Source organism: Castanea sativa, chromosome 3 (assembly GCF_040712315.1).
Source record: "Castanea sativa cultivar Marrone di Chiusa Pesio chromosome 3, ASM4071231v1".
Lineage (NCBI taxonomy): Eukaryota > Viridiplantae > Streptophyta > Magnoliopsida > Fagales > Fagaceae > Castanea > Castanea sativa.
In genome coordinates this window covers 28,418,293-28,562,471 of record NC_134015.1, presented here as the reverse complement: position 1 = coordinate 28,562,471, position 144,179 = coordinate 28,418,293, and the positions used below count along the sequence as shown (strand labels likewise).

The window sequence follows — 144,179 nt, the reverse complement described above, 5'->3', positions numbered from 1 at the left end:
AGGGTGAGGTCATAGGTTTAAAACCTACTAACTGTAGTGTAACTTACCAATTGAAAAAAAAAAAAAAAAAAGTTACAAGAAAGCAACTGGGCATACTGCTAGTAGATTCTACCTTCCATGGGCATCAAAACTTTACATATTTGGTTGTGCTTATCGATACAAAGGATGCATCATATTCTAATTGTAGTTGGACTTGTAACTTTGATGCCGGACAATATCAAATTGGGGATAAAGGGGAAAATCGAACAGCAGGGAAAGTGATAAACCCTAAGAATCAGCACTTAGGGGCTTGCCTGGAATTAGCACCAAGTAAAGAAACTTAGGCATCAGCACCTAAGCGTGTTTGGCATCAACAGGCATCAACAACAAACAATGGAGAAACACATTGTTAACTTGTAAAATTTTTATTCAAATTCTAGTGTCGTTCAAGCTTACTGAGCCTTAGTTTAATAGGGTTTCAAGGATTACATTATATGGAAATATTCAATTAAATCCCATGAAACCCTCAACATTAAAAACCCAAATTAACTCAATGGGGTTGGCCGTGTGGTTGAGCACTTGGTCTCAAAGCGGTTGTCTCGGGTTTGACTGGGTGCTCCATAGTTCAAGATTGGGCACCAGCACTTTGAAAAAACTCCCTAGGCCAACAATTTACCCCCCTATGGGCCCACTCGTCGTGAACAGTGATTAGTCTCTGGTTGAAAGTTTTGAGGAAACATTGTGGGAAACCAAAAAAAAAAAACCCAAATTCAAATTTCAAATTCAAAAACAAAAAATAAAATAAAATCTTAATTGATTTTGCAGATCCTTGCATCAAACTCATCATTTGCAACACCAATGGTATTGAATAGTGCTATGTGAACTAGTTTATATAAAAACTTAAATTATATTGGACAGCTAGAAATGTGAAGGAGTATATATTAAAGCCATAAAATAAGGTAAAACTAACATCTTATTTCACATAAGATGGTGTAAAAATTCTGTTTATGTTAAGGTGTGTGTCTCTGCAGTACTAGTACATAACAAAAATAAGTTTTTATTTTTTTTTTCCCCTCTCCAGTTTGAGCTAACCAAGCTGTGCCAACTGCTAATGCCTCCTATTTGGATTTGAAGTTCTCAATAAAGCAATAAAGATACAGATTAAAGTGCAGAGTTGCATTGAGATTTATTTTAATCTTTATCTTAAGAACACAAAACCAGAAAGAGGCCTATAATATGTCAAAATCAAGGAGAATGGCAAAGCCCACATATATCTTGTTACGCTAGGCAAATCAAACCCTGTGACATCCTCTTCTGTTTGTTGCAACTAAATGTCAAGGAAAATGAATTTATTATGAGTTATGATTTAGACTAAGCACTATCAATCGTGTTTAGTCTTGATGAATGCATTAATCATAGTGGTAAAGTACATGCGGAATTAACGACAAGTAGTATGGTAGTCAGAGTCAAATCTGGGATTCTTTTGGCACAGATATGTGGTAATAGCCACATGGCATGCAGGTGCCTAGCTACAGCACCCTACAAATCATAATGTTGGGTACTTGGGGAATTTTTAAAATAACCTTTGTTTGATTAAATCTGACTTGTCATATTTATAGGTGTAGATTATCAAAGTTTGTTAGATTTGAATTTGCTTAGATTTTTTTTTTTTTGGGGGGAGGAGGGAAAGAGAATTTGATAAATACATGTTGCAACTTGCAAATCACATTTTGAGGTGCATTTCTAATTCAGTTTTAGTACATTTTTACATATCTATTGAGTGTGCAAATTACATTAAAAATAGTGATTATTATAGTGTGGAGAATTGGGGATTCTACAATAAATCCCTCGGGTTGCAAATTGTCAGGAAGACTAGAGGGGGAGGGGGGGGGGGAGCAAAGTAAAAAGTATCACAAGTATTTTCTTTCAGGTTCGCTCTAATACCAAAAAGGTATTTGTTGGCTTTTCTAAAAGCCTGGAAAGCTGATTTTGGAATTTCACTGGCCTTCAGATGAATGTTTTATATTTTCTTAGACAAGTTTTTATGGGAGCATGTTAAACAAAGGAAAATAAAATCCGAGTAGAACCTTCTAATATAGACGAATGATTCTAAAAGAGTTTTTACACTATTCTGGGGAGATCCTTCTGTTTATTGACATACTTCTCATATTGGTCTTCCCACAAAGTAAATTCTGCCTGTGCAAAACTCTTTAAAGAGGCAGTATGATGTGTCCTGCTCTTTTTTTCATTTCCAGATCCATGTGTTAGGCATTCTACTCTCAAATTAGGTTTATTCATTTTTGTAGTAGGCAAACCAACCCACACATCCATAAAAGATGGAACTCATGACCCCTCACCCTTGCCCCTTTCTTTATTGGGGAGGAGATGGCAACATGCTATTCTATTCATTGTTGTACTGGTACATGCTCTAGGTCCTATACTATTATTTGAAGTTTGGGAATGTGTTGTAAACAAGGAATGCATTCTCTAGGGTGTCATCACTTGGAATCCTGGAGTGGCTGCTTGTCATGACATGACACAATATGGGCATTTACACTATGCAAGTGTGTCATGCACCTGATGCTGTATTTGTGCCCAACTGTGTCGAGGACTTGAGGTAGAGATTGAAAAGAAATTCTTGTACTTATATTTGAATTGTCATCAGTTTCAGCCCCCTGCTGCCTTGTCATGAAGAAGGTTTTTCTCGTCTTGAAATCTTTTGGACTTTTAGTATGGCTAGTTATTTTTGTTTGCCACCTTTCTGTCTTTGGTGCTTCAATGAGCTTGAAAATGAATACAAGATAGCCTCTATTAGGTCAACATGTTTGAGTTAATATCTGTGCTTATTACATGCTTCTTGTTACATGAGTATTCAGTATGTTCAAATATATCAAATAGATGGTAAATATTGAAGCACATCATTTATGATTTTCAAGAACTTTGTCAACTTAAAATACAAGCAAGTCCTGCCTTCACATCTAATGATATTACAGAAATCATTCAGTTAATGACAATGTGTAACTTTCAGGTAGAGGTTGAAAGGATGAGGGGACAAGCGCATGATAGGCTTATGAATAAATTAGCAGCTGCAAGGCTCAAGGCTGAAGAAAAGCGAGCAGTGGCAGAAGCAAAGAGAAATCAGGAAGCTGCAAAAACTGAGCAGCAATCGGAATATATTCGCAAAACTGGTCGCATCCCATCCTCGTTTACCTGTTGTGGTTGGTGCTTTTAAAATTTGAAATACCTTTTGTTGAGTAGGCTTTGCCTGTGTGTCTTGTCTTATTTTTTTTGGCATGTGCTTCGTGTATATCATGTTCTTTATCACATATCCTGTGCTTCTTATAGATCATGTTGATATCAAACAATCCTGGTGTAAAAACTAAGACCTAATTTTGCTAAAGCTTATGAAGAAAATTTAAAGTACTTCAGGCATAGCAAGCATTACATGGAATAAATAAATGTTAATATGCACGCTGCTAACCTAGACAATTGCATCATTTCACTTTAAAAACTGGAAAAAAAAAAAATCTGGGGGTGTTTCAAATATGAATACTTTGTGGGTTAGTATATGAGAAAAATAAACAAACAACTTGTGTAGCAAATGCGTAAGAAAATTAATCAAGACAATAGTAAGTGCGTGTGAAAGCAGAAGCAGTCTCCACTGTCTTAATTCAATAAAAAATGGTAGCGACTGTCTTTGAAGATTACAGTTTTTTTTTTTTGTAGCTGTAGAAGATTCAACAACAGACTCCAAGGCCACCGCACACTCTTGGTGCGATGGTCACTCTTAAGGTATAAGTGCTTGTAGGGTGTGAGAGAAAATGACCAGGATTCAAGTCTTTAAAAGGGAGCTTCACACACATACATTTAGATTAGGGTAAATTAGAATTTCTATCTTGCAAAAGAAAAGAAAAAAGAAAAAGAAAAAGAAGACTCTAAGGAATGATCTTACAATTCAGTCATGCTAACTAGTGTCCGGTGTCCTTAAAACATTTTTGGGCGGACAAATTTGCACATTTTACATCGGGTGCAAAGTATAACTATAAGAGTCATAGTTCAAAGCGTAAAATGTGTATTTGAAAATTTAGGCATAATTTGGGATATAGTTTATAGTAGTAAAGTGTGACTACCCATAATTTATGTGACATTTTTTATGGAAAAAGTATACTTCCAACCCAAAAACATTTGAAGAGATCATGTATAGTTAGTCATATGGCCACTGGTGGAGCCGGAGGGGGGCCAGGGGGGGCACCTGCCCCCCTGACTCCTAAATTTTTTTTTTTTAGTCACATGGAAGAAAAGAAGAAAAAAAAAAAAAAATTCTACTTGTTGAAACTTGAAAGTGACCAAACCACCTATTTCACTATTTTTTTTATTTTTATTTTATATCATTATTTACACAATTTTTACTATTTATAATACTTTTTATAGCATTTTATCTTTGAATGATGCTAGAGATATTATAAATTTTATTACTTATGTCTTACAAATTGGCATGTTATCAATCACAAAAAATAATTTCAAACATTTATTTATTATATTTTTTAAGTAACACTAATCATATTTTTACTCCATCAGTTTGTAAATTTTTTAGTAGCTATGAATTGGTTGTTTTTGTTTATTTATTTTAATAATATGAAATATATTCATATTTGTTTACAATCGTTTATTTATTTTGTTATTATTGTTGATTAATGTTTTTTAGATAAATTTCACTTTTAATATCGTCTTTTAATTTTGCCCCCTCTAGACTAAAATCCTAGCTCCGCTACTGCATATAGCTTCTTTTGTTTTAATGAGTTACAAATTATAATCATATAAAATCATCATGTATTGGATTGGAGAAGATTTCTCTAAATTGGTCATCACATATTAATGAAACTCAATTGATGCTAATTCCCAAACACCAGCAAGGTAAATCCATCTCACAGTTTCGTCCTTAGAACTTAAAGTTCTAGCAATATCTACATAGTCTTAACGAAAATAATTGTTGTCATAATCAAACCATCGACCAATTAACCCACCTTTGTTATTCAGGTTTCATCCCGGAACGTATGGCTTCGGATAACTTTTTAGTTCAAGGATGTAGACACCTAAAAGTAAAAGGAAAATGGGATATTAGCTAGCAATTAAGCAAGCTGGATCTTGATAAAAGGAGATACTTTATCCCCTTATCTCTTCATTTTATGCCTCAAACATCTCTCTCTTTCCTCGACCAAGTTGTCCAAGATCGTAAAATTCATCATTCACTTTGGATAAACACTCGGGTTTTATCTCACGTCCTTTTTGTGGATGACATTTTATTTTTGTTTTGTTTTGTAGAAGTAGTTATGAAAGACTAAAAGGCTTTGTTGTCTCTATTAACATAGTATTGTACGTATTCTGGGCAGATCCTTAACATTACAAAATCCAAATCACTGTTTAGGAAAATATTTGGGAATTCCTCTTTTGTCTACTCGAAAATCCAATCAACACTACGAACCACCTTACTTAATTAAGTAGCTCACCCCTTCTAAATTATTCCTTTTTGGTAGTGGGAAATTAAATCAGGGACCATTTGTTTTTCAAAGAAGCAAATCTCAGAGCAACAAATTAATCTTTTTATCAAAAAACGTTTGTTTAAACTTTAAAGTCACATCTTCTCTCCATTGATCTCCCTTCCAAAGTAATTTCTTATCCCCCATGAACGCACACTGAGTTATATACAGCTATATTCAAAACAAGATCTCAGTTGTGTGTCTAGTACAAAGTATATTATCATGGATTAAGATCAGGTGCAATATCTAAGTATTGCACTTGATATAATAGTAATATACGGTTGAGATTCAAGGTTTAAAAAAGAAAATTTCAATCTCAACCATTGAATAAAAAAAAAAGTTCAAAAAAAATTGAAAAAGTTAAAAAGTTAAAAGTAAAAAAATAAAAGTGGTAAAAATTAATGTAAGAGGAAGTGGTGTAATTGCACCAGATCCAATTCCATCTATCACCACTCTTCTAAATATGAGGATGTAATAATAACTAGAACAATAAATCTAATACTCTCCCTGGATAGCATTTGAATAATTTTACTTCGCATGTGACCCTCCTAGACGAAACCAAATTAGAAACTTTGTATAGGTCTTATGTACGCCTCCTTCCTTTTGCCTTTCCTCAAATTTAACAACATAGGCCCAGGGCCTTTGGGTCTGGGTTTTTGGCATATGGTATATATTGCCATTTGGGTTTCTCACTTAGACTGAGGGGGTATTTTATTTATACACAAGTTGTTGTGAAATGGGGTTTTGTATTTAAAATATGCTTTTGTAAAAAAGTTATGATAAGTTGCTATTGCAAAAGGCTCTCAAATTGGCAAACCAAACGTACTATAATTTGGATGAACATCGATCATTCAAGCAGAATTGTAGGAGGTAGGATTTGCTTTGCAGCTTGCATGGCTTTGAGGTGCAACTTGCATGTATAAGTATATCCTAAATTGGGATTGGCGTGTCAAGGTGCAACATGTATATATACTTACCTTTTGGCAAGTGGCAACAACGAAAAATAAGAACGTATTTTTGACTCTTGTCGCCCTTTTGTGTACACACGCTTTCTTTGAGACTTGTTACTTGTTAGACAGCACCTGCCCTTAGCCAGACTTTGATTGGGAGGTTGCTGTTTTCATGTGTTTTATTCTTTGCTTTATAGTTAGCAGCCTGTAAAATTTAACTTGTTCTTGTTAACATTAAACCAAAAAAATTCATGAAAATTCAAACTGACATACAATCAATATTAACAAAATATCAACATTTCAACGCAATTGTCTATCAAAACGAAGTTAACGTTAATTAAAATCCCAAAAAATTTCTATGTTTAATTATGTACTAAATTTTGTAACAATAAAAACTAAATTAAAAAATAAAACACTAATCGATTATAGGGATTTATTCTACCTAAGTATTATGTTGCTCAATTGATTTAACTATAATTTGAATAGTTTCGTGACTTGTAAAGCTGTGAAACTTTATCTTATATAAAACTGGGTCCAGTTTAGGATGATATACCCAATACATTTTATTAAAAAATGGATTAATTAAAAATATATACCACACAAACCTTTTGAAATACTCAACCATTACACAAACCCAAAACACTTTTTCACTCACAATATAAAGCATTAGCCTTTCAAATTCTTATTTAACTCGGTAGACCATGCCAAACCCCCCACCATCCCAAATTAGAGACATGGTCGACTCCACCACCATCCCAAATAAAAGACACACTTGACTCCATAATCACCCCAAATCAAAGACATACTCAATTCCACCACCGCACAGAGAGAGAGAGAGAGAGAGAGAGTTACTTGGGTCAAGGGGCATTTATGACAAATATTTTTGTAAACTTTAATTGCAAACTATTTATTAATTAGATGTTAATGATGCAATTAATGCTCTTTAACAAAAATTAATGGTTGCCTAAAGTTAATTAGATGTCAATGGTGCAATTAATAGAACTCTTATAGGACATGCATTAATAATTGCCTAAAAGTTTATGTTTCCAAATTTTTATTCCATTATTGATTTATGGGAAAATTTAAAAGATGTCAAAAGTGCATTCTATTATGAAATATTTTTAGAAATTTTTATGGGAAAAGAAAAAAAAATAATTTTTTTTATAACTTTTTATATTCAGTAATGCTACAGGTACAAACTATTTTACAACAATTTTACTAAATGTTAATATGACCAACCTTTTATTGGTTTTCATCTAGACCCATCATTAATATCACTTTTTTATTTACTAATAATCACTCACCACATCAGTAGTCTGTAAAAAAATTTATATCTCTAGTATTATTCTTTTATATTTTTCATAAAAATAATATCAAAAATTTCTAAAAATGGTCTATTACCTAATACCCTAAGGGCATTTGTTAATCAGACTCTTATTTATTTAATTTTAAAATGTTTTCATCTTTTTCAAAATTTATAATTCTATTATGGTAAAAAAAAAAAAAAGTAAACAAAAACAAGACAAGAAAATGGATATGTAGATTTATGAATAGTGGTATGTGATGTTCACGAAAGTATAAACAAGTAAACATCATATTGTGCACTATACACACCACTACTAGTAACTGGACTATGCATGGATATCATTGGGTGAGTTGAAGCCAATATTCTTAACCAAACTGCCATTGGTGGGTTGGAAAAATTCTAATCTACCACCAAACCCACCAACTTTCTAAAAACCAATGAGTTGGTTCAAAACCTAGGTATTTCGACTCGACGGGTTATGTAGGTTGGCAAGTTTATACAATATACATTTACTTAAATTAGGTCTTCTTTAATTGGACCATAAAATAGAGCTTTTTAGTTGACCTTTTAATGTGTATTATTTTGAAATTTTATTTGTTCTCTCAATTTTTAAAAAAACAAAGGAATGTGTGTGTGTATATATATATTTGGAGGTGAGTGGGTCGATTCTTGGCAGGTTAGAAAAATCTCAACACTTGAATCAACTAACACACTAATTTGATGGTCATAACCGCCCAACTTGTACTACACTTGCACAAGCAAATATTTTGCACAACACTACCAATAACACCACTGTGGTTAGGCACAAACAATAATTATTCAATTCTTTCACAAAGCTCAAAAAAAAAAATTAATGCTAATAATTTATTACCATAACAATTAAATTGGTCAATTTTTTAATAAACCGATTGAGTTAATCATGTAAAGTATATTAATATATCCATAAAAATGTTACAAGCCTTGTAGCTTAAATGACACTCTTTGTGTTTCCAATAGAGGCATGTTCGATCCCACTTCTTAACCTGGCAACATCTCATAATCTCATATTCTCACAAATATTTACTAGGAATATAGCATTAGCGGTATGAATATCAATATCATTATGAGAGAGAGAGAGAGAGAGAGAGAGAGAGAGAGAGATCTAGTTGCCTGTCTCTACCAATTTGGCATTCGTGTGGATGGTGGACTAAAGGTGGAGATGCAATCCAGTGCATGTTGCTCCTGGTGGGTGATTGGTGTGGTTGTGACTCGCATGGTGTGGAGGAGGAGGAATGAGATAGAAACACACATAATACAAAGCCAATGCCACTAACCCAAACACACGTACATAGAATGTTGGTGGTTGTCTTAGATTGATCTAAGAATTTTCCCCCTCAAGTCAAGGAAATGCTACACGACGTCAAAATGGATAAAGGTGTGTTTAAGATTTGTTCTTTGATTAGGGTTTGCTTTTGGGTTTCATGATTTTTTTTGCTAAAGGTGTTAGGGATTTGTGATTTGTTTTGCTAAAATAATTTTTCTTTGTTTGTTTGAGTAGCGATTGACTGAGGAATAGGCTAGTCAAGCATTTTTTTTTATGGGCCAATTTTAAATATATATATATTTTTAAATCCATATTTTAAAATCTTTTTTATATACATAATTCCCTTGTCTAATTCTATTTCGGTCCCTGATTGAATTGCATAGTATATTTCCAATTTTTTCATGGATGTTTAAAAAAACCAATTTTATTTATTAACATTTTTAATTTCAATATAAAAATATTCTATTCATATTGAAAATCATGTTATTACATAATTTATGATGAGGTAAACATTGAGATGAATCACATCATCAATTTAATTCATATGATGAACTTTTATCAAATTATAAGTTCTAGGGAAGAAATTAAAGCTTATTATAAATAAAAAGAAATACATTCAAGAGATTGAACATATAATTTATTTTTTCCCATTAAATATTTTTTCAACTTGACCACCTAGTTTATGTGGAGCTTTGTAATCATGACCTAAATCATAAATTATATAATAAAAATTGGATCTTAGAAGTCCGATGTGTCTATCTTCTTTATGAGTCAAGTAGATATATTCACCTTGCAATACTCTTTATAAAAAACTTTATAAAATTATATAATACCCCCTATAGTTTATGATGGCTTCAAATAAAAACCTAAATTTTAAATACTTTTTAGATTAGAACATGAACTTTTTAAAATAATTTCAATTCACATCTTCAAATGAGTTTATATTAACTTTAAGTAATAAACAGAAAACTTATGACTAAAACCTTCCTAAACATTAAAAAAAAAAAAATTGTTCCATGTGGAATGATAAGACCTTTAATATACTCTATGAGATTGTGAAAATATATCATAATCAAAATTTTTTTTTTTTTAAGAGAGAGTTTTTAATGTATGGTATTCACTCCTGATGACTACTTTTTATTATTAGATCAAGACACTAACTAATTTTTGATATAGACGGGGGATCGAACCCTAGGTTTCTTAGTTGAGAACAAAAGACTTTACTAATTGAGTAAACTAGACCTACCATAATCAAGTGTTTTTTTTTTTTTTGATAAACACCATAATCAAGTTATTTAGGTACTATTGCAAAGAACTTTTTATATTATATAAGTTCATGTACAAATAATATCATATCAAATCATATATTATTATATAATAAAAGTTGTGTCTTGCACATCACACACACACACACACACACAAAAGAGGATTCCTCTTTTTGAAATGGACTTTTATATGGTTAAAAAATACCCTTATTAATGAAAAGTAACTTTTCTTAGAAATAAGGTCATAAATGTCAAATAACAAATTTCATTTTGAATTATAAAAAAAAAAAAACTCCTAAAATTTATGATTTTTTCCCTTCACATTCATCTTTTTATTCCCTGGAATTTAGCATTTTTTATTTCTTTTTTCTAAAAGATGTAAATTATTAACTTTCATAAAAAAAATAGAAAAGTTTCTGAGCACGTGTTACACGTGTGCTTAGATGCTAGTGTGTGTACTATTTATAAGAGGATTCCTCTCTTTGGACTGGACTTTTATGTGGTTCAAAAATACCCCTAAACCTTTCGTTTAATAGGGAAAACACTTGAAGATAACCTGGTAAAAATATATTTTCAACTCCACTTAAAATGCCTACAAAATAGGACACTTTCTTATTAATCCATGTTTTCAAAACAAACTTATCCAAAATTTAGTTATAAAAATAATTATTCAATTTTTTTTAAAGGGAAATTATGACACCAAACAAAAAAAGCCTCATCACACGCGTAAAACGCGTGTGATGAGGCTAGTGTGTGTGTATATATATATGTATAGGGATGACCCATCTATATTTAATTTTGCCCAACCCGTGGGTGGTTTCTACCAAGACACCTCCTTTAGTTGTTTCTTAGGTCTTACCTTCCTCTCCATCGCTCGCTGTAGTGAAGAATTTTGTAGCTTTTTTTAGACATTGGATGTGGAAGTTTTCGTCAATTGTTCTTGTTCTAAAAGTAAAAGCAGTCTAATGTAACCATAGATGCCAAATACTCATTGGAAATATGACCTTCCAAGGTAAGCCATACCTATCTACAAAAGCTTTGGAGGTGGAGTTAAGCTTTATCCATATATGGTGATTTCGACAAAGGAGCCTTTACACTCAGTGGGGATTCCCAGTTTACTCCAGAAAGATTTAGCATAGGAACACTCTCTAAGAATATGAATGAGTGACTCAATTCCTTGATAACAGATTGAACAACTACTATCAAGGGTAAAACCTCTTGAACCCAACACTTCACAAGTAGGGACGCTATTATGCTAGCACAGCCATATGAAGAACATGATTCTAGGTGTTGTTGAAATCTTCCATATCCACTCATAAGAGTCAATAGATGGGTTTAAGGGGTTTAACCCTTTCGCAATCATATATATAGATTGGAGAGAAAAGGATCCAGCCTTGGAATAAGCCCAACATGAGGAATCCTCTGAGTTTGAGTCCAAGGAAAAATGGATAGCTTGGATTGTTCTACACGTCATTGGGTAGCTCAAACGAGAGAATATTCTAGTACCAATTACTCCCTTGATCCTTGACGTCAGCCACCATGAGATTAGCTTCTTCTTTAGTCAGGGGCTCGTGGATGATAGATCTCAATGGTCCAAAGGGCAACTAATCTACCCAGAGATTAGTAGAGACACCATTCCTAACCACCCATTTAAGGCCACTCTTGAATATTGGCCCACCATTTTTATATGTTGTCCAGGTCTTGGAACAAGTATATTTCCTTCCCCCTTCAGAGATTCTCACATTGGTGAAGTATTTACTCATTAGCATTTTCACCCAAGGTGCCTCTTGCTCATTGGCTGGCTGCTAACACAACTTCACCAAGATAGCCTCATTTCTAGTTCTCATTTCCATAATGCCAAGTCCCCCAAGATGTTTGAGTAATGTGACAGTGCTCCAATTGACCATGTGGAATTTTCTTTTCTCTTGAGTTGAGCCCTATAAGAAATCTCTATTTAGTTTATCCATAACTTCACAAACTTTAATTGGGAGAGCATAACACTGCATATAATACTCCACAATTGGAGTGGTGGTTGAGCTATTGAGGATAGTACCCTAGCCTTTCAACCAACTAGTTTATCTTGTACTATTTCAATCACAAAGTTAAAGGCATTTTAATTTCTCCTTTGGTGAAATAACGGGAACCCCAAGTATCTCCCAAACTCTATGGTTGCTTCTATGCCTAGGCGATGACAGATATCAAGCTTTGTTTGTACATTCACATTAGGAGAGAATAAAATTCTTGATTTGTGCTTACTGATTTTCGACCTGGCCAACTTACAGAAAGAACCTAGAGCCAAGGAAATGGCTTCACAATTTATGGTGTAAGCTTTTTCTAATAGCATCAAGCCTTTTGCGAAAAAAAATGTGAGAGAACCCTAGGCCACCCGATGAGGCTTTCACTTTAGTCCAAAAGCTAAGAATCACACAGGTCCTCAATTTGGGAGCTCAAATACTCCATACACAATAGAAAATAAAGGGGGATAGGGGGGGTCTCTCTGTTTTATTTCTCTTGTGGGGAATAAGGAGGGAAGTTTTTCTCTATTGAACAGTAATGAAGAGGATGACGATATGCAGCTTATGATGAGTTTAACCATGCTTGTGGGAAATCCAAAATGGAGAACTTTTCTAATGAAGCATCACTTAAGTTTTTCATAGGCTTTTTCCAGGTCTATTTTGATCACCATGAATCCTTCATTCCCTTTTCGGTTCCTTAGTGAGCGGATAATTTCTTAGGCAATTATGACATTATCACAACCACGCATACCAGCCACAAAAGCAATCATGACAGGGAGATATCAGAGTAGGCATGAGAGGCCTCATTTTGTGCACTGGAATTTTTGTAGCAATCTTGTACATAGTATCACATAGACTAATGGGTTTGTAGTGGCTCAAAAATTCTGGGATTTTCTGCTTAGGAATCAGGGAAATAAGGGTTTGGTTGAGGTATTTTGGCCAGTGGAGTCAATTCTGTACCGTATTAGCCAGTATGGCCGAAATTTATTGTACTAGTAGGTGAATTGGTACAAAAACACCCATGATTCGTACCGCTTAAAATACCGGTCCTTATCGGATTGAACAGGACGTACCGTTGAATATCGGACATCTCGGCCAAAAAATGGAAATTGGGCAATAATAAAAACGTGATGAAAATGGAAAAAGTTAGCAGCAGAAAGCTCAAAATAATGTCCTCACTAGTTGTTTTCCCATGTTATCGGCCATTCCCCTAGCCTTCCTCCTTCTGTTTTATCTAGCCGCTTCTTCTTCTTCTTTTTCTTCTCCTTCTTTAGTTTTGACCGAGACTGAACTCTCTTCTTGTGCCTTCTGTTTTAGTTGTGTGTGTGTGGCTCTTATTTAGTTGTTTTGTGTGAGTTCTGACACACCCACGTGAACTCTAATGAGTTCAAATTTCAAATATACTTTGAATTTTTGGCTGGCTGCCACTCACATTTGGTAAGCAATTTTATGTTTTTAAAAAAAAATAATTAATATCATCTTTTTATCCTTTTATTATTATTACAATATAGTATGTCAGCTTACATTATTGGGTTGATATTTGAGCAAAAATTAATCAAATTAAAAATAAGCAATTAATTTAGAGAAATATACTATTATAAATTTAAGGATTCTTATATAGATTTATAAATAATTCTAAATAAATAATCAAGTCTGTCTATCTATCTATCTATATATATATATATATATATATATAATAGCAATAAACCCAAAACGGTACACCGGTATTGACTGGTATTCGAAATATATTGTACCGCTAGCTAAACCAGTACAGCCTCCGGTACGGTATTGACTTCCTTAATTTTGGTATTTCGCAAGGCTTAAAAATATTTTTTACTTCTGCCTTCACAGAGTCCCCTACACAAAGCCAATGCTTCTATAAAAATTCAGCGTGGAGTCCATCAGATCCTGGAGCTTTATAAGGCTTCATGGCTTTTAAGGCATAAAAAATCTTAGCATTAGAAGGTGGCATTGCCATGTTCCCCACCTTCTTATTGGTGAGCACACAACAGTTCATATCAAGCTTATTATCCCATGAACTTTCTGTTTGACCTCTTCAACATTATATATCCTTTCACCATCCTCGTTTTTAACATAAGAAATCCAGTTGGCTAATCTGTGAATCATGGTAGACAAATGAAAGAATGTAGTGTTCCTTTCTCCAGCAATTAGCCAATTGATCCTAACTTTCATGGCCCAAAGTTCCTCTTCTCACCATAACAATTGATTGAGCTCCTCAGTTAGCTAATTCTGCCAATTTGAAAGAAAAACATTTAGACAATTGGCTAGGGCTTTTTGGATTCCAATGAGTCTAGCCACAAGTCTCTTTTTCTTGGCAAATATGTATTGGCTAGGGCTTTTTGGATTCCAATGAGTCTAGCCACGAGTCTCTTCTTCTTGGCAAATATGTTTCCGAAGACCTCTTTGTTCCACTTTTTTACTTTGACAGTAAACTCAATAATTGCATCATGCAAGATGTTCTCTCTCCAAGCTTCCCTAATTATGTCCTTAAATTCAACATGGCCGTTCCACATTAGTTGGAATTGGAATGGTCTCTCCCTTCTGAAAAGAGGAGGTTCTAGAAGTTTCAATAAAAGAGGACAATGATCTGAGTTTACGTAGGCAAGGTAGGACACACTTGCTTCTGGGAAAAGGCTTCCAAGAGGGATTAACCCAACATCTATCCAATTGCTCTTGGATAAGATCCCTAATACCCTTATGGTTAGACCAAGTGAATTTGGGGCCATAAAAACAAAGGTTCAGCATATTGCAACAATCCATGCATACCATGTATTCTCTAACTCTTCGAATGCTTATGAGATTTCCCCTAAAATTTTCATTTTCATCAACCACTTCATTGAAATCTCCCATTAGAATCCGTGGCAGGTCATGGTGTTTAGAGACTTTTTCTAGATTATCCCATAAAATACATATTTTCATATTTAGGACTAACATAAATAGCACTAAGAATCCAGGAGAAAGATAAAAACTATACCTGCATCAAGGCATGAATCTCCTGCTTCGTAGAAAATAGCCTCCATCTGAACCACATACATGTTCCAAAGAAGCCAAGTACCCCCAGCAAAACCGATTGTGTTAATGAAGACGTACCCATCAAAGGGTAAGCTCTTGATGACTTCCTCTACCTTATTTCCACTTATTCTGGTTTCCATGATCACCAAAATAATGGGCCTATGCCAACTGACAAGGTCATTAACTATATGCTTGAATTTAGGTTTCAAGGCACCTCTACAATTCCATATCAAAATATTAATGATTGGGTGTGGTTCAGTAAAACGATCAAATAGATTAGATGCCAATCGGTTCCCCGTCTCCCTAAATCTCCATTTCTCCATCAATGCCACTTCGTTTGAATCTCCTCTGGGAAGATCTTCACAGCGTGCCTCAACATCCCCATCTCCGCTTGATTGGTCTTTACTAACATAATCCCACTGATCAGCAGTGCTAAGAACTGCATGATCTTGATTCAGTGTACATGACCCATTAGCACACACTACACTAGAATCTTCTTGAGGATCTTCCTTTCCATTATCATTGGCTTTACATTTGGCTCTTGCAGCTCCGTTAGAAATTTTTTCGAGAGGTAAGGACTTGAGGTTGTCTCAAATTGAGCTAATGTGCTCAGGTTTCTAGGGACTACAGCTAGTTTATCGATCAAAAACCTCCACCAAGGATTTGGTGTCAACATCCATGCCTCGTTTGATAGAGGGAGGAAGCCCGCTTTGTAGCTCTGCTCTGTCAAAGGAAAAAGATTTTGCCATGATTTCAATAGTTCCCAGTCAAACCACCCCATGATGTCCATTGGATCTCTCCTAATCATGTTGATCATTGTGTCTCTGATTATTATGACCTTCCCCTTGTAGAAGATTGCCCACCTTCCCAGAGAGAGATCTATGGCTGAGATTGTGGCTAGAGATTTTTCCTATGTCTAAAACTTCAAACCTAAACACTGAGTCTGACTCCACTTTCCCTTTTTCCTTAAAATCTAATGTTAGGCTTTGTTGAGATGTGGTGGGCTTGGCCCAAGAACCTGGGCCTATCCCAAAGTTAAATTGAAAGGGGTTGTCTTTTTGTTTCAGAGTAACTAAGTTGGTTTTACCTTCTTGCTTCAACTTGCTAGTTTGCTTCTTATATGACCTCGATTGCCCCCTTTGGCGCCTTTCTTTTTTTGAAAAGACATTTGGGTCTTTTCAGCCGCCCCTAAACTTGGGCTGTCATCAGGCATGTGAGCCTTACACTTGCTGTACTTTCTCATCAGGGCCATCTCCCCTCCAATCGATACCAAGGTACTTTCACCTACTTTGGTTTTCCTTCCAATTTCCTTCTCCTGCTTAGGCTTTGAGGGTTTCTTCCTCCTGGCATCCACCATCCAATGACCATAAGTATCTTCTTCTATACTTGATATTTCTTTGTGGACTCCTTCTAGCTCTTCCCCTTTTTCCTTCCCTGATGCAGAAGCACCCTTTTGGGAGGTAGAACCACCTTGATAGTTGCTATTTGGAGCAAGGCAGATGATGTATGGGCATCCCTCTTTTATATGTCCTACCCTGCCACAAGTAAGCAAAGTGCATTTAGACCTTAATACAATATTACCTGGGCCATCTTTCCAACCATTATTGTTTTGATAAATGGTTTATCCAGATTAACTTGCACACAAAGCCTAGCAAATCTTCCCCTTGCCCCATTGGCGGTGTAAGTATCAACTCTGAGGACTAGGCCAACTGTTTCACCAATTATTCTCAGAACTTCAGGGTCATAAAAATCTATCAGTAAATCCAGCAGCCTAATCCAAACCGCAACGCTAGAGAAGGAGGCTGTAGCTGCTTTAAAATCAGGTTCCCATAGACGGATAGTAAGGAATTGTTGTCCAATGAACCATGGGCATCCTTTTAGGACCTTATCAACATCTTCTTGAACTTCAAACTTGATAAGAAAGAAATCATTCTCAAGATCGATACAGTCAATGTGGCCAACAGGCTTCCATGACTCTCTAATCTTGGATGATAAGAACATAAATATCAAGGACTTACCAAACCATTTCACAATTAGGGTTGAAGCCCATGGGGCTTTGATCCTTGCTTTGATTTTTTTGGAAAGAGAAACTGCCGCAAATCCTTCACAAAGCTCCTCCTCCTCAATGTTTGACTCCACTTCTCCTTCCACATGCTAATGGAGCCTAAACGCTTGCTCAAACACTCCTAGGATGGCTCCAACTAGTCTATCCCGGTATGATCTAGTCCTTGGAAGGAAGGATGAGATGTTACTTTGCGATCCATTCAAAGAATGGTGGTGATCTTTTAGTTTCTTGTTACTCTGAGCCAAAGAATCCTCTTCCTCCATAGAGTGCACTCTCTCATTTTCTCTCTTCATTTCATGATAAATTCAAGAGAAGTTACATATTTTATATGGTTTTAATAATCTATCATTATTTTTTAATAATAATAAATTTATGTCATACACATTATGTTTGCATTATGTGACTCAATATAAGTAATACAAATTGTACAACATAATTTCTCCCTGTCAATCATTATTTGTACATTAAAATTATTAACATAGTTTGATTTAAGTAAAATTTTATTACTAGAATGATAAAAAAAAAGTAAAATAAAATACTACTCTCATTAAAACTCAATTAGCAAAAGTTTCAAGATATTTAAATGAAAATTTATGATTATTTTGTAATTTATTATAATATTTGATTTTGATAAAAACTTGAAAAGATGAGAAATATTATATTCACAACACTTTCAAAATAAATATTAAGTAACGAGTTGTTATTATTGGTAAAAAAAAATTTCAATAGTGGATTCAAATTAAAACTAATAATAATTTACTACCTATAATTTGTTGTAAAAATATTATGGAGGGCAGCATCTTTTTTTAATTTTTTTTTTTAATTTAGATATTTCGTTTTTTATGATTCAATAGTTGGAGAAAAAAGAATTTAAATCCTTTTATTTTTTCTATTTAAAGCATAAGAATGTAGGAGGTGAATTACAAGATTTGAGAGTAGAACTTCACTTTATATAGTAGTTTTACCCACAAAAAGGGTAAATAGCAACGGGCAGTTAACATTCAAAAACATGTATGTACAGCCTATGGCTTTCCCTTTCCTTTCCAGATTAGGACATTGGGAGAACAGTGTACACACACACGTTCGAAAATCAAACCCAGGAAAATACCACGAATCAGAGCAATCCACGTACACAAGTTTCACACAGAGATTGTGAATGTGAATGACACACACACACACATAAATAAATAGACAACATCGTCAACAACAACTACTTCATATGTATTCTCAACTCTCCCCAAAAACTTAAAAAGAAAAAAGAAAAAAGAAAAACAAAAACTAGGCTTAGCTTAAAGCCTCAACAGTCATCACAAAACACATTCTCTCTCTCTCTCTCACTCTCTCTCTCTCTTTCTCTCTCTGTGGCGGCTCTTGTTATTGTTTGGTTCTGAGATTGGATCGGTGCTTGTGTTTCTTTCTTTGTGTTTGAATCTTTGTGGGGACTTTTTCGATCTGAAACTGAGAGATCCGTTTGGGACTTTTTTTCCTTCAAGAACCGCCATGTTTGCGGCTACACAGCAGCCACAACACCAACACCAACAACAACAACAACAACAACAACAACAACAACAACCACCACCTCAACAATCACATCAACAACAACAACAACAACAAGTTCCTAATACAGCAGCTTCAACAATATCATCGGCTCAAGAAGAGGCCTTGAAGAGCAACACCGATTGTGTCTACTTTCTTGCATCTCCTTTGACATGCAAAAAGGTCTTCCTTTTCATTCTTTCTTTTATGTGATTCTTGGGTTTTTAGGGTTTTTCTGGGATCTTGGGCTCCACCTTTTCTTGCTAGGGTTTCAGATTTATAATTATAGTTTCTGATTGATGGATTTGGGGAGTGAAGCTTTCAATTTGAATTTTGAAGATAATTGGGGTTTGGATTTTGGGTCTAAATCAGATCTTGTTAAGGTCTTTTTGTGTTGTTTTGGGTGGATCTTAGTTTCTTAGGGGGGAAAGAAACAAAACCCTAGAATTTTTATGATGCGAAAATTTGATGTTATATAGCTCAGAATTGTTGTTACTCAAAATGGGTTCCTCTCAGGATTGTTATTACTCAAATGGGTTCACGCTGATTGATATACAGATAGCAATCTGTTTATATTAGTATATTGAACCTTGTTCACCGTGTGCAGAGATTTGTATAGCAATGACCTTATTTTAAGGGGCTTAATCAGTTTATCTGCGCCAGATTTAGTAACTACTATGGCAAAGTTTTATATTTCTTGTGAAATGGTATATCTGATTATGCTGAAATCCAGAGAAAGGAGGGTCTTGGTGGACGTGCTGTGTGCACATTCTATTCTAGGCAACTTTTATACACTTTGCTTGTGTAATTAAACAATTTGAGACTAGTTTTAAGGAGAAAAAAAGGAGATTATGATATGATGCCTTTAGAGAATAAATTCTTTTCTCAATTATGGCTATGTTTGTGCAGGAGGAATATATCCTTCATTGGCTTGTTAAAAACATGGACAATGTGTTTGTCTTCTTCTTCTTTTTTCCCTCTTTTCTAAAAGCAAGCCTTGCAAAAAATGATCTATCACCACAATATGTGTTGGGGTTCTGGACCCATTTAATTTACCATCTATTGGTCATGTTTATGCTCATGTTTTGTTTAATTCTAGGAGCTTTAATTTCAATTTCTTACTCAAGAAGTGCTACATATGTGTGAGGAAAATCTATCTAATAATCTAGAATGGTTTAGTGGGAATCAAATAGGTTAGGCACTTATTTAGTAATGTCTTTTTACTTTCTTTAAGATGTACCCCTCTTATTGCATCAATACACATAGATGGATATGTCTTTGTAATGTTGTACGGTTGCAAAATTTGCGATCAGCAGTAATAATGTGTCATCAATAATGGTTTGATAGTGTTGCTGATACTCCTTTCTCTCTGTGATCAATAGGGAAGTGAATGCGAGTATCGCCATAGTGATTATGCCCGGCTTAACCCAAGGGATTGCTGGTACTGGTTGAATGGTAACTGCTTGAATCCCAAATGTTCGTTCCGGCATCCAGTAAGTCTCTGCTCTTACTTGAACTTTGAATGCTTTGACATTAATCGTATTTGTCAATGTTTGCTAACTGCCTATTATTTTCTCTTCAGCCACTTGATGCCGCATTAGGAACCCAAGCAGCAACTTCTGCTGGATCTTCTCTGCCTATAACACCGACTGCTGCAACACCTGCTGCACAGGCTCCTTATAGTTCCAGTAAACAAGCAGTCCCTTGCATTTTCTACCAAAAGGGGCTTTGCTTAAAAGGTGACAGATGTGCCTTCTTACATGGACCAAATCCGACCACCAGCAACAAAGTTCCACAGATGCCAGGAGCCATTCATGTTACTGACTCTTCGGCTCCTAAAAAGACTTTCGGAGGCCCTGAAAAGTTTACTCAAGAGCAGAAGATTCCACAAATAAATATTTCAAAGCCAGTTGGACTACCTCCTGAAGCTAAACCTTCTCCAAAAACTGAAGCTACTTTTCCAAGAAATGTAGTTGGTGTTGAGAGGAATGTACCACTACCTACAAGATTGGATGATGAGGCTTCTAGATACAAGGCAACACATGTTCCTCCTGTTATTAATGGAAACTCCATCAGCCGGTCCAGTCGTTCACAGCAGGCTCATGTACCTGAGGATTATAGCTTCCCAAATGGTAAGGATGGTGATGAGTTTCTAAGGGAGTCCTCTCCTGGCTTTGATGTTCTTGTCGATAATGAGCTTGGTGATTCAGATTACTACCATGGTGAAGATCAATTCGGTAGAACAAGGGGTCATGAAGGAAGGAGCTTAAACCCTGTGAATGAGTATGATATTAGTCATTCTGCTGATTACAATTCAATAGCTGATGTTGATCGAGAAAGGTTCCCTGATCCACGAGGCCATGGCTCATATGATCACATGCAAGGGCAGTATGCCTGGGAACAGCAGAGGGCTTCATCTGAGAGAATGTTTGTGGAACCAGCTCATCTGGAAAGGCGGAGGGGTTACCCTAAGTCTGATAGTCCTGATCATGTTGATGAGTCAGATCTACGACATCATTTATCCAAGCAGAGGAGACATAATGGTTTGAGATCTGTTGTCAGTCATGGCCACAACAACCATGTTGAGGAGCGGAGTTACCGGTCTTCTTCAAGAAGGGATGCACTTAATTTGCCCCCGAATGAGAGTTCCCTCAGTAATCGCCTCCGGGGTAGAATAAAACTTCCTGGGAGATCTCCAGTGAATGGTACTGATTTGCGTCCAGAAAGGGAATCGGACAGGGGAAGAAATTGGGACAGGTTGTCACCTGGAAGGCCACAGATCTCTCATCAGGGAAGGCTTCGAGACAGAATAAAAGGACGGGTGCAAGAGGATTACAATATTGAGGGAAGAAATATCAAGGGTCCACGGATTTGGAGAGAAATAACAGATGAAAGCGGTGATTTCGCTCGTCCGAAACGTCTTGCAGAGCTGAAAGTTGTGAAGAGTTCAGATGGCAAGGAGCAGCAATCCCTTGGAAAGCGAAAGAACTTGGAAGATCATCAGCAATCTGAAGGTGATCTTTCATTTGAAGGGCCAAAGCCTCTTAGTGAGATTCTCAAGAGAAAAAGAGGAGCTGGAGCTTCTGGTAGTGGCAAATCGTCTGTCTATAAAGAAGACAACAATCAGAGTGAAGTCAAGGAAAGCCTGATAAGTGGCTCTGAGAACGCATATACACAAAGTGCTAAGGAAGAAGCCTTCAGCCATTTGTTTGGCAGTGAGGAAGATTTCAAGTCTGCAGCAGATGTCTCAGTTGGAACGGTGGCAGAAAAAACTGATGAAGCTTCTGGCCAGCCTTCACAAGCACCTGATCTGAACGAGTTTGAGGCAGAAGATGGGATGATTTTTGATGAAAATATTGAGGATCAGGAACTTGAAGCTGATGATCAGAGGGATGTGGATGGTGAATATGAATATGAGCAAGTTGATGAGGAGGGAGAGTACAATTATGAGGAAGGTGATAATGCCGACCCTGAAGCAGAATACCTTGATGATGAAGATGGGGATGACTTTGCCAAGAAAATTGGTGTCATGTTCTCTTGATTGTGGGGAGGGAGAGAGACCAACAGAGAGATGGCTAGCTGCTGTTTGCCATAAACATTTTCTGTGGACCTTCAACACTTAATTTCGGTGGTTGATTCTGATTGAGCAGGATAACTGCTATGGATTTATTTGTAGAAGTAGGATATCAAGTTTTCTCTTGTATTAATCAAAACTTTTCATTGTATTTAAATCTGATTGAATGGGAATTTACATTTTTGCATGGGGCATTTTGCTGTACTCTCTTGATAAAGTTGCTTGCAGAGTGCATGCCTGTAACAGTAGAAAGTTAATAAGAAAATTGCTATTTCTCTCGGATTTTCCTTCTCAGTTCTGCTATATGATGTGTTCAAGTCTCTCAACGTTGTTGCAGATAATTTGTTTTGCTATTTATTTTTTGCATATTTATTTGTTTAAAATAAAAAGTTTCTAGGTTAGGGTGTGTTTGTTTGGGGTGAAAATAAGGAAGATAGAAAATAGAGAAGAAAATAAGGTAAAAAATACTTTTATTCACTGTTTGGTTGGAGAAGGAAAATACGAAAGCGAGAAAACTTGAGAGAAAGTTTTCTCTCTGTGTCCACATTTTTTTCTTCCAAATTGGGAGGAAAATTTGAAGAAAAAAGTGCTAGTGTAAAGAATGCCCTCAAATTTATTTTGCTTTTTTTCCTCTCAAGTTCTCTTCGTTTTTTTTTTTTCAACGTGACGTTATCTTCTCTTTTTTTTTTTTTGAATACTTTTTGAACGTGACGTTCTCTTTCTCTTTACTTTTTTCTTTTTTCAATGTGACGTTTTCCTTTTTTTTTTTTTTTTTTTTTTTTTTCAACGTGATGTACTCCTCATTCATCTATTTTCTTTTCTTGTTGATTTTTTGGTTTTTTTTTGGTATGACATTAATTTTTACATTATAATAATAAAAATAATAAAATAAATTTATATATATGATGTTGTAAATTATATATTATTTAATGAGTGCAAATAAATTTATTTCTTACATATTATATAATAAATGTATAATAGTTAATTTATATAAATTATATTTTTTATCATTTTATTTTTCTCTTCAACCAAATAAAAGAGTTTTTCATCCTCTCATTTTTTCACCTCTCCAACTAAATACATAAGAGGAAAAATCAAATATTTTTCATATTCTCCCTTTTTCACCCTTCTAACCGAAGGACCCTTAAAGTAACGAATCGGACAGGGAAATTAACATGCAACAAGTCCCAGTAATAATCTGGGAATAAGAGGAGAGAGGCATATACTATTCCGTTAACTTTAATGAGCTATGTACAAGTACATTGGGGGTACGCTCTGCTCTTTCTTGAGTGTTAAACATATGCATTGAGTTTGTCAGTAGCCAAAAGAAAAAATAATATATATATATATATATATATATATATATATATATATATATATATATATATATTAGTTTGCCGAATATGGTCAAATTAGGCAGAAATGGATGATGTGTGATGTTTGACCAAAAAAATTTGGATGAGTTATCTGGAGGGAATTTTGTAAATTAATATTTTTTTTCAATATGTATCAGTTAAAACTTAAAATGGTGAAAATATAGCCTTTAAAAAAAATGCTGACATGGCTTGAGTCTTTTGGCTGAATATTGCAAAAAATCGAGATTATTTATAATATGGGTACCGTTCAAACTTATTTGGGAAAATGAGGAGAGAAGTGAATTTCGACAATGGTGTTGCCAAAATTCTGAGAAAAAGTAGGAGAGAGAAGAGAAAAATAATGTGACGGAAGTGGGAGAGAGAAAAATAAGTTTCGGTAATGATATTGCCAAAAATAAAATAAAATAAAAATAAAAAAAGCTGAACTTTGGCAATTGAATTGCCGAAATTGAAGGATTAAAAAAAAGAAAAAAAAGAAAAGAAAATTGAACTATGGTAAGAGTAATGCTATGGCCACAAATTATTTTACTATATTTTTACAAACTGTTGTTATGGTCAATTTATTACAGTTCTCATCAAGGCCCACCAATAACATCACTTTTTTATTTACCAATAATCACTTATCACATCAGCAGTTTATGAAAGTTTTTGTAAAAAAATTGTATTTCTAGCATTTTGCTAAAAGTGGAGGATTAAAAAAAAAAAACTCAATTGTGGCAATTGAATTGCCGAAATTGGAGGAAAAAAAAAAAAAAAAAACTACAGCTACACTTTTGGATGTATAAAATAAAATATCTATGCTACCCAATAAACTTATTGTGTGGGCTTTTTTTGCAAATGGTGGGCTGGACCGCCTCCTGCTGCACTTGACCCCAAAGTTTTCTAGATCAGGGAGTTGGGACCGGTCCAATAGCAACCCTCCTTAGTCCGGCTTGTGCGCAAACGATGAGTCTAAGCCCAAGGGAAGACGTTGCAAAGTGGGCTTATTCTTTGTTTCTACCGTAGAAGGAACTTTTCTCCAGTTTCTGCCCCAGGTCTAACTTTTCTGCTGTGCAGTGAAGCTGTCTGCTGCGCGATAAAACTTTCTGCTATGCAATTAAGCTTTCTGATGTGCAATTAAGCTTTCTGATGTGCAATTAAGCTTTCTGTCGTGCAGTTAAGCTTTCTACTGTGCTAATAAGCTGTCTACCGTGCAGTTAAGCTTTCTGATGTGTTAATAAAACTTTCTGTCGTGCAGTTAAACTTTCTGCTATGTTAATAAATTTTTCTGCTGTGCTAATAAAGCTATCTACCGTGCAGTTAAGCTTTCTGCTATGATAATAAGGCTGTCTACCATGCATGACTACTCTTCATTTTCTGCAAAAATACTTTTCTACTTCCTGCACGTAAACAAATCTAAAACCCAAAGAAAATACCAATCAAGCAAGTGTTAGCTTACATGGGTTAGCATATTCTCAAATATATACATACATATATTCATAAATATACTTATACGTATTCACATGTACATCTATAAAATACATTCTGCAGAACATGAGAAACAAGTTATATGTATATATATACTTATGACAGGATAATGGGTCAAAAGTAAAACATGTAATAACAAATTTAAAAAAGAAAGCTTCGGCAGGAAAGGTTTAGATAGTATAATAGCTAACACGGTAAATATAATAAAAAGTTACTACAACAGAATAACTAGTACAACAAGTAAAGATATCACAGCAGGCCAACTGGTGCAGCAGACGTGATAAAAAAGAGCTACCACAGAATAACTAAATACAACAAATATAAGTTATAATAAGAGAAATCAAATATATTTGCAATTAAAACGAAGTATTGAATTTTTCCATAGAATAAGTAAATGATGCGAACCTCAATCGACACGCTTTGAGACCCAACAAAAATATTGGAATACTTGCCCAAGAAAGCTAAAATTCAGATTTTTGATAGAAACCCTGACCCAACGTTTATAATTGAAACGCAAACCAAATGTATAAGTTGACCTTGACCCAATGATTATAAAGAATCACGAACCAAAGGTATAAAGTTTGAACGCCACAAGGAAGAATCCTTGATAAGTTCACAGTTCTTGAAGAACCAAAAGAGAGCAAAGCCTCACCTTTTCTGATTTCTATTCAATAATATTATTGAAAAAAAATCAGAAAAGGTAAGGCTTTGCTCTTCTTTTTGGTTCTTCAAGAACTGTGAACTTATCAGGGATTCTTCCTTGTGGCGTTCAAACTTTATACCTTTGGTTCATGATTCTTTATAATCATTGGGTCAATGTCAACTTATACCTTTGGTTCGCGTTTCAATTATAAACGTTGAGTCAGAGTTTCTATCAAAAATCTGAATTTTAGCTTTCTTGGGCAAGTATTCCAATATTTTTGTTGGGTCTCAAAGCGTGTCGATTGAGGTTCGCATTAGTAAACTAAAAAGGAACCCAAACCCCAACTTGAACAACCATATTATAAGCTCCTGCCATCAAAGTTGTGCATTTTGGAGAATAGGCCTATATGACTACTAGCTATTACTTTTTTGGAGACTTCAAAAAATGGGTTTGCTAAGAGTGAGGGAAAAGATGGTCTATTGATACATGCCCCTATTCTTGTCGCATTTTCTCTCTTCTTTTTATCACTTTCTTTCTTTCTCTTCATTCTTTTTTACTCTTAGTTTCCTTACTACTCTCTTGCCGTAAGTTGTTTTTCTCACTTGGGTCTTTTCCTTTAGGTTCTTCCTCTCTTGCGTCCCCTTCCTATTGGGTCTCCCGTGCTTACTACCTCCTTCTCATGGGTTCCCCCCTTCTCCTTTTATAGTGAGCAAATTCAATGGGATTTCTCCCTTTTACCCCTAGGACTTCACCAATTATTTTTGGTTTGTTGTGGGCATCCATTTAAGACTACCCACTGACCCATTGGTTGCCCCGACCACTGCTATTACTCAATTTGTTTGCTGCACTATTAGTCATTTCATGACAAAATTCCCTTTTGTTTGTTCTTGCTGTGTACCTGTATTTCTAGGTTCAAATGGGTAAGGATTAGGCTGCCTCACTACCTAGCTCTATGGCATGCATCAAATGGTCCCAACTATTTACTACTTCTTTTGTGTAAGATACCATAACAGCAAGGTATACTCCCAAAAGAAGTTATGGCAGGAAACCAAATGTAGACACCCTTTTCCCCCCCACCACCAAACCACACCCTCTGAATCTCCTTGACCGTGGACTCACCTCCCTTGTATTGGCTGGGTACAGGTTGGTGGTGCCCCGGCCCTTCTGTGCTTGCTCTATTATCTTCTATTTTCGTTCCCACACCGTTTCTGCCATAGCAGATTAGCTCTGTTTCGTTTTGTTGAATGTTTTTTGTCTTATTTCTTCATGCGTTCCTGCTGCATATGTCATTTTCTTTGGTTTGACTTTTCTTTCCTTCACGTGATTCCTGCTGCTAACACTTCCTGTTGTTCCTTGTTTCTTTTCATCGTACTTCTTTATATTAGCTTTCACGCCTATCTTCTTTATCCAAAAGGATTTGGGCCTTTGTGGGCCAAATAATGTTAATTGGATCAAAAGGGTCTTGGGCCCAATTTATCTTAATCTGCCACAGTCATTCTGCCAGAAAACTGTATTCTGCGGCAAAGTTGTATTCTGCGGCAGATTTGTATTCTGCGGCAGATCGCTACTTCTTTCATTGGACCTTGCTTTTCATTGGGCTTTCCTACGTATGGGCTTCTGCGTCTTGCAACTTATTGGGCTTTCTTCCTTATAGGCTTTTGGGTATGGATTTGCAAAAATAGGCATCAACACTTATAAAAAAAAAATTATATCTAATAAAACAGTAAAGAACCACAATCTAGCTTTTTTTTTTCTTTCTTTTTTTACTCCTCTAATTTCGGTAATTCAATTGCCACAATTGAGTTTTTTTTTTAATCCTCCACATTTGGCAAAATGCTAGAGATACAAATTTTTTTACAAAAACTTTCATAAACTACTAATGTGATGAGTGATTATTGGTAAATAAAAAAAAATGATGTTATTGGTAGGCCTTGATGAGAATCAGTAAGAAATTGGTCATAACAATAGTTTGTAAAAATATGGTAAAATAGTTTATGGCCATAGCATTACTCTTACCAGAGTTCAGTTTTCTTTTTTTCTTTTTTTAATCCTTCAATTTTGGAAATTCAACTGCCGAAATTCAGCTTATCTATTTTTTTTTCTTTTTGGCAATCTTATTGCCGAAATTCATTTTTCTCTCTCCCACATCCGTCACATCATTTCTCTCTTCTCTCTCCTACTTTTTCTCAGAATTTCGGCAACACCATTGCCAAAATTCGCTTCTCTTCTCATTTTCCCAAATAACTTTGAACAGTACCCATATCACAAATAAACTCATTTTTTTGCAATATTCAATCAAAGGACTCGACATGGCTTTGTGGAGTTGGGCGTCCCCCTTCACTTTTCACAACTTCACATGAAAATTGTGTCTTTTTTTTTTTTTTTAAGAAGGCTAAAATACAAATTGTATCATTTAAGTTCAGTCCTCTAATTTTACTTATGTTCAATTGAATTTTCTAAATTTCAAATTTATTCAAGGACATAGAATTGATTAGGCTACAACTTCACTCAATATTTTTTTATTGGAAATGAATTTGACAAATTCACCATTAGATTACATTTTCTTTTTATATCCTCCATATTTACAAATTCAGAAGATCAAAGATGAATAGCTATATCATCAATCAAATTTTTTTTTTTGAGGTTCATCAATCAAAATTTTAAATTTTAAGTTTTGGTAGTATAAAATTATGCATAAAAAATTATTTTATTGATCGAATAATAAATTACATCCGATTGACATAAAATATGACATGTGTGTAGCCAAAGTTTGACCTTTATTCAATTCGGGTCTTTTGTCCAATTTCGTTAACAATTGCTATTAAGTGTGTAGTTAATTAATAATCAATGGGTATTTGAGTTGTATTTGAAAGAGTTTGAAAGAGTTTCTTTATCGCTAAGAAAGCTGGGTCTGACCAACTTCTCTTAGGCTATAGAATTGTCATCCCTTCTTATAAGGCTTTGGTCCTTAGAGTAACACTGTTACTAGTAGGGTTTGTGGGTTTATTTTTCTTTGGGGTTTTAGGGAAACATTGAGCAATCTCTCTTCCATTCTTTCCTATGGACAGCTTAACAAAACATTAGAGTAATCTCTCTCTGAATGAAAGGGAGACTAAGTTTAGAGAGAAAGGGGTTCAGAGGAGTTCATTGTTGCCGCAAAATTCCTTATGAAATAAGCTCTCAATATGAGGCAATTGTGAGGACTTTCAATCCACTTTGGTGATCTAAGAATGGCTTTAAGGTGAGAAATGCAAGAGACCATGTTATTCTCTTCGTCTTTGATAACAAGGAGGAGGTGGATAAAACCCTACCGAGTGAACCATGGAGTTTCGACAAATATGTTGTCATCCTCCAATGTTATGAAATTGATACCCTGATTCATGACCCAGTGTTTGATAAGGTATCTCTTTGGGTTCAAGTCCATGATATTCTAGTTCGTTACTTAAATCTGGGAGTAGCTGAAGATTTGTGCGATGTGGTGGGGGAAGTGGATTGATGAACTAATAATTCAGAGGTAGAGGGAGGAAGTTTTATCAGAGTATGAGTCAAGGAGGATGTAGCTTTACCTCTTCGCTAGGTCGTGTTTTTGCTATTGAACAAGGTGAGGATGGGTGAGTCTTGTTTAAATTTGAGCGGTTGCCAAATATTTTTTTATTGGTATGGGTGCCTAAACCACTTCGATAAAGATTATGATCTCTGGATAGAAAGTAATGCCACATTGGAGATTGAAGATCAAGAGTATGGAGCTTGGATTCATGCTCCTCCAACCCCTTTTTTTTTTTCAAAAAACTGTAATAGTAGTGTCAAGATTCTATGAGTCTAGGAAAAAGGGAGGCTTGTCCGCCATTACTCCAAGGAGTAAAAAACGAGGTGGGGTGGCAAAGGTAAATCCAGAAAATTCTTCTCCAGAGGTCTAAACCGAGGATAAGGAAATTGTGGATTTTGGGTCAAACATTAATGAAAATTTAATTTCGGATGATTCAAATTTTTTGAATTCAAATTCCTTTTCGGTTGGAAAAATCAAGGGATTTATGGAGATTTTCTAAATAGCAAGATTTCAAAGATTAACCAAGAGTTAAGGAAGTTTGACACTCCAAGAAGTGTTATAATTGACGGATGTGTTAATCAAAATTAGGTTTGTAATCTTGAACCTTTCCACGTTGTATGGACTCTATCCTGAGGTACATGCTGATCTCCTACCCTCATCCATACATTGTCAGCACCCAAATCCATGGAACATGAATTTAGATGCATGACTGACTTGCTAACCTTACCTAGCTCAATAAACATAATTTATTTAAACATAGTTCAATAAAACTCCAAATAAACAATGCTACTGATAAATCTCTTACAATGACTAAAATCCACAATTTATAATAATTTCCAAATATTGTGAAGTCTAAATAGAAAAAAAAAAAAAAACTAATAATCTTTTCAAAACTCCACAAATTGGAAATAATTTCCACTATATAAAACATGAATTACAAAACAAAGATAACTAAAATTCTATGAGTTTTCAAGTAATACTGAAGTCGCCTACAACTTCCACACTCTACCTTGCACCTTACAAAGTGATCTAAGGGTTCTATATTTCCAACTACACATTAATCTAAAAATAGAAATTGATGGGGTGAGCTACACATCTAGTAAGTAATTATATAGAATACACAATGGAATAGAGTCAAGCAAAACACGAGTTTGATTTCACAATTTCACTCAAAATATCCAATATAGTTTTCCAAACATGTAAAGAATCACTTAATACACATATAATCAAATCTTAAAGTCTTTAGAAAACACATACAAATAATTGATCAGAGCACAATGTCACATATACACATCACATATTCTCACATACAATCTTGTGAGCGGATACCAACATCTAACCCCTGCTGGTGAGGGATCAACACATATTCTCATATACAATCTGTGAGCAGATTTACACATATATCTTATCAATTCTAAAAACACTCATTTTGAGTCACATATCACAAAAAAAAAAAAGAGGTTTATACAACATAAAATAATTTTCTCAATGTTAAAAATTATTCTAACAATAAAAGCATATCGAATAATACAGTATCAAATTGAAACATAAATCAAAAGATGCTTGGCTCTCTTAGGGAATGAATAGGAACTAAAGAGTTTATATAAATATTTTAAAAATTCTTGAGTAAGTTTGAAAATCTAATTTGCTAAAAGAAACGTCTTAAATACTGTTTGAAAAACAAGAATATGACTTTGAAATCACTTGGTTTGAAACAAATTTAAAGAACAAGAATTTTTTTAGAAAACTTACTTTGAAACTCACTTATTTTCAAAAAATAGTTTAGTTTAAAAATCATCTTTTAAATGGGATTTGGACATTCAAAACATTATTTAAAATTCAAAATTTCTCTTTAAAACATTATTTTTAAAAAAAGTCAAATTTTCTCTTTCAATGATGTAAAAATGCTTTTTGATAAACTTTTAAAAATGTAAGCTTAAAAAGAATATAACTTTTGAAAATCTTTAACTTCTAAGAACCTAAGAACAAAACTTATGCATATTATGCATAATTGCTTACAACACTTGAATCACTCTGAAAGTCTAGCTAAAACACCCTCCCAATAGTCTCAAAATACTCTTAAATAGGACCTATAATCAATCATGAAAATTACTTAATATCTTCCACAAAATATAAAGCTTATAGAACTATACAAATGGACTCACTACGATTATACTTTGCTGAACTAATAACACTTTTAACACTAAATTAAAGTTTCTCTAACCAATGATGCTCTAACCCATAATATTCCCTTGCATTAATCAAAACTCATATTGCCATGAGGAAGGCAGGAGCCAAAAATGTCATTGACCTAGGATTTAATATAAAACCCCAATGAAAAAGTAAGAGCCATATACCTGAATAGAGATTTGTAATCCATGGCTTGTTCTAGAGACACACAATGGGCAACCTAAGATTTAATTATATAACATTGATGAACACTTGAAGGCCAGCTCCATGAAATAATGTCTTGATCCATGACTTAGTTCATGGATTACACACGGTGGCCCAACTAGAATTATATATATATATATATATATATATATATATATATATATATATATATATATATATATATATATATATATGTTCAAATTTGAAAGAAGGCTTAAGCCAACATCACTGATTTCTTGAAATTCAGTGGCTCAATCTATGATTATATATATATATATATATACATCCTAATGAAAACGAAATTGTCATGCTTTTGTTCATAGATACACAGCGGCAATATCTATCCGTAAAAAATATAAATAGAATTTTAGGACCAAAATCCAACTTCTGAACAATCTAACATCACAACTGATTTCCAAGATAACCTTATAAACTTTTAGTTCTTTGTTTCTAATGGTGAGAAATCATACCTTAAACAATCTGATTGCCTCTTCAATTGTATGTGCTCTAATTCCAAGGAAAACACATCTTAGCCTCTTTGATAAAACCCTGACTATCTCTTCTTCTACCCTGTAGTTTGTATTAGAGATATGGGCTTGGTGGGGTAGCGGACTGCAATTATCAATAAAATAATACCTATGGCCCAATAATTATATTTAAAATAAAACTTAATAATAACTTCAAATAAACATATGTGGGGTATTACATACATGCTCCCTCTAAAGTCCTTTCTGAGATAACAAATAATATCACGTATAGACCAGTGCTGGAGGTGTCAAAAACTTATGCATGGAAAAGAATTCCAAGGACAAAATCTACTATTGAATCATTAATGAGTGTTTTTCCCCTATCTAAATGTATTTATGCTAAATTGAATTGTTGTGAATTACCAAAGAAACATAGGGTGGTTTCTCACAAGAATAAGGAGAATTCTATTTCAATGGTGGCAGCTGCTTTGCAACCCCGCCAAGACCAATGAATCTCTTATGTTAGAACTGTCAGGTTTGAAAACCCATAGACAGCAAGAGCTTGTCAACTTAATCCAGGAACAAGATCCCTTAGAGATGTTTTAGTTGAAACATGGCTGGATAAAGTTAGTCTGGATGGAAATCGGGCAAAATTTAAATTTGGTGGTTTTATTGAAGTCTCAAGAGATGGAAGAGGTGTGGTGTGGCAATGTTTTTGGAAGCAAGATTGTGACTTTGATTTGGATACTTTTTCTCCTAACCATATTGATGTAATAATCAATAAAGGCAAGGAGGACGAGTGACATTTTATAGGTTTTTATGGTGAATTAGATGCCAGTAAACATCTAGTGTCTTGGTCATGTTTACAAAGGCTGAAAGCAAAACATTCTATTCCATGGTTTTGTGTCGGAGATTTGAATGAAATTGCTAGAAGCCATGAGAAATTAGGTGGTAGACTAAGATCGGCTAGACAGATGCAGGATTTTAGAGATGTACTAGATGGATGTGGCTTTCGTGATCTGGGGTATGAAGGAGGTAAGTTTACTTGATGTAATGGGCATTAAGATGGTTTTACAGTTTGGGAAAGGTTAGATAGGGCGATGGCTACAATGGACTGGTTGGCAATGTTCCTAGATACCAAGGTGGTTCTCTTAGAGAGTGGTTTCTTGGACCACAAACCTTTGCTTACCTACCTTACTAGTATTTCGAGAAGTAGACAAAAGCCTTGGCGTTTTGAGCATATGTGGTTAGAGGAGGAAGATTGTAGAGACACAATCAAGCAGCTTAGCTTTATGACCTCGCACGTCAGCCTATGATGCAGGTGGAAGGGAAAATCAATAATTGTTAGTCTAAATTAAAATGGTAGAATAGGGTTGCTATTAGCAATATTACCCACTTTTTTTAATAAAAAAAAAAAAGCAACTCTGTTGGGTTGATGAGGCAACAATGCATGGGGGGCGGGGGAGAGAATGGATTGAGTTTTGAGGCTGAAAAAAGAAATAAATAGGTTACTAATCAAAGAAGAAGATGTGGAAACAACGCTCTTGAGCATTGTGGCTACATGAAGGTGATAGTAACACTCGATATTTCCACAACAGAGCAACGCATAGTTATTGTATAAATAAAACTTTTTGTTTAGAGAATTTCGAAGGAAAGAAGTGCACGGATGAAGCTAGCATTTCGAATATTCTGGTGGGTTTCTATCAAGCACTGTTTACTTCAGCAAATTTGAGACAATTTGAATAGGTTTTGGAGGCTACACTAAAGTCTGTCACAGAAGAGATGAATTTGTATTTGACTGTAGAATTTTGGAGGGTTGAGGTAGAAGAAGCTCTTAGGCAAATGAAACTTTTGAAGGCACTAGGGCTGGATGGAATGCCACCATTATTCTTCCAATAGTTTTGGTCAATTATTGGGGATGATGTGGTACAGTTGTGCTTCACTGCCTCAATACAGGTTCTATCCCTCCTTCCATAGATCATATGTTTATCACTCTTATCCCAAAGGCTAAGAGTCCCACTCAAGTAATTGAATATTGTCGTATTGCACCTTGTAATATCTTGTATAGACTTATTTCCAAAGCTTTAGCAAATAGGCTTAAGAAAATTCTACCATCTATTATTTTTGAATCTCAATGTGTCTTCCAGTCAAATAAGTCCATATAAGATAATATCTTGGTGAGTTTTATGGCTATGAAATTGGATATGAGTAAAGCCTACAATAGAGTTGAATGTAAATTCTTAATGAAAACTATGGAGAAGATGGATTTTTGTGATAAATAGGTGGCCTTAAAACTTGAATGTGTTATCACGGTGTCCAACTCTATTTTGGTGAATGGTGAACCTAAGGGAAACATCAAACCTTCAAGGGGTATTAGATAAGGGGAGGGGATCTACTATCATATTATCTGTTTATACTTTGTTCCAAAGGGATATACAGGATGTTGCAAAGGCAGCTAGGGAAGATTCAATCATAGGCTTTTCTTTATGCAAATTTGGTCCCGAAGTTTCTCATTTAATTTTTGCCAATGACAGCTTGTTGTTTTGTAGGGCAAATATGTCTGATTTAAATGTCATTCAGAATGTATTAGCTTTGTATGAACAGGCATCAGGACAACAAATAAATAAAGACAAGACCAATATCTTCTTTAGTAAAGTAATAGAGGAAGAAAGAAAATCTAAGATCATTGATTTTTTAGGGATGAAGATGTTAAAGAATATATGAAATACCTCGGTTTACCTACTGTAGTAGGGAGAAACAAAAAGGCCAGCCTTAATTATATTAAGTAGCGAGTTTGGAGCAAACTCCAAGGGTGGAAGGAGAAGTTATTATCCAAAGCAGGGAAAGAGTTCTTACTCAAAGCGGTGGTTCAAACTATTCCAACTACTATGAGTTGTTTCAAATTACCCATTGGCCTATGCTACAAGATTGAATCCCAAATCAGAAAATTCTTTAGGGATCAATGAGAGCAACAAAAAATACATTGGAAAAAATGGGAGGTTCTTTTTAAGTCAAAGAATATGGGAGGATTGGGTTTTAAAGATCTTGTGAAATTTAACGAAGTGATGTTGGCTAGACAAAGCTAAGTATTTTCCTAGAGGGACTATTTTTGACGTTAAGGCTTCCTCGGGATCCTATGCTTGGCGAAGTATATTGAAAGCTAAGAAGGTCATTGATGTCGGATTGGTGTGGAGAGTGGGGAATGGGAACAATATACAGATTTACAATGATAAGTGGATACCTATTACTAACTCTGCAAAAATAATTTCACCTTGGGTGGTTGTTCTGGAGGATGCAGTGGTGGTGAATTTGTTAGATCAGGATTGGAGAGGTTGGAATAGCAATTTAATTGACCAGCATTTCTTGCCTTTCAAAACCCAACGTATAAAGGTAATACCAATCTGTGTTACTGAGCAGGTGGCTCAGATTAAGTGGACTAGAATGAAGAATGACGAATACTTTGTTAAGACAGGATATCAGCTCTTGTGTGAAGATGCTTAGAGGTCCAAAGCTTCAAACTTGGATAGCTTAAGTAAAAAAGTTTTTTGGTCTCGAATTTGGAAATTGAGAGTGCCCAATAAAATTAAAAACTTTTTTATGGCGAGCTTGTTCAAAGGCACTACCAACCATGGTAAATCTCAAAAAACGGGAAGTCCTTGAGAATGTGAGTTGTAGCTCGTGTTCATCAGCTCAAGTTTCATGCCATTTGGGATAGCTTAGTGCTCAATCAAGTTTGGGATCCAGCATTTAATTGGGTTCTCAAAGATTTTCCACATAGCTGTTTAGTTCTTGATCTGGTACAAGTGGTTGGGCAACACCCGGGGAAGTTGGAACTTTTTTCTTTAGTAGCTTGGTTTGTTTGGTCTTGCAGGAACAAGATCAGACTTAAGGAACCAAGTCTTCCCTTGGGAAGGATCCTTGAGTTAGCAAACATGTACATCTTTGATTTTCAACAAAACTCTCCAACACCGAATGTTAAAAAATCACTAGCGACTGTCAAGTGGAAACCTTCAGCCGTTGGCAATTTCAAAACAAACTATGACAGGGTGATATTTGAAGATACTAGGGAAGCTCAAGCTGGGATTGGGGTAATAGTTCGGAATGAAAATGGTGAAATTCTAGTAGCTTTATGAGAAAAAATTTCCCTACTCCCATCTATTGTAGCATTAGAAAGCCCTAGCAACACGAAGGGCTGTTCAGTTCATTGTTGAACTAGGAATGGCCCAATCGGTTTTTGAAGGAGATTCAGAGGTGGTTTACAACGCTATCATAGCAAGGGACTCTTCATTGTTGGCCATTGGTCATTTTGTTAAAGACATCATGTCTATTACAAATACTCTGAGAACTCATTCTTTCTCTCACACCAGGATTCAATTGGGTAACTCTGTAGCCCATACTTTACTAGGTTGTCTTTTCCATTGTTAGACTAGAGTCTGTTCCGCCAAATATTTCTCGTTTTGTTAGTTGTGATGTTCCTATTTCTTGAATAATATTGCTCGGTCTTTTTCCTAAAAAATAAATAAAAATAAAGTGTAGTTAATTAACGAAAAAGTTTTTTTGAAAAAAAAAAACTTATATAAAAAACCTATAAAATATTTTTATTAATTTTTTAGATTTTTTCTCATGTGAGAATTTTTTTTTAATGACAATTTTTTAAACAAAATTAGATGGAAGTTTTTTATTTTTCTTTTTGCGAAAAAATTAGATGGAAGACTTGAATTGAATAAATTGGATGGAGACATGATAAAGTTTTTTCTCCCCGAAACAGGAAAATTACTAAGGGTCCGTTTGGATAGAACTTATTGCTGAAAACTGAAAACTGAAAACACTGTAGCAAAATAATTTTAAAATGTGTGAATAGTACCGCGGGACCTATTTTTAATGAAAAAATTGCTGAAAAGTGAAATTTGTAGGTCCGTAAACAGTACACAAATGCACTGTTCACAGAAGATTGGGTCAACAACTGCGGCTGGGAAAAAAAAAAAAAAAAAACTGAAAACGCAGACACAACTTCAGAGGAATCCAAACGCCCTCTAAGAACAAAACATATTTTGACAGTTTTTCTTACTCCAAACTCCAAAGTCCCAACATAAACAAAACCAATTGGCTCAATTTTTTCTCAAAAAAAAAAAAAGGCTCAATCGGGTTCGGACTTATGGCCCATTTTCAAGTTTTCCTCATAACCGAAACAAATGTAAGTGAGTGAGAGTAATTAAAAACTTTTGAGGTTTGATGGACTGTAAAATGTAATGTAATGTAGAATGCGTTTGGATAGGAGGCTGCGTCCACGTCTGGGCAGTTTTTTTTTTTTTTTTTTTTTTTTCCACGAGCATGTGTCACTGTTCATTGGCCATGAACAACATGATTTTGCAACGAACAAGATTTTTTTGGGATTTAACAGTAATTTTTACACATTAAAAAATTATTTTTGTACAGTATTTTCAGTTTTCAGTTTTCAGTTTTCAGCAATAAGTTCTATCCAAACGGACTCGTAACTTGCCGTATTTTGAATCTGATAGCTCAAAAACCCAAGCCTAAAACCTCAACGCACTTTTTTGCTCATAAAAAAAACTCAACGCACTATACTTTAGTTGCTCATAAACCCTAACCTAAACCACCACCATTTCCAGTTTTCCTTCAAAACCCAAAACCCAAAAAGAGAAAAAACAAAAAGCTATGAACACCCATTGTTTTGGTACATCCAAAACCCAAAACAATGAATCTCATTGAAGGTGTTATTGGTTTTCTCCTATCAAAGATGCCACTCTTTCTGCGCACTCTCTTCCACGTTGGTCGCAGAGCCTCTCACCGAGTAAGCCCTTTCACTGTTTCATCATCTCATGGTTCTCTCACTGTTTGCCCTTGGATTTGGTTCACCACTTTTCTTTGCATAATCAGATACCCTTTTGCCTCAAAATCAAACCCCAGCTATTTTTTTGATGACATAAATAAAGAATTAGTTCGTACTATTATTCAACAAGAGCAGTGGGATGATAATAATAGGATTCTTAAATTGTTTGATTCAGCTTTGGCGCCCATTTGGGTGTCTAAGGTTTTGGTGGAATTGAAGGGGGATCCTAAGTTAGCTTATAGCTTCTTCAAATGGGCTGGAACCCGAATTGGGTTTCGCCACACCACGGAGTCGTATTGTGTCTTGATTCATATATTGTTTTATAAAAGAATGTACTTTGATGCACATGAGATTGTGAGAGAGTTGGTTTTGTTGAGGTGGGTTTTGCCCGGTTGTGATGTTTTTGATGTGTTGTGGTCGACGAGGAATGTTTGTGTTCCGGGGTTCGGAGTGTTTGATGCTTTGTTTAGTGTTTTAGTTGAGGTGGGAATGCTTGAGGAAGCGAGTGAGTGTTTTTTAAGGATGAGGAACTATAGGGTTTTGCCGAAAACACGGTCTTGTAATGCACTTTTGCATGGGCTTTCAAAGTCAGGCAAGGGGGAATTGTCAAGGAAGTTTTTTAAGGAAATGATTGGGGCTGGGATTAAGCCTTCAATTTTCACATATAATATAATGATAGATTATATGTGCAAAGAAGGAGATTTGGGGGCAGCTAGAAGCTTGTTTCAACAAATGAAACAGATGGGCCTTGAGCCGGATAGTGTCACATATAATTCTCTTATTGATGGGCATGGAAAAGTTGGGTTGTTAGATGAATCGGTTTGTATATTTGAAGAAATGAAGGATGTGGGTTGTGAACCTGATGTAATAACATACAATGCTCTAATTAATAGTTTTTGTAAATTTGATAGAATGCCTCAGGCTTTTGAGTTTCTTCGTGAGATGAAGATCAACGGATTGAAACCGAATGTCGTAACCTATAGCACGTTAATAGATGCTTTTTGTAAGGAAGGGATGATGCAAGAGGCAATTAAATTTTTTGTGGACATGAGACGAGTTGGTCTTTTGCCCAATGAATTTACTTACACTTCTCTGATTGATGCAAATTGTAAATTACATAATCTAAATGATGCATTGAAGCTGGCTAATGAGATGTTGCAGGCAGGAGTTATCTTGAACATTATCACCTACACAGCTTTACTGGATGGACTTTGTGAAGATGGGAGGATAAACGAAGCAGAAGAAGTTTTTAGGGCAATGCTGAAGGCTGGAGTAATTCCTAACCAGAAAACTTATACTGCCCTTTTTCATGGGTATATTAAGGCTCAGAAAATGGAGAGTGCCATGCAAATTTTAAAAGAAATGAAGGAGAAAAGCATCAAGCCCGATATCCTGCTGTATGGGACAATTATTTGGTGTCTGTGCAGCCAAAATAAGCTTGAAGAATGTGAGCTTGTGATAGGTGAAATGAAGGGCTTTGGTGTAAGTACAAATCATTTTATATGCACAACACTTATGGATGCCTATTTCAAGGCAGGAAAAACCACAGAGGCACTCAATCTGCTACAAGAAATGCAAGACTTAAATATTGAGATCAATGTTGTTACTTATTGTGCACTAATTGATGGTTTGTGCAAAAAGGGTATGGTTGAAGAGGCACTTAAGTATTTTGGCAACATGACTGACATTGGTATTCAGCCTAATGTTGCAGTTTATACAGCTCTAATTGATGGTCTTTGTAAAAATAATAGCATCCAAGCAGCCAAGAAGCTGTTTGATGACATGTTGGACAAGGGTATGATTCCTGATAAAAATGTTTACACCGCTTTAATTGATGGGAACTTAAAGCATGGCAATGTCCAGGACGCTTTGAGTTTGCGAGACAGAATGATTGATTTGGGTCTGGAGTTTGATCTGCCTGCCTATACTTCCTTGATTTGGGGATTTTCCCAATGTGGTCAGGTGCAACAAGCAAGAAAGTTTCTTGATGAGATGATAGGGAAGGGTATCATTCCTGATGAGATTCTGTGTATATGTCTATTGCGGAAGTATTATGAGCTAGGGAATATGGATGAAGCTATTGATTTGCAAAATGAAATGGTGAATAGGGGTCTACTTACTGGCAGTTGTGATCTTGAGGTTCCTAATTTACGAACTTGAGAGAGAACAATTTTGGTAATCCTTAGTTTGGGGCTCCATTGAATATTTGAATCAGAACCCCATGATGGTTTTACCTTTTCCTAAGTGGAAGTACAAGGACCCAAGAATACAAAGTTCCTCACCGGTTTCTGACTAGATGGCATGATGTTGCAAAATTGTGGGTTCTTGATGAAATAGGCTGTTCCTGATACTTGTTGTTTATCATATTCACAGTTCTTTCTGGTCTTGCCATGCAAATTCTGCTACAGAATGGGGTTTTGGTTTAAAGTTCTCAAGTGACCATCATCAGAGAAATCAACCTTTAATTTTCTGTCAAGGTGAGTGATTAGCTTGTTCCCATCATTACAGGGTAAAAAAAACAAGGAAAAAAGAAAAGAAAGAAAGGAGTAATTAGAAGCATATGATACAACTATAAATTATAGTCAGCATGAGTTTATAAATACAGATCAACCAAATTTAGTAGCCATAAATCCTTCCTGCATTTTTTTAAACCTTAGAAGAGAATATCTCCTGGACTTACTACTTATAAAAAAATAAAATTTCCTGGACTTACTTTCACAGAATATGTGGCAGCTGGGTGGTTCCTGTGCCAGAAGGATGTTATGTCTGGGCTCAACTAAGTAATTTGTGTGGAATCAATCAAGTGAAAGCATTTGTATGTATCCAAGAAACAAGTTCAGTTGAATTAGATGTTGCTTTGATTGCTAGGAGAAGCAAGGTACATCACTGCTCCACTGAAATCCTACCACATTTTATGCTATTCACGCTGTTGTTTATCTACAATGATCAATGAGCAATTTTATCATATATACTGTAGCATCTACCTCAAGAAGCTATTCTGTATAGAAAACAAATTTGATCAAATTTCTATCTCATTTGCCTTTATCCAGATCATGATTTTGTTCTGTTCATTTATTTGAAATCTGTTGTAACTTGAAGGATGGCTTTTTTGGCTGCTTAAGGTCATCTTGACAGCTCTTGTTAAAATTATTGACATTTATTACTTCTTTTTTTATATCATCTTAAAAAGTGCTATTCAGGGCATTGCCTTTTTTTTTTTTGTTGGGTGGAGTGGGTGGGGGGAAGGGATAATCTGGGTGTCACCCATCTTCCAGGATACTTCTTATTCTTAATGAACATGCAGATGTAAAAATTTTATGTACTGTTGGTTAGCGCAGTAAAAGTACTAGTTTTACTTTTAAAAGCAAAAGCAAAAATTTTAAGGGGAAGGTTTGGGATCCAACAAAAACCACAACAATGCAGTATGAAAATAAGGACAGGCAACCTAAGAGTTGGCATCTAGGCTTGTTTGGAGGTAGCATCAAGCAAGATATGAAAATCTTTAGGAGTTAGCATGTAGGGTTGGTTGGGATTAGAACCATACAATTGGAAAAGTTACAGGGGAAATTTATTCAATCGATTGAACTGTTAACTGACACCATAGAGTACAATATTATACTTAACTAGACCACTAAACCTAATTCTAGCTGATTTGGGAAACCCTAATTCCAATTGACTTGGAAAATCTCAATTATTGAATTACAAAAATAATCTTGACTCTAGGAAATTAATAAAATACTAATAACCTGCTAAACTTCCAAGACCTAAAATAAAATACAATTGACCAATGCAAAAACGAATTTATTTTAACTAAATCAAAATTAATATTTTTAGTGCCTCCAGCATCATACATCCTTAACTAGAGAAAGCTTGACCTCAAGTTTTGAAGTGTTGAAGGATAAGAATTTAAAATTCTTCTTGAATCACCTTTGGTAGCATTGAGAACAAAGAAGTATTGTATTCCACCTCATCATTAAATTCATCTGGAATTAGAAAATTAATTCACGGAATCAGTGTTGCAAATGTTACAAGTCTGTTAGCCAATACTTTTGCTAGTATTTTATACAAGCTGCCCAATAAACTAATGGTCCTGAAATCTTTCGAGGTTCGTGCCCCAACCTCTTGTGGTATCAAGGAAATAAATGAAGCATTAAGAGACTTCCCAAAATTACAATAAGAAAATGCCTCATTAAAAAATGCCAAAACATCTTCCTCTACAATATTCCAACACTGTTGGAAAAAAGCCATGGTAAACTCACCAGGCCTTGGTGCCTTATTACCTCCAAAAAAATCCTCTCTATCAAACTCCCTTTCCGACCACCCTCTATCAGTTTCATCAATAGAAGGAAAATGCAAACCATCCAAACATGGCATCCACTCAGCATTTTTATACAATGATTCATAAAACAGTACTATAGCAGCCCGGATATCTTCCTCCTTCGTCACATTCACTCCATCCACCTCTAACTCACCAATTATATTGTTCTCCTATGAGAGTTTGCTATCCTATTAAAAAATCTATTGTTATTGACCCTTGTACACTCCCTGTGTACTAGGGTGATCCTTTTTTGATATCAATAAAACTTATTACTTATCAAAAAATCTATTGTTATTGTCCCCTTCTTGCAACCACAATACATGGGATTTCTGATGCCAAGAGACCTCATCCATTTGTGCAGCATGACCCAACAGAGCTCTTAAGTTTTCGCTTTGTATCCTCTCTTTAGCTGATATCCATCTACTCCTTCCTATTTAGTCTTGTAATTTTGTCCAAGAGGTTCCTCTTTTTTATCCCCGCATCTCTAAATTCCATTTTGTTGCACTCCTTCATATCCTCCTTAAGACCTTTTAACTTACTTGCATTGATAAAGCTAGGTCTTCCTTCAAATATATATCCTTCCTGCCAAACTGTCACTCTCTCCTTGAACCCATCCTGCTTAAGTCACAGATTCTCAAATTTGAAGGGAACCAACCATCTTGATAACTCAACTATCTCTAACCATTTTTGGAAATATTCTTCCCATTCCATTTTTACTGAGAATCTATCTAATCTAGACATAGACTGTGGAGCATGGGCATTTGACCAAGTGAAATAACCTCCTTCCAATGGTAAATCCACTGATTCAAATCCCTAATGAAATCTGAAAACTTGATTATTGCATGAGATATCTAATCACAATGTAACCTCTCACTTGGGAATCGTACCACATTAAAATCTTATGCCACACACCACACCGTATTCCAGCTCTCAAACACCTGTTAGTTCTGTTTACAACCCATTCCTCAAATGATTTTCATTCAGGCCATAAACTCCCAAAAAAATCCACTGAAATCCATCCTTTACATTCTTGAACAAACAGGAAACTGAATAGTGAGTAAACCCCTACCTGAAAATATACCCTTCTCTACCAATCTTTTATCCCAAAGTATCACCACAACTTCTGCTGTTCTTGCCACATCTAACGTCACCCAATCTACAAACGGTATCCTTAAACTCCTAACCAACCATATCCATTACAATTGACTTCTAATAATAAATAGAACTAAATTGAAAATAAATATTTTTTTCACTTACCACATCAGTTTGGTTAAGCAAATAAAGAAACTTTTTAAGAATAAAAAGAAAATAAAACATCTTTTCTTGTTTTCTTAAAGGGAAAAATGTGCTTGATATTTTTGTTTGTAAAAGTATGCTTATAGCGCAAAGCACCAAGGGCTAATTGCTTTTTAGACCGAAAGCAAAGTGCATTTTTGGCACACTTTTTTAGTTGGTGTAAACATAAACGCGCTTTTTTGCACCTTTTTTTTTCCTTGGAAAAGATAATTGGCTTATTTCTCTTTATGCTATTGATGTGATCCCTCGATTAGTTATACAAATCCCAATTTTATGATGATACACTATACATTAGCCTACCCCTCGTTATAAATTCTAGAAGAAGGGGGGGGGGGTGTTGGAATCAAAGGGACCACATGGTTCAATTTTTAAGAAAGATACAGATGATAGAAATGATTGGTTGATTTGAATACTAGAAGAAGAAGAAGAACCCAATGAATGTGCTGAAGATGTTCTTGTATTTGATGATGATTACTTGATATGGGGTAATGTTATTAGAGTTGCTGGAGTTGAAGAAGAAATATTCAACATGTGGTCAAGAGGGGGCTCACTAGAGGGGCATATAAATGAAGTAGATGATGTGAGTTACAAATTTTGTGATGACAATGATATTGGTTTTATGCTTAGTGAAGATGATTGCATTGCTTACGTTAAGCATAGAAGTCACTCTTAACATTCTAATGTGTTTTTGGTCTTTGCCTTTTGGGTATATTTTGATTCTACCAGGTACTTCATTTTGATCATAAATATCATGATGCACAAGAGAATATATAAAATGTTTTATCTAAATTTTATATGATTACTTGATAACTTGATTGTCATATTCTCTGTTAACATTTGGTTTCTAATTCACCTCATTTTAAAATAAAAAAAATTGTGCACTTTACTTAAATCAGGGGCATGCTTGCGCTTTGCACCTAGGTTCCAAGAGGCATTTGTGTTTACGTGTGCCTTGTTATTCACTCAAACAAAGACTTCGAGGCTCTAGGGAAGATCAATGTTAAGTCTGGCAATACCTCTGGCAGTAATGTGGCAATTTTTCTCATAGAAAATCTGGAAAGCTGCAAGTGCAGGCTGGTCCGTAACTCCCTTGCTCATGCACACAAACACAAACAGGTGAGGTAGTTGACATACCCATTTGGGTATTTCCTTGGTTTACTCACAAAGTAATGGGATGATTCTTGGCCCTGTTTGCAGTGTTTGTTTTCTTTTACTCTGACTTTGGTATTGGACCTGCATAATATGCCATTGTAGGTGCTTTTCCTTAAAAATCCAAATGTTGGCATTATTGTTTTTATGCTTTGCTCTTTTCATCCTTCTTTGGGTTAAAGAGTTAGGGTTTTATTTAAAGGATTTCCACCTGTGATTTCTCCATAAAAATATTTTCATGTGTGTGTGTGTGGGTGTGTTATTTTATTTTGGCTTTTATGGGGTTTCCTGAAGGGTATTACTAGAAACTTGTATTTACCACAGTACCTTTGAAGAGTTTTCATAAGTAACCTTGCTTTGGCATTATTATTTATTTATTCAGGTAAACAAAAATAAAACTATAATTTATGTATTGTTACTAAAGAAAAGGTAAATTAGGATAAACCTATGTCGAAGATTGGAGGAATGTCGCAAACCTCCTCCTTATTTCAGAAATGCCACTTAGCCTCCTGAGGTTATTAATTTTATTTTATTTTTCTTGATTCCTTATTATATAACCAGTCCGGTTACTAAATACTATATGAGGTTATTTTGGATTATTTTATTTTATTTTATTTTTTATATTGATAATTCAATTGTTACAAGAAGTGGGGGAGGGGATATTCAAACTTGGTTCTCCTTATAAAAGAGACAAAGTAATGCCACTGAGCTACAAAACCTCAGTTTTTCTTGTGGGGGGGTGTGGAGTATCATTTATGAAATAAGAGGTTTTTGACATTTTCAAAACCTCTTCTTCTTTTTTTCTTTTTTCTTTTTTCCTTTCCTTTTGGGAGTGGGGAACTGGGGGGGAGCATTGTTTTCGAAAATAGGAGGTTTTTGCGTTATATTTAATTAGATTTTTGCATTTGCTGTTTGATTTAATGTTAGAAAATGCTTTTGTTATATTAGCTTAGGCTTTTGTTCCATACTTTGGTAAAGTGTAAATCAACATCATAATACTTTAATTTTGTCATACTGCAGAACATTTGTGCTGTGTTTGAGCACCTGATTTGTTTCATAGATGAGCAATGCCCGATGGCCTTGATCTAGCTGTCCACTTGCATGACCAGTAAGGTTCAAGCATCTACAGAAAAAGCATGTTATTTAGTTTGTGAAACTGTGCCACTTTGGCAACAATGAGCTCTAACATAACAAATCAGCACTCTAGCAAGTTATAAACAAAAGATATGTGCATCAAGCTATAATGGTTGGCCTTTTTGTCAAATACTTAAAATAAAGAAATGATTGGAGAAGCTCATATGTATAAGCGCCAAGCTCACCTCAAAAAGGATTTTGTTTATGTTACATGTTTTTTTGAATTTTAATTGGCATAATGCCTTTTTTTAATATATTTTTATAATGTATGCCAATCTTACAAATTGTGACCCACTGTTAAATAATATTTTGATACCTTTTTGTAGTTACTAGCAAAAAGATGTTGATTTTTTGTAATGTCAAATGCACTTTCCTTTTGGTGCTAATCATGGAAAAATGATCTCATTGTGAAGAACACATGTTCCCTTGTGCATAAGATTATTAGTTCTTGACATTTTTTTGCTGTGAATTGTAAGTTATTACATATCTTCTTGTTTATTATTGTACCCTAGAAATGGGGAGATACGGTTGGAGGGTGAGAGAAGGAGTGATGGCATGCCAATTCCTTGGGTAAAGATGAAGAGTGGGAGTTGTGTGTATTTAGGATTGAATTCCTTAGCATGGATGTTGCTAGTTGTTTAGTTAGTTATTAGAACTCCAAATCTTGTTTAAACCAAGTGTATTTCTATTTCACGTTCAAAAGCAGTTAGACACAGCTTCATTGCATTGTTAATAATCCCATAATATACTGACTACAAAAATGCAGTGGGGTTTTAGTTTTACAGGGGCCATTCATTGTAGTTTCTGTGGTCCTACAACAGAACAGAGTGCAGAACCCATTTGTACTATTTGAACTTGTCTTCGTGTGTCTGGCCTAGGATATCCTATAATCTTCTTACTTTTTTCCCTCTTCGTTTTTAACAAATATACTATGTCATTATCATTGTATCTTGGAGTTCTGGGTCAATTAGAATATGTACACAATTGAAATCTGATTAGAAATGTACATAATTTCAAGTCTAATGAAATTTTGATGTTTGTAATTCATTAAAAATTATATGTTAGTTTCTAATTGAGCTGAGACAATTTCTATAGTCTATATGTTTTATCCTATGAATAATTAAATTATTTTACTTGTATATATGCTTGATCCAGCTAATATAGTTGTGTGTGTCTAGTGTCCGCTGTTTATAACCCAGTCTACAACTACAAAAGTTAAGTCCTTTGTAGTACTTTTGTAGTTGTACTTGTTGGAAAAATACATGTTTGTACGCATGTAAAACATACGCAGCGGAAAAATAACGGATTTACTTCTTTCGTAATTGTTGACATATACTATGTAAATTTCAGAATTCAAGAACAAGATAGCGTACCTTAGTGTGGTGAACTTCAAAACTAAAAATTATAAGTACTTGAGAACACTTTTAATCTTCAATGCAATCCTACTAATGCCCAAGAAGTGTGATTTCTCAATCAGTTTAAAGAAAAATAAGAGAGTGGCTTACACTCACGTACATACTACATAATTGTGTCTTTATCTCAAAATTTTGTATGTTTCTTCTTTTATATCTAACTAATTATCTAATTAAGCTAGTTTTTTAGATTATCCCAATTGGACTCTAATATGTGGTTTGGAGTGGGACCAAAAGGAAACCAATAAGACTTTAGCTTTAATGGGCCTTAAGCTTTTCTGCCAACTCTTGACAAGTTTAAAATTACTATTAATTATATTTAATATCACTATATAAATATAATTGCACTCTAGGCCTTTTTAATAAATTATATTCCAAGATTTTATTATACATGCAACCATTTCGTAAAATATTCGCAATAATACAAAGTCATGAATGTAGACTGTCACTTTGAAGATTACTAAATCTTAATTTTTGAGTACTAGGTTTAATCCTCTTAAGTTATTTATCATATATAAATATATATTTTAGTAACTCCTTACTAAAGTGGTTATGCTTAACATTTTGAATAATCAAACTCATTAAATTTATCTTAAGGGAATATTTTATATCTCCGTTAAGAGATTATGAATTTCATCTTGAAAATATATGTTCCATCAATACTAAATATGGCTGCCCAACATATTGAGGTTTTAATCGTAACTTTAGATCTCACTCATGATATATCAAATAACTTACACCTCATGATTGGGTCCATTATTATCTTAAGATTAAGAGTTCATGTAAATAAAAGTCGTGAGATTTATTATTCATTTGATAGTCATTAGGATAATATGTTTTAACTCTAAAAACATATTAACATATCAACTAGAAGTCCTCACTTCCATGATTAAGACAAATCATCTTAGTTGATATGTTATAATTTTCGCAGATGAAATACCCAATTCTATCACCGACTATTAACTAAAATTCTGAGTTTAGAAAGAGCTTGTGATTTATATTTTCTGTGACTAAATCACATAAATCACATACTACGCATCTCATGGACTTTATGATAATGCCCAAATATTCATATAACTATTATTTTAAATAATAATAAAACAACTTTATTAATTATAACATTAAGTCATACATAATATCATACAATAAGATTTAAGAACATTAATTCTAACAGTACTCTAGTTATGTAATGTATAATAAACTTGGTTTAAAATACTATTATTACTATTTTCATGTGTGTTGTAATAAGTATTGCTGTTATTGAGGTCTAAAATATTACAAGTATTGAAATCCAAAACTTATGGGCCCTTAAATATGAGGAGGACCCAATCCGTGAGCCAAGACCCATTTAAAATGAGTAAAAGGAAGCCCAAGCTCATGAATGAGCAAGCCCTAAGCCTTAGGAAAAGAAGAAAATGCAGAGGAAGCTTGACCAAGCCTCTGCGAGAAGAGTTCTCAAGGGGCCCAGAAAGAGACTGGATTAGGATACCTAGGAGCTGCTAGAACCAGGAAAAGGGATCCTCAGGAAGTGCATGAAAGAATAACTGGGAGTTGGATAGCTCAAAGAAGCATGCTCATGGACACAAAGAACAAGAAAAGATATATCCCATCAGCCGCCTGCAATTTAAAGGAAAGGACTTTGGAAACAAATGATAACTTAGGAACCAGCACCTGATGAAGGGAAGCCTGGTACTTCAGGAAGAGCAGCAAGGTGAACCACGAAGGAAGGTGGTTAGGGATCTTTCAGCTTGACGGGGGAGAATCTACCTATTTAGAGAAAAAAAAGACAAAGGGTGAGACAGCCAAAAAGAGGTTATGAAAAAGTTTTTCTAGAAGCCTTGGAAAAAGAGATTGAAAGTTAGCCCCCCGGACCCTCCAAAAGAGGAAGGCCAACTAGGGACATTTTTTGGGGAGACCTCAAAAGAAGAATATAGTGAGAAAACGAGGAAAGAACTAGCCACCAATGTTGTTGACTCAACATTAGTTCTAGTATTCAGGGTAGCAAATAGAGGGAATTAATGGCACACCAAAAACCCTAGGAAGATACTATAAAAGAGGGATCAAGCCATCAACAAAGATCATTTAGCAACAATTAATCAAAGTAAAAAGAAGCATTAGAAAGAGTGATTAAACCTCAGAAAAATAGAGAAAAAGAGAGAGACATTGTGAAGAATCTTGTGATAAGTACTTGAGGATACACTTAGATTTAAGGGGATTCAAACCTCACAAGCCTTGGAAGCTTACAAAAAACTATCCAAGTCTGCGACTTTTGAACTTATTTGGACCTCGTGGCATGTTCTAGTAAAAATAGGGTCTAATGTATAAAAAACTTAATATATTGACATATCACTTTATGTCCTGAGGATCCTTGATGTCTTTACTTGCTTTTTCTTTATTTCTTTACTTTTCCTCAGTCATTTATTTTACGATATGTATATGTTTGCATGTATGAATATGTATGTGTTGTAGGGTTCATATTTTGTGCACAACTTGGTTTATAATCAGCCTAATATAGTTGCAGAGAACCAAGTCCAATCCACCAAACAATAAGTATAAAATTCTTTGGAGGCCTAAGATCTTTATTTCTACTCAGGTCTGGGAACTATCCAAAACAAGAATCCACACCTGTTTGGTAATGTTGTTCTAGTAACTTTATTTGTATTTTTTGGAAATACATGTGAGTGAAAAAGTGTGTGGAAATAAGTATAATGTTGTTTAAAAATTGAAAACATTTGTTTAAACAAATGTACCAAACGGGCCTGATTTTGAAAAGTAGTAGGTTTGGGCAATAATTGTGATAATGCACATGAGAAAAGTACTAGGATTTGACAACAGCGTTTAGCGATTGTTGAAGATTTGAAATTTGTGATTTTTTTCCTTGTTTGTTATAATTTTCTATATAAAAAAAATTAGCTGTTAATCTATTAGAGATTAGCCAATGTTGAATAATGTGTTTTTGTTTCTTAGAGAATATTGAATTTTAATGGGCTGTAACACACTTGCGAAGTGAAGTTTTAAGAGGAAAATAGCTAGATAGCATTAATTTTTAAACTATGTATCCAAACAACACTATTTTCAAACTACCTAGCAAAATATCATTTTTTTGGAACTCGACATTCCAACTGTCGAGTTATGAGCAAAATTTTCAAAAAAATTTAAATGGCAAAATACACAAAACTCGATATTAGCAATGTTGAGTTTTACCTGAAACTCAACATTAGTAATGTCAAGTTCCGAAATAATGGTATTTTGTTACATAATTTGAAAAGTAAGCTATTTGGCTATATAGTTTAAAAATTAAGGCTATTTAGCTATTTTGCCTAAATTTTAAGGGTGTACGATTGTTGCCACATGCTTAGGGTGTGACAATCAAAGAATACACCATTAGATTTAGATTGTCTAATTGTATTTAGGGGTGTGTATGGGTCTGGTTGAGAGGTTTTTTTTTTTAATTCAACCCACCATAGTTGAGTTGAAAAAAACTCAATCTAATTCAATCCATCATAGGGGTCCAACCCAACCCAACCCACGTGGATCGGGTTGGACGTTAAAAAAAAAAGATGATTATTAGAACAATAAATTTATAAGATTACCAGCACAAATAGAAATAGATTTACCAATCAATTCTAAATATAGCACCAGACCAACACAAACTATTTAATTAGAACATCAAACCAGCACAAATAAAAGTAGATTTATAGATTATAAATTTGTTGGTAGTTCATCAAACTAAAAGAGTAAATCATAAAATCATAAAATATGTATTTTAAATATATATTAAATATAGAAGGGTTGTGTTAGGTTGAATAGATTTGTGAATTTGTTGACATGCATCCACTATAAATTATAAAAAAAAAAAAAAAAAATTGGCAACCTAACCCAACCCACTAATCCCTAAAATCAAACCCAACCCAGCAGGTTAGGTTGGATTGGGTCGATTTTGGTGGTGGGTTGACTACACAATCCTAATTGTATTAGATTTAGAAACACAATCCAAAAATGGATCATTTGTTGTAGATGGAGGATACCTTTTGTTTGTTTTAATTTTTTTTTTTTTTTGCTTGACTTGTAATTTTTCATGAATAAACTTAAGTAGTCCTTTTGTTTCCCAATTAAATTGAAACACCTAATTGTATTAATCAATAAAATATACATAAATTCCATTAAAAAAAGTATACATAATATTATTATTTTTAAGAATACTAAAATTCAATATAGCTATGGTTGAATTTATTAAATTTAATTGAGGAACATAATGTGTTGCATCCAAGATACTTTATTTTAGTTTACTCATTTGTCATAGATTGTGTTTGACCACTAAGCTTTTTCTCATTTGTTATAAAAGGAAAAAAAAATAAAAAATAAAAGAAGAAGCAAAGGAAGATGAATATAAGCATGGGATGTATGTTGCTAAAGACGGAAAATAAAGAGGATGAGGTTAAATCATAACTGTACCCATGAATCGAGTCCTTTATTTGATAACGAGAGACTTTATTAATGAAGTTAATTGAATCCCATGCTACCTAAAAGCTTTTTTTTTTTTTTTTTGTGGAGGATTACTTAAAAGCATATTTAATTATACTAATTTTCAAATACTACTATATTATTGATATATTAAACAGCCAAGTCAACCAAAGATAGGTTCAAGGATCAGACTCATAACTTATAAATGAGTTTTTATACTTGCACATTTATTTGTCACATCAACTTTCACGTGTTAAAACGTAAATATTTTTTAAATTTTGAACATTTACCTATTAGTTCTAGATATTAATGTGAAACAGTAGATGAAAAGGAGTATTTTTCCTTTCTAAATATCTATAACTCCTTCCTTTTAATAAAAAGTAAATAATAAATAGTTGAAATTTTATTTTTCTATCATAAAATTTCAAAGAAAAATAACTCAAACAATATCCAAGATCCAATTTCATCTCTCCCTCTTGTCGACCGAATACAGATATTCTACCTCACTTTTTATGTCTCACCTTATATTTCACTAATCATAACTTACTCTATGTATGTGTGTGTGTGTGTGTGTGTGTACGGACCGAGAATAGATAGCCAACTCTTGAATTGTGCTAGCCCCATGTCCATTGGGACAACTTTGGCCCAATTTAAGCCCATATAGCCGATCGTTTGGAAGTTAACCGAGCAGATAGGGAAATATCCAAGATATATTGAGAACAAGAGATAATGTCTTAGGGGAATCCGCCCGATGGGCAATAAAATCTAACATAAGACACAAATTACTTGGGGATCATTTCAACAGCAGGAGATAGGTCTGCTCTGACATGTGATATAATATGGAGGGACCCACTGACATGCCAAATATTCATCCATCATGACTACCCTACCTAAAAAAGGGTATAAATAAGGAGGCAAGGGTAAGAAGAATGGGTTGAAACAAAAATTGGGGGAGAGAGAGAGATGAGAGAAGAGAGGAAAATCTATTTTGGAGAGAAGAAAGTCTTATTTGAACTTCAAAGTGGGGGCTCGGTTGCTTGGTAACCTTCACGGCCAAGTTGAACTCAAGGTAGTTTAGCACTGAGGAAACTGTAACACCACAATTATCACTAATCACTTCCTTGGACCTCTTATTGTGGAATAAGTCCAATTCAAAATACAAGTAAATTGAGGGTCTTAGTCCAATCAGCCCAAGGTCATTGGGAATGGGCCACCACAATATATATACAATTTGGTTACAAACTTGGTTGTAGCCAATAACTATAACCAAAACTAATAGAATTAATGTAGTTAAGATACCAATCAGTTTTTGGTGTAGGCGGAGATTAAACCCCAGATCTCTTATATAATCATTAGAGATTTTACCAACTGAACTAACTGAAACCCACTAATAATAACCAAAGTTTTTAAAGTGAAGTTTAAAGTGAAATTAAAAAAAAAATGTTTATATGTACAGTAACAATTGAACTGAGGGAGAACCGTGGTAAAAAAAAAAAGAAGAAGGAAAAGACTAAAATAGTAGTAAGTAATAGAAGTAGTAAGTAAATAGTAGAGTAGTATTGAAGCCTACTGGTTTGGGTTTGGGAGGTGGTGTGGAGATGGGAATTAGGCTTGGAAAAACCGCTTTTGTTTTCTAATCCCAAAAAACCCTCAGGTACGGTCTTGCTCTCTCTACCTCCCCTGACCCTCAACCTCAGGCTTGGATTCACTCTCTCTCAGTCTGTATAGCCGTTGAATTAGTAGTAGAGTAGTCTACTAGTCTCTTCCTTCACCCAATTTTTTTTTTTGTTTTTCAAAACAAAAGCAAAACAACTTCAATAATCTTCTTCATCATGTGTGTTCCACTAATAATCTCTCTTTCTCTGCTTCACAGTTCACAGACACAGAAGAAGAAGAAGAAGAAGAAGAAGATAATAGTTGGGTATTGTAATGATAGGGAGATAAATGGGGAGTAGGGTTCCAGTACAACAGCAGCAGCAGCAGTACAATCTGAGATCTGCCAATTCCTTCATTGGAAGCCCTTTACATGACCTCAACACCGTCGATGCTCGCCCCACCGACATCGATTCCATTAGCGATGTCGATCGCGACGCCGTCACCGACGATGATGACACCTTGGACCACCACTCCAATGCCGTTGTCAGTACTCTACTTTCTCCCTCTTCCCCTTTTCTTTCTTCTAAAGTAGAGGAAAGCACTGACTCAACTGACTTTACTGTTTTTCAACCTTAAAAAGGGCTTCTTCTATTTATTATTAAATTAAAATTGAAGAAGGGATATTAGGTTCGGCCGTTCGAGTTAGCTCAATTGGTAAAATTTCCTACGTACCCGACAAACAAATTAGTGTCTTGACTAGATGGTAAATAACAATTATCATGGGCTGGATAGATGTATGCTCTATACTCGCCATGTCTATAATTTCATTATTTTTTAATGATGTCCACATTTAAAATGTGAAATGTTGTGATGCGTACGGATAATATACAATAGAGTGTGTGATAATCAATTTCCTATTAAATCCTATTGTATTTATTGTAAAAAAAAAAAGATGAATGTATTGGCTAATGAGAATTTTTCGTTTCATGTTTGGGCTTGAAGTCAAAACAAAAGTGGATTTGATATTTTTCATGGGATTTGTTTCTATAAGCTCTATGCTATACCTATATGCAAAGTAATTAATTAAATTCTATGTTGATATCATATTTGTTTTAGGACTGTATGCATGAATCCTATAGGAACTCTTTGCCGCTCCATGGTGTAGGAGTTGATGATGACCGTTCTAGCCTTGACAACAATGGGACTTCAAGGTCCCCCTATGATATCCTAACAATTGAAGGTATAATGATTGATTTCATTTTATAAAAAAAAAAAAAAACTGGAATTTTTATGTGCTCTTTGTCCCTTAAATTGGATGATGCCTGATTAGAATTTTTGAACCAGATGTTTCGCCTATTGAATCAGCAAGGTCAAGATTTCTACAAATTATTGTGGATCATTTCATTCTTGATCATGTCACCGAGGTGCCTGATTCTGAGGCTGACTATACTGGGCAGTCTGGCCAAGATAAACTAAATAAGAGGAAGACGAGAGAGGTCCAGTATGAAGGTGACCCAAGATTTGCCTTACCCTTGATGTACGTGGCAAATATGTATGAAACTCTAGTTACTGATGTGAATAGCAGGCTTGTTTCATTGAATGGTATTCGTGACAAGACCATTGGAGTAGCCCTTGAGGCAGCTGGTGGTTTGTATAGAAGCCTGGCTAAGAAATTTCCTAAAAAAGGTATTGCATTTTCCTTCTTTAGGATGACTTTATTGTGATTTATTGCTATTTAAGTTCCTGTATCTTTATGCTTTTGTCCACAGGACCATGTACGTTCAAAAGAAGAGAATTGGCAACTTCTCTTGAAACTAGGTCAAGATTTCCAGAATTAGTTATACAAGAAGAGAAGCGAGTTCGTTTTGTGGTAGTCAATGGTTTGGATATTGTTGAAAAACCAAATAGCATGCCTATTGATGATGCTGAGTGGTAAGTTATACGTTTGTTTATTATGTTGAGAAGGGGTGCATTTCCACTTCACTCTTTGTGGTGTGCCTTTATATCTTTTTTTTTTTTTTTGTTGGCTCTTGAGTGCAGGTTCAAACGGTTGACTGGTCGAAGTGAAGTAGCTGTCTCTCCTCGAGACTATAAGTATTACTCTCCAAGACACAAGTACAGACGTGTTGCATCAAACTCCATGTCTAATATCCCTGGTTTGCCTGTAAGTTTGATATGCCTCCATTTATCAATCTACGGGGTCATCTAGATGTCTGTAGGAAATTATAGGGCTTAATTGCTTTCTAGAAAGAATTTGAAGGTCCTTAATAAGGAAAATATGATGAAAGTAAGAAAGAAAGAAAGGACGAAAGGTAAGAATTCACCCTCTAGATAGGACCACCAATTGATGATCAGATTATTACCATTATTATTTATTTCCACAGTATGTTTTATTTCAACTTTTTGTTGTCTCCATAACAATGATAAATTTGATCATTGATTATGTAAAGAAAATATTGGAAAATGTGACTGCGGTGGCATGTAACACATCCTGATCGCTATGCCACATTGAGTAAACTTAAGGTGGAGTTAACCTTTTTTCTTTCTGATGTGCTTTTTCAGACATATCCTGTTCCGGATAATTCTTCTCCGTTGGCTACTGCTCAAGGTTTCCGCTCTGTAAGTGATGCAAGAGTTACTTTCTAGCTCAAGATTATTGCAATAAATATCTATTTTCTAATGGGATAATATATGGTTGCATTTTATGAATAGCCACATCTGCATCTACATGGGAGTTGGCTAACATTCAGAATCCAGCTATACCTAATTTTAAATATATTTATTACAAAGTCGTATGTGTCGAGGCTTTGTGATCTTTTCTTAGCAAAAAGATTTTCTTAAATTGGCCTTGCTTGTTTTTCACATCCTATTTTGGTTTGCATTTGGTGCAAGTCAAGTGTCTGGATAAGATTGTGTCTCTATTAAGCTTATTAGCTAAGGTTGTGGTAAATATTGTAGCAAAATTTATGATTCAAGCATTACATATTCTAGTGTGTAGCTCCGTGCATATGCACACGGGTACAATTAAAAACAATCACAATTATACATTTTTTTTAGAAGAGCTTCAAATTATACATAGTATTAGCTTATACTTTTTTTAAACCATGGCCTTGTTTGTTTTTCACATTCTATTTTGGTTTGCATTTGGTGCAAGTCAGGTGTCTAGATAAGATTCTGTCTCTATTAAGCTTATTAGCTAAGGTTATTGTCAATATTGTAGCAAAATTTATGATTCAAGCATTAATATACTAGTGTGTTGCTCCGTGCATATGCACACGGGTACAATTAAAAACAATCACAATTATACTTTTTTTTAGAAGAGATTCAAATTATACATAGTATTAGCTTATACTTTTTTTAAACCATACATTTCTAAAATATATAATGGTTTCTCATTATACATATATATATATATAGACACATATATGATTTAGAATTTAATTAGATTTTAGATTCTTTGGTTTTTTCACCCAATAATTCACTTACCACAAAAATTTAAAAAATAAATGGACACATGGCGGAAAATTGGACTCTAATTGCAATCCAATTTAGAATCTATTTGGATTTGGACTCTTTGACTTTCACATTCAATAAATCACTTTGCACAAAATAAAAAATTAAATGGGACACGTTGCGCAAAATTGAGAATCCAATTAAAATCTAATCTAATTGGATTTTCTTGAGCTTTGGCTATATATATACACACACATGTATAGATGTCTTTCTACAACATAGCAGTTCGTGGGTTTTTTCTAGTTTTCTTGATTGATTCTGTAACAAGTAATAAACAAGTAATAATATATAGCTGAACTTGGTCAGTAAGTACATGGGTCGTTCTCATTGTCGTTTAATGTTTGGAAGTTCTCTTGGAACCTCTCTGCAAGTCCATACTTACTAAAAAAATAAAAAATAAAAATCTCTGCAAAGATGCCTAGGCAGTATTATATTTGCTGAACTGCCCCTTCTCGAACCAGAAACGGTTATTTATTTGAAGTGAAGGAATTTGTTCTTTTGTTTGGCTTGTAGGCATGCAAAGTGAGGGTTATTGCAATATTTGAAGAGGACCAAGTGGGAAACTATGGTGAAGGAGAAGGGGGATGGATTGTGGTGAGGGAATTATCAATAATAACAATAATGTTTGAATGTCTTTCTAATGGAGTTATTGATTGATGGAATGTGAAGTTAATTTCCTATCAAATGAGTATTTAGGAATCAACACCTAGGTTGCTTGGAAGTAGTACTAAGCAGGGATAAAAAACCCAGGAATCAACACCTAAGATTGCTTGGAATCAGTACCAAAAAAAGTAACTATAGACACTGAAAAATTTCAGAATATTTTACATTCTCCTTTTCTTTGAGTTGTGCTGGGCCCAGCAGAGATGAGTGACAATTTGATTCTGAGTGTTTGTGAATTTTTACGTGAAACAGTTGGTGCCTGTGGCAGCAATGTTAAAAAAATCCAACAGAAATTTTATCATCATTATCAACTGATTCAACTCTCATTTGGGGTACAAAAGTGTGCATATATAGACTTCTATGACAAGTAATCCCTAACCCTAATTGACTTGGGCTAAAATCCAATTGTTGAATTTAGAAAATGAAATTGACTTTAGAAAATTAAATAAAATTTCAATAACCTAATTAGTTAATAAGACCTAAAATAAAATCTGAATTGACCAATTGTAAAATCATAGTTGACTTCTAAAACTGAATTAAAAGAAAATTATTTTCACTCTCCCATCATGATTCACTAATCCTGAAATGTTGCTACAAATCATTTTTGCCATGATTTGGAGTTTGCTTGGGTTATGCCAAAGGCAGTGGCTCAGATGCTAAGCTATTGGGAAGGAAGATCTCCTCATCATGGAGGTTTTAAAGCTTGAAATGCGGCACCACTGTGTGTTTTGTGGAGAGTCTGTGGTGAACAGAACAGTATAACTTTAGACGGTGTTGCAGATCTAATCATCCACATCAAGAAAACATTTTAAGTCTTTTGTATGCGTAGATGATTCTTTTAGGAAATATTCCTTCTTGTACTGTCTTAGAATTCCTAGACATACTAAGCCTTTCTTTTGTAAATGATTGTTTTTGGCCCTTGTTTTAAATGCAGTCTGGGTCTTTGGGCCCTTTAAGGGTTCCTTTTAAAAGCTCAATGCTGCCCTTCCTTTCTTAAACCATTCTAGTCCATGCCTTTTCATTTTATTCTCTTAGGACTTATCTTGGCTGTCTTAGGGCAGGACTTGTTTACTGAAATTATAATTTGGCTGCCAACAAAACTAAAAATGGAATTTCAGGTACTTAATCTGTAGATATTTCAGTTTGCACGATATGTTCTGGACCCTACAAAATCCATTAAAGAAATGGTAGGAAAAAAAATTGTCCTTGAATCAGGCTAATGATAGTAATTGCTTCACATCAATTTTCATTGAGCTCGGCTTGTGGGCTGGGGGACCTGACAGGAGGTGTGATCCACTGGAATTATAATCCGTCAAGGTTTATGATTATGGGCTCATCCTAGCATCCTTCTCAAGTCGATGCCAAACTTTGGAGACTGACATGAACCTGAGCCGAGAGGATTATTTGAGGGATCTAGTCATGCATTGCCATAGCCAAAGAGAATTGTGATTCTGAAGAACTTAAAGCTGGTAAAACTTATTCAAGTCTTAAAAATGTATCCATTTGCTGGGTGACATAAAAGCTTTTACAATTAGTGGTGCTCAGGTGTGGGGTTGACCTCATATTTATTCCTTTCACACTTCAATGCAAACCTCATTTATAACTTTATATATATGTATGTGCATCATGCAGAAATTAACTAAACTAATTCTTAGTCCCAGCTACTTTTTATTGGTTTTATTTAGATTATTTGTGCTCTCACATTGCCATGGTTGTGTTTGAGGTGTGTGCTTGTGATTTCTTGCATTTTAACAGCATTTATTATAATACAAGGACATGTTCGTTCATTTTTTAACAATCTCTTTTCTTTCACCTTTTTGCAGCCACAAAATCAGCAGCAGACTGTTTGCAAACATCCTATGCAACCACTTTCACATCAGCCCCAATTTCACCCAATTCACCAGAATCATCATCAACCCATGCAGCAAAGTCCACATGCATCCCATTTTGCTCACAATCATCAATGTGTTCCACCTTCACACTTAACTGAAATTTCTCATTGTCATCAACCAACCATATCACAACAGATGGCATGCTTACAACCCCTCACAGGTGGCCATGCTGGAGGGCGCTTGCATGTACTGGTGAGGATTATCAAATTGACATGCTTTTCATCTAATATAAATAATTAGAGCACTTAGTTGAATTTAATAAACATTTTTTTTTTGGGTATGTTACGTGTTATCATAAATTGGGCTTAATGAGCATGTATGTTACAATTAGACTTGTTTACTTAGGGAATACCAAATCTGTGTCCTTGCCTCCTTGGATGCTGCTTTGTATGCTTCAATATAGTTCTTTTTTTCTTCTTCTTTTTGGATAAGTTGTATACTTCAATATAGTCATGAAAGAATACACACAATATTTGACACTGCTTGGCTCTAATGCAAGCTGGTTGGTTCTTGTCAATTTCGTTACAAATATGTTTTCTGTTAACTATGCCTATTTTATAATTGCTAAGTGATAAAGTGATCTTGATACTGTCTTGGTAATCTCTTAATGATATCTGTATTCTGTCATAGGATGCTGCTCTGCATACTCATCTAGGCGTGAAAAAGGAATAAGAAGAAAGTATTTGACACTGCTTGATTCTTTAATGAAAATTTGTTGGTTCTTGTGATTTATTGTGACCAAGATTTTTTTGTGTTAGCTACATCACCAATTTTTTGCCAATAAGTACTAACCTCGAATGGCACTTCCACTTCTCTCAAGTCTGGGTGGAGGGTGAGGTCGTGGGTTCAAAATTGACTAGTTGCATGTGTAACTTACCAATAAAATAATTTGGATAATTTCTAAGTGATAAAGTGATCCTGATACTGCTGGCAACCTACATCACAGTATTCTGAAAATTTTAGCAATTTAAGGTTCCGTTTGTTTCTTAAATAGGATGAGAGAAAAGACAAGCATATACCTGTAGATGGCAAAGATGGCTTTCTGTCTGTAGTAATTGTAGCCAATCTCTGATCATTTTTTTGTCAAGAGCCTTGTAGCTCAATGACATTGCTTGGTCTTTTTTATAAAGAGAACCAAGGTTCAAATCCCTCCTCCTCTACTTGTAACAATTGAATTATCAAAAACATTCCTTCTCATTCTTTGTCCATCCAAAAACCAAATTCGGAGTAAATTAAATGTCAAAGTCACCTAAACTATTCGCACTAACAACACCTTAATGTTAATAGTTTTGTGGTATCTAAATCAAATACATTGGATATATTATTGTTCGGCTTTTTCTTTTTGGCCATAATTATGGCAGCCAAAACAAATTTGGTCAGAGGTAGCTGTGTAGGATAACTGTCCACAGGACTTCTTGGATAACCTGTTATCCATCTTTGAGTAGCAATATTCTGTTATTCATTTATGCTTTATTAAATATGTAATCTGGGTTTATGCGTATTTGTATGTATGTCTTTGTCTTTTCTCTTAATGGCAAAGTAACCATATGAAGGGTTATTTTAATAGATGTTTCCATTGCCTTTTTTGTCAAGTAAAATGTTTTTCTTAATTTTATCATACTGTTTTCATTCACATGTTTATGCTCATATGAGATGTACAGGTGTACTAGCAGTACTGCAAATTTATTATTTTACCTTATTTTTTTGCTTAGAGATTGAGTGAACAATAGCCAGTATGTGATTTCAATATCTGAATTCTGGAGCTGATTTTAGTCCCTCTAACATAATTTATTTTCATTAGAATAATAATCCATTGCCTCTGGAGTGCGTTTGATTAGAACGTTTATGTATACTTGTGCTCAAACTATGCATGACTTCTGGTTCATTCCTCTAAAAAGTTTATTGTCCTTGGGTCTTTATTGATGTTTTTTATTCTTTCTAAATTTTTTCAATTTGTTTGTGGTGCTACTTTTTTGTTTTGTTATGAGACTCCATTTAAAACTCTGTATTTGTGTATTCAATTTTTTTTTAATGGGACTCTAGGGCACAACAAAATCTCTCACACCACCTTTTTTTTGAGTTGTGATGGGTCCTAATATAATTTTTTTAATATATATTTTTATTTTATTTTATTTTGACCTATGATGGGTTAGCACCTTAGCTTGTGAAAATGTTGCAAGATTTTGTTTTGTTCGTAGAAGAACTTTTTTGATGTCTATGGATAACAAAGTAGAATAAGTCCCTTGGCTCTATTAAAAATTGTTCAGGGCAGTATTATCTTTTTCTTTCTAACCTTGTCTTTATCTATGCTTTTCTACTGACCTTTAAGATTGGTTACATTTCAGCCATCCAACCTTGCAAAGTATTGTGACGAGTGTGGGGCCCCATACCTGAGAGAAACTTCTAAGTTCTGCTCAGAATGCGGTGTTAAAAGGTTAGGAACATGATATGGTTTCTACATTTTTTTCTCTAACTCAGTTCAGATTTTTTTTTTTTAGTTATAGGTAATATCAACTTTGTATTAATACAATAACAGATACACAAAGGGGATAAAAGAAGTATATCAACTATACACGCTCAAGTCCCCCTAAGTTTACAATATTTTTAAAAATGTACATGTATATTTATATTTGGTGTAGAAGTCTGAAGTGTGAATTAGTTTTGGTTTTACAACAGAAACAGTGTTTAGCCACCAACAAAATTTGAATTTGAATTGATCCGATATCTTGCAATATTCGTTATTCCATTTGTCATGACTCATGAGAATATGATAAAACTGAGATAAGCTAGTATGCTGTTTTTTTTTTCCCCACAGCTTCCCTTGTTATATCTTTCTTTCAAAGTTGATGAACGCATTTATAGTTTTTATTTTTGTCAATATTTTGGTAAGAGTTACCCGCCTAATTGACATCTGTAAGTTCTATCTATTTGTCATATTTCTTTTCTTTTTAACTTTTTCGCTAATCTGTTTATTTAATCATATTTTTTTTATAGGTTCAATGACTATACTTCAACTTATTTTCAATAACTATATTAAAAAGCTTATTTAAATATGCACTAAGTTTAAGTCATTCGGTCAAGAGCCATGTAGTTCAATTGGTTAGTACCATCTAATGTTTTGAATAAATTTATCTAGGGTTTAAATCACTCCTTTCTCTCTGTATTATTGAATTTATCAACAAAAAAAAAGGTTCTAGTCCCTGCACTAGGGTGTTGGTACTACTGGTCCAAAAATAAAGGAGAAGGAAGAAAGGAAAAGGAAAAAGAAAAAAAAAGAGTTGAGCTTCACTTTTTCAAAACCTTGGTAAGATAATGAAGTAGTGGATGTACTTGCCAGGAGGGAAAGAGAGCAAATGAGCAAATTTGAAGAATATAGCCACTGTCCCATTTTTGTGTCATATAAATATTTATTTTGCAAATTAGTACCCCGGTTAGTGGCCGAGCCAAGATTTTACCTTAGAGAGGAAAATTTTTATAACTAATATATATATATATATATATATATTTCCATATACTCATACATATATGTAGATAGAAACACATATTGTGTATATGCACACAACACACACATTATATATATTGTATATTGTTGTGTTGTAATTTTTTGTATTCAAAATTATATTTATAATACCCATGTAATGATTTTTCATAAATCAATAAATCTAAAATACAGTTTTTGTTAGTTTTTAACTTTTTATTAAACTCATAAATGATTAAATTATAAAAATTTTAAACCATATGATAAATAATTCAGCAACTAAATTTTTAGAGTTTGACTTGAAAACAATATCATGTTATGGAATTGTTATATAGTTGTTTCCATATTTTATTACTTATACACTTATTTTTTGACAAATTATTTAGAGTATTACATAAATAATTTGAACTTTTATACTTTTGAAATGAAATGGGTTTCTTTATTTTATTTTTTTATCATTGATTTTCTTTTATAACTTTTGAAATGAAAATATTTTCTTTCTATACCTTGTCAAATAAGTTTGACTTATTAAAAAAAACAGAGATATATCAACAAAAATACATAAAAATTAGTATAAAAGAAAAATAAAATAAAAAGGAAGAAGTGAATGATATATGAATATCAGGCTCGAATAGGAAATTGTCGTTATAGTGGCATGTTCCAGGGGTTAAGTGAACGGATTATGGAATGAGGATTTTTTTTTAATGCTTTTCTGTCGGTTATGAAATACAAGCAAGCAATTTTCACACACACACACATATATATACACACACATATATATATATATATATATATATATATATTTTTTTTTTTTTTTCTGTTTTGGTAAAAAAAAAAAAAATTCTTTTTTCAGCAAGCACTGATTACGTGTAATACAATTTGCTACCTTTGATGCTATCGGTTGATCATTTTATATTCACTAGTAATAGGCTTGTGTGTTGCAGACTCTTTATTTTATTTGTGTGTGTTAATTGGTACTATTATTATTGTAATGCAAGAAAACTCATAAATATTATTATTTTAAATATCGGGTAACAATTTTTTTTTTCTTCCAGTCGTTGCTAATTAATAGACATTATTAATGAAACAATGATTAAAATTTTATTTATATTATTTTAGTGAAACTACATACAGGGTCCACAAAAATCATTCAATATATTAAAATTATTTATATAACATTTGCAGAGATTATTATTATATAAAATTTGAGACAATACTTTTATATACACAACTGGACAAGAGTTATATGAAATAACAAAATTGAATATCATCTGCTAATTGATTCTCCAAAAAAAAAAACACCTGCTAATCAAAACACCAAAAGAAAAAAAAAAAGATTTCGCATTAACATCAAAATAATAACAATTTTTAAATAATAAAAATATGTAAATCAATCTTTCTCCTCAAGTATCGTTCAATCTTGAATTCAATATACAAAGAGCAATCTGTAAAATGTAAAGTACTAAAACAAATGAAAGAATAAAGGTTAGAAATTAATAGAAAAATACGTGTGTGCACGTGCACGCGAGAGAGAGAGAATAAAGGTTAGAGCTTATGTGTGTGCATGAGAGAGAGAGAGAGAGAGAGAGAGAGAGAGAGAGGGAGGTACCTCTAATAGTGGAGAGCAAAAGAAAAGAAAAATGCAACGGTGAAAAAAATTTCTTATCGAATTTTATAAGCTTGCTGGTTATAATAAGAGGGACAAAGAAATAACATATTTATATATAAAAATATGGAGAGAGAAGAAAAAGAAACATATCCACTAATAAAGAGGAAATGAGGAAGGTTAAAGGTTGGGAAAGGTGAATATTTAAGAAATAAAATATTTTATACGTGTATAAATCATTATTTGCCGTATGGCATTGTATGTTTGCATCACTCTTAAAGATTTTACCTATCATTGATATATATATATATTCACAAAGGAATATGTGTCATTATTTTGTGCATCCACCAATTGTATGATTCAACTTTTATAATATACTAGATAATTTTTCGTGCGATGCGTGGATGCTTGGTAATTTCATTTGAAAATAATTTTTATTTTTTTAAGACTCATATATAGTAATCATTTTGTTATATAGTATTAATGATGTTTCCCATAATATTGTTGAATGCTTTGAAACTTAATTTTCTTAATTCGTATTTTATGATTATAATTTTTCCTTATCCTAAAAGTAGTTTCCGACTATTGAGTGAATTTTTTTTACTAATATATATATATATTTTGTAATTACATAGTTATTAGAAATTTCTAGGAGTTTACACCATATTATAAATTTAATATTTAAAATAATAAAATAACATCTAGATAAAAGGTAAATTTTATTTCTAAAACTGAACACTTCATCAACCACTTCATTCTCACCACCAAATCCCAAGACCCCAATCTCAAACACTTTGTTTGTAATCTAAATGAAACAAAATTATTTGTATAGCAACATATAGAAAACGTAATCAAATAAAGAAAAATTGGCTAAATACACTTCCATTTATCAATATTTAATCGCCTCTAATATGGCTTTTATATTCTTTAAAAAAACAAAAAAACAAAGAAAATTCTAAAATTCAAGAAAAGTATAAGTTAAAAATGGGAGAACTAATCTTGTATTATTAATTTTACACATGAGCTTTGTCTTTATATAGAGAAGTAGAGCACACTAATTAACTTACAATCGTACATCAGAACCATAACAACAAATTAAATCATTTGAAACTAATCTTAACAAACCACAACAATTATAATTTACAACAATAACAAACGTAATAAAAAAAATATAGGTGGATAAGTATTATACATGAAAGATACATGAGAAAGAACATAAAAATTATGTGAAGAACTACCTAATTGTAGCTTTGATGGAGAGAACTAACAATATGATTGTGATTTGTACACCGTTTCACATTATTCCTGAATAGCTGCAACTAAAGTTAGGGTTGCAACTAAAGTTGAGATAATATTGATTCACAACAAAGAAAACTCCATAATAATCATCGTTTTTTACTTTTATGGTTGAGGCTCAAACCAATACCACACTAAATAGTAGTAAAAAAAATGACAAAGAAACCAAGAAATTGTGAGGTCTAAAACAAAATAAAAAAGCACCTAACCTATGGCATGAAGATGAAAGACTATAGGTAGGTGTATATAAAGTAATAGAAGTGCAAGAGGTGAAAAGGGGTGAGTGAAAATGAACTCAAGAAAATAAAGAGTCTTTATCTTTTAAATTTTAATTAGTTCTTATCTATAATGTGGCACTTGAGAAATGTCTTGATACAATGAATTTAAGAAAATAATTTTCTTACCTTTTGAATATTTTTTTCATGGGAATTATTATTTGAATTTTAATTAGTCTTTATCTCTTATGTGGCACTTGAGTCAAGAATTTATGTGAACAAATTCCTTGTAAAAAAGAGCACCACATGACAGAACCTCATACTCTCTCATGTGAAGTATCTACTTTTATATATATATATATATATATATATATATATATATATATATTTATTGATATTGATTATAGGTACTACATTAATTTGTCATTATTTTGGGCGGTTAGGGGGCAATTGCCCCCTCTCTCCCCGGAGTGCCATTTGATCCCTTTTGTGTTTAGCCATCCTACTGAGATGGCTCTAGGACAGAACTCTAAGACAAAACTGTATCGAATCTCATATCATCATAAATAATTCCCTTATTTCTACCTAAAAAAGAAAAATCTTGGGTGAGACGGGTACATGTAGCTATTATCTCACTGACATGTAGGTCTGCGTAGGTCTACGCGTCACAGGATACATTCTCCCAAAAAAATAGCTTGCTAAGAAATTTAGGAGACTTTGGACGGTTGGAGCAGCAGTCCCACTCCACCAACTTATCTTGTTTTTGTTTGGTAGGATTAGAAGGGATAAAAAAAATGGTGAGGTTAAAAATTAGAAAAAAGAAGACGTTGGAATTTTCTATTTTAGAAGTGTTCAAGATGGACAGACCAATGAAAATTTATTGTTTGCATTTCATTGATCTGTAAAATTATAAAATTACAAATTTTTTGTAATAATAACATTATTAAAGAAATATATATATATATATATATATATATATATATATATATATATATATATATATTGGGTAGAGGGAGGGGAACACTAGAGAGAGCATCTTCATTGGCATTTGGCATCTCCCATTTTTTGTGTCCTTTTGACCCCCAGTGGAGTGAGTTTATGACTCTACCAAACCTATTCTTAGTTTCCATCATACTCTTTTAAGTCCTTACCCAACAACATCAACAACAACGACCTCCATAAACCTTCCCTTCCTCCCAAATTCCAAACATTGTTGAATCCTCCTCAAAGAAACCTCAACCCCAACCTCAAACCATGAGCTTCACTTTAGCAACATCCTCATCCTCATCCTCATCATCTCTCAACAACAATCACAATCACAATCACAATCACCTCTCCTCCACTTCAAAACCACCCTTACCTTCTTCCTCTCTCCGTTTCCCCACTCCCACCAATCCCCAAAAGCGCCTCACAATCATCTCAAATGCCACCAACCAAAAAAACACACACCCCATTATTCAAACACTCACTCACTACACAAAAGCAGCAATTCTCATAGGTGCCACTGCCTCTATGATCGGAAACCTCTCTGTTCTTCCGGCGAAAGCTGAACCTCCCACAACCATCACCGAACAAAACCCAGTTCTTGAAGAAGACCAAGACCAAGAACAAGCCCAAAAACAGCCGCTATCCGAGCTTCTGGACTCCAATTCTGAAGCGGTTGAGGCCTTAAAATCGCTTTTACAACAGAAGCTCGAGAATGGCGAGGACGAGGAGGGTCTTAAGGTTTTAAGACGCCTGGTCTCCGCGCAGCCCAACGTGACTGAGTGGAAGTTCCTTCTGGCTAGGTTGTTAAGCGAAGTGGGAGATACCGAGAATGCACGCAAGGTGTTCGAAGAAATTCTCGACTCTAACCCGTTGAGTTTCGAGGCGTTGTTCGAGAATGCATTGCTGATGGACCGATGCGGGGAAGGCGAGGCGGTGATTACGCGGTTGGAAGAGGCGTTGAGGATTGCGGAGGAGGGAAGCAAGGCGAAGGAGGCTCGAGACGTGCGGTTGATAATGGCACAGATACAGTTTTTGCAGAAGAATGTGGAGGAGGCTTTGAAGAGTTATCAGGAATTGGTTAAGGAAGACCCAAATGACTTTAGGCCCTATTTTTGTCAGGGGATGATTTATAGCTTGCTAGATAAGAATGCAGAGGCCAAAGAGCTGTTTGCTAAGTACAGGCAACTTTCTCCTAAGAAGTTTGAAGTGGAGGGCTACTTGAGGACCCCATTGTCTAGGATGAAGCTATTTGGGTCTGACCAGAATTGAGTTTGGGTTGTTCAACTTCAATATGCTGGAATAAGGTGAAGGCAGTGTGGGTTTTTGCTGATCGGGTAATCCTATGGCCTATGCCTATGTCAAATTTTGATAGTTACTTTACTTTTTATATTTTGGTTTGTTACAAGTTAATCATGAATTCTAAGTCTCAAAGAGGATCATTAGGGAAACAAGGAAATAAAATTTTAAATAAGTGGAAATAAAGATAGATTTTCTTGTTATCTGTAGTTTTTATTTTCTTAATTGGTCCTTGAAGATTGATCTCAAATATTATTTTTGGAGTGTTAAAAAATTTTAGATTTAAATACACTAGTATTGGTCCTTAAAGTTTAACCCATAAGTGAATTTGAGATGTCATCACTCTATAAAGATTGAAAACGATCACTTAATTTTTTTATTTTTTATTTATTTTTTATAAGAACTAAAATCAACCACTTTAAGTTCTTTAGGGACTAAAAGTGATCGTTTTTAAGTTTGTAATGGACTAAAAGTAATCGATTTAAATTTCATGGACTAAAATTGGTCATGTGTGGAAGTTTTGGGCCCAACAGTATATTTTAGCCAAATTTTTATTAGTAATAAGTTCATTTAGCTAAAGAGAATTGTGTTCCCACATTGGGTCTTCAGAAGCTTGTCTTGCCTATACACTACAACCTTCGAACTACAAGCCCCACAAACCAAACCTTTTCGTCAATCAGAGGCTACTAGAATCTCACAATGATATCCACCTTCCTCCAATATCTTGGGTGCTAATAATAGTCTCCATGAGAATTTGGAACTAGACTGAAGATAATGTTTCTTTCAGTATTCAAATGGTGAATAATGTAGAGAGAGTCTCTATATAGTCTCCCATGATTGTGAATTTGTAATTAACTTTAAATGAAAACTTGAAGAGAGATGGGCATGTTAATTTTAGGCATTTTCAAGTAGTAGGTTATCCCACTTCTCCCACTTAAGTGATGACTCCCTCATCGGATCATGTTTTACTTAAATTTAAATACATGTTGACCCATGTAGATTCTTTGCCCATTTAAGCGATAACAAGGTTTTGCCCGACTCATGACCCATGGAGTGTCTACAAGGATCGTGAACCGGGGCAAAACCTTGTTAAAGAGTACTCTCCCGAAGCTTCTTGCATTGCAGTTAGCTTCACAGACCGTTGAAGTTCAATTGTGGAACTGAGTTATGCAAATGAGTTACTTAGGGTTAATGGCTAGTGAATTAGATTTGTTAGGAGAGTTGTTTGTTAATCAAGTTGTTGTATAAGTACTTGTATACTGACTAATAATGTAGTGTGCGTGGTTCAGTTTCTTTTTCAGATTCATTCTCTCTATTTCCTCTCTTCTCTCTCTGTCTTGTTTCACAGATATTCAGTCCATGTCTTTCTTATTCTAGTATGGTATCAGTGCCCCATTAAGATCCAGGTTTCTGCTACAACAAATCCAAATTCTTCCACATATGTTTCACAACAAACGCCTATGTTTTTGTTATCAAACATATCAAATTTAGTGTTCTTCTAAGCTATTCTAAGGTTAATAATGTGGAATTGGTAAGAACTATGATAGTGGTTACTTCAAGGGAACTTGGCCTCCTAAGATAGAAAGGGATGAGAGTGAGAGAAGGAATCAAGAACAACTAGAATTATCATTTTATTCATACCATCCTCTTGTACAATTGTCTTTCTTATACACTCTTCTAAACACAGCTGGCACAATCAGTTATACCACAGCTGACCAACGCGGTTAGTTATTCCAACTGATTCTGCCCACTAACTAACTCTTCCACCTGTACAACACTCTTGATACAACTCACATGTACACAGTTACAATTATACAGACTAACTCTCAATTAAGGCCCTAACATTTAGTTTCTGTCAAACTAACTTTTCAAAAAAAAAAAAAAAGATAAAAGAAAAAGAGAAGTTTCTGTTAAACTAGATCAAAGCAATTACGTATGTGGAAATATCAAATTACATCTATTCCCAAAGTTTACTCACTATTAAGCTTTGTTGAGAGCTTGCAACTATGTCCTAGTCAGTTTCTTCAAGACGAGAGTGGTAGTGTCAAAGCACATGAAAGTTCATTGTATTATTGCCCGGGACCAAGCCAAAGCTTCATGTTAGCCATGTCCTACTCAGTTTTTAACACACATGAATTCGACATTGTCAGCTCCGAAACCCTCTCTTGCAGTCAGACAGAGCACTGCACATGGTGTTTGGGAGGTGGTAGAAAGACAATATACCTCTCAGTTTTTAGATCCAATGTGCTAAACCTCAAATGGAGCTCCACAGCTTCAGAATAACAATGATTCAGTAAGCATGTATCTTCAACGAATTAAAGAAGGGAGAGACAAGCTAGCAGTAATGGGGGGTTCAAATTTCAAATGAAAAAAAATTACATATAGTTCTCAAAAGGCTTCCACATGAATACCATGCCTCTGGTTCTGCCATGAGGACTCATAATGAGACAATTTCGTTTGAAGACATTCACGTACTGCTCACTTTAGAGGAACAATCTCTAAAGGATTCTTAAATAATAGATTTTCTTACGTACTTTTCAATGATGTCTTGTTTGCACAATCTGATATCATTTGACTACATTAATCAAACCATTTGGATACTGTTTATTTTGCTAAAAACTGAAAATACTGTAGCAAAATAATTTTTAAATATGTGAATAGTATTGTAGGACAAATTTTTAATGAAAGTTTTGGTGAAAAAAAGATGTTTGTGGGTCCCGTGAACAGTGCACGGGACTCACTGATAGTGCCATTCCAGTGAAAAATTTGGACGTTCAAAGAGGTAGTGGGTTCTGTGCACAATGCATAGGACCCACTGGTAGGTCTGTGTCCCATGTGAAATGTGCTTCTGGTAAAAAAATAAAAATAAAAAAAGAGGAAAACACAGACGGCTTATAAGCTCTATCCAAACGCTCATTGAATAGAAAATTGCAAAGTATTAAAGCAATTTTTTCCCCCTTGATTTTTGGATATCTTGCACGATTCAAGATAACATGATTGATTCAAACAATGAATGGATAAATTGATGGGAAATTCATGATAGATCCACGTTTACTCTGTATTGGATGGTTATTTTTCCTGTCAAATTTTGATTTAACTTGATCAAAGATAACATTTTGCAATAAATTCCAATTTCCCATTGGAGTTGGTGTGCTCAAGAACCATGTAATTCCAAGACTCAAACCAAATATCTCACGGGAAGTTCCCATAAGACCAACCCATTGAGGTAACTCGTGTAATTCAACTTCTGAAGCCTTTTTTTTTTTTTTTTGGAGAAAAAAGAATGAATTTTTATAAAACTAGATTTTTCATTTTGCTTTAAGCTAAAATAATAATGAATTTTCTTATAAAGTTTAGCAAGAGATAAAATGGGGTATTCACAATTTGTTCACTAGTTAGTTCTTTCTTTGATACATATAACTTGAGAATCCTATTTAAAACCCCAAAATTCAGTATTGATACATTTTTCCTTAATAATAAAATTATTTTAGGAATTCTCTTGCAATGGCTGGTATTCGCTCCAAGGAACCCTAAATATTGACGACATGCAACCCTTATTATTGATTCTTAAACTTTTTTTTTTTTTCTTTTTTCCACTTGTCGTGAACTTCAAACAGCCTTAGGTGCCAAAGTTTATCTGTTTTTTCCTACTCTGATCCTCTGTAAATTCCTTCGTGAATTTTTTACTGCATCACTTTTCTTACAAACATCCAAACCAAAAAGAACAAGCAAAATGCTTTAATCATTTCAATTACTTCTCACTACTTCTTAATTTTAATTTTTCACCCCCTTCAATACCCTCATAAACTCACATACTATTAAGAATTGGAAAATGAGAATATTTAGGGCAACCTGAACCTAGTGAATCATTGTTCTTTAATTACAATCAGAAGCAACCTTAAATCTGAAATAGAGAAAACTTGTATCCCCACACACTGCTCAAGAAGATGGGACAAGACAATCTCCTTTGAAAATCACATTGCCCTTGAATTGCAGATTCTATAGCCTTGTGGTATACAGCACTAAGTGCTAAGTATTGAAATTGAAAGAACTTTTCTGAAATGCTAGATTGTTCATCTCTTTCAAGTGCACATAGAAGACAATTTCTGAAAGGTGCGATACATAACAACTTTCAACTCATGTACATCTATTTATCTCTTACCGCCACTTTTTTTACCCCTCTTGTTTTTCTAGGACTTGTTACCTTTCCCCTTATTTTCTGTTTACCGGCTGTTTTTGCTGTTGGAGACCGACGCAACATCAGCACTGCTATTTTCCTTAGCTTTGCTATCACTGTCCTCTACATCACACTGCTGCTCATTTGATATATTGCCAGAAGTCTCAACCACAAGGTTTGTGCCCTGTTGGAAGAATAGCTTACTTAAGATAGGTTCCAGATTTGGCCTTCTTGACAGCAATCTCTTGCAAAGTTCTCGAATTGTTGACATATTGTTTCCAAGTTCCAGTTCACTGAGAACTGAGAAGGTCGTGCAAAAGAGAGAAGGAAGAAAAAAAGGTCAGTGAAAAAAAGGGAAGGTTTTGATATTCAATGACTACTAGGTACACGAGTTATAAAACAAAGTAAAAATGGGCCAATCTAATCCATCAATAATGTACAATTTTGAATAAGGACCCCTTTTGGACAAAGCAAAAGAAGGCTAGTCATTTCAAAGTCAATGTATATACTGACCTCACATCCAGTGCAGCAGAAAGTTGCGTCAGTTCATCAACCATGCTGTCTACTTCCTCCAATAGGTTTTCATCAACATTGTCGATAGTATTCTGAAGGCGTTCATTCTTAACAGTACTTACAAGGTGAATACTTTTCTCCACATTCACCTGCTATTTACATAGGAACAGAATAAAAATTTAGTATGATGCTCATTTGTGAGTATTCTTTTCACTGAAGTCAAATATTATATGAAAATTTTGCATTACCTTACATAGGAAAAGAATAAAAATACAGTATGACGCTCATTTGCATAAGCCTTTTGCTGAAGTCATATATTATTTGAAAATTTTGCATTACCTTCATTATTTGGACATTTGACAAAAAGCACCTTGGATCTTTACCACACTCCAACGACTTCAAATCTTCAAATATTTCCCGAAAGTAATTCACTCGCAGCTTGCTTCCATTTATGTTGTTCAAGTCCCCCTGATCTGCCACCACAGCCAAGTTTGAAGGTGCAGTCTTACAATTGTCTTGATCATAAGTGCCTGAAGAAAGCACTTTAATAAAAAATAATCACATTTTCTCTTATGTGGTTAGGTTGTGTTGATTAAAGTATTATCAGAAAATGCTAGAGATACAAATTTTTTTACAAACTGCTGATGTAGCAAGTGGTTATTTGTAAACAAAAAAGTAAAGTTAGTGGTAGGTTCAAATGAGAACCAATCAGAAGTTGGCCACAACAAAAGTTCGTAAAATTGTTGTAAAATAGGTTGTGCATGTAGTATTAGTCAATATTATCTAGTGGAAAGCAATAAATAAGGAAAGAGATTTGTAAAAATGTTGTAAAATAGTTTATGCATATAGTATTACTCAATATTATCTAGAGGAAAGCAATAAATAGAGAGAGAGAGAGAGAGAGAGAGAGAGAGAGAGAGAGAGAGAGAATGCTAGTATTAATTAGATAATATAAGGTAGAAAGTAATAACATTTAATGATGTTGTTTTAACTGTTAGATCTCTTAGAAATCTACGGTTTAAAAAATGTGTAACTTTTCAAGAATTACACCAAGGGTCTATTTGGATAAGCTATTTTAAAAAGTGCGTTTTTAAAAAATATCATTTTTAAAATGTGCGTTTTGAAAACATCATTTTTAAAACCATAGATAAGAGTTTGGTAAAAATGTGAAAATGTGCGTTTTCTATTTTTAAGACCCTAAGTATGTGTTTGGATAAATTGTTTTAAAAATTGCTATTTTAGGTGTAAATTACAAAAAAAAAAGAGAGACTAAACTATATTGTTAAGATTATCTTGTCATTTTTTTTTCCTGTTATGAGTGTTTTTTTTTAAAGGATTAACAATTGCATTAATAATAATAAAAAATTAATGATGATCACGATGTTGTTGAAATTCATAGAGAGAAGTTTCTCAAAGAAAAAAAATCACAAGGAGAAAGACTATAAATGATTAGGAAAATAAATATATTAACATGTTTATTACCAACAATATCAATACTTTGACCCGCACATTATAACAATAATAATAAAAATAAAAATAAAAATAAAAAAGCTCTTTACCAAAACATTAAAATTTGTCTAAAATAGAAATAATGAAAATATTGTTTACAAACCACAAACAGACCGAGCTATCTTCTCATGAATAGATTTCATCTCCTCATCATGTATATTCTCAATGTTTGCCTGACTGCTACTATCTTCTTCACTAATGTTACTTCTTGGATTGTCCAAGTTATGCTCATCCCATTCAAATCCCTCATCCTCTCTGTCGTGTTTTCTAATAAAATTATGCAAAACACAAGTAGCAACTATAATGTTTCTTTATTTCTCAAAAAAAAAAAAAAAACTATAATGTTTCTTTGGTCCTTAATGTTGTAAGATGTCATTTGTTTCAAAATTTTCCATCTATTCTTCCACACTTCAAAAGTTCTCTCAATTGCACTTTTAAGTGATGAGTGAACATAGTTAAACCTTTCTTCTAGGTGATTTCCACGACTAGCTTGTCGAAAATCTGGAAGATGGCACCTTTGTCCCTTATAAGGTGTCAAATATCCTTTCCTTAAGGGGTATCCAGCATCAACTAAATAATATTTTCCCAGTAAAAGAAAAAAAAAAACACATAAGATGTGCATAAATAATATCCTTCATATATATTTAATATAATATATACCTTGTGGTGGTTTTGGAAAGTTGATAGATTGTCGACGAATAGCATCTAAGAAAATACGTGTCATGTGCTACACCTTTCCTTCCAACCATAACAATTATGAAAAGTAAATCAAAATCACATGCCGCCATCACATTAAAAGTTGGCACACTATTTCTATTATAATATGGAGTTTTCTTGTCTTCTACAACAACAACTTGGATATGTGTACCATCAATGACACCAATACTATCCTAAAATAAGATACAAATTTTAGTAACTTAGGAAATAATCCTAGCAATGATTAGAAGCAAATTATAATGATTGAAATGCATACCTGAAACTGTGGCATGTACAATGGATTTTTTTTGTATATGTCTTAGAACTGCACTAAATGTAGGGTCAGAAGGCTTGAGGATATCCATTGATATTATGTTAAGACATTTTAAAACTCTATGAAAATGTCTATTTATAGTCTCACCAGAATGTTAGAATCTTTCTTAAACCAACCTGTTACATGCTCCTTGTCCGAGTATCATCAAACACATACTTACTAACCTTCAAGCCTAATATGCCTTGTGTGCTGAAGTTCATATGTATGTTGTAAAACATTACACAATTGAAGGAAAACATGTGGCTTCATTCTTAACATTTGGTATATTTTGCTTCATTACCAGTCAAACAATCCATCAACCACCTATAGTCATTTTGTTCAGAATCTCTACAAAGTTCTTTATTAATATATTTCATATAATACGTCATTGCTGTATGACATCCAACAACAACAAGATCATATAATTCATCATCATCTTCCACATCATAAGAATGATCATCATCACTATTATCAATATAATCATTGTAATCCATATGAATGACACCTAAAATGATAACACAAAATTAGATAAATCACAATAAATAAATTGTTTAAACAATTAAAGAAATAATATCCATTAAAAATATTGTTAAAACATCCCAACAAATTCAAACACACCCTAACAATCACATTATTCAAATGATAAAATAATAAACCACGAAAAACCTCACAAAGAATACATTTTAAAGCAATTGTCTTCCTAATTAATTAGTGCCAAAGTAGTGTCCCCCTAACAATTTTGCTTCATCTTGCAGCAACTGAAGTTGCAAATGTGGTTCTCCCATCATGACAAATATCTCTCTCTTCTCTTGTTTCTGAAAAATACGAGCTGCCGTAAGGTAGAGTTCAGAACCCTTCTCAATGTCAATGTTCCATGACATTATGAATAGTACTACTTGGCTCCACTGAACAAGATGAGTTCCTTAACTCCACAACATCACAAATACGACTAAGTTGTTATGTCAACTTTAATGCTATTCCTCCTTTCTTCCCTTTGCCTTGTGTGGATGATAGCAAAGTTCACCCTTTTCCTTTGTCTTGTGTAGAAAGATTAGGATTCTTGTCTTCATCATCATCATCATTTTTCTTTGGAGAGGATAAGTCAACAGAAGTGTCACTTAACCCCTCCTTAAGTTTCTCAACATCATTAGGTAACACACCTGAAGAGAGGGCCCACGCTAAATGTCATGCTCCAAACCCAATAGGGTCCAAAGCATGAAAAACAGAGCCTTCAAAAGAGACTATACAGGATTTTTTTTTCTTTCCGTTTGATAAAGTAAATAAATATGTTAATCTCTCCACAATATAAGTCAAAGCTTTATGACACATTTACAAACAATACAAACTACAAATCATGTGTCTCCAAATGTACATAACAATCCAAAGTTCCAAATAAAATAAACACAAAGTCGCACTCCTCTCTAAGATACGTAACCTCAACAGAAAATCTAGACCTACCACGCCCAAGGCTAACAAACCTTAAGAGCCCAATCTCCAGTAGAATTAGCTATAGCCTTAATAAATTTAGCAAGTTGAGTCACCAACAATTTATAGCACAAATCTCCCACTTAACATAATAGTCCAATCACCACTAATAAACTAAGCTTCATGCCCGACGTATAACTAATTTATCTGTAAAACTGTTAGGAAGTGGGATGAGCTAAACCCTAGTAAGTAGCATAATTAGTGGGGTGGGGGAAATTCAGGTTTCATGATAATGAGCATTTTACAATCTTGATTTATAATTAACAGAATAGCAAAGTCCATATGTGGCATCCAACAATCAAAAGATTACTAAAGTGCAAAACGTGTATTAAGGAAAATGAGAACAATCATTAAACATGCAATCAAAAGGATTGTTATATAAATAAATTAAGAACTACCAAGGTAACTTAGCATAGCCAAAAACAAATAAACTAATAGCAAGAATTAATCTTAGGAGTAGGAGTAGAACTATGAAGAGGTTTCTTACCAAAATCTTTAACCCAAAAGCTTACACCACAAAAAGAATAATGAAAGGGGCCACGGGTTTGTGAAAGTAATGAAAGATGAAAGACCCCTTATTTTCATTGTGTGAAGCGAAGTGTCCAATTTGGTAATGAAGTGAAGTGTGAAAATCAAAGAGAGAGAGAGGAGATGGTTCGGCCTACCAGCAGAAAAGTGAGAGAGAAGAGGGCTTGGGAGGGTGAAAGGGAGATAACATGTGGATATAAGGGGTGGGGGTTTTGGACCACTCAATATAAATATCTTAAGAATGGATTTACAAAACTACCCTCACTTAAAATTATATTACCATAGCCCTTTTGATTTATTTTATTTTTATTTTATAAAGGTTGTGGTGTTACACTAAATCTTCGGTAGCTACAATAACCTTAAACATAATGTCTAATAATTCAACATTTTCTAAACCCTTCTCTTGAAATTTTGCAGCCTCAGGTACCTCCTACAAGGCTACAAGTTTGAATACTTTTGTTAATAACTCACATTAGCATAGTTTATCTACTAATACAACATATGTACAATGGATTATATGAAACATACCATTAGCTTCCTCTTCCACCACTCATCAGTTGCAGCTATTCTCCCTTTGGCTGCGTACCATCTCAATCCAGTTTCACTTTCCTTCAACTTATTCTAAAGTACCCAATCTTTCTTTAGTGCATCCCACTTATGCTTATACTTCACCTTAGGATATTCTTTTCCTGTTTTCTTTTCAAGAGTTGTTATAATATTCTCCCAACCCTTTTCAAAAGTATTGAGAGTTACTTTAATCTAAGAAAAAAATTGAATCTATAGCACTAAACTTTAAACAATAACATTTTTTTCAACCTATTCTATTTTTTTCCAGGAAATAAAACCCATTGCCACCAACTCTCAAAGCAAATCCCAAAACTAAATTTAATTTACTAAACCAAGAACTAAAAACCAAACGACCAAGATCTCTAGTATTAACTAAACAAAGTTTATGTGGAAATAACTTGTTAAACCAACATGTAGAAACCAAATCTATAGGAAAGATTAAGTTTACCTGAGATTTGGAGGCAGACCCAGTAACAAAGAACGACAAAAATTGAAGCAGAGGAGCAGAGCAACATATGATACATGAGAAATTGGTGAAGAAGGATTGTTGAGAAAGAACATAGAGCCGGAACATATACCGTATTTGGGGGGTAAAACAGATTTTTGGATGAAAAAAAGCGTGGTTGATAATCGATATTGAATCACACGAATTGAAAAAGCTCTGAAATTTTTCCTTTTAAAACCCCTGATTTGGTGAGATTTGTAAACGCAATCCGGTTAAAATTGCTCTACCAAACGTTTACCTTTTTTTGTGTTCAGATTCTTAAAGCGCGTTTCCCTCTGCAATGACGCCTATCCAAACTTGTTCCAAGTATAACTTGAACCCATCTCATTTACATATAAAAGTGTGAGAGAGAGATAAAGAAGTAAAGATTAAGAATGCCAAAAAAAAAAAATCACTAATTTAAGCAACACAAGTTATGCAATATATTAAAAAAAATTAAAAAAAATTAAAAGAGAAATAGTAGACTTTCATATTTGAACACATACTACTCTTGTTTTTTTAGAAAAAAATAAAAAGAAATAGCACCTTGACAACTTGATATTGCTTTTAGAACGTGTGTTTTGTGAAGTGCACTTGAGAAACTATAAAATATTGTAATTGTAAAAATTGTCATATTACAAATGGAATGAGTTACAAATTTGTTATGATGATGCATATGATCCATGATAAGTGTTACATGAGTTTTAGTATGGGGGGTTGATCATGCATTTTTGTAGTTTATGGAGATAAGTGCAAAATGAGGTAAAGTTTAGAGTAGAAAAGTGTAATTTTTCATTATTTTTTATTATTGCTTTTTAAGTGTGCGTTTAGAATTAGATTATAAGCTAACCTTTTTCCTCCCTCTAAGTTGACGTTAGCTTATAATTCATGCATATGCATGGGTGCAATAAAGAATAATAGTAATCAAATACACACATATATAGAGGTGTTTGCAGTGTGATTTGGCCAAAATCATCATCACACAGCACCGCACCTCAATTTTGCGATCACATGTGTGGTGTGGTGTGGTGCGGTGTACAAGGTGTGGTTTGATTGGTTTTGGGCTAGTATATTTTTCAAGATGTCATTGTTAATTACTAGTTTACAATTAATAACCATGAAAATATGACTGTAAGTTTCAAAAAAAAGTAACACAAATATATACAAGACCAACAAAAAAAAATCATGATAGATTAACAATAAACTAAAAATACCACAAATATATACAAATAAAAAAATAATCAATGAAAATAAACCATACACAATTATACTTGTTAAAAAAATATAACATGTAACTCGAAAATACTTAACAAGTAACAACCATAAGGTCTACAACAGTGTACCCCATATACACTGTTAGTTATGCCGACTAAGAGAGAGAGGGTCTCAAGAGAGAAGAGTGAGAGTATGAGATGGAGAAGTGAATGAGGTTTTGAACTTTTGATTTTGTATTTAATCAAAACAAAGCCGTTTTAAAAGTGAAATTGGAATGCACTAATATTGGGCTGACTACTTACTTTATATAATATGAAATTATTAATATATATTTAATATAAAAAATTAATGTGTGTGTGCGCACATGCGCGGTGTAGTGCGGTTCACTACCACTTGAGGTATGGTGCGATTACTCCATTTTACGGGCGCTTTTGGTCGATTTGGGTGCGATTGTGCAGTTTGGTGAACACTCCTGTGTGTGTATATATATGGAATTATAATAAATTTGAATGAAATCATTTTATATTTTTAATTAAAGTTTAGATGCCTAAGTTTGAGTGTAAATATAATTAGAAGGTCACTTGGCATTAAATTAGGGCGCATTTAAAGTTTGAAAACAATTGATATCAAATTATAGTAAAATTATAGGGACACTTGATACAAAATTCGGATACAATTGAAAGGACACTTGACAAAAAGTTCAAATTCAATTAACAAATTGGATTCTTTATTGAGCTTTCAATTTAATATATTATGTTGGTTTTTAGACCCTTGTAAGAACCATAATTAACTGTTTTAAGGTCAAGTTGTTAATTAGATTAATTATGAATTGTCTTTGATTAATGCAACAATTATCAATATCAAACACAACAGAAAATAAATAGAACACACATATACGATGACTAAGGGAGAGCCAATGGAATATAAATTCTAAAGTAAAAACCCTAGAGGGACTTGACCTAATCAATCTTGACATAAACAAATCTACTATCAAATAGAAGTTTACAAACTAGATAACCATATTCTTCGTAAATGTAGCTAAACCTATCAACTCAGCTCTTCGATCCACAGACTTCTTTAATATATAGTTGTTCCAACACGAACCTCTAGTACATGACTTCAAGACTCCACTTGAAGGTTTAGATCTAGTACATGAGATGACTAGTATGCAGCAACTTCAATAACCACCGGTTCATATTGTGTGTAGAATGATCTTTGGTAGTGACTTTTGTGAGCAAGAGGCATAGAATCTTTAAATCTATAACAAAGTAGTTCCAAAATTCTCTTGGATGTGAGTTAGGGTATGTATAAATACCTTTTGCTTGATTTGAAGAAACCCTAATAATTAATAGGCTAATGGGTTGAATTTTACATTTCGATAATCCTGATATTCAATCTATCAAGATGCAGCTTGATCTGTCTAAATTAGGGCTTCTTGATCGGTTGAGTAGCATAGTTTTGCACAATGACTTCTAGCACCTAGGCAACAAACTTAAAAACACTTGGGTTTGTTTTTATACCTTTGGCTTGATCACACAAAACCCTAATCACTTAGTGAACTTCTGGGTTGAATTTTATATTTCAATAATCTTGAGATTTGATTTGTTGAGATGTAGCTCGATTTGTTGAAATCAGGGCTTCTTGATCGGTTGAACAACATAGTTTTGCATAGTGACTTCTAGCACCTAGGTAGCGAACTTAACAGCACTTTGAAATTTTAAAAGCACTACACTAAGGCAGATATGTTCATGGTTTTCCAATCTAAAATCTCAAAACCTAACATATTCTATAGGTTAAAGTGCAAAACACACCCTTAAAATTTGAGGGTCTTTTGATTTTATTCTCTAAAGTTTCAAATTTTGATATGCTCCCCTAATATCTTTAGGAAGTTGTTATGTAATACACACATCACACATACATGTGCATCGAGTACAAATTAATGAGAATTGTGACAGTCGCATTACGTGATGCATTTTCAACAGTGTTTCTTAATTCTAGCAAGGGTATTCTTTTTTCTGCTCTTGTTCTTCATTATCTAAGACAATACTTGCTCATACAAGGGTGTCAATAATTACATCTACGAGACACTTTAAATTTTCTTTTTCTTTTTTTGACAGAACACTTTAAATTTTCTAAACTCTCATTATATGGTTAAATTGGCACTCTCTGAACATTTGTACCAGTTATTTTAAAAAGTCAGAAAGAAAGAAGGAAAATATGGATATGTATATGCTTGCTAGGGAGAACTATATATCACTTCTAAAGCCTTTTTTATTTTTAAAAATAAAAAATACAGGGAACTTCTTCAAGGCAAGGCCACTGTAGTGTGTACCCATCCCGTCCACAAGAACCGTGTGTATGTTAATTCCAAGACTCAAACCAAACCTCATGGGATTTCCCATGAGACCAACTTATTGAGATAATTTCACTTCTGAAGCTAAAAGAATGAATATTGATAAAAGGGGTATTTAAAATTTGTTCACTAGGTAGTTCCTTTTTTTCTCATATAACTTGAGAATCGTATTTAAAGCTCCAAAATTCAATATTGATACATTTTTCTTTATTACTTTTATTATTTTAGGAATTCTCTTCCAATGGCTTGGTATTGACTTCAAAGAACCCTAAATATTGACAACAACATGCAACCCTAATTATTGATTCCTAAACTTTATTTTATTTCTTTTCCATTGGGTGTGAACTTTAAACAACCTTAGGTGCCAAAGTTTATCTGTTTTTTCCTATAACCCCACACTGCTCAAAAAGATGGGACAAGACAACCTCCTTTGATAGTCACATTGCCCTTGAATTGCAACTTCTATAGCATTGCGTTATAGAACAGTAAGTGCTAAATATTGAGATCCAAAGATCTTTTCTGAAATGCTAGATTGTTCATCTCTTTCAAGTGCATAGAGAAGACAATTTCTGAAATGTACAATACACAATAACTTTCAACTCATGTACATATATTTATCTCTTACTGCCTCCTTTTTTACCCCTCTTATTTTTCCTGGACTTGTTACCCTTCACCTTATTCCCACCAATGTGATCTCCATTACTGATGGAAAAATCTGTTTGGAAACAGAACTCTTTTATTGCGGAATTAGACCTGCAATTAATGTCAGCTTATCTGTCAGCCGTGTCAGGTCTGCCACTCAGTTGAAAGATATGAAACAAGTCTGCGGTAGTTCAAAACTGGAATTGGCACAATATCGAGAAGTCGCTGCCTTTGCTCAATTTGGGTCAGACCTTGATGCTGCGACTCAGGCATTGCTCAATAGAGGTGCAAGGCTTACAGAAGTAGTGAAACAACCACAATATGCACCACTTCCAACTGAAAAACAAATTCTAGTCATTTATGCAGCTGTCAAGATTGAGTGGAATCTGTGACTAATAGCTTCCTCACAACCATTTTCTTGCTCCCCCTACGATTGCAATGGTGGAGACAAACAAAGCCAATAAAGCACCTGTATTGCTGAAAGCGCAGGTGTTTTCACTGTTAGAGACCGATGCAACATCAGCACTGCTATTTTCCTTAGCTTTGCTATCACTGTCCTTTACATCACACTGCTGCTCATTTGATATACTGCCAGAAGTCTCAACCACAAGGTTTGTGCCCGGTTGCAAGAATTGCTTACTTAAGATAGGTTCCAGATTTGGCCTTCTTGACAGTAATCTCTTGCAAAGTTCTTGAATTGTTGACATATTGTTTCTAAGTTCCGGTTCACTGAGAACATGATGCAAAAGAGAGGGAAGAAAAAGGTCAGTAAAAAAAGGGAAGGTTTTGATATTCCATTGCTACCACGTACACGAGTTATAAAACAAAGTAAAAATTGGTCCATATAATCCATCAATAATGAGTAAGTTTGATCAAGGACCCCTTTTGGACAAAGCAAAAGAAGGCTAGGCATATCATAGTCAATGTACATACTGACCTCACATCCAGTGCAGCAGAAAGTTGCTTCAGTTCATCAACCATGCTGTCTACTTCCTCGTTGATAGCATTCGGAAGGCATTCGTGCATAACAGTACTAACAAGGTGAGTACTTTTCTCCACATTCACCTGCTATGTACATAGGAACAGAATAAAACTTTAGTATGATGCTCATTTGTGTATGCTTTTTGCTGAAGTCAAATATTATATGAAAATTTGGCATTAGCTTACATAGAAAAAGATTCAAAAAAAAAAAAAAAATACAGTATGCTGCTCATTTGCGAATGCTTTTTACTGAAGTAGAATATTTTATGAAAATTTTGCATTACCTTCATCATTTGGACATTTAACAAAAAGCTCCTTGGATCTTTACCATGCTCCAACGACTTCAAAGCTTCAAATATTTCCCAAAAGTAATTCACCCGCAGCCTGCTTCCATCTATGTTGTTCAAGTCCTCCTGATCTGCCACCAAAGCAAAGTTTGAAGGTGCAGACTTACAATTACGACTGTCTTGATCATAAGTGCCTGAAGAAACCACTTCAGTGCCAGAGTTTGTTGCTTCCACTTCAAATGTCTCAGTTTGACCTTGCGATGGTTTCACTGTCTCTGGAAACAAGACTTATAACATGTCCTCCCTGCACTGTTTCTTAAGCTTGCTTCCATTTATGTTGTTCAAGTCCCCCTGATCTGCCACCAAAGCAAAGTTTGAAGGTGCAGACTTACAATTACGACTGTCTTGATCATAAGTGCCTGAAGAAAGCACTTCATTGCCAAAGTTAGTTGCTTCCACTTCAAATGTCTCAGTTTGACCTTGTGATGGTTTCACTGTCTCCGGAAACAAGACTTTTAACATGTCCTCCCTGCACTGTTTACCGTCATGTCCACAAAAATGGCATCTGGACATAGAAACCTTGAACAATTTCCTCCCAAACTCACAATTACAAGAGGATTGTGAATCTTTTTAAATGCTTCAGCTAGCACATTCACATTTATATGTTTCCGTTTTCTCTGAATGAAATCATAAAATTCCCTCGGAAGTTGCTCAGTAATATAGCTCCTGCCAAGCAATTCCAAAAGAAATTCCAAAAATTCCCCAGAATTCAGATGAACTAAACATATTATAGAAACCAATCTCAATACCAACAGTGGATAGTAGTCCTTCACATTTATATCAGACCTTCTGATCCAATCCATTGTATCATTCTTATCATAAAGAAGCCGCTGAACAACTTTGACAATAAACTCAAAGACAACATGGGACGGTCTCATTTGAGCCACTAAAGTGGAATTTGGGTTGGTATCTGCAGCTTGATAGGTAAACCATTCAGCAAAAGAAGACTTCGAAGTGATAAAGTATCCCTTGAAGGAAGATGCCAAGATTAGGAAGCGCTCAATAAGATACAAGAAATAACCAGGTGAAATATAGTCAACTTCTCTCCAATTTGCATTGTAACTATCCAGCAAAGCTTCTTGTAGCTTCAGCAGAATGCACGGTTCTCTTGGAGATTCACAGTTATTGTCAGTTAAAATACCTTGAGGAAATTCTGGCCCCATATTCCTACGGAGAACCTGAATGAATGTCTTCCATGGTGGATTTCCGTAAGTCCCATCAAACCTTTTCAAAATCTCCTTATATAAACCATTGTTTATCTTACCCAATCCAAGGGTTATCACTACAACTCTTCCAATTTGCCCGTATGTCAACTTTCCCTTCAAGCTGATGTTTTCAATTATGACCTGTTCTAGTAAATTCCTTGAAACCTCCGATTCTCTCAGAGAAAACATGTTCTCTGCCAATGATTTCCGCCAATCTAGGGGAAATATATAGCCAAAAAAAGACTTGGTAGAAAGTTCAACAAATCTCTGCAATGTCTTTGTTAACATGTATAATGTTGTGGGTTTTAGGCCCAACTAGTTTACTTGTATAACACTCTTACTTGTACTACACTCATATTTACTTGTACTGCACTCATATGCCTCCTATATAAAGGCACTCATATATATTCTTTCAGTGAGAAATACAATACTATTGAATTCAGTATTTCTAACATGGTATCAAAGCCACTGCTCTGACATTTTCTTAGCAGTCTTGTCTTTATTGGTGTAACTCTATTCTCAATATTGCTTCCGCTGTCACAACAACTGCCACAGCCTTTCGCCATTGAACCTTCGAGTCTTCCAGACATCGTCCTCAGGTTCCGGACCTGTAGCAGCCTTTTTCGGCACCGCCGTTAATATTGCTCCGAAAAATTTTCTGATAATAAATAGTATAGTCATAAAAACATGTGAGAAGGGCGGGGAAGAAGAAAAAGAAATAGGAAAAGAATTGGCTTGACTAATGTATTAGGTACAGTGTGCACAAAAAAGATAGAAGCAAGATTATATTAATTGATCCATTATTACTAAAAGGGAAGAATTTTAGGCTTGTAAGATTTAAAAAAAATTATAATATATATTATTAAAATTATTAGTTTAAAATGGAAATAAATAAATAAATAAATAAATAACTATTATTAATTTAATTTCATATATATATATATATATATATATCTTAAAATGGTATATAAGTATTGACCGATACTAAAATATATCGTTCTCTTAACAAAAACCGAAACGTCTTCAGATATGAAAATTTGTTTTTTCTAAAAAAAAATCATACTAAAAGATGTTTGGTTCTTCCAGACTGATATTGATTCAATTAGTTGATAAAAATTACTATTATACTTTTTTATTATAAAAACTAACTTGTAACTCCATGCATATGCATTGATACACTTAAAAATATACAATAAGATGCATAATTAATTCCTATATATATAATTTAAATACTATTGATAGTCATTTTTATATTTTGTTAACTCTTTAAAAATTTTTGTAAGGATATTATTAGGAATAAAATATAAATTGTCCATATTGATTTATTTATTTATTATTATGAAGCACTTTTTTTTTATGATTCATTTATTCTAGACTATTTGGTTTTTGTACTTAATAACTCATTTGGATGAATATTTATGATGTGATCTCACATTTGATTCTAAAATTAAGAAATAAAATTCTTTAAGAATAAATAATTTAGGACACAAGATGCAAAATTGGAACTTTAATTTGAAATTCTAATTTGAGTTTCTCTCAGCTACGCCTATTATTATTATTATTTTATATATATATATATATATATATATATATATATATATAGATATAGATATATAGATAATGCATTTAGTACATAGTACATACTAGAATAGAATGCTTTCCATTTTAAATGCACAAAATCACTGTAAGTGCACTATTGCACCTGAACCCAAAGACAATCACGGGCTCAGGCCCAATGAGCCTTAAACAATAAAATTTGTAGAGTGTGGGCTTAAAACCTAGGTTAGAAGTACTGGGAGGAGCTCGATAACAGGCTTTTATAAACAAATACAGGTAAATAACGAAAAATAATTGCAATGGGTCTCCTCGGACTCGAGCCAAGGACTACTTCTTTAGTATTTCTCTTTCTTCCTTAAAGATTACAATTTCTCAATTTCTTTCTTAGCTACCTCCCCCTTTCTTTGGCCTTTACCCCCCTTTTATACTTCCTTCCCTGACACTTTTTGAACAGTGACTAGAAGTTTCCACCTCACTGTTCAGGGGTCACCTTCCCATTAATGCGGCCAGGGAGGTAGGTGCAGAGCCTTTAATGCGAAGGTGGCAGCCTTTACTCTTGATATTTTCTTTAATACTGGTGCATCTAGAAGATTCAGGATGTCCCCTTTTATCCATTAGTCTTTCCAGAGTTGTGCCTTGACCTTTATAATAAAATCTTGAGTTCTCTTGGATCTGTCCGAGGTGAAACTCTCCCTCGGCTGTATCCTCGGACCCTCGGCGTATGGGCCAACTCATAGAGTTTAATTCTGGAACAGGTCGGTCCTCCATGTTACAGCCCAAAGGCCCATAGGCCCACTTGGGTCCTTTCACTCCCCAAAATCACTTTCCTTAGTTACTAATTATTATAAATGTTATGACTAGCTAGTAGAATATAGATGAAAATCATATAAAATGGTTGTGTCTACTGTGTGTGAGGTTCTATTAAAAAGAAAAAAAAGTTGTGTGAGTTTTGTGATTGCGTCATGATATTGTCATCCAATGATGTAATGTAGAAATATATATTTGTTACACTAGGGTGGGACTATGGTAGTGTGATTAGGGGTATCAATTCGGGTTAGCGTGTTGGGTTCGTGTTGCATCGAGGTAGGGGTATTCGACTAAATGGCTCAACCCTAACCCGACCCATTTAGTAATCGTGTCATGATCCCTCAACCCTAACCCGACCTGTTAATATGGCGAGTTGACCTAACCCAACCCATTTGACACGCTTAATAAACGAGTTATGTTGGGTTGACATGAAAATAATACAACCCATTTTCAACCTGTATAATATTTAATGTACCATCCATCGAGAAATAATTTTTTAATTTTTTTTTACATCTCAAAAACAGTGCATACACTTTAAGTCTTCTACCCACATTCAAAATAATATAGTTCAACAAAAATATAACATATATCTAGAAATAAGTTCTTTACACTCTAAAAGAAGTGTATACACTTCAGCCCAAATTCAAAATAACATAGTTTAACAAAAATAACATAGTTCAACAAAAATCTAATATCCTTAGAACTCACCAAATGCTAAGTATCAATATTGAAAGAATTGGAGCAAATAGTAGACTAATCCTGACTATGATTACGATTATCATCCAGAGAGAGAAAGAGAGAGCAATAACCAGTTTGAAACTTTGAGCTTGAGAATTGGACATGAGACTATAGGATAGTAGAGTAAGTAGTACGGTTGAAATTAAAAAATAAAATAAAATAAGATATTTATAAGAAGGTTTAGAGATTTAGGGTTTGTAGGGTTTAGAGATCTAGGGTTTGTAAAGTTTCAATTTCCAATTATATCCCTTGTAAGTTTTTGTAATTACTCACTTTTCTTTTTAAATTTAAAATATATGTTGGATATAAAAGGTATTTGACAAAGTTAAAATAAAATGAATATTATTTGTTATACGGGTTAAATAGGTTGTGTTATGTGGGTCATTTTGGGTTGACATAAATAGATTGGCGTGTCAAACATGTTTATTGCGGGTTAACCCACTTATGACACGTTTCTTATCGTGTCTCTTTCAGGTCGACCCGTTTATGACCCAAACCCATTAAGACATAACCCTAACCCGCAAAAACCCGTGTCGGGTTCGTGTCATGTTCGCAAGTTGGGTCAAACATTGACACCCCTAATGTGATGAAAGTGTGATGAATTGGTAATACTCTTTAATCATTACATACATTTTTTAAATCATTATTAAGGTTATAATTTTTTTTTCCTGGGATACAATTTTTGAAACCATATGTTTATGTTTTTTTATTTATTTTTTAATAGGTATAAAACTAAATCAAATCCATCGTTTTTCATGTTACCTCATTAACCATATTAGACCTAATTTAATTCCTATTTAAGGTTTGATTATAGTGTTGTTAGGATTTCGGATAAGTTTAAAATCCAATTTTTTGTTCACCACTATGGGCAATTAAAAGAAAGAATATATGGCCAATAGCCTTCTTGCTCAACTGGTTGATAACTTTTGATATCTTTAACAAATATATTCAAGATTCAAATCTCCCCTCTTGCAACTATCGAATTATTAATAATAATAATAATAAAAATAAAATCCAAGAAAATTTGTACATCTATATATCATATTTTAAAGACAGGGGGTAAAATATCAAGTCTTATAAATATAGCTCAATTGAGTTATCTTGGTATTATTTTTAGCGGAGGTGTCCAAGTTTAAACCTCCCATCTACCTTGTTATAACTTAAATAAAATTTTTTTCTTTTCTTTTAAAAAAAAAAAAAGAAAAAAGAAGGTAACCTTTGACGGTCTCAGAAGACATTTAAGGTTTGTTTAGATACCGCTTATTTTGCTGAAAACTGAAAATACTATAGCGAAATAATTTTTAAATGTGTGAATAGTGCCGTGGGATCCATTTTTAATGAAAATTTTGCTGAAAAAAGAGATTTGTGGGTCTCGTGAACAGTGCACGAGACCTACTAGAAAAGCATAAAAGCCACAAAAACTCGCTTCTCAACAAAAAAAAAAAAAGAAAAGAAAAGAAAAGAAAAGAAAATGTAGACGTAGACGTAGACGTAGACGCAGACGCTGGCCTTTTTATGAGTATCCAAACGGGTACTTATTGTATCACACTCTGAAGATGGGATAAAGCCAAATTGATCTATTCTTAAACAAAAGCACTCCATATTGCATATAGTTTTTTTTTTGGAAGATTCATCTATATACCTGTAGTTAGTTAATTAACAGGATCTTATATGTGATAGGTGACTTCCCTCTATAGCAAATAATTCTTTGGATAAATTACAACTTACCTACCTATAGTTGATTGAAATTTAAGTTGCCTATATTTTGTTTGAAATTTGACACTTTATTCACCTGAAATTTGACCGAAATTTAAGTTGTTTACTTGTGGTTTGAAATACTATAATGCAAGTGTTCTATTGGAACTTTTTTAATCTTATATTTTCATGTTTTTTGTGTTTTTGGAGGGGAAAGACATAAAAGTGGAGCAAAATTATATATTTAACCATATTTTTAACTGAAGTGGGTTATAGAAATCTAACTGAGCTAACCTTAGATGGGTAAAGACTAAAGTGTCAAATTTCAAACCACAGATAGACAATTTAAATTTCGGCCAAACCACAGGTGGGTAAGTTTTAATTTGCCCTAATTCTTTCCACACAGCCAAAAAACAATTATTTCATAACTTAATCCAAACAAACGAAAAGTTCTACTATGGGTCCATTTGGATAGAACTTATTGTTGAAAATTGAAAATACTGTAGCAAAATAATTTTTAAATGTGTGAATAGTATCGTGGGACCCATTTTTAATGAAAAAGTTGCTGAAAAGTGAAATTTCTGGGTCCGTGAACAGTGCACGGATGCACTGTTCACGGAAGAATTGGTCAACAACTGCGGCTGAAAAAGAAGAAGAGAAAACACGCGGCTTGAAAACTCAAATGTGAAAACGCTGTATCCAAATGGGCAATATATATGTTTGGCAATAGAAATTCTAAGTTTACGCCTAAGTAATCATTAGTCAACATTCCAAGTTCTGGATTATGTAGTATATCATTTTGAAAGTAAAAAAAAAAAAAAAAAAAAAAAAAAAAAAAAAAAATATATATATATATATATATATATATATAGATATATATAGAGAGAGAGAGAGAGAGAGAGAGAGAGAACATGATAGGAAGGGAAAAGAGATTCCTACAATTTTTAGCCCACATAATAAAATGCTTTTCGACCTAGCTCTATCAAGTTTTTTTTTTTTTTTTTAGAGCTGCTAGCTCTATTAAGTTAAACAATATTTCTTTCATCTTTTAGACAAAGGTATATAAAACATACTAATTAAAGTAATTATGCTTTTTCTTTTAGTTTGGTAGTAGCATTCTAGAAAATGTAACCCTTTCTTAACATTCCACTCGTGACTTGGCAACTCATGGTAGATCAGGATTATTCAAACACTATGCCAAACGACAATGAAACAAGAAAATAGGTGTAAAATGTGGGACAACAAAAGCTACTTATAAAAATAGTGAAATTGGTGAAAAGGTTATATGGTTTGGTCTGAGTAACTACTTTATGGTAGACTACTACATATGCAAGGAAATTTTAAGGGTGTTTGAAAGAGGTGTTTGAGTTATGTTGTTTGGGTGTTTGATATACGTGTGGGTGAAAAAGTTATTTAAAAGTGAAAATGTGTGTTACAACTTACTTCCAAACAAGCTGTAGGAGTCCGGGGGCAAGTGCCCATTATTCAAACATTCACTCACTACACAAAAGCGGCAATTCTCATAGGTGCCACTGCCCCTATGATCGGAAACCTCTCTATTCTTCATGCGAAAGCTGAACCTCCCACCACCATCACCGAACAAAACCCAGTTCTTGAAGAAGACCAAGAACAAGAACAAGCCCAAAATCAGCCGCTATTCGAGCTTCTCGACTCCAATTCTGAAGCGGTTAAGCTCGAGAATGGCAAGGACGAGGAGGGTCTTAAGGTCTTAAGATGCCTGGTATCCGCGCAGCCCAATGTGACTGAGTGGAAGTTCCTTATGGCTAGGTTGTTAAGCGAAATGGGAGATACCGAGAATGCACGCAAGGTGTTCGAAGAAATTCTCGACTCTAACCCGTTGAGTTTCGAGGCGTTGTTCGAGAATGTGGAGGAGGGAAGCAAGGCGAAGGAGGCTCGAGACGTGCAGTTGATAATGGCACAGATACAGTTTTTGCAGAAGAATGTGGAGGAGGTGTAATATCCGAAAAGAAAAAAAAAATTAAAAGGAGGGGTATTTAAGTAAATTTGTTTATGGGGTCAATTGTTATAATTAAAATTACTAAGGGGTTTTTAGAAAATATGGTTGAAACCCTAGTTTATATAGTCTAATTTAAGTCAGCGTATACTGACAGATGTTTTGAGGGAGGATACTAGCCAAAATACTCAAGTAGAGAAGATTTGACTTACCACAATTGTGGTAAGGGTCTAAGAATCTCTCTGGTCAAATCTAAGTGTTACTTGGAATTAGAATATATTTTATGTTGGTATTTTGGACACTAGTGAAATTATCAAAAAATTTTATGCGTAAGTGTGAACGGAGAAGGGTTGGAATTTGGGCGATGAATCTTTTTTTTTTTTTTTTTCACTACACGTCTTCTCTGTAATATGCTTTATTCGGGTGCTTTGATGGTCATGAAATTTCTCTGGGCGCATACTATGTTTTGTAGACATTTATTATAAGAAACCAGTGGACTATAGGTTAGACCACCAATAGTCCAATAGCCTTTTAGACTTTAGAGTTTATGGAGATAAGATGTAGAGATTTTTTGTTGAAGTTAAACTCAGCTTTACAGAGCATTGATTACTTATATAGTTATATATATGCTTTGACTTTTCAACCCAAATGATTATGTGAGGAGAGTTATATGTCACATTGTTTTGGATTTTTTTTTTTACGTGAAACAAATTTTCAATGCAAATGATAGAATGTGGAATATAGCCATATAGGAGAGTTAATAGTGAAAAATTATTGGGTATTTTAGAAGTTTCTCCTTTGGTCAAATATCTTGCAAATTATTCTTATTATTTGATTATTAAGTAAATAGTGCTTAAAATTGTTAGGTGATATCTAAGGATTTTAGAGAAAGTGTTAGGGAGAAGTTCTTTGTAGTGAGCTAGCCGAGGTAAGTAACTTTATCCTAATTGGGTTTTATTTTGCTTATGTTAATGTATTTTTTTAACTACTGAAAATTTGTTTATAATTGTTACAATTTTATTTCTATTGTATCACTAATTTCAAAGTAAAGAATTATCACAAATATATCTGGTTACTGAATATATGATGTGTTTTGTTTAATTGATTTTAGCCATACTGATTCAAAGTAAAGAATAAAGAATTTCCACAAATATATATGAGCATTGAACATAAGATTTATTGTATTTAATTGTTTTTTAGCTATATTGATTTAAAGTAAGAAATATAGAAATATCACAAATGTATTGAAAATATTGAATATATGATTATATGTATATGCAATTGAATAAAATATATTTTGTTAGAAATTATGATTTCATATATATGATTATAGACAGTCTGACTATGAATTGATTCTAATACCCAGCCAATGGGGATTATTCATTGGTACTTTGATACCCAGCCAATGGGGGTTATTCATTGGTACTCTGATATCCAGTCACAGGGATATAGCGTGACCATAGTCATAAGATTATTAAGAAATATGAATTGCATTGAATATTTGAATTATTTTGAGTCCTTAAACTACATATATGATTATGGAAATGTTTGAGTATTGGAACTATTTTGAGACACAAACACTGCTTATGAGTTTTGGAACGTATTGTAAGTTATGGCTTCTGGATATATAAGAAACTGACTATTTTCTAAACCATCTATGATATACTTGTAAGAGTCAAGTATATGATCTATGTGCAACCTATTAATTTAAGACTATGAAACTTCTTCAGTTAATTTGAAATCGCATAGTATATTATAACTTTTGAAAACACATATTACATCATATACTTTATGGATTTATTACTTGATAGAACTTCATAAGATTTTGGTTACTTATTGAGTTGTCACTCACCCTCCTCTTTCTCCTTTCAGATTTTGATCAGGAAGAGTAGCATATGTTTGGGCTTCCGCTGGGATGTGTGCATGAGTGAAGTTTAGGAAATCAATGGAATAAGATTTGAATTTTTATGTTTAAGATTACCATTTTGTGTGGACCCTTAGATTTAAAGAATTTAGTTATTTTTTTATTTTGATGTTGGAAGATTATTATTTGAAGATCTTTTGAGAATTGCATTATTGAGGATATTTTCAAATTTATGGACTTGATGAAATTTTCTTTGAGGATAACTCTTTAATTGTTATGAAGGCCTTACATACTTGTAGGGTGTAAACTTTATAAGTGTGTGGCCGTTGTCACGTGCCTAGATCTCACTTGGGTTTGGGGCGTGACAGGAGGCTTTGAAGAGTTATCAGGAATTGGTTAAGGAAGACCCAAATGACTTTAGGCCCTATTTTTGTCAGGGGATGATTTATAGCTTGCTAGATAAGAATGCAGAGGCCAAAGAGCTGTTTGCTAAGTACAGGCAACTTTCTCCTAAGAAGTTTGAAGTGGAGGGCTACTTGAGGACCCCATTGTCTAGGATGAAGTTATTTGGGTCTGACCAGAATTGAGTTTGGGTTGTTCAACTTCAATATGCTGGAATAAGGTGAAGGCAGTGTGGGTTTTTGCTGATCGGGTAATCTTATGGCCTATGCCTATGTCAAATTTTGATAGTTACTTTACTTTTTTATATTTTGGTTTGTTACAAGTTAATCATGAATTCTAAGTCTCAAAGAGGATGATTAGAGAAACAAGGAAATAAAATTTTAAATTGGTGGAAATAAAGATAGATTTTCTTGTTATCTGTAGTTTTTATTTTCTTAATTGGTCCTTGAAGATTGATCTCAAATATTATTTTTGGAGTGTTAAAAAATTTTAGATTTAAATATACTAGTATTGGTCCTTAAAGTTTAACCCATAAGTGAATTTGAGACGTCATCACTCTATAAAGATTGAAAACGATCACTTAATTTTTTATTTTTTTATAAGAACTAAAATCAACCACTTTAAGTTCTTTAGGGACTAAAAGTGACCGTTTTTAAGTTTGTAATGGACTAAAAGTAATCGATTTAAATTTCATGGACTAAAATTGGTCATGTGTGGAAGTTTTGGGCCCAACAGTATATTTTAGCCAAATTTTTATTAGTAATAAATTCATTTAGCTAAAGAGAATTGTGTTCCCACATTGGGTCTTCAGAAGCTTGTCTTGCCTATACACTACAACCTTCGAACTACAAGCCCCACAAACCAAACCTTTTCGTCAATCAGAGGCTACTAGAATCTCACAATGATATCCACCTTCCTCCAATATCTTGGGTGCTAATAATAGTCTCCATGAGAATTTGGAACTAGACTGAAGATAATGTTTCTTTCAGTATTCAAATGGTGAATAATGTAGAGAGAGTCTCTATATAGTCTCCCATGATTGTGAATTTGTAATTAACTTTAAATGAAAAACTTGAAGAGAGATGGGCATGTTAATTTTAGGCATTTTCAAGTAGTAGGTTATCCCACTTCTCCCACTGAAGTGATAACTCCCTCATCAGATCATGTTTTACTTAAATTGAAATACATGTTGACCCATGTAGATTCTTTGCCCATTTAAGCGATAACAAGGTTTTGCCTGACTCATGACCCAAGGAGTGTCTACAAGGATCGTGAACCGGGGCAAAACCTTGTTAGAGAGTACTCTCCCAGAGCTTCTTGCATTGCAGTTAGCTTCACAGACCGTTGAAGTTCAATTGTGGGACTGAGTTATGCAGATGAGTTACTTAGGGTTAATGGCTAGTGAATTAGATTTGTTAGGAGAGTTGTTTGTTAATCAAGTTGTTGTATAAGTACTTGTATACTGACTAATAATGTAGTGTGCGTGGTTCAGTTTCTTTTTCACATTCATTCTCTCTATTTCCTCTCTTCTCTCTCTTGGTCTTGTTTCACAGATATTCAGTCCATGTCCTTCTTATTCTAGTATGGTATCAGAGTCCCGTTAAGATCCAGGTTTCCTCATCTACCTCTTCTGCTACAACAAATCCAAATTCTTCCACATATGTTTTCACAACAAACGCCTATGTTTTTGTTATCAAACATATCAAATTTAGTGTTCTTCTAAGCTATTCTAAGGTTGATAATGTGGAATTGGAAAGAACTATGATAGTGGTTACTGATGATGCGAAAAAAATCAGTAGACTGGATGCTTCGGACTTGAAAAGACTACTTGTTCTCTCGATGGCTTGAAAAAGAAAGAAAAGCGATCAAATGTGACCGGGGTCGCCGGCCAAGAACCCTCCGATGATAAAGTTAGTTTTCTCTCTATATTTTTGGAGTTCTAACTTTTTGGGATAAGTCAAGCGTATCTTTGTTTTGTCTGAATGAACGTTTATATAGTGTCTTAAGAACAGTTATCAAACTTGTAACGTCCCCTGGATTTGAGGAGGTGTGAGGGTTCAGAGATAACTTCCACAACTGCTTGGGAGTTACATTTTTTCTCACCTAAATGTTGTTGGAAGTTATGCGTGTAATAAGGAGTTGTATTACACGCTCAGGAATTTTCCTAAGTGTCCAGGGTTTGTCCAGGGATCCTCGTCCTGAGGATTTCATGCCGAGCGTACCTCGCATCCTAGGGGGGGTCCTTCCTTTATGGACGACTCTTTCCATGGACAAGGTTCACGATGACCCTGGACGATATGACAGGGTTTTTGTGAAACTTGACCACACAAAACCTCATCCAAAGTTCTCCCTCCATGGACGAGTTTAATGGATGAGGTTCTAACAGCCTTTGATTGTTTGGCCTTTCCCTGGACGACCTCCATGGACGATTATTGGAGTTTATCCCCCATCAGTTACTTAAAGGGAACTTGGCCTCCTAAGATAGAAAGGGATGAGAGTGAGAGAAGGAATCAAGAACAACTAGAATTATCATTTCAGTCGTACCATCCTCTTGTACAATTGTCCCTCTTATACACTCTTCTAAACACAGCTGTCACAATCAGTTATACCACAGCTGACCAATACAGTTAGTTTCAACTGATTCTACCCACTAACTAACTCTTCCACCTGTACAACACTCTTGATACAACTCACATGTACACAGTTACAATTATACATACTAACTCTCAATTAAGGCCCTAACATTTAGTTTCTGTTAAACTAACTTTTCAAAAAAGAAAAGAAAAAGAAGAAGAGAAGTTTCTGTAAAACTAGATCAAAGCAATTTCGTACGTGGAAATATCAAATTACATCTATTCCCAAAGTTTACTCACTATTAAGCTTTGTTGAGAGCTTGCAACTATGTCCTAGTCAGTTTCTTCAAGACGAGAATGGTAGTGTTAAAGCACATGAAAGTTCATTGTATTATTGCCCGGGACCAAGCCAACGCTTCATGTTAGCCATGTCCTAATCAGTTTTTAACACTCATGAATTTGACATTGTCAGCTCCAAAACCCTCTCTTGCAGTCAGACAGAGCACTGCACGTGGTGTTTGGGAGAGGTGGTAGAAAGACAATATACCTCTCAGATTTTAGATCCAATGTGCTAAACCTCAAATGGAGCTCCGCAGCTTAAGAATAACAATGATTCAGTAAGCATGTTATCTTTGACGAATTAAAGAAGCGAGAGACAAGCTAGCAGTAGTGGGGGGTTCAAATTTCAAATGAAGAAAAATCACATGAATACCACGCCTCTGGTTCTGCCATGAGGACTCATTATGAGACAAGAAGACGTTCACGTACTGCTCACTTCAGAAGAACAATCACTAAAGGATTCTTAAATAAAAGCTTTTCTTACGTACTTTCCAATGATGTCTTGTTCGCACAATCTGATATCATTTTACTACTATCAAACCGTAAGTACAAGTTTTCAACACTTAATAGAAAATTGCGAACTATTAAAGCAATTTCTTTTTTCCCCTTGATTTCTGAATATCTTGGACGATTCAAGATAACATGATTGATTCAAACAATATATGGATAAATCGATGGGAAATTCATGCTTTTTAAGAGGGATCCACGTTTACTCTGTATTGGATAGTTGGTTATTTTTCCTGTCAAATTTCGATTAAACTTGATCAAAGATAACATTTTGCAATAAATTCCAATTTCCCATTGGAGTTGGTGTGCTCAAGAACCATGTAATTCCAAGACTCAAACCAAATATCTCACGGGGAGTTCCCATAAGACCAACTCATTGAGGTAACTCGTGTAATTTAACTTCTGAAGCTTTTCTTTCTTTTTTTTTTCTTTTTTTTTTTTTTTATGGAGAAAAAGAATGAATTTTAGAAAACTAGATTTGTCATTTTGCTTTAAGCTAAAACAATAATGAATTTTCTTATAAAGTTTAGCAAGAGATAAAATGGGGTATTCACAATTTGTTCACTAGTTAGTTCTTTCTTTGATACATATAACTTGAGAATCCTATTTAAAACCCCAAAATTCAGTATTAATACATTTTTCCTTAATAATAAAATTATTTTAGGAATTCTCTTCCAATGGCTTGGTATTCACTACACGGAACCCTAAATATTGACAACATGCAACCCTTATTACTGATTCTTAAACTTTATTTTCTTTTTTCCACTTGGCGTGAACTTCAAACAGCCTTAGGTGCCAAAGTTTATCTGTTTTTTCCTACTCTGATCCTCTGTAATTCCTTCGGGAATTTTTTACTGCATCACTTTTCTTACAAACATCCAAACCAAAAAGAACGTGCAAAATGCTTTAATCATTTCAATTAATTCTCACTACTTCTTAATTTTAATTTCCACTCCCTTCAATACCTTCATAAACTCACATACTATTAAGAGTTGGAAAATGAGAATATTTAGGGCAACCTGAACCTAGTGAATCATTTTTCTTTAATTACAATCAGAAGCAACCTTAAATCTGAAATAGAGAAGACTTATAAACCCACACACTGCTCAAGAAGATGGGGCAAGACAATCTCCTTTGAAAATCACATTACCCTTGAATTGCAAGTTCTATAGCCTTGTGGTATACAACACTAAGTGCTAAGTATTGAAATTGAAAGATCTTTTCTGAAATGCTAGATTGTTCGTCTCTTTCAAGTGCACATAGAAGACAATTTCTGAAAGGTGTGATACATAACAACTTTCAACTCATGTACATCTATTTATCTCTTACTGCCACTTTTTTTACCCTTCTTGTTTTTCTTGGACTTATTACCTTTCCTCTTATTTTCTGTTTCCTGGTTGTTTTTGCTGTTGGAGACCGATGAAACATCAGCACTGCTATTTTCCTTAGCTTTGCTATCACTGTCCTTTACATCACACTGCTGCTCATTTGATATATTGCCAGAAGTCTCAACCACAAGGTTTGTGCCCTGTTGGAAGAATAGCTTACTTAACACAGGTTCCAGATTTGGCCTTCTTGACAGCAATCTCTTGCAAAGTTCTCGAATTGTTGACATATTGTTTCCAAGTTCCGGTTCACTGAGAAGGACATGCAAAAGAGAGAAGGAAGGGAAAAAGGTCAGGAAAAAAGGGAAGGTTTTGATATTCCATGACTACTAGGTACACGAGTTATAAAACAAAGTAAAAATGGGTCAATCTAATCCATCAATAATGTACAAGTTTGAATAACCCCCTTTGGACAAAGCAAAAGAAGGCTAGTCATATCAAAGTCAATGTATATACTGACCTCACATCCAGTGCAGCAGAAAGTTGCGTCAGTTCATCAACCATGCTGTCTACTTCCTCCAATAGGTTTTCATCAACATTGTCGATAGTATTCTGTAGGCATTCATTCTTAACAGTACTTACAAGGTGAATACTTTTCTCCACATTCACCTGCTATTTACATAGGCACAGAATAAAAATTTAGTATGATGCTCATTTGTGAGTATTCTTTTCACTGAAGTCAAATATCATATGAAAATTTTGCATTCCTTACATAGAAAAAGAATAAAAATACAGTATGATGCTCATTTGCATAAGTCTTTTTCTGAAGTCATATATTATATGAAAATTTTGCATTACCTTCATTATTTGGACATTTGACAAAAAGCTCCTTGGATCTTTACCACACTCCAACGACTTCAAATCTTCAAATATTTCCTGAAAGTAATTCACTCGCAGCTTGCTTTCATTTATGTTGTTCAAGTCCCCCTGATCTGCCACCACAGCCAAGTTTGAAGGTGCAGTCTTACACCTGTCTTGATCATAAGTGCCTGAAGAAAGCACTTCATTGCCAGAGTTAGTTGCTTCCACTTCAACCGTCTCAGTTTGACCTTGTGATGCTTTCACTGTCTTTGGAAACAAGACTTTTAACATGTCCTCCCTGCACTGTTTTACCGTCATGTCCACAAAAATGGCATCTGGACATAGAAACCTTGAACAATTGCCTCCCAAACTCACAATTACAAGAGGATTGTGAATCTTTTTAAATGCTTCAGCTAGCACATTCACATTTATATGTTTCCGTTTTCTCCGAATGACATCATAAAATTCCCATGGAAGTTGCTTAATAATGTAGCTCCTACAGAGAAGAGGAAAAACAAATTCCAAAAATTCCCCAGAATTCAGATGAACTAAACATATTATAGAAACCAATCTCAACACCAGCAGTGAGTAGCAGTCCTTCACGTTTATATTAGACTTTCTGATCCAATCCATTGTATCTTTCTTATTAATAAGAAGCTGCTGAGCAACATTGACAATAAACACAAAGATATCATGGCATGATCCAATACCAGCAGTGGGATTCGGGTTGGTATCTGCATCTTGATAGATAAACCATTCAGCAAAAGAAGACTTCAAAGTGAAAAAGTATCCCCGGAAGTAAGATGCCAAGATTAGGAGGCGCTCAATAAGATACAAGAAACAACCAGGTGAAATATAGTCAACTTCTCTCCAGTTTGCATTGTAAGTATCCACCAAAGCTTCTTGTAGCCTCAGAGGAACACAGAATTCTCTTGCAGATTCACAGTTATTTTCAATTGAAGTACCTTGAGCAAATTCTAGTCCCATATTCCCACAGAGAACCTGAATGAATGTCTTCCATGGTGGATTTCCACAAGTCCCATCAAACCTTTTCAAAATCTCCTTATATAAATCATTGTTTATCTTACCCAATCCAAGAGCTATCACTACAACTCTTCCAATTTGCCCATATGTCAACTTACCCTTCAAGCTGATGTTTTCAACTATGACCTGTTCTAGTAAATTCCTTGAAACCTCCGATTCTCTCAGAGAAAACATGTTCTCTGCCAATGATTTCCGCCAATCTAGGGGAAATATATAGCCAAAAAAAGACTTGGTAGAAAGTTCAACAAATCTCTGCAATGTCTTATTGTTGTAGTAAGTATGGTTCCGATATCCAGATTCTGAAAGAAACTTTGCAACCTCATAGATATAAGTAAGAGATCTGCTTTGGCAGAACATGGAGAGGGAATTCTTCAATGAGAAATTGTAAAGAGCTTGAAGATTGTCCAAAACTTTCATACCAGCACGAAGTAATTCTGAACACCAGTAACTACGAGCAGCTGAAACAAAATGGTGAACATTAATATAAATCACATTTCCATTCCACTGAAGGAGTCTAGTGTCCAATTCCCTTACCCAATCCGCATCAGGGTTGAGCAATAGATAGATTGCATTAAGATTATAAAACTGCTTCCGCACTCCCAAGTAATTCAAACAGAAATCACCATAACTTCTATATTCATTATCATCTTCGATGTCAAGACATTTGAGATACTTGAGAATGTTCACAATCTTATCTTTCCAAAAATTCCAAAAGTAAACTAGTGTTTCTACTGAAATCTGATCTCTGGAGATCATCTGTTCTGAATGCTTTGTCAGATCAAAAACAACATAATCCTGCCACACATACTTTGAAGAGTTTGACTGAAGATGAGCATCTAGAATTTTTCGAGCAGCAATTGTTTCACCTTCAACACTATTATGTCTCTGAGAAGCATTCAAATACTTTTTAGTTATGGACAAGTTACTCTGTTCACTTGATAAAATGTCTGCCTCTCTACAAACAACCAAATAGTAGTCATTTGACTCATTCTTAGCAAATGACTTGGCTTTTGCCAAAATCTCCTGCTTCTGTGCAAACTGCTTTAATGGCCAGCCTTTGCTTCCAGGTGACCAAAGTGAGTTGTAAAGCACATAGAAGAGACATAGCATGGACGCTTTTTTGAAATTCCCTGCCTTCCCTAGGAGATCAGCTTCAAGTAGAATCTCCCCTCTCAGCTCCGCAATGTTTGCAGCCTCCAAGAAGTTTCCTGATTCTTCTTCCAACAAAAGAAGCTCATCAAGGCAATTCAAAGACTTCAAAAACTTGCGCATCAAATCAATGGATTGAAAAGCTTTAACAAATTTCATCATGGCTCTGTTATCTTTAAGCTCATGGTGATGAAGAGCACAACCCTCTAGAAACTCCTGTTCAATCTTGTCTATTTCCGTTCCTCTTGTAGCCACACCAAAATCCATCTTTGCATGATTTTTCCAATACTTAATGTACTCGAAACCATTGTCAAAAAATTTACCTTTGGTGCAAACTTTCAAACATTCTGAGAAAAAGTTGCCTCTAGCATACACATTAGCTGCCAGTTCATAGCATCCTGCTAGAGAAAAGCATTCCCCAGCCCTTTGTAGTCCAGGCTCCCCACATTTTTCTAAATAAAGCCTTCCTGCAACAATAAGAAGTTCAAATTAAAGGTTGATATAGAGAAGAACAAATTTTGTACCATTTAAATTTTCAGGGATGAAATTGAAACTATTTACATTTGAAGGACAAAAATGAAAATTGGATAAAATTTGAAGTGCAAATAGGGGTATTTCAGCCACCAATTTTTTATAAACCAAACCATTGAGAAAACCAAAAAATTGAGAAGTTTTAGGTTCAAAGGTCTAATCAGGAGGTCAACTAAGTTGGACAGTGGGGTCCATTTTCTATAAAAACTAGAAAGAATAACAATAGAAGAAAAAAACTTATTGAAATTGGGCTATTTAGGTGGATAAACAGATGACCCTTTCTTTTACGTGCTTATTCCTGACAAAATTGTCTAAAAGTGTATTGAAAAGGGCAAAAGAAAAAACCTTAGGAAGACACACTAAGATATCCTAAGCAATCAAACCTTTGAAGGATACTGCAATTATACCTATAGTCTTTAATAAAGCTAGAAAATTTTCAAAGTCCATGTGAATTTTGACAAATTGTGCAAAAGTATTTATATGGACTGTTCCTAAATATTTTTCAAAGAAAGATTAGGATGAATTTAATGCAGGACAGAAGTAGTTGGATATGATACCAATTTGATACAGGATCTTTAGGAATCCGACGCTAGGTTATATTTCTTGACGAGATCTTGAATGCCTCTTTAATGCTTTAATGTTATAAAACATAGCTATTGTTGGATTAAGACGGAGAGTGAATTTTGAAGGACTTTGATGGTTGTTTGATACTGAATCAGTGAACTGGAGTAAAAGAAAAGACAAAGCCTAGGCAATTGTAATTAGATTTCCATTAATCACACCTAAAAAGAAGAAGGCAATCACACCCTCAAATTTTTTAAAAAGCTACTTAAATTTTATTAAACTTAAGCCTTTATGTAACCAATATACTAAGAATCACAGCCATCTGTCAGAGCCCAAGTCAGCAAACCCATAAACTATCAAATTATTTCCCTGGCATTAGAAAAATGAATTAAAACGAAACCAGAAGTTTCTTAAAGCAAATAAACCTAAAAACAAGACAACAACTATAAGACTAAGACTTCATTACAAAATTTGAACTTTTCAATTTTCAGAAATTGAAATCTTTAGATGATGTCATGTCCCTTAACAATGTAGTTGTGACACAAGAACAATAACAAAATGTACATCACCGATGATAGGTTATATTTGACCAAAGTCTGAGTATCCAATGCATACCTGCTCTTTCAAACTCCCCCAAATCAGAAAAACATTGGGCAGCAGAGTCAGCTTTGCCTATATCTTCAAATATTTCAGCAGCTTGCCTTAGTTTAACATTTGCCTCTTCAGGATTTGAACTGCGCATATGGTCAGCATCTGCTCTTAGGCCAGCAGCCTTGGACCTTCTTTCCCAATAGATATCACCAGCTCTTTCGAAGCACATGGTTGCAGATAGAAAGTTATGCTCATGATACAACTGCAAGAAAACATATAACTGAGTTAGAGATATACAGTAATGGTTTTGCCAAAGAAAAGAGAGAGAGAGAAGGCAGCAATAAATTTTCAGAGAGTGTTACAATCAATAATACTGTAGTAACCTTAATGCCCCGGGACTTCCACTCCTCTGGACTGCTAGCAACTTGCATTGCCTGAGCGAGTGAATCATCCAGTTGTCTGACTTGAACAACACACTTTTTCTTCCAATAGTCAAACATAGGCTTACAGACATCCTCTGTATTCTCACAAATCCACAACCTCTGCCTGGTGCGAGTGATAGCCACATAAAGTTGCTTCAGTTCGGAGCACAAGACATTGTGTTTAGCCTCATTGAAACTTGGGAAAGAGCTGGGTAAAGTTGGGTCAAGCAAATCTTGCTCTTTCATATATTTATATATCACTCTCCACAGATTTTTCATAGGTGATGAGCCAAAAAAGTTATACAACAATACATCCTGTAGAAGGAAATTATGAGAGTCACAAATGGGCTGAGAAATAAAGGGAATAAATTATTGATACAGTCAAAAACCACAATTTGATCAAAAGAAGTGATAATCTTCTAACATATATAAATAAATTATGGAGTAATAAAATGAATGACTTAAAAGTATTATATCCACCTGAAATTCAAGGCCCTTGCACTCCACAATAGTTAGAATAAGAGCTTGCTTTCCAACATGATTGGTAATTCCCTCCCGAACACGATCATCTCGTACCAATATTACCTGCTCTGCACCGAAGCCAACAATACTCCCTCCAGCATTTCCACTATTGCCAAAAATAGTGATGATAGCATTTTTGTTGTTCCCGGATTCAAGCAGAATAGGAGCTTCGCCATCTATATGACTAGTCTCAGGCTGCAAAACATCAGTAGATTGAGGAAAGAAATGATAAAGAAGTTCAATAACACTCTGTGATAGCTTAAGAATTCCATCGTGAGTACGGAAGTTCTGGCTCAAATGGAGGATTTCTGAGATTAATCCTTTCTCTTTTCTTCCATCTTTTCCACTGGATTTCGATTCCAGCACAAACTTCTTGTAGAACAGAGACCTTATATCTTGGAATCTAAAATCAATTCCTTTCGCAATTGTCTGAGCAGTATCACCAGAGAAAACAAAACCTTCTTCAACATTTCTACAAATATATTTAAATAATGCAATTTGGCTCAATGTAAGATCCTGCACCTCATCAACATATACAAAATCCATTTCATCACCCTTGTATCTTTCAACTCTTAATCGATGATGAAGATCAATTACAAGGTCAGAAAAATCAAACTCAGCATTTTCATTCTTCATTTTTTCATAATTTTGAAAGATGTCATATATCATTCCTCTCTTTTCTCTACTTAGATGGGAAACCCGGAAATCTGATAGTAGAACATAGTCCTCACGACTGAGTTTACCATCTCCTGCCTCCACAGATTGTGGGCCACCTTTTATATGGGAAATAATCTCTGTGAAAACTCTGGAAGAGTCAAGCTTCTTAGTTAGCTGGGTATTGAAACGGGGCCAATATGATGTACTAAACCTCTCATAATTAACTTCTTTCATCCTTATAAAGCTCCGTAAGGCAACTAAACTACCACTTATTGGACCATTAGAAAGTTTCCTTGCCTCATGGAATCTTTCAAAGTATGAATTACCAACAGTTCCATCAAGCATTATCAGAAATTTGTGAAATGTTATGACAAGAGGATATGACTTGGGTGGAACATCAACAAAAGAATCTGGGATATCATTGAATTGAGAAGCATCTTCGAAATCATCCATATCACTTGAAGACCTTTCTTTTGTAGAATTACTAGCACAGGCAAAGCTGCATATGGGATCAAAAATGTTAAAATAGGCTTTTCATTTGAAATTAACCACCATTATTGCCAACAAAAAGAAGTGTATATAACATTTATGAAGTGTATTTAGAATACTTTACAAAGAGGAACTGATATCCATGGTTCTACTAACCCCAGTCAAATCATTACATATATAGTGACAGAATTGGTTACAATATGCCTCTTCTAATCGTGACAACCTAGTGGGACACTCATCACCTAAATATTCTAGACACTTCTAGAAGAGTACCACATACTACCCATAGAGCAAAAGAGTACAACACAATAATAAATTATCTATCTAACATTGGGGAATACAAAATATTTTTCAATTTAAATGATCAATAAGCACAGTTTCAAATACTTTTCTAATATGACTTTTGTTCTATTTGATTTGAAATTAAAATGAGTAACTTAAAAAAAATTTCTCAAACAAAGAGAATTAAAACATGTCCCCTTAAAAAAGTTGGATTTTTCAAAGGCATACAAACAATTTGGAAAAGAGAGAGTAACAAAGTAGATTTGCGACAACCATTTTATCAGATAATCTACGCACCTTTTCAAGTGAGAAACATGTTGTTTTATAGCATAACACAGTTTAGGACTCACTGTCACAAAAAGTTGGCGCAATATAGTTTTCTTTATCTCAACAGCAGTATCCTCAACCTCCTTTTCCTCACTATGCACAAATGTCTTGTTCTTGACACCACCCAATAACTCTGTTGCCATATGGTGCAATTTTTCTTTCTGAAATAACTTCATAGTCAAAACAGTCGTTTTCCCAGTACCTGATCGCCCCAGTACAAATGTACTTCTAGGAAAAAGGATTATCTCTAGCTCTTGGTCAGTTACTTCAAATGGTAGATCCAATTCACCACTATCATTGTTAGAAAGCAAGTGGCTCACTACACCTGACGATAAGGAGTAGAATTTCATCAGCAACAGACTCTCACTCACCCTAGCATTCTCAATATAACTTTTGCCATCACAAGCACAACCACTTAGATCACTCCCATTTTCATTGTTATCAAGATTCTTAATCCGGACAATATCAAAAGAGATTGACCAACTCTTTGGAATTTCCAAATCCCTAGACACAAAGGAAGAAAAAAAAATCAATATATATATAAAAGAATTTCTCGTAAATTTTAAAAAAATCAAAATAAGGCACATCAATTTCCAAAATTGGCAACATTATTATGGATCTACAAGAATGAAAAAAGACATACATACCCCTCAAGACATTTCTCTTGGCAGCAATTAATAAATTGAACTGTATATTTTCCAAACATGCTATCAAGACGTTTGACTAATTTTGGAATATCCTCTATAGGTAATATATCCCATATCTTCAAAACTTGAGAGTACCTCAATTCCTTTGCTATGTCACTCCATTCCTTTACTATGTCATTTGCACAAACAATATAAAGTCCTTCAACCTTAAATTGCTTTAAGATCTGTGAAGAACTTTCACAAATTACGCTAAACTTTTTGGGTCTCCAGCCACTGGAAATTTTAAGTAGAAGGTTTATAACTGACTTCTTTGTCCGGACAAACTTCAGTTTTTGAAATGATTTCAGAAAGTTATCACTGAAAAGAACCTGTGGAGATTGCAAAAAGGAAATATAATATAATATAATAAGTACATAAGCAAATTAAGAAAGAGTATTAACATCGCCGCTATTGGAAATTACCAATATGAAATATTTGTAATTTCCAATTTGTGAGGTTTTAGGGTTAAAAATCAATTTGGGGAAATTAGAGTTGGTACCAGTTGGAGAGGTACATAATATGGATGTGCTGGTGGGGTTGTTAGGTTGTAGGCATTCTTCCCTTCCTTTGAGCCAAATTAAAGGAAGTTTCAATATGGAATCCTATTTTAGAGAAGATGGAACAAAAACTAGTAGGTTGGAAGAGGCTTTATCTATCGAAGGGAGGTAGAGTCACTCTTATTAAAAGTACCTTATCCTCCTTGCCTACTTATTTCCTTTCCATTCTTCTTCTTTTACTTGATTATTGTAATTTTGGTTCTTGATTTTTGCCCCCACAGTATATCTCCAATGTACTTAGGTTGACTATTTTTTCTTAATAAACTTTTTCATTATCTATCAAAAAAAAAATTACAAATATGAAAATATATAATGAAAAATATAGATATGAGAAAAGTATAGATATGAGCAGGCCAATTACCTTCCACCTAGCACTTTTAAAAAGTATGCTATCATGATTAAGCAAATCATCAAACTGTTCAAATTCTTTCTTCACATCTAAAATTGCTTTTGCCAAATCCTTGTCATCATCAGCATAAAAGAAACATTGACGATTCTTAGCATCATGGACCAAGGTTTCCCAAACAGATCCACTATTCACTAGTGTTCTTTCATTTCCCAATATCCATAGACAGTGCCTGAAAGGCATTACAAGGCCAATTGTTATTTACAATACTTTAAACTGAATTCAAAGGAAAACTTCTCGAAAAAACTTACATAAAATATTACCTAGCCCTTGTAAGAGCAACATTAGTTCGCTGCAGATTCGATGTGAACCCAATTGATGCATGTGTATTAGATCTTACTGTTGATATTATAATTAGGTCCTCCTCCCCACCCTGGAACCCATCTACTGACTTGATCTTCACTGTAAACCCATCAAGGTCATCATACTTCCGTCCAAGTCTTTCTTGAATTGCAACTACTTGAGCAGCATAAGGAGATATTACACCAATGTTGAGATTCTGTTTTGAGTCAGTGCCAATCCATGCTGTAATCAAAGCAAAAGCCAAAACAGTCAAAAAAAAAAAGTTTAGGTGCTTGTTTCTCAAAACGTAATTCCATCATAAGAGATTGAGGTAAAGACATATAAAGGTAAAAGGATAAAGACTTAAGATGACTATCCTAAATGATAAAAAATGTGATCTTTGCAGTCTTTTAAAAGATTCAAACACTGACTTTCACATTCCTTTTGACTCCAATAAATGATCCAGTCCAAACATCTTCAGAATAAACTTACTCTCTGGTAAAAATGTTCATGATCTAAATTGATCAAAATGAATATTGCTAGATGAGCAACATGTGAAGTCGGTGGCTTGACTTATCCTAATCCATGATTTGTTTTGAATTGGCATACAAGACTTGGAGTCTATTCCAAGTGCAGCTCTATTTCCTAATTGTTTTAGGACTCTTGTTATTGGATTACTTTCAAACTGATTCACAACTGACCTTAGATAAGTTCAACTTGGAATTGGTGTTTGGACCTCACGTGCTCAAAGTATATTGACTACTTTCGAATAGTAGCAAACTAGATATCCTTGAGATGAGATTTAGAGTTCTACTTGAAGTACTTTAATTTGTCTCTACTTGGAGTAGTACTTTGCACGTAGACATAAAGAAGTTGCATGTAATACAAGGACTCATCTTTGCCGACTTGATATCCTATATAAGGAGAAGTGTTGCGGCAATTGTAGAGATGGAAAAGAGCGTGAAATAGAGAGAATTGTAGAGTGAAATAGAGAGTTTGGCTGCTGCATATTATTGTGAGAGTTCTCTAGTTTAGAATAGGTTGTGAGAGTTCTCTAGTTTAGAATAGGATGCAAGGTTTTCTCTATTCTTTGTATTTGTTAGAGAGCTATTGGGTGTATTGGGGATTGGGTGTGTGTGAAAATATTGATACACCAACTTGTATATCTTCATATTTGATTACGGGAATTTCTTTGTTGTTGCCAGGCCAAAAGCCGAACCACATAAATCCTTGGTGTTCTTTTCTTTGTGTGTGTTTGTTTATTTTCAGATTTTGGGTTTGCTTTGATCCTATTGTTTATTTCTTAGAGATCTTTCTATAGTCATAATATTTTCACAATCAATATTGAGGTGGGAGTGCTATCCAGAGGCGCTTTCTTGGAACACAACAATGACTTAGTGCAGAGGATATCCAAGCTCCGTATCCCCATTAAATCTGTTTTGAATAGCAGGTGACCTCAACCTGGCTGACACCCTCTGCGTGTTGTGCAACCAGCTAGCTGAGACACTAGAGCATCTCCTACTTGACTGCCCTTTCACAATCATTTGTGAGTTGCTCAAACTGGCCAATCAACCTAAGCATGCCAGTAATTCTATCTACTAGTGAGCTGATCAAAAGGTAATCTGTCCCAACAAATACTTGAACTTAAGAGAAGAAGATGGTCCACATTGTTTGAAAAATTTTGGTGGGTTAGAAACCAAACTTTAGTTGAAGGCTGCACTCTGGAACCACTTAAAAAAGTATCAGAAGTATTTAGAAATTTCAGAGACCATCAATCTGCTTAGGAGACTGCACTCTTTTGAATCTACTGTAAGGACCTCAATTCGGTTGGCACAAAGTTAACTTTGATGTTGCCACCCCACCCAACTTCTCTGTTGCTGCAGCAGTTTGTAGAAATGATAAGGTCATAAGGGTGATATAATCTCTGCCTATTCCAAAGTGCTACTAGATTTAGACTCTTTGCTAGGTGAAGCTGCTGCTGCTAGTTTGGCAATTTCCTTGGCAGCAGACCTGTAAACTTTTTAGCACACAATATTGCGCATTGGGCCAGCTTTTGTATGTGGGATGGGACCCTCACCATCAACTCTCTTCCTCTTGGGTATTTATTCCTGAGGATAGAGATGTGCCAGAGCCTTCCCCCTCTTCTTCTTTTAATTAAATTATCTTTATTTATAAAAAATATTTATATAAAAAATAGATGAGCAACAATGACACAAATTATAAGATTTCTCAGTATAGTTTTTTACCTTTGCAGTTGCTCATATTATACAGTATAACAAAGTCAATTCGACAAAACTTACAAACTTCCTGCTAATTGTATTTTCTAGGGAATTAGAGATCAATCAAATCAGTTTATACAGGATCAAATCAATGAATTAAATGTGCAAAAAAGTTATAAGATTATAGAGTAGAAAGAATAAAGTGCAATTGAAAAATAATATAGCATCAAGGTCAATAATTTTTCTTTAGAAAATACAACACCAATTATAAATTAGCCCATTAGCAACATAAAGCCTATTGAACTTATTTTTAAAAATAAAGGCAATGTTGAGACGGGCATAAGAATATAAGACTTCAACAGGAGTTACCTTTGTATAAATTTAGCAGTATTTTCGTCACAATAGCAACCTCAACCATGTTTCTCCAACTACGCTCAAAATCATCCCTCTCTTCCCTACCATCTATTAGATTTATGAAAGAATAGGGACCAAACATCGGACCAGGAAGATATTGTTTTTCATAGCTTTTTCTTTTGACATTTGGAGCATCTAAAATCTGGTTGCCATAAAAACGTGAATTTGGGAAAAAACTTATAGATGGATGCATTCGGTACTGAATATCAAGAAGATGTTTCGTGTAACCCAATGAGCTCAACCTCTCAAACAAACTTCTCCCCAAACCAGCTTCCTCAGAAATCTACAAAAGGAAATTAAAAGATTCTGAAAGAATATTGAAAAAAAAAAACCAGAAAAGGAAAACCAATTCACATGTAAACAAAAATATCACTATGAAAGAAAAACCAAATAGCATTTACGTACACTGCTTGCAATCATTGCTGGTAATTGGCACTCATCACCTACGAGGACAGCATGCCTCAAACCCGGAAGTTGCAGGGGAATGGTTGACTCACACTCCTTTAATTGTGCAGCTTCATCAATAACCAGAATGTTCAGTGGGTCCATTGCCACTGAATGGAGCTTATAAGAACTTGAAGCAGTGCAAAAAATTAAGGAAGCTACTTTGAAACAAAACTCCTTTATTGACCATTTGTTCATAGTGCTTGGAAGATCAAGTTCTTTAAATGAACACTGAAGTTTTTTTAGAAGCGAAAGGCATTCTTTTCTCCTTGCATACAGCAGGAATGGTACATCCACAAATGGCTCAGAAATATTTTCACCTACTTCTGAATTTGAAAAAAGCTCCATCAGTGCTTCAGATTCCACATTATCTTGAAACAAGAAGGTTTCAAAGGACTCAAGTAGGCCAATAAGAGAAAAAATGTTTTGAAGATTATGCTCAAGAAAGTATTTCTTGGGTAAATGTGTACAAAAGACTTGAAGACAATTTTTGAGTGGTGATGAAGTAGCAACAAATCTTTTTCTCAGAAAATCAAGAAATGAATTGCACTTCCCCTTGCCACCATCAGTTTCATCCCTACTTTCTATCTCTTTAATTTCTTTTTCATTGTTTTGTTCTCTCTCTTTGATAACTTCATTGTCCAAGAAGATGTGAAATTGAGAAACACAATCTTCAAGAAGATCAATCATTGAAGCAAAACAATGTCTCCAACCAGTCAGAGGCCCCAAGCACTCAGTAAGCCTTTGGACCCGATAATCCAAATATATCATTTTCATATCCGAACCAACTTTGAGCCGCTCCTTATTCCCAAATAAGAGTATGTCTCCGAATGAGCAAAACAAAGCATCAATTCTTATATTTGTTTCAAAAGATTCTTTCACCAGCTTTAGGACGCGCGAAGCCACTTCTGTAATTGCAACATTTGTTGGGGCACAAGTAAGAGTTCTATATCCCTTTCTTAGAAGGGTAAAGAGTAGGGTACTAGTGGTTTTTGTTTTGCCAGTACCAGGTGGACCCCATATAAGTTCCACAGACAACTTGTGGTTGCAATGCATCTTATGAAGACAAGCCAGGATAGCATCAATTTGGGATTCATTCAGTTTTGAAGTAATACTTGTTGCAAATATCTCACCCCCGCTGCCATCACTCTGTACAGAACAGAGATCGCAGTTTTCCTCATTCTGTTGTGCACCATGGGAAATGGGAAACAATTATAGAAAGTCTAAGCAACAAATGTCAGTAAAACAAGTATAAATAAAGAAAACCAAAGCAAGTTTCTCTTGCTGCAATTGACTTATAAATAAATTAAGGAAATACATGTGCATGACATTTCATAACCAAAATTTGGTAAAGGAGGGAGAGAAACAGAAGGCTAATAGAGTCAAACCCTATTGTCACAACAGTTTAAACGCCCAGCTGCTGTATATGGGGAATACTATTACCAGCTTGTAAAAGACAAAAAGTAGGAACTCCCATTGGCATTATAAGTTATAACTCATAAGCACAGTTGCTTAAGGATCAATGAAAAGAACATCTTTTGTCACAAAATTTTGTATCTTCTTCTTAATCCTTCTAAAGTAAAATATTTTGACAAAAATAATTTCTTTTTCATAAGCATAGCATTTTTTCAAATAATAATTAAAATAATATAATCAGTACACAATAACCCATGCTAGGTATTCTATTGATGCAACAAGATGAATGCAAACTCAGTAGTATTAAATCTTCAACATTCATACCCAATTTACTTACCAAAGAACTACTGCACAAGACTTTCTTAATAATATTCAGATTCCCATACATGTGCAAAGCATTCCATATTCTCTTGTTAGTGATTGTATTTATCATGAAAACAACAAACAATGATTTCTGGATCCCACCATCAACATTAATGTCTTTCAACACCTTGACTTTAAAGCTAGTAGACGTACTATTATCATCACTATCATCCTCTGGAATTTTAGTGACTGCCGCAAAAGTCCATGACCTTCCGATTCTTTGTAAATCAGAAACATGCTCAGGTTTAGCATCTGCTAAAACAAAAATATCTCCTGGCAACGTTTTGTAAGGCTCCTTGCTACGATCACCGAATCGGTTTCTCCAGTTATCAACCTTAAGGTCATACAAATTTTTTCCGTATGGCTTAGATTCATCAAATGCAATTACTTCAGAAAAAGGTGCTCTTGATATGATTTCCATACTTGAATACAATTGTGCACGAGTTTCTTCCAATAAAGGGTAAACATGTGAACGGAAATACTGGTGAACTGATTCAAAGGTCTGTGGAATCTTTTCAACCTATAAAGAATGAAAACAAAGGATTAATTCAAAAAAGACTAACAAAGAAATTCCATGGAGGTTTATAAGCTGGTAAGCTCACTTATATTCTCAATAAAACACCCAATTTACAATAAGGATGCAAACTTTAGGACACTTTGCAATTAATATAAATTTTACAAGATACTAATTTTCTTGTGGTTACTTCTTCCTTCAAGAAAAATGACAAGAACAAGAATTTAGTTTTGTCTTCTCAATCTATATCTTCTTTTAATTTTTTTTTAAAATAATAATAAATTAATGCTACAACCTAGACCAACTCAAGCTTTCACTCTACCAGCAGAGTGTGCAACAAGGCTGCCCAAGAGAGTGCCAAAAATGCTTGTAAAATTCTACACTTAATTTGGATTTATGGTTAGAACAAACACCGCCATGTTTAAAGGCTGTAATCTCTACCAAGAAACTTTGTACCACATTCTTAATTGAATATACATTAGAATATATAGTTTGGGGGAAAACAACTGCTACATCCTTTATTAAACAAAACACAAAAAAAAAAAAAAAAAATTATAATCTTGAATTATTTTATATAAGCATCAACGTTCTCATTTTTTTATTTATAATCTTAAATTTTTTTTCTTTATTAGTTTATTATAATTTTTCTATAATATGGATCATTATATACATGCATAAATACACACACAAACATATATGGTAGTAAATAAAAAATCAAACTACTAACAATTTTTTTAATTTGCTTAATAACACAATTAAAAATATAAAATATATTTAATATATTATATTACCTAATTGGTGTCCTAAATCAAATGTTCAATAATACTTACAAATTAAAATTAAAATTATAATAACATAACTACCCTATTAAATTGGAATGTATTAAAAGAAATAATCTAATATATAGCCATTAATATACCGGTATGTGATTCAATTTAGGCCTTTTTTTTTCTTTTCATTTCATTTTTTATGTCGAACTTTTAAAATGATTTTTAGATTTCATTAAAACAATGAAACTATGAAACGCTTATAGTATATTCCATATTGTATATATTCTATATCATGTACATTTGTCCCATTATATACGGACTATGGCTAAAACATTAAACCACTATTTCATTTTACTAACCCATTAATAATGGAGTGGACTCCGTAAATTCAAATCCCCCTCCCCCATTGTAGTATCTATCGAATTAGCAAAAAATAAATAAATAATAATAACAAACCCATTAATATAAAACTGTATTTTGGTAGGTGGAAGAAAATGAAATGCCAAAAGGAGCTTTTGTCTTCAAAGGAAACTGAAATGGGCTTGGGCCTGAAATAATAAAGCCCACAAAAAAAAATCTAACACATACTGTCTTCTTTTGCAAGCTGTATCTCAAAAGAAAAAAAAAAAAAAAAAAATCTTCTTTTGTTGTAAGCACAGTTAAAATATTATTGTAAAATGTGCAATAAAATCAAGTGAGATTGTAATAAAGAAGTAAACCAAAAGAAAAGAAGAAGGCAAACCTGGTCCTTGAAAAGGTCTTTATTTTCAATTTGTTCAAGGGACCAAGAGAGCACAATTTCAGTAAAGTCATGATCATCATTAGCAACTCCTCTCATCTTCTTTGAATTCTCTCCCTTCTCCTTCATCATCATTTCTTCTTATATCATCTCTGCGTGCATTAATATATTATGTCATCAAAAACCCATTTGGCCATTTCTCTGTGACTCTTTTATAGACAGAGAGTAAAGGAAGGAGCTTTCTTATCTAGGAAGGAAACAAGTAGGAGGAAAAGAAAGAAAAAAAAAAAAAGAAGAAGAAGAAGAAGAGGAAACTGGGACTCTTTCGTACGGGCATTACCAGTTATCAAAAGAAAGAAAGGCATATATGTTAGCACCGACTTCTTTCTTTGGCTTTCTTTCAACCTAAGAGAATGGATGATGAGATAGACATTCCATACCATTGATTAAACGAGTAGTGTATTTATCAGAGGATTCGAGATTCAGAAACAGAAACCTTGTTGAAAAGGAAAAGCAAAGACAAAAGAATATTTAAGGTTCTTTTGCTTGCCCACAAAAAAGCTATGTCCTTTCACTGGACTCTTTATATTGACCTTATAGCTCCCTTCTTTATAACTTGCATTAAAATAATTATTTTACTTCTTTTTTTTTTTTTTATTCCCTCTTTTTTTTTTTTTTTTTAATTTTTAACAAGAGCAATTCTATATTACTAACATTTTAAAATATTTTTACATTTTGTTGAAGCAAATCTTTTTACAATTTTTTGAAGTTAGAGAAAATGTCAGCAATAGGGTCAAATTATGAGTGTCTTATTCTCTTCCTATTTCTTCTTCGAAATGAAAAAAAAAAAAAAAAAAACTCAAACGGAATGACAATATGACAAGTTAGAATGAGATGCATAATGGAGGGATATTAACATCTCTAATCATGCGGTTTTGATGAGATAAAAATTATTAAAAAAGAAAAAGATAGGAACGATGGTAAGGAGTTAAGAGAATAAAAGACAAGTGTGTTTAGGAAATAGTAATAGAATATGTATAAAAAAAATAAATTCTAAACAATTAAATAGAATATTTATATAAAAAAATTATTAAATTTGCAAGCCGTACATTAAAAATAAAATGCTAAACTAGAATTTAGTCTCTTACAATTTACACAAGCTGTCAATTTGGTCTTTGAGAATTTAATTTGGTCAATTTTGTTTGTCAAATTTGCAAAATGAATAATCGAGTCCTTCCATCTCTTTCAGTTAACATTTTGTAGTTAAGTATTACAACATAAAATATGCTGTTTTGTTACAATTTTCAAATTAAAAAAAAAAAAAGTGTTATATTCAACAATACCATTTGCAAAACAAATCATTTTCAAGGAAACATAGTAACAAAATTAGAGGGTGTTTAGTACATGTGTTTTGTTGTTTGAAAACACATGTAAAAATACGTGTATATGAAAAGGTGTATAGAAATGCGTGTAATATTTAAAATCTGAAAATATGTGTTTGAGTATATGTACCAAACACCCCCTAAGCTAGACTTTTCTTCTCTATCATCATCATCCAACATCTACAAAAGCACCAAGCTTGATCCTTTTCCCTACCATTCCTTTTTCTTTAAGAAATGATTGCAAGACTCATATATTATGAGAGAGAGAACGTCTATGTTAAAGGCATAAAATAGTACATTCTCATACCTTTGGTTGCGTATATCATGCAAGACTTGTCTTTCTCAGACTTTTTTTTTTCCCCTACCATTCCTTTTTCTTTAAAGATCGCATCTCCTACAAATTAAAGTGAATGCTTTTAATTGTAGTCAAAATGATTTTTATTTAAAGAACGATGTTTTAGATCCACCCATGAGATCATTAGGGGGTTAAAGAGATGTGGATTAGACAAATTTTATTTTTAATATTATCTATAACAGCGTAGGGTTTTGCATAATTGCAACATACATGTATGGATAATATGTTGGTTTTTGAATCTATTCGTAACGTGTTATCATTAAAAATTATTCCTGCATTTTTCATAATATAGTTTAGTATTTTTCTTAACATAAAAATACACCAACGATGAAATGGGATTTATAAAATATAAAATAAAATGAGTTACATGTAATTTTCATCACATGCGTAAAGGAGTCTATCCAAATGTTTAAAAGTGGTAAAAAAAAAACATAAGAAGGGAAAAATTAGAAAATGAAAAATAATCATAGGGCAAGCCTACAAAAACTCGTTAGGAGACTCTTTTGATTTGATAAAAACAAAAATGACTTCTTTACTTTTCTTTTATAAAAATAACACGTTTAGTAATTACTAGAATGATAATAATTATTGCACATTAATTAAACAAATACAAAGGTATGCAACAATTGAAATAGTAAGATAAAGAGCGTTTGGTACATGTGTTTAAAAATTGAAAATTATTGTTTGAAAACATTTGTAAAAATATGTGTGGGTAAAAAAGTATGGAAATATATGTAATGTTGTTTAAAAATTAAAAATTGTTATTTGAAAACACAAACAAAACCCCTCAAAGTATCTTTAAGATTTCAACTCACATTATTTTCAAAAAAAAAAAAAGATTTCAACTCACATTTTTAGTTGTTTGTACACGTGTATTTACATATCGATGTGTAATAATCATTACTTTCACCAGAATAAAATGCTTTGATACCTGATAATACTTTTCCATTTTAAATTATCCTTTTCCTTAGTTACTAATTATTAAAGTAAATGTACAAATGTTATGACTAGCAATAGTGTCTTGAAAAAGCAATGTTTATCTTTTCAAGAGATAAAAGTGAAAAAGAAAAAGTCAATTTCGTCGGTGTGTTAATATCGTTTGGAGATTGGGAGAAAAAAACAAAGAAATTAAGCAAGGTAGTGTAAAATATTACTCCTATTATGAAATATAACTTTTATACGTGTCACAAATTTCTTAAATGGATGGAGTAGAAAATAGATGAACTCATATAGTTTATTAAAGAAAAAAAAAAAGATGAACTCATGTAGAATGATTGTGTCAACGGTGTGTGAGGTTTATGATATTGTCATCCAGTGACGCACAATAGAAATATTTAATTTTTTGACTGTAACACACTGAGTCTATAATCGTAGTATAATGATACTCTTTAATCATTGCATACATACATTTTAAAAGAATTATTAAGATTATTATAAATTAGTTTAATTTCTGAGATACAATTTTTGAAACCATATTTTTTTAGGTATAATTAAATCAAATCCAACTTTCTTTTTAAAAAAAAAAAAAAATTATACCACATTACACTATACTAAAACTAATTATATTCCTTTTGAGTTTTAATTATATATAGTGTTGTTTGGATAAGTTTAAAATCAAGTTTTTTGTTCCCCATTAGCTTATGTGCACTCAAAAGAAAGACGGTATATAAGGACCAAAAATCACGTACAAGACTAACAACAACATCGTTTTTTTGACTAAAGGTCCAAAAACAATGAATTTGTAGAGAGGGTAGCAACAACAAAATTTTTGACGTCCTGTCTCCCCTTTTCCTGTGTCTCTCTTCTCTTATTTATATCCTTTGTCCTTACTATCTCAGCCCTACACTTCTCATCTACTCAACCCCCTTTACTAACACTTGTCCATTCCCTTGTAGTCAGTAATGGAGATAAGCTTTAGCTTTGTACGTTGTACTGTTCAGGTTATTTCCACATTAATGCAACGGATAAAGCTAGTACTCCTTATTCAATGCGGCCAGAATGGTTGGTGTAGAACATTTAATGCAACGTTCATAGTTATCCGCCCCTACCCAGATATTTGCAATATACCCCATACATCACCAATCTATCTTTCGTCTTTTTCCAGACCATCTCACTTCATCCTCGGACCCTTGACTTTTATTCTCCTCTATTCCTTATACCTTCCAGTATGTTTTCGAGTCTTTAGATCTTCGGGTCCTCGGGTCCTCACGAACTGTATGATGTAAATTTCACATTCTAAAGATGTGGTGACATGATAAAGTCACTTCAAATAAAATTCTTTGAAATGAGAGACTTTTCTCAGGAAAAAAAAAATTGTATCACATTAATTCTAAAGATAGGATAAAGTCAAATTTCGAACTATATACACATATATTCTTAAACAGAACTTCATCTATGGACATATATAGTTGATTAATAAATAGAAGCTTATATGTCACAATTCACAGGCGACCCCCCTCCATAGTAAATAATTCTTTCCACGCTAGCGCCCCCCTCCACCACCCCCCCCCTCCCGGCGCTGCTTTAGTAGCATATATTCTGGAAATTGTGACTATTCGTGACTTAACAACTTATGGTGGATCAGGATTATTGAAAGACTGCAAAACGACAACAAAACAAGAAAAAGGGAAACCAATTGAGAAAAAAATGTTGTATATATATAGTATATGTAATGAGTTCAAGTTACATCAGATGTAATTCTAAAAGAGTTACACTTGTTCTTTACCATTAGATTTAAGTAGATCTAATGGTAAAAATATGAACCCATTAATGTTGATTATCATATTATTTATTATTATTATTATTATTTTTTACTTTCCATATCTGTTTTTACTCCTAAAAATTTTCACATTATCTCTTCTCTCATTCTCCTACTCAATATAGTCATCATGAAAAGACGAGATTGAGTTTATAGTTTGATTTATAAAGATTTGTGATGGAGCATTATAGTTTGTTTCAACGATTGCACAAATGATACCATTATAAAGATTTGTGGTTTGCACGAATGATACCATTATACAAAAAATCATTATGTTAGAGAATTATAAAGATTTGTTTCAACAATTGCACCAACAATTTGTTTTGTCTGTATAAGTCGCAAAATAAATTTAAAGTCCAGGACTTTGAGATCGCAAAAGAAGCTTTTGAATTGGTTTCAAGTCTTTGTATAACTTGGAGTAGAGGTGGTGTTTTCCTCTCTGAGGATGCAATGGCACTGAATTTTTTAATGTAGATTTGTAGTGAACTAGTACTAAAGTCCTTATCTAAGATTCTAATTTTTTTTTTTTTTTTTTGATAACCGATTAGAACTAAATTCTTTTTTAAACTATTCCTAAGGGTCATGATATGGAAATTCAAAAAAATATGGAAATAGAGACATATGAAAATAAAAAGTTTCAGGTATTTTGGTTGAAATGAATGTAAGCACATTTTGGGAATAAAGACAGATATGAAAATTTAAAAAATAAGGGATAATAAATGATATGGTAATCAATATTAATGGGTTCATATTTTTGTCTATTAGATCTATTTAAATCATATGGTGTAGAAAAAGTGTAACTCTAAAGAACTACATTAGATATAACTCGAACCCATCTCATAATATATACATAGACTTGCCTTAAAGTGAAATATTAAAATTTAAAAGTAGAGTCAACATGAACATTAATCTCACACATCGATCATAATTCATACATACCCGAATTAGAATGGTCTGAAGTCTGAAATTTTGTTTTATCTTCCTTGTGGACTGGAGGTGTGTACGTAAACCTTACTGTTTATTGTTATACTTCATGTTCTTCATCTTCCGTATGTTCATTTTATAAATAGTCTAGCTCTGGCAGCCTTAACACACACACACACACATACATATATATATATAGAGAGAGAGAGAGAGAGAGAGAGAGAGAGAGAGAGAGAAGCTCAAGGGTCTGGTGTACTATACGTGAGCCATGCATGAACGATCTCACTTACAATTTAAGTGCAGTAAATTAATGGATGCTTTTAATTAATTAATTAATCTGTGACAATAAGTAATTAATCATTAATACTTTAATGTTTCTGTATTGATATATGATTGTATATTTGAAAAAGAAAATGTTCTTTTGGTTTCCAAAGCGCCACAATGAAATATGGCTGCAAGTAGTAATAGTGTAATACAATACAAGTTATTGGTCAGATCGATATATAGCCCAAGGCACATTTCAACATATACAAATTTAAGTTTCTCAAAAAAAAAAAAAAAAAAAAAATTATGTACGAATTTATGGTTTGTACGAGCTCCTCGAATTCAAATGCTCTTATGTGCCTATGTCTGGTTCTTGTCAACTGTAGCACTACTATCCTGTAGACCGTGATTATGATTTATACACATTTAATTTGATTATTTGAATCCTTGCTTTTAAGTTCAGGATATAGCAAGGATTTTTAATTTGGAGGAAGAATTATATATTTATATATTACTCATTATTTATGGTGTAACTTTAAGCAAAATTATACTGTAAAATTATATCTTCTTAAAGAGAATTTTATGTGGCCCACATTTGAAGATGAAACTCATGTCTTAAGTTTCTTATTTCATGTCTTAAGTTTCCTATTTGTGAAAGTTACATGTTAGATGTAACATCCTTTAGTAACTCTCAAATGGTGTAAACCATTTGGTTAATAAACACCATGAAGTTACAATTTTTAAGCTCCTTGATGGAAAGAGAGTTATGGAAATCTTCATCTAAAAGGGTCCCTAGTTTAGCCTATATATAGTGTCTGTGTTTCCATCAAAAGGATATGTGTGAGGTAAATGTCATAGACTAGAAAACCCTTTTATATATACTATTATCATATAGTGAGTCTTCTTTTCTTCAAAGACTTAAACAACTATGGCTAGAGGTATGTTTATTTTATTCTGCAACTATAAATTTATCTTACATATACCACTCAATATTTTTTGATTGGATGCAAATTTTGACCAATCTACACTCTACAATTATATTACATTATATTTATATATTCTCCATATTTGCAAAATTTCAAGGTGATCAAATATCAATATTCATGTTATCAATCAATTGTTTATATTCAAATGTTTGTAGTTTAAAATAATGTATAAAATATGAGTTTATGGATTGAATGGAAAATAGCAACCAATTAGCATGAATATTTGTATGCATGTTAATAAAATATAGAACATGTAATCTAATGGTTGCTTAAGGCCCGTTTGGTTAGAGATTTCTAGTATCTTTGTTTAAGTGTTGTGGAAATATGTGTGGGTTAAAAAGTGTAGTAAAATATGTGTTTCAGTGTTTAAACACTGAAAATTATTGTTTAAACAATTTTACCAAACATCCCCTTAGAATTACACCAAGTGTACGTAACTTGAACCCAACCCATATATATATGGGTTGAGTTTAAAGTTACACTTAGTGTAACTCTTGAAAAACTACACATTTTTTTAAACTGAAGATTTCTAAGAGATCTTACGATTTAAATATATATATATATATATATCATATCATATCATATCATATCATATACTATATAATAAAAGTTGGGCTTAGAAACTGTGGTTGCGTTAAGTGGCTATATCAAATTGCATAAATTTTTTTAGACTTAAAAAAAATAAATGTAATTTTTTATGTTCTTATCTTCTTCTCCTACAATTTCTAAGTTGATAAATTTTTTAATTTGATTGTAATTCAAATTAAAATTTTTATCAGCTTAGAAATTATAGGAGAAGAAAATAAGAACATAAGAAATTATATTTATTTTTTTTAAGTCTAAAAAAAAATCTTCACTTAATCCTTTTTAAAAAAAATTTAAATTATACTACTATGTGTAATAAAAAAAAAAAAACACTTAAAAAAAACCTGGCAGCATATTCAACTTTTTTTAATGTTTAAATGAAATACTAAATTCTTTGAATTTCCTCTTCACACGTGTGACTTTTTCTCTTTGTATTTCCTATTCATTTAGTTTCTATTTGGAAACAGTTTATTTATCTGAAACTAAAAACTTTTTGTTGTAGATAAAGTTAAGAGGTAGCTAAAATAGTACAACATAAGCCATGAATAGTACCAAAAGTGCAATGGGAGCAATGAATAGTAGCAAAGATAAGTTAAATAGTAAAAAATAAAAATAAAAAACTGGTTTTTTAAGCTAATGCCAAATGCACACTTAATCTTTTTTTTTTTTTTTTTATCAATCATTAAATTTTCTATTATTATGATTTTTTAGATAAATATATTATTTTATTCATCTTCATCAATGTTGCCTAGAAACTTGAAAAGGTTCAAGTTTTACGAATTTCACTTTTTATTTCCCTTGAATTAAGAGTTTGAGTTTAAGTTTAGTATTGATTTTAATTTTTAATGACACTCTTACGAAGATAGTTTGCTTGAAATTAAACTCTATTAGCTAAAATTTTAATAGTATAAAATTCAATTTCAACAAAATCCCTAGTAAGTTTACAACTTTTAAACTATTGCTATATTAATTTTTGGATAGATTCAAGAGCTTAATTGTTGATATCAACTTCTTTTTTCCTCTTCATCACTATATAAATATCTAAACTTTTTATTTTGTCAATACGCATTTATTTTGTCATCAATTTTAATTTAAGTGGTAAATTATCTACTTTTAAAATTTTCAATCCACACACTTGGGGGCTTGGTCTTATCATCTCCAGCTGCATCATCTCCAGCAGTCTACAATCTCAGACCGGCTCATCTAAAAAAAGTCTTCAAGCAAATCCTCTACTCGGGCATGCCCTTGCAATGCAAGCCCATGCACTCGGGGGGCTAAATGTTGAGGACTCTTTTTTTGCCCCACGTGGCACTACTTCATTGGTAACCCATGCCACATCAAAATATTATTGATTTTTTTGGGTAATTCTCTATAAAGCCCAAAATAAGCTTATATCTCATGGATTGAGCTCACATGACCCACAAGATCCTTATTTCAAGAGGCGAATTCATGGTCCACATTTCCTTTTCATTAATTGGGATCATAACTCATGACATTATTAACATCAATATATGGATCGGGCTTAAGCAATGAATCAAAGCTCATGGTCCATGTTACCTCTCTTACACTCATGGCAAGCGGCTTCTTCAACAAGAGTCCATATTTACACAAAATGACAACAAAACCCGAGGTACGTCATCTCATCTTCGGCTTATGATCCAAGCTCATGAATCTCTTTGGGGAAACTTTAGGAGTCGTGGTTTGGAGAGCCAATAGGTATGTTCAGTAAAGCTCTAGCGGTTTAAAGTTGATAAAAGAAACATATTGCTTGGCGTGTCTTCTCCAACTCCCTGAACTCTGACGAGTCCGTGTGTAGTGGGTAATATATGGTAAGCATCTCTTATCATGGAGCACTTAAAATGATAAAATTCCCCATTGCTCTTTTCCTAAAACTTAATATTCATCATGTGACAAATATTCAATATCCCCAGCCATTTAATGGCTGAGAAGATAACGGTTCATTCAATCCTCAGCTGTTGCTATACAAATTTGGAATCTTCATTATATTATTCTACATAAATCTTATTACTACTTTCAGCTAAAACCCAACTTAAACATATGGCCTAATCTGATTGGCTATCTTTAATCTCCAACTATATGCAAAATATTCATGATATCTCTCAATACCCAGCTGCTGTCTGCCACAATCAGACCATATATTTCTCTGCTAGCTGCCAGAGCAGAGCATTAAATACTCTTCTTGCTCACCAAGATTATGTTATAACACAATAAGACCTTGACTAAATCTCTAAAACTTCATTGACTTTCAACCAATCCTTCTCTTACTTACTAAAAATGTGTTGTAATAGAACTTGCACCAAAAACACAAACACCCAAAAAAGGAAGCATTTCCAGCAGATCACTCAGCTGACCTCATCTACCTTTGCCCAAAGAAAACAGCTGTCTTATGATAGTTGTGATAGTTGTCTCATGATAGCTGTCATAGCTTTTCCTGATACCTGGGACAACTTTTTCAGAAAAGCTGTGATAGCTGATCCAACAGCCTGAGCATTACTGATTTTTCGGCATTTGGCTAAAACCAAAACCAACTAAAGTAGCTATCTTTTTCTTGCCAAAATACATTCTTTTCTGTTGCTCTTTCCTCAATAGCTCTTACCCAAAATAGCTAAAATATCTTAAAGCTAAACATACCATTTTTACCCAAATCTTAAGATGGATTTTCTGAAGATTTATTGCTATTTGGGACAGATTTTGACTGAGATTCTTTGTTAAAATATCCCCTCAAACTTAGCTAAATAGGATCCCTCATTAACACCTTAAGGGGGGATCAAATGGAGAAGAACAACTTTTTCACAAACCTCTCTATTCTCTCTCCCTAAGCTCTTAATGAAGTTTTGAGATTTTAGTTTCCAAATCAGGAACAAAACTCTTTAGCCCTTAGCTCATAAATGCCTTCATAAACCCTCATCCATCCTCCAGCAAAAAAGCCCAGCAGTAAATCCCAACAGCTTTGTTAAACACACTACAACACTATTACCCCTCTTATGCTCATTCTCTCACTCTCCATATTCAGAAAGTACATCTATCTTACTACTCCTATCCCCAAATACTTAAACACATCTCCATACTCTTCTCTTAAAAAATATTTCCTCTTGGAAAGCAATCTCTACAACTTCTCCAATGGTTATAATCTCATATTTTTACTATCTTTAACTACTCTATCTCTCATACTTCCATATACCATACATATTACAAATGCTATATCCCACAAAACACTCATATCTCTAAACATCTCTTTCCCCACTTCTCTTACACAATCTTATACACATTTACTACACCATTACATATAACACACTACACTCATCTAAACTCCACTCTCATACTCTCTCATTCTGAAGTTCTACTGTTTTGCTACTCATAAACACATATCAATACTCTTCTCTATCTCTCTTACAAAAACCCTTCTCATAGAAGGCATGAACTTCTATTATTAAAGCCCTTCTCCTAGAAGGCATCAAAATCTCATATCAAAGCCCTTCTCATGGAAGACACAAATCCATCTTACATAAAGCCCTTCTCTTAGAAGGCACAAATACTCCATACAAAAGCCCTTCTCATAGAAGGTAACACTATTCATAACTTCACAACAACTAAAAGAGCATTGTCAAGGGGAAAACTCATTAAAGTGCATGATAAGGGGGGCAAGCTTAATCAGCCCCTATACACAGCTAGACATACTTTCTCTCCCTCCAGTTGCACCCATTTTTCCTCCTCAATCTTGAAGTTATCATGGCAAACTGTCTCTTTACCGCTGGGGTCACTCTGCTGGGATATCATTAACTCACAAAAGTTGTACAGCTGGGCTACAAACCATACAAAGATAAGTGACTTTACTTCCTTATCTTTAAATTTACATTATTGAGTACATGATTACTTCACATTTAAATACATATTACTTTATTCCAACTACTATTACAACTATTAATCAAGGCTTAAACTCATTTAAATGCATGATAAGAGGGGCAAGCCTAACTAGCCTCTACCGCTGGCATTCTGCTGGAATCCTATTAGCTCACTAATGCAACACAACTGGGCTACAAACCATATGATGATAAGTGACTTTGCTTTCATATCTTTAAATTTACATCATTAAGTACATAATTACTTTACTTCTAAATAAATACTACTTCATTTCAATTACTATTACAACTACTAATCAAACCTATTATATCAAATATATATTACATATTTATTCAACCATTATTGTGATTCTTAGACTTTGGGTTTGATAGTTTTGTAAGCTTAAAAGTACATTGGTATCTGTTGGACCATATGGCCCAAGGTTGAGTTCTGGGACACAACTCTTCAATCAAACCCGGGTCTAGCAAGGTCACCCTTCCAAAGGACCACACGTGGCAGAGCAACCGAAAAAGGCCCCCGAACATTTGGCGACTCCACTGGGGAGTTGCATGTATCGCCGTATCATGCCCCCGAAGTCTAGAATCACATGTCATAAAGGAGAACTTGACTCCCAATACTCAAAATCTCTTGATCTAACAGCTCGCGACACTGAGTTACAACAATATAATTTCATAATGCTATTCCACTTGTCTCTCTATCATTCAAGCAGCTCCATGGCTAAACATTCTTATTATGAGCTTATTGACCCCATAAAAGAAGCTTTTCCATCATCCCAGCCACAGAGGACCATAGTAGCAGAAAACCTTCTTACTGCTGGGTATATTCACTTTTATCAATCATCCTAGTCACAGAGGGCCTCAGCAGCAGAAAACCCTCTTACTGCTGGATATATTCACTCTTATCAATCATCCCAGCCATAGAGGGCCTCAGCAGTAGAAAACCCTTTTACCGCTGGGTATATTCACTCTTATTTATCATACTAGCCACAGAGGGCCTCAACAGCAGAAAACCCTCTTACCGCTGGGTATATTCACTCTTATCAATCATCTCAGCCACTAAGGGCCTCAACAGTAGAAAACCCTCTTACCGCTGGGTATATTCATTCTTATCAATCATCCCAGCCACATAGGGCCTCAATAGTAGAAAACCCTCTTACCGCTGGATATATTCACTCTTATTCATCATTCCAACCATAGAGGGCCTTAGCAATAGAAAACCCTCTTACTGCTATTATTCATCATCCCAGCCACAGAGGGTCTCAGCAGCAAAAAACCCTCTTACCACTAGGTATATTCACTCTTATTCATCATTCTTGCCATAAAGGGCCTTAGCAGCAGAAAACCCTCTTACCGCTGGATATATTCACTCTTATCAGTCATCCCAGCCACAAAGGGCCTCGGCAGTAGAAAACCCTCTTACCATTGGGTATATTCACTCTTATTCATCATACTAGCCACAGGGGGCCTCAGTAGTAGAAAACTGTCTTACCGCTGGGTATATTCACTCTTATCAATCATCCTAGCCACAGAGGGCCTCAACAGCAACAAACCCTCTTACAGCTTGGTATATTCACTCTTATTCATCATACCAGCCACAGAGGGTCTCAGCAGTAGAAAACCCTCTTACCGCTTGGTATATTCACTCTTATTCATCATACCAGCCATAAAGGGCCTCAACAGCAGAAAACCCTTTTACCGTTAGGTATATTCACTCTTATTCATCATACCAACTACAAAGGGCCTCAGTAGCAGAAAACCCTCTTATCGCTGGGTATATTCACTCTTATTCATCATACCAACCACAAAGGGTCTTAGCAGCAAAAAACCCTCTTACCGTTGGGTATATTCACTCTTATTCATCATTCCAGCCATAGAAGGCCTCAACAGTAGAAAACCCTCTTACCGTTGGAGATATTCCCTATTATCCATCATCCTAGCCATAGAGGGCCTTAGTAGTAGAAAACCCTCTTACCGCTGGGGATATTCACTCTTATCCATCATACCAGCCACAGAGGGCCTTAGCAGCAGAAAACCCTCTGACTGTTGGAGATATTCACTATTATCCATCATTCTAGCCACAAAGGGCCTCGCAATAGAAAACCTTCTCACCACTGGGGATATTCATTCTTATCCATCGTTTTAGCTATAGAGGGCCTTAATAGTAGAAACCCCTCTTATCGTTGGAGATCTTTGCTATTATCAGTCATTCCAGCCATAGAGGGTCTTAGCATCATAAACCCCTTTTACCGCTAGGGGCCTTAATTCTTATCTATCATTCCAGTGACAAATGGACCCAGGAGTTTAACATCAAAGGGCTTTATCAGCAAACCCTCATATGTACAGCCGGGCAGATCTATTATTATTCAGCAGCCCAATAAGAAAGGATCTAATCGACAGCAACCCTTTTTACTGCTGGACATATTCATCTCTCTAGCAGCAAAGGGCCTTAGCAACAAATTACCCTTCTTTGGCTTCACTATTACCGAGCAGTTCAACATCAAAGGGCTTTATCAGCAAAACCTCATACAGCTAGGCATATTCATTATTATCCAGCAATCTAACAACAAAGGGTCTGATTAGCAGTAAGCCCTCATGCTACTAGACATATTCATTGTTATCCATCACTTCCACAACATCAGGCCTCATCAAGTAGAAAGCCCTCATTTTGTTGAACAATCTATTTTCTTTCCCAGCAGTTCAATCAAAAAATCCCCTAGTAGAAAACACTTCTTCAGCTGGATGAATTATTACATGTCAAATCCCTATTTGCCCGTTCACCAAATACAAAATACTCAAATAACCCCCATAAATACTTCCCCCATATTACCCAAACACTCTCTATATAATTACCTAACTTGAGCTCCTACAAATACTCTCTATACAAGCCCCATAAATTAGTTTGGGCCCATGCAAATACTCACCATGCCATAACCATATTGAGCCACAAAATTATACCATCTTTATAAAAAGCCCAAACTCATTTACCTTATGGGCTAAACCCAAAAAGCCCAACAAAACCCTCTACAAAGCTTGTTGCTACACGACACTCTTACAAAGCCCGTTGCTACACGGCAGTTCTAAAGTCCGTTGCTACACGGCACTCTTACAAAACCCGTTGCTACACGGCACTCTAACAAAGCCTGTTGGTACACGACACCTTTACAAAGTCCGTTACTACATGGCACCTCTAAAGTCCATTACTACACGGCACCCTTACAAAGCCTGTTACTACACGGCACCCTTACAAAGCCCGTTGCTACATGGTACCCTTAAAGCCCGTTGCTATACGACACTCTTACAAAGCCCGTTGCTATACGATACTCTTACAAAACCCGTTGCTACACAGCACCTTTAAAGCCCGTTGCTACACGGCACTCTTACAAAGGCCGTTGCTATACGGCAATATTTTTTACAAAATCTCAAACTATTTTACAAAGTCCAAAAACTATTTTGGCATCTAGTTTTCAAAGCCCAAAAATTATTTTGGCATCTATTTTACAAAACCCAAAAATTATTTTGGCACCTATTTTACAAAGCCCAAACACTATTTTGGCACCCATTTTACAAAGCCCAAAAACTATTTTGGCACTCACTTTACAAAACCCAAAAACTATTTTGGCACTTATTTTATAAAGCCCAAAGACTAGTTTGACACCTATTTTACAAAGCCCAAAAACTATTTTGGCACTTATTTTATAAAGCTCAAAAACTATTTTGACACCTATTTTACAAAGCCAAAATACTAATTTGACACCTATTTTATAAAGCCCAAAAACTATTTTGGCACCTATTTTATAAAGCTCAAAAACTATTTTGGCATATATACTACAAAGCCCAAATAATAATTTGACACCTATTTTATAAAGTCCAAAAACTATTTTGGCACCTATTCTATAAAGCCCAAAAATTATTTTGGCACTTATTTTATAAAGATCAAAAACTATTTTGGCATCTATTTTACAAAACCCAAATACTAATTTGACACTTATTTTATAAAGCTCAAATACTATTTTGGCAACTATTTCTAAAAGCGCAATGCTATCATTGACAATATTTTATCAAAAGCCCAAATACTATTTTGGAAAAATTTTACAAATACTCAAAAGCTCAAATACTATCAATGACAATATTTTACAAAAGTCCAATACTATTTTAGCAACATCTTATCAACAACCCAAAACTACTACTTTTTTGACAAATAATTATTTCATAAAATCCCAAATTTTATTTGGCAAATAATATTATATTATGCTCAAAATCCCAAGGTTAATACTTTGGCAACAATATATTTCAAAAGCCCATGATTTAAGTCCATGACAAAACTATCTTATCAATGGAATTCAATCCTATACTAAAAGCCCATGGTTCAAGCCCATGACAATTACTTATCAAAGCCCATGGTAAATCTCATAGCAATTATCTCTATTTCACTAAAATCTCATGGCAATTATCTCTATTTTACTAACATAAAGGTTATCATTCAAGGCCTGCATTCAAGAAGTGGAGAACTTTGCAAGAGAACTTTCCAAGAGAACTTTCTTAATCCATCTCGGATCATGCCAACATTTTGCTACATTACTATTCAACCTATCTCCATTGCTACATGGGGAACCTTTGCTGAAAAATGTTCTCATGAGGAATTGAGGATCACTCTTGCTACCAACCACAAGCGAAAATCAGATCCAAGGCTTACTTGAATGCATCCAGCAATTCCATGGCACTATTCCAAACTACCTAGTGCTGTATCTTCACATTACACAATCTACCTAGCTGCTGCAAACGTCTGAAAAGTTACGGCATCAGTAAAACCCTTGCACCACTGGAAAGCAAGATGAGTACTCCACAGTCCTTGTTACTTCTGATCATAACCCAGTGAATGGTAAAAAATGCAAGAAGCCAATGGCCAACAACTTGACAAGAATCCACCTACCGCTCAAAAAGATGAAGTAGTCTCCAAACTATCTAAGTCCAACAAGGGATCATCCATCAACATTTCCAAGTGGAACCCTTGATTCTTACTTAAGGGTAACAAGAGGGTTAGCTGAACTTACTTCCTAAACACGAGGGGAAAGCTACCACCATACTGTTCTATTACTGGATCCAGACCATCGCCATCAATCTGGTATTTCCTATACCGCTGGGACTCGTGCCAGCCATACTTTCCTAGAAGCTGCCAATGCTATTTCCTTCATAGACAATGTCACAAAGATAAAATATTTTCAATCATTATCATCTACTCAACAGTCATTACATTCAGCAAATCACAAAGTCATCCGGATAGATGAACCACTTATTCAAATCAAGAAAAGATTACCCCAGCAGTAAACTGACACACCCACAGCAGCTTGCTTGGGTAGACAGAACAAACCCCAGCTACTCATGTTTAGAGCTCCAACAAATCCATCAGTCTATATAGCTGCCCCCAGCAGACAAACTTACTGATCTAGCATGCTCAATCAAGCAATTATCATACAAGATCATTACCACAAGTATTTACACTATTTCAAACAGCAAAGTGCCAATTTCACTACTGAATTTGTTAAGGTACTCCTCACTTGCTAATATATGCTTATCCAAGGCCTCTCTACACTTGAGGGCTTGGTCTTATCAATCCAAAGGTTCCATCTCTAGGGGTTGCAATTGGATATTTATCACAACAGTATCAATGGAGGTATTTCCACTATACATGTCTATTAGTCCAGCAGCGGCCAACTTTTTCAAGAGCACATTACTCATCGATTCGGCACTATCATAAAATTACAAGCAACAAATGGAGCTCTATCCATTGAAGTACTATTATATCAAGCCGTGGCAATCCCACGCACCCTTTTCAAAGCCGTGGTAGTCTCCCGCACTACACTATTGGAATCATAGCGGTCTTATGCATCACACCGCTAGAATCTTTGTAAATGTCATCTTACACTTGGGGGCTTGATCTTACACTACCTATTTGAGAGGAGTACACATAGATCTACATGAAGATCAGTCACTCTATTAATTAAATCAAAGCTACTGCTCCAGCTATGAAACTTTCTGCTACATTGAATCTCTACATGTCCAGCAACACCTATTTCATTACTCTAGCAGTGCTATCAAATCCTACAACATGATCGTCACTTATGACTCTATCAGTACAATCATAATCATGCAACCAATCCTACAAGGGAACATTCAATCTCTATGCTTCCTAAAGCAACTCTTCCAACAAGGGCAAAATCTCAATGGAAAGCCCATATTATCTTGGCTATCTCTGTCAAATTTCTTCAAGAATTGACTACAATCAGCAATATCAACGAAATATTCATCTGCTATGATATCAAATACATTCTAGACTGCCCCAGCCGTAAGCTCAGTATTTAGACTTTCAGCTGCAATATTACGTTGCTGCCTTTAACCCAGCAGCACTATATCCAGCTGCAATCCTGACTAGCTGCAACATTACTTTGCTACCCTCAACCCAACAGCACCACATCCAGCTGCAATCCTGACTAGTTGCAACATTGCTTTACTGCCCTCGCTCCAACAGCACTTCACCTAACTGCAATCCTGACCAACTTCAACATTACCTTGTTGCCCTCACTCCAGCAGCACCAAACCCAGCTACAATCCTGACCAACTGCAACATTACTTTGCTGCCTTCAACCCAGCAACATCATCTCCAACAGTCTACAACCTCAGACCGGCTCATCTAAAAAAAGTCTTCAAGCAAATCCTCTACTCGTGCATGCCCTTGCAATGCAAGCCCATGCACTCGGGGGGCTAAATGTTGAGGACTCTTTTTTCGCCCCACGTGGCACTACTTCATTGGCAATCCATGTCACATCAAAATATTATTGATTTTTTTGGGTAAATCTCTATAAAGCCCAAAATAAGCTTATATCTCATGGATTGGGCTCACATGGCCCCCAAGATCCTTACTTCAAGAGGCGAATTCATGGTCCACATTTTCTTTTCATCAATTGGGATCATAACTCATGACATCATCAACATCAACATATGGATCAGGCTTAAGCAATGAATTAAAGCTCACGGCCCATATTACCTCTCTTACACTCATGGCAAGCGGCTTCTTCAACAAGAGCCCATATTTACATAAAATGATAACAAAACTCGAGGTATGTCATCTCATCTTCGGCTTATGATCCAAGCTCATGAGTCTCTTTGGGGAAACTTTGGGAGTCATGGTTTGGAGGGCCAAGAGGTTTGTTCAGTAAAGCTCCAATGATTTAAAGTTGATAAAAGAAACATGTTGCTTGGCGTGTCTTCTCCAACTCCCTAAACTCTGACGAGTCCGTGTGTAGCGGGTAACATATGGTAACATCTCTTATCACAGAGTACTTAAAATGATAAAATTCCCCATTGCTCTTTTCCTAAAACTTAATATTCATCATGTGATAAATATTCAATATCCTCAGCCATCTAACTGCTAGGAAAATAACTGTTCATTCAATCCCCAGCTGTTGCTATACAAATTTGAAAACTTCATTATATTATTCTATATAAATCTTATTACTACTTTAAGCTAAAATCCAACTAAAACGCATAGCCTAATCTGATTGGCTATCTTTACTCTACAACTATATGCAAAATATTCATGATATCTCTTAATACCCAGCTGCTGTCTGCCACAATCAGACCATATATTTCTCTGCCAGCTGCTAGAGCAGAGCATTAAATATTCTTCTTGCTCACCAAGATTATGTCACAACACAATGAGACCTTGACTAAATCTCTAAAACTTCATTAACTTTCAACCAATCCTTCTCTTTGGGGAAACTTTGGGAGTCATGGTTTGGAGGGCCAAGATGTATGTTCAGTAAAGCTCCAATGATTTAAAGTTGATAAAAGAAACATGTTGCTTAGCGTGTCTTCTCCAACTCCCTAAACTCTGACGAGTCCATGTGTAGCGGGTAACATATGGTAACATCTCTTATCACAGAGTACTTAAAATGATAAAATTCCCTATTGCTCTTTTCCTAAAACTTAATATTCATCATGTGACAAATATTCAATATCCTCAGCCATCTAACTACTAGGAAAATAACTGTTCATTCAATCCCCAGCTGTTGCTATACAAATTGGAAAACTTCATTATATTATTCTACATAAATCTTATTACTACTTTAAGCTAAAATCCAACTAAAACGCATAGCCTAATCTGATTGGCTATCTTTACTCTACAACTATATGCAAAATATTCATGATATCTCTTAATACCCAGCTGCTGTCTGCCACAATCAGACCATATATTTCTCTGCCAGCTGCTAGAGCAGAGCATTAAATATTCTTCTTGCTCACCAAGATTATGTCACAACACAATGAGACCTTGACTAAATCTCTAAAACTTCATTAACTTTCAACCAATCCTTCTCTTACTTACTAAAAATGTGTTTTAATGCAACTTGCACCAAAAACACAAGCATTCAAAAAAAAAAAAGCATTTACAGTGGTGTATATCCAAAGGGCCTAACTCTTGAATATACAACACATGTTTTAAACCTCTTTAACTCACACTCATTTTCTAATGTGGGATTAACCTACTATTTTTCTTTTGAGAATACTAAATATTTTTTTTAACACACACACAAGGGGATGAGAGAATATTTTAAAGAAACTTGCAGTGGTGTATATCTAAAAAGGCCTAACTCTTAGGAGAGGGGAGATGGTTTTAAAGAAACTTATAGTGGTGTATATCCAAAAGGGCTTAACTCTTGAATATACAACACAAGCTTTAAACCTCTTTAATTCACACTCATTTTTCAATGTGGGATTTTGATTGTATATCGTTTCTTTTTGAGAAATAATTACAACATGCTGCTAATCCCGCAGCTTGAACTCTTTCCCCCCTAGACCCCCAAACACTTTGTACATGGGGAGCATGGGGAGGTGCCAATTCAGCTACAAGGCATTTGGCTTGTATATCATAATTTTATATTTTAATATGTAAAATTTATATATTACATACTATGTTCATAAAAAAATGACTCAAATGTATGTATTAATTATATGTCGTAACATTAATGTGTTTTATAATGTGACTAACTAATTATTAATATAATTTTGAATCTTTTGATTTATTTACACATATATTTTTAAGTAAACTGTGCAACGCGAGCCTTTAATTAATTAATATATGTTATTGCTTTTTATCTTATATATATATATTAGTTATTACCTAATTAATACTCTCTCTCTATTTATTGCTTTCCGCTAGATTTTTTTTTTTCTTTGAGAATGAATATGCTTTCCATTAGATAATATTTTATTCAACACAACCTAACAAAAAAAAATTGCATTTTCTCTGATTTCACAACAACTACCAAAACAAGAGTCAAATAACTTTCATTTGCTCCTCTTTCTCAAAAAAAAAAAAAACTTTCATTTGCTCCTTGAAAAAAAAGAAAAGAAATCAAAACCTCAAATCTGAGTCTATCATCCACTAAACAAGCAAACTTCCCTTTTTGTCACCAAACCAAGCAATTGAAAGGTAGACCTTCTGCCTGGACTTGTAAGAATTTTTTATTATTCATATATCACACTTGATATAATTGTGTAGGTTTGTTAAAAATTTTAATTATGTAAATACTTTTTATTTATGATATGAGTTCAAATTACATCTGGTCTAACTCCACAAGAGTTATACATTTTTTACACCGTAGATCTTTTAGAGATCCAATGGTTAAAAAAGAAACATCATTACCCATATTATCATTAAATACTTACATAATTAATAGTATAATTATCTCTCTCCTAATTAAATACTTCATGACTCTCTAAAGTTTTTCACTATAATGTATAATCCCCTATTTTTTTGCAATTCCTCACATGATTCGACTCTCTCCCACTTTCTATGCTTTCTTTCGATCATTGTAACCTTCAGTGAAAAAAAAAATTCCAATGAAACTATTTGAGATATAAATGAAAAAACAAAGCACCATGCTCTTTTAAATCTCTGTGAAATTCTATTACATCCAATTGGGAGTGCTACAGAATTTTCAACAACCAAAAAGAGATATTTTTGCACAACAGTGTGGTTTCTATAGGCCATCAAAGATCAAAATGAATTTGAGCGAAGAGAACTGATTGTTACCTAGGTAGTGCAGACTGCAAAAGGCTGCCTGTTTATGCTTTGGAGTTATTTGGATTACTTTTGCCATCAATTCTAAAAATACAAATTTGGCTAGACTTGTTAATAGAAAAATAAAAGACATTGGTTTTGGGTAGGACCTTTAAAACTTTGATTATGTAAAATTTGATGTAAATGGATTTGCAAAATAGTTGCAAATAATGCAAATGATGAGGAGGGATTGTGATTTTGTTGGCCATCTCCTTTTGTTAATTGACAATAAAATATTTAAAAAAAAAAAAAACCAACAAAATTCAAGTCTAAGAGTCCGTTTAGGAACAGTTTATTTAGCTGAAACTGAAATTTTTTGGCTGAAATTACTATAAATAAAGTTAAAAACTAATTGAAAAAGTATAATAGGACCCATGAATAGTACTAAAAAGTGCAATGAAACTCATGAATAGTATAAAAAAAAAAGTTGCATTTTTCAACTAATGCCAGACGCAACCTAAGTCTAATGGATGATATAATAGTCGCTTAGCACTTTAGCCCATCATTGTTTTTTATTACTGGATACGCTCATCTTTGTATTCATAGTTATCAGTGTAGATTTGGCAAAAAGAAATTTCCTTTAAAGTTTTAACATGATTGTAAATGCAATAGACAAGGGAAAGAGAAAAAAGAGACAAAAATTAATTAGGCAAGCTCAAGTGTAAAGTATTATTTTTAGAGTAATGCTACAGTTACAAAATATTTTACAACATTTTTACGAAATGTTGATGTGACCGACATCTTATTGATTTTTATCTAGGCCCATCATTAATATCACTTTTTCATTTATCAATAATCACTCACCATATCAGCAGTTTGTAAATTTTTTTGTAAGATAGTAATGTTACAAGGACAAACTATTTTACAATATTTTTACAAAATGTTGATGTGGCCAACCTCTTATTGGTTTTTATTTAGGCCCACCATTAATATCACTTTTTCATTAACCAATAATCACTCATCACATTAGCAGTTTGTAAATTTTTTTGTGAAATAATTTGTATCTCTCACAAACTATTTTACAATATTTTTAAAAATCTTTCTCCTTATTTATTGCTTTCCACTAGATAATATAGACTAATACTACATGCACAAACTATTTTACAACATTTTTATAAATTATTGTTGTGGCAAACTTCTTACTGATTCACATCTAAACCTACTACTAACTTTACTTTTTTATTTACTAATAATCATTTGTCACATCAGCAGTTTGTAAAAAAATTGGCATCTCTAGCATTTTTTGATAATATTTTAATCAACACAACCTAACCCCCCCCCCCCCCCCACACACATATATATTAGCAAAAATAATCTCATTTTCTCTTATTTCACAATTACTACGAATGAGATAACTTTCTTTTTCTAATGGTGAAGATAGAAGTATATTGATGTCAATAAACCAAAAACAAAGAAAAACTGAGTTTGAACAAAGGGGCTACCCTGGTGATTGCAAAACACCAGTAAACAAAACAAATCTACAATATCAACATTTTAATAGATACATATAAACAAAGAGACGAGTTCAAATTACACCTGGTGTAATTTCACAACTGTTATAGCTTTTTTACACCACAGATCTCCTAGGGATCTAATAGTTAAAAATAATAATAATGCTAGATATGCAAAATATTTTACAAATTTTTTTACAAACTGCTGATATGGTGAGTAATTATTGGTAAATGAAAATGTGATATTAATGGTGGGCCATATAAAAACTAATAAGAGGTTGGTCACATCAACATTTTGTAAAAATGTTGTAAAATAGTTTGTGTCTGTAGCATTACTCTTACTCAATATTATCTAGTGGAAAGCAATAAATATGGAGAGAGGGAGAGAGAGAGAGAGAGAGTTAGTATTAATTAGGTAATAAGGTATACAACAACAACATTTAATGATGTTATTTTAACTGTTAGATCTCTTAGAAATCTACGGTTTTAAAAATGTGTAACTTTTCAAGAATTACACTAAGGGTTTGTCTGGATAAGCTGATTTAAAAGTGAGTTTTTTTTTGAAAAAAAATAATGTTTTTAAAATGTACTTTTTGAAAACAACATTTTTAAAACCACAGATAAGCTTTTGGTAAAAATGTGAAAATGTGCGTTTTCTAAGACCCTAAGTAAGTGTTTGGATAAGCTGTTTTAAAAATTTTTTTTTTAGGTGTAAACTACAAGAAAAGACTGAACTATATTGTTAAGATTATCTTGTTATTATTTTTCCTGTTATGAGTGTTTTTTTAAAGGATTAAAAATTGCATTGATAGTAATAATCAATTAATGATCATCAAGATGTTGAAATTCATAGAGAGAAGTTTCTCAAAGAAAAAAAATCATAAGGAGAAAGACTATAAATGATTGGGAAAATAAATATATTAACATGTTTATTACTGACAATATCAGTATTTTGCCGCACATTATAACAATAGTAATAAAATAAAATAAAAAAGCTCTTAACCAAAACATTAAAATTTGTCCAAAAGAGAAATAATGAAAATATTGTTTGCAACCCACAGATGGACCGAACTATATTGTCACGAAGAGATTTCATCTTCTCATCATGTATACTCTCAACGTTTGCCTGACTGCTACCATCTTCGACACTAATATTACTTCCTGGATTGTCCAAGTTATGCTCATCCCATTCAAATCCCTCACCCTCCCTATCATGTTTTCTAATAAAATAATGCAAAATACAAGTAACAATATAATGTTTCTTTGGTCCTTAATGTTGTAAGATGTCATTTGTTTCAAAATTTTCCATCTATTCTTCCACACTCCAAAAGTTCTCTCAATTGCACTTCTAAGTGATGAGTGAACATAGTTAAACCTTTCTTTTAGGTGATTTCCACGACCAACTCATTGAAAATCTGGAAGATGGCACCTTTGTCCCTTATAAGGTGTCAAATATCCTTTCCTTAAGGGGTATCCAGTATCAATTAAATAATATTTTCCTAGTAAAAGAAAAAAAAAACACTAAGTGTGCATAAATAATATCCTGCACATATATATTTAATATAAAAATATATATACTTTGTGGTGGTTTTGGAAAATTGATAGATTGTCGACGAATAGTATCTAAGAAAATATGTGTGTCATGTGTTGCACCTTCCCATCCAACCATAACAAATGTGAAAAGTAAATCAAAATCACATGCTGCCATCACATTAAAAGTTGGCATACCCTTTCTATTATAATATGGAGTTTTCCTGTCCTTTGCAATAACTTGGATATGTGTACCATCAATGACAACAATACAATCCTAAAATAAGATACAAATTTTAGTAACTTAGGAAATAATCCTAGCAATGATTAGAAGCAAATTATAATGATTGAAATGTATACCTAAAAGTGTGGCATGTACATTGGATTCTTTTGTATATGTCTGGGAACTACACTAAATGTAGAATCAAAAGACTTGAGGATATCCATTGATATTATGTTAAGAAGTTTCAAAGCTCTATGAAAATGTTTATGTATAGTCTCACCAAAATGTTGGAATCTTTCTTGGACCAACCTGTTACATGCTCCTTATCCGAGTATAATCAAACACATACCTACTAACTCTTCAAGCCTAATATGCCTTGTGTGCCGAAGTCCATATATATGTTGTAAAACATTACACAATTGAAGGAAAACATGTGGCTTCATTTTGAACATTTGGTACATTTTGTTTCAATACCAGTCAAACAATCCATTAACCATCTATAGCCAATTTGTTCAGAATCTCTACAAGGTTCTTTATTAATATATTTCATATAATACGTCATTGTTGTATGACATCTAGCAACAACAAGATCATATTATTCATCATCATCTTCCACGTCATAAGAATGATCATCATCACTATTATCAATATAATCATTGTAATCCATATGAATGACACCTAAAATGATAACACAAAATTAGATAAATCACAATAAATAAATTGTTTAAATGTTTAAAGAAATAATGTCCATTAAAACTATTGTTAAAACATCCCAACAAATTCAAACACACCCTAACAATCACATTATTCAAATGATAAAATAATAAACCACGAAAAACCTCACAAAGAACACATTTTAAAACAATTGTCTTCCTAATTAATTAGTGCTAAAGTAGTATCCGCCTAACAATCCTGCTTCATTTTGCAAAAACTAAAGTTGCAAATGTGGTTCTCTCGTCACAACAAACATCTCTCTTTTCTCTCATTTCTGAAAACTACGAGCTGCCATAAGGTAGAGTTCGATACCCTTCTCAATGCCATCCAAGATGCAAACACGTTCCATGACATTACGAATAGTACTACTAGCTCCACTAAACAAGCTGAGTTCCTTAACTATACAACATCACAAATACGACTAAGTTGTTGTGTCAACTTTAATGCTATTCCTCCTTTCTTCCCTTTGCCTTGTGTGGACGATAGCAAAGTTCACTTTTTTGCTTTGTCTTATGTGGAAAGATTAGGATTCTCATCATCATCATCATCATCATTTTTCTTTGGAGAAGATGAGTCAGCAGAAGTGTCACTTAACCCCTCCATAAGTTTCTCAACATAATCAAATAACACACTTGAAGAGGGGGCCCACGCTAAATGTCATGCTCCAAACCTAATAGGGTCCAAAGCATGACCGAGCCTTCAAGAGAGACTATACGGGATTTTTTTTTCCCGTTTGATAAAGTAAATAAATATGTTGATCTCTCCACAATATAATCAAAGCTCTATGACACATTTACAAGCAATACAACCTACAAATCATGTGTCTCCAAATATACATAACAATCCAAAGCTCCAAATAAAATAAACACAAAGTCACGCTCCTCTCTAAGATATGTGACCTCAGTTGAAAATCTAGGCCTATGTCTAACAAACCTTAAAAGCCTAATCTCCAGTAGAATTAGCTATGGCGTTGATAAATTTAGTAAGTTGAGTCACCAACAATTTATAGCACAAATCTCCCACTTAGCATAGTACTCCAATCACCACTAATAAACTAAGCTTAATGCCTAACGTATAGCTAATTTACCTATAAAACTGTTAGAGAGTGGGATGAGCTAAAACCTAATAAGTAGCATAATTAATGGGGGTGGGAAAAATGCAGGTTTCAATGATAAAATGCATTTTACAAAACATGTTATAATTTGGGAATTTCCATTTAATTTATGCAAAATTAATTTCATTAACAACACGACAAGAATGATAAAAAAAACATAGCACCAAGCTTCCCAAAATAACTATGAAACTATATTTTATTCACTATGAACCAAAAATTATCCAATACCATTTCAAAATTAGAAACCTCACCCAAGGACATATGACAAGGTCGCCACACAGATGGAGTTGCCACACAAATAGGTCGTCACACAGACGAGGTTGTCACACAGACAAGGTAATCACTAATATCATGGCACAAGGGCAAAACCACATCAAAAGCTCACAAGTTAATGTATTTGAAACACACAATTCACTTTCAAGTAGTTTCATAAAATATTTCAATAACTAAATATCCACAATATTCTCAAAGTCCTCAAAATAATATCATGAAACTATATACTATAATATGTGAGCACTAACAATATAATTCCAAAGCCATAAAATATAACAAAAAGTAATTTATCACAAAGATAACACACTACCACATAGACTGGTCAGGGGGTCCACCCATTCACAATTGGCATGATATTTTCCTCTTTGGTATATAGTCTCTTTGCCCCATGGGTAGCAGCCTCACCCATACCCTCAAGGTTTTGTCTCCCCCCCATAGGTAGCAGGGAGAACGTGTCAAGTAGGACATCTTTTGCACGTGGTCTTTTGGCCCCATGGGCAGTAGCCTCACCCATACACAATTAAGGAACCTCTTCCCTCTATGGGCAACAGGGAAAAACACATCATCCAAAGTGAAGAGGCACTGATCTAGATCTGAATTTGTTGTCACAAAGACTACAGAAACCAAATTGAGTGATCACGGGAAAATCACACATGGCATAGAGTTAAAACAACATAAAGTTCACAGGTTACATTTCCTTTCAAATACATAGTTTATATCTAGGTAGTTTCAGAAAAACTTTAAACATCCAAAACTTCCACAAAGTTTGTAAGTTTCCAAATTCATTCTTTGTCAACAAAATTTTCTATTAATTCCCAAATAATAAAAGATAAGATAATCACCTTTAAATTTTCCATTATACCATAAAATCCATAAATTCATTATCAAATATGCTCATATTTTCCAAGTCAGCAATTCATACATTTCCCCATATGCATTACCAATTATGATGCACTTTTATATATAATCATTTATAGTAAGGTCGCAACATAATACCTTTTAAGAAAACATAGTTCCACAAATAATTTTTCAAAATGTGTTTGACCCGAAAACAAAGTTTATGAAATATGGTTATTTTTCAAAAATCTCATCAAAAAGCTACTTACCTCGAAAAGCCAACCGATTTTACCTCAACTGGGCATCACAAAATCAACCAATCCAGTATTAGGTCCATCACCAAGAATCTCGAAAGCTAGAAACATAAGAATCAAACCTATTAATAACAAGGCCTATGCAAAGCTTACCATCACATTTGTCTCCAAAATCGAAAAGGATCCCCTAAATCAAATCAAAGGCACTAAAGCCTAGCTTGCCCAACCTAAGCCATATACCCATTCCCAAATAGGAATGAAACAAGATACAAACTCATAGTTCCACAACACAAAACCAAAGCATTTTAATTCTCTACTGCAAGCAATGTGCACATATAAACATAACATAATACACATCATTTTAAAATAGAGGTAGCATATCTCATGAGTTTCCCTTTTGACACCAAATGATTAAACCAAACCATTATTAAAATTAACTAAGTAAAACACATTTCGAAGAAAGCACGTCAATTTGCAAGCCAATCCATGAACTCCATATAACCCTCCAATCATTTCGTACATGGGGTATCACCCCTTCACATATGGTCATAAGAATCTTGATTTATAATCAACAAAATAGCAAAGTCTATATGTGGCACAGAAGCTTCTACCACAAAAAGAATAATGAAAGGCCACGGGTATGTGTGAGTAATGAGAGATGAAAGACCCTTTATTTTCATTGTGTGATGCTAAGTGTCCAATTTGGTAATGAAGTGAAGTGTGAAAATCAAAGAGAGAGAGGAGATGGTTCGGCCTACCAGCAGAAAATCGAGAGAGAAGAGGGGCTAGGAGGGTGAGAGGGAGATAACTAGGGATGGCAATTTCTGCCCGACCCGCGGGTACTCGGCCCAGCCCAACCCTA

The 144,179-nt window shown here is 34.0% G+C and overlaps 9 protein-coding genes across 19 annotated transcripts in view; 6 read left to right on the top strand and 3 right to left on the bottom strand.

Annotated features, from left to right (window-relative positions):
* LOC142626917 (uncharacterized) overlaps positions 1–5,137 on the top strand; it is a 10,736-nt gene extending 5,599 nt beyond the window's left edge. For 3 of the 4 annotated variants that reach the window (XM_075800640.1, XM_075800643.1, XM_075800641.1), the window contains exons 6-7: positions 3,008–3,197; positions 5,017–5,137. In XM_075800640.1, the coding sequence (XP_075656755.1) occupies positions 3,008–3,197; positions 5,017–5,105 (279 nt within the window). In that variant the 3' untranslated portion in view covers positions 5,106–5,137. Of the gene's footprint in view, positions 1–3,007; positions 3,198–3,705; positions 3,786–5,016 lie in introns of those variants that run through there. The other variant, XM_075800642.1, reaches the window with a different exon arrangement.
* Positions 5,138–18,768: 13,631 nt separating this feature from the next.
* LOC142628008 (zinc finger CCCH domain-containing protein 17) lies at positions 18,769–22,845 on the top strand. Its single transcript, XM_075801935.1, has 3 exons — positions 18,769–19,172; positions 20,372–20,482; positions 20,572–22,845. Exons 1-3 carry the CDS (start codon positions 18,954–18,956, stop codon positions 22,528–22,530), a joined length of 2,289 nt encoding a protein of 762 aa, XP_075658050.1. The 5' UTR covers positions 18,769–18,953; the 3' UTR covers positions 22,531–22,845.
* A 15,147-nt stretch (positions 22,846–37,992) lies between these two features.
* Positions 37,993–46,620, top strand: LOC142627340 (uncharacterized). 3 transcript variants are annotated; one of them, XM_075801185.1, is made up of 4 exons: positions 37,993–40,785; positions 41,042–41,186; positions 44,844–45,038; positions 46,092–46,620. In XM_075801185.1, the coding sequence occupies exon 1, from the start codon at positions 38,174–38,176 to the stop codon at positions 40,466–40,468; it is 2,295 nt and encodes a 764-aa protein (XP_075657300.1). In that variant the 5' UTR covers positions 37,993–38,173; the 3' UTR covers positions 40,469–40,785; positions 41,042–41,186; positions 44,844–45,038; positions 46,092–46,620. The 3 variants fall into 3 exon arrangements, with proteins under 3 accessions (XP_075657300.1, XP_075657298.1, XP_075657299.1); XM_075801183.1 differs by having other exon boundaries at positions 41,030–41,186; XM_075801184.1 differs by having other exon boundaries at positions 41,030–41,186; positions 44,819–45,038.
* A 7,011-nt stretch (positions 46,621–53,631) lies between these two features.
* On the top strand, positions 53,632–62,479 carry LOC142630039 (uncharacterized protein At2g02148). 5 transcript variants are annotated; one of them, XM_075804107.1, is made up of 9 exons: positions 53,632–53,735; positions 53,955–54,220; positions 54,794–54,917; positions 55,022–55,363; positions 55,447–55,609; positions 55,718–55,841; positions 56,240–56,296; positions 59,677–59,937; positions 62,091–62,479. In XM_075804107.1, the coding sequence occupies exons 2-9, from the start codon at positions 54,026–54,028 to the stop codon at positions 62,190–62,192; spliced, it is 1,368 nt and encodes a 455-aa protein (XP_075660222.1). In that variant the 5' UTR covers positions 53,632–53,735; positions 53,955–54,025; the 3' UTR covers positions 62,193–62,479. The 5 variants fall into 5 exon arrangements, with proteins under 5 accessions (XP_075660222.1, XP_075660218.1, XP_075660219.1 ...); XM_075804103.1 differs by having other exon boundaries at positions 56,240–56,305; XM_075804104.1 differs by having other exon boundaries at positions 53,692–53,828; positions 56,240–56,305.
* Positions 62,480–67,350: 4,871 nt separating this feature from the next.
* On the top strand, positions 67,351–68,826 carry LOC142630067 (protein SLOW GREEN 1, chloroplastic-like). The gene has a single exon (XM_075804141.1). It carries the CDS (start codon positions 67,595–67,597, stop codon positions 68,594–68,596), a length of 1,002 nt encoding a protein of 333 aa, XP_075660256.1. The 5' UTR covers positions 67,351–67,594; the 3' UTR covers positions 68,597–68,826.
* A 3,819-nt stretch (positions 68,827–72,645) lies between these two features.
* LOC142628779 (uncharacterized) lies at positions 72,646–75,810 on the bottom strand. The gene is made up of 6 exons (XM_075802818.1): positions 75,796–75,810; positions 75,483–75,712; positions 74,926–75,089; positions 73,653–73,843; positions 73,314–73,462; positions 72,646–73,093 (listed from the first exon to the last, which is right to left on the bottom strand). The coding sequence occupies exons 1-6, from the start codon at positions 75,808–75,810 to the stop codon at positions 72,847–72,849; spliced, it is 996 nt and encodes a 331-aa protein (XP_075658933.1). The 3' UTR covers positions 72,646–72,846.
* Positions 75,811–83,483: 7,673 nt separating this feature from the next.
* LOC142626932 (uncharacterized) lies at positions 83,484–84,422 on the bottom strand. The gene is made up of 3 exons (XM_075800661.1): positions 84,371–84,422; positions 84,043–84,170; positions 83,484–83,834 (listed from the first exon to the last, which is right to left on the bottom strand). The coding sequence occupies exons 1-3, from the start codon at positions 84,377–84,379 to the stop codon at positions 83,510–83,512; spliced, it is 462 nt and encodes a 153-aa protein (XP_075656776.1). The 5' UTR covers positions 84,380–84,422; the 3' UTR covers positions 83,484–83,509.
* Positions 84,423–91,900: 7,478 nt separating this feature from the next.
* Positions 91,901–95,092, top strand: LOC142630066 (protein SLOW GREEN 1, chloroplastic-like). The gene is made up of 2 exons (XM_075804140.1): positions 91,901–92,407; positions 94,646–95,092. Exons 1-2 carry the CDS (start codon positions 91,976–91,978, stop codon positions 94,859–94,861), a joined length of 648 nt encoding a protein of 215 aa, XP_075660255.1. The 5' UTR covers positions 91,901–91,975; the 3' UTR covers positions 94,862–95,092.
* A 4,003-nt stretch (positions 95,093–99,095) lies between these two features.
* On the bottom strand, positions 99,096–115,856 carry LOC142627189 (uncharacterized). Of its 2 annotated transcripts, none has more exons than XM_075800988.1 (14): positions 115,673–115,856; positions 113,621–114,166; positions 111,829–113,049; positions 111,379–111,706; positions 108,772–109,033; positions 108,464–108,680; positions 107,507–107,874; positions 106,830–107,363; positions 105,063–106,260; positions 104,544–104,897; positions 104,185–104,422; positions 100,279–102,941; positions 99,941–100,092; positions 99,096–99,732 (listed from the first exon to the last, which is right to left on the bottom strand). In XM_075800988.1, the coding sequence occupies exons 1-14, from the start codon at positions 115,802–115,804 to the stop codon at positions 99,414–99,416; spliced, it is 8,532 nt and encodes a 2,843-aa protein (XP_075657103.1). In that variant the 5' UTR covers positions 115,805–115,856; the 3' UTR covers positions 99,096–99,413. The 2 variants fall into 2 exon arrangements, with proteins under 2 accessions (XP_075657103.1, XP_075657104.1); XM_075800989.1 differs by having other exon boundaries at positions 99,941–100,089.
* Positions 115,857–144,179: the final 28,323 nt, after the last annotated feature.

What these genes read in the sequence shown, in the direction of transcription:
- LOC142628008 (XM_075801935.1), top strand. Translation starts at nt 18,954, where the DNA reads ATGTTTGCGGCTACACAGCAGCCACAACACCAACACCAACAACAACAA. An exon ending in CTCCTTTGACATGCAAAAAG is followed by an intron (nt 19,173 to 20,371) that starts GTCTTCCTTTTC and finishes TGTGATCAATAG; the next exon opens with GGAAGTGAATGCGAGTATCG. An exon ending in AATGTTCGTTCCGGCATCCA is followed by an intron (nt 20,483 to 20,571) that starts GTAAGTCTCTGC and finishes TTTTCTCTTCAG; the next exon opens with CCACTTGATGCCGCATTAGG.
- LOC142627340 (XM_075801185.1), top strand. Translation starts at nt 38,174, where the DNA reads ATGAATCTCATTGAAGGTGTTATTGGTTTTCTCCTATCAAAGATGCCA.
- LOC142630039 (XM_075804103.1), top strand. Translation starts at nt 54,026, where the DNA reads ATGGGGAGTAGGGTTCCAGTACAACAGCAGCAGCAGCAGTACAATCTG. An exon ending in TGATATCCTAACAATTGAAG is followed by an intron (nt 54,918 to 55,021) that starts GTATAATGATTG and finishes TTTTTGAACCAG; the next exon opens with ATGTTTCGCCTATTGAATCA. An exon ending in CCTATTGATGATGCTGAGTG is followed by an intron (nt 55,610 to 55,717) that starts GTAAGTTATACG and finishes TCTTGAGTGCAG; the next exon opens with GTTCAAACGGTTGACTGGTC.
- LOC142630067 (XM_075804141.1), top strand. Translation starts at nt 67,595, where the DNA reads ATGAGCTTCACTTTAGCAACATCCTCATCCTCATCCTCATCATCTCTC.
- LOC142628779 (XM_075802818.1), bottom strand. An exon ending in GATAGCTCGGTCTGTTTGTG is followed by an intron (nt 73,844 to 74,925) that starts GTTTGTAAACAA and finishes TGCTTTCTTCAG; the next exon opens with GCACTTATGATCAAGACAAT. An exon ending in CAAATGTCCAAATAATGAAG is followed by an intron (nt 73,463 to 73,652) that starts GTAATGCAAAAT and finishes TGTAAATAGCAG; the next exon opens with GTGAATGTGGAGAAAAGTAT.
- LOC142626932 (XM_075800661.1), bottom strand. An exon ending in TCTGCTGCACTGGATGTGAG is followed by an intron (nt 83,835 to 84,042) that starts GTCAGTATGTAC and finishes TCATGTTCTCAG; the next exon opens with TGAACCGGAACTTAGAAACA.
- LOC142630066 (XM_075804140.1), top strand. Translation starts at nt 91,976, where the DNA reads ATGATCGGAAACCTCTCTATTCTTCATGCGAAAGCTGAACCTCCCACC. An exon ending in TGCAGAAGAATGTGGAGGAG is followed by an intron (nt 92,408 to 94,645) that starts GTGTAATATCCG and finishes GCGTGACAGGAG; the next exon opens with GCTTTGAAGAGTTATCAGGA.
- LOC142627189 (XM_075800988.1), bottom strand. Translation starts at nt 115,804, where the DNA reads ATGATGATGAAGGAGAAGGGAGAGAATTCAAAGAAGATGAGAGGAGTT. An exon ending in AAGACCTTTTCAAGGACCAG is followed by an intron (nt 114,167 to 115,672) that starts GTTTGCCTTCTT and finishes CATTCTTTATAG; the next exon opens with GTTGAAAAGATTCCACAGAC. An exon ending in GGAAGTCCCGGGGCATTAAG is followed by an intron (nt 104,423 to 104,543) that starts GTTACTACAGTA and finishes GTTTTCTTGCAG; the next exon opens with TTGTATCATGAGCATAACTT.